General features: G+C 43.1%; 11 protein-coding genes across 12 annotated transcripts; 6 read left to right on the top strand and 5 right to left on the bottom strand.

The window, feature by feature from the left end:
* The first annotated feature begins 20,399 nt into the window (after positions 1-20,399).
* On the top strand, positions 20,400-39,696 carry LOC311113671 (hexokinase-1-like). Its single transcript, XM_084156954.1, has 18 exons — positions 20,400-20,484; positions 22,060-22,222; positions 27,787-27,935; positions 28,526-28,645; positions 29,006-29,101; positions 29,185-29,284; positions 29,546-29,729; positions 30,130-30,285; positions 30,459-30,692; positions 30,932-31,236; positions 31,672-31,820; positions 32,086-32,205; positions 32,791-32,886; positions 36,558-36,657; positions 36,911-37,094; positions 37,420-37,575; positions 37,906-38,139; positions 38,463-39,696. The coding sequence occupies exons 1-18, from the start codon at positions 20,422-20,424 to the stop codon at positions 38,611-38,613; spliced, it is 2,760 nt and encodes a 919-aa protein (XP_084013080.1). The 5' UTR covers positions 20,400-20,421; the 3' UTR covers positions 38,614-39,696.
* A 796-nt stretch (positions 39,697-40,492) lies between these two features.
* On the top strand, positions 40,493-47,829 carry LOC311113672 (uncharacterized protein). The gene is made up of 6 exons (XM_084156955.1): positions 40,493-40,777; positions 41,426-42,776; positions 44,339-44,473; positions 44,710-44,859; positions 44,963-45,221; positions 45,385-47,829. The coding sequence occupies exons 2-6, from the start codon at positions 41,700-41,702 to the stop codon at positions 45,789-45,791; spliced, it is 2,028 nt and encodes a 675-aa protein (XP_084013081.1). The 5' UTR covers positions 40,493-40,777; positions 41,426-41,699; the 3' UTR covers positions 45,792-47,829.
* Positions 47,830-49,883: 2,054 nt separating this feature from the next.
* On the bottom strand, positions 49,884-54,416 carry LOC311113352 (delta-like protein A; the record flags this gene model as incomplete). Its single annotated transcript, XM_084156566.1, has 11 exons — positions 54,357-54,416; positions 53,941-54,243; positions 53,601-53,661; positions 53,227-53,484; positions 52,342-52,402; positions 52,075-52,205; positions 51,634-51,803; positions 51,247-51,463; positions 50,253-51,069; positions 50,011-50,134; positions 49,884-49,889 (listed from the first exon to the last, which is right to left on the bottom strand). Exons 1-11 carry the CDS (start codon positions 54,408-54,410, stop codon positions 49,884-49,886), a joined length of 2,202 nt encoding a protein of 733 aa, XP_084012692.1. The 5' UTR covers positions 54,411-54,416.
* Positions 54,417-65,607: 11,191 nt separating this feature from the next.
* LOC311113323 (rho-related GTP-binding protein RhoU-like) lies at positions 65,608-67,519 on the top strand (the record flags this gene model as incomplete). The annotated part of the gene is made up of 3 exons (XM_084156544.1): positions 65,608-65,860; positions 66,178-66,236; positions 67,022-67,519. The coding sequence occupies 3 exons, from the start codon at positions 65,608-65,610 to the stop codon at positions 67,517-67,519; spliced, it is 810 nt and encodes a 269-aa protein (XP_084012670.1).
* Positions 67,520-76,120: 8,601 nt separating this feature from the next.
* Positions 76,121-78,076, bottom strand: LOC311113698 (centriole, cilia and spindle-associated protein-like; the record flags this gene model as incomplete). Its single annotated transcript, XM_084157000.1, has 3 exons — positions 76,121-76,300; positions 76,730-77,091; positions 77,713-78,076. The coding sequence occupies 3 exons, from the start codon at positions 78,074-78,076 to the stop codon at positions 76,121-76,123; spliced, it is 906 nt and encodes a 301-aa protein (XP_084013126.1).
* Positions 78,077-80,101: 2,025 nt separating this feature from the next.
* Positions 80,102-84,381, bottom strand: LOC311113596 (actin, alpha skeletal muscle 2-like). Its single transcript, XM_084156848.1, has 7 exons — positions 84,342-84,381; positions 82,210-82,349; positions 81,577-81,901; positions 81,303-81,464; positions 80,978-81,169; positions 80,696-80,877; positions 80,102-80,541 (listed from the first exon to the last, which is right to left on the bottom strand). Exons 2-7 carry the CDS (start codon positions 82,336-82,338, stop codon positions 80,398-80,400), a joined length of 1,134 nt encoding a protein of 377 aa, XP_084012974.1. The 5' UTR covers positions 82,339-82,349; positions 84,342-84,381; the 3' UTR covers positions 80,102-80,397.
* Positions 84,382-85,561: 1,180 nt separating this feature from the next.
* LOC311113616 (nuclear pore complex protein Nup133-like) lies at positions 85,562-98,593 on the bottom strand. Its single transcript, XM_084156876.1, has 26 exons — positions 98,386-98,593; positions 98,170-98,285; positions 97,940-98,043; positions 97,603-97,707; positions 97,196-97,327; positions 96,781-96,951; positions 96,527-96,682; positions 95,815-95,885; positions 95,539-95,686; positions 95,112-95,262; positions 94,570-94,727; positions 94,274-94,365; positions 93,622-93,791; positions 93,333-93,427; positions 92,821-93,045; positions 92,300-92,422; positions 90,474-90,573; positions 89,986-90,243; positions 89,591-89,724; positions 88,915-89,073; positions 88,593-88,728; positions 88,251-88,369; positions 87,769-87,849; positions 87,603-87,667; positions 87,264-87,352; positions 85,562-87,010 (listed from the first exon to the last, which is right to left on the bottom strand). The coding sequence occupies exons 1-26, from the start codon at positions 98,511-98,513 to the stop codon at positions 86,874-86,876; spliced, it is 3,423 nt and encodes a 1,140-aa protein (XP_084013002.1). The 5' UTR covers positions 98,514-98,593; the 3' UTR covers positions 85,562-86,873.
* A 290-nt stretch (positions 98,594-98,883) lies between these two features.
* On the top strand, positions 98,884-102,969 carry LOC311113583 (TAF5-like RNA polymerase II p300/CBP-associated factor-associated factor 65 kDa subunit 5L). Its single transcript, XM_084156835.1, has 5 exons — positions 98,884-99,044; positions 99,587-99,728; positions 99,969-100,073; positions 100,233-101,020; positions 101,199-102,969. The coding sequence occupies exons 2-5, from the start codon at positions 99,590-99,592 to the stop codon at positions 101,994-101,996; spliced, it is 1,830 nt and encodes a 609-aa protein (XP_084012961.1). The 5' UTR covers positions 98,884-99,044; positions 99,587-99,589; the 3' UTR covers positions 101,997-102,969.
* A 254-nt stretch (positions 102,970-103,223) lies between these two features.
* Positions 103,224-114,378, top strand: LOC311113557 (calpain-9-like). Its single transcript, XM_084156808.1, has 19 exons — positions 103,224-103,660; positions 104,673-104,742; positions 104,995-105,113; positions 105,331-105,464; positions 105,737-105,905; positions 106,190-106,359; positions 106,473-106,550; positions 106,716-106,876; positions 108,774-108,931; positions 109,100-109,308; positions 109,521-109,557; positions 109,648-109,728; positions 111,014-111,071; positions 111,590-111,654; positions 112,993-113,061; positions 113,199-113,277; positions 113,507-113,623; positions 113,789-113,847; positions 113,990-114,378. Exons 1-19 carry the CDS (start codon positions 103,490-103,492, stop codon positions 114,014-114,016), a joined length of 2,031 nt encoding a protein of 676 aa, XP_084012934.1. The 5' UTR covers positions 103,224-103,489; the 3' UTR covers positions 114,017-114,378.
* Positions 114,379-116,862: 2,484 nt separating this feature from the next.
* LOC311113669 (protein LTV1 homolog) lies at positions 116,863-124,707 on the top strand. Of its 2 annotated transcripts, none has more exons than XM_084156952.1 (11): positions 116,863-117,040; positions 117,520-117,651; positions 118,607-118,807; positions 119,224-119,311; positions 119,454-119,586; positions 119,803-120,031; positions 122,509-122,636; positions 122,941-123,080; positions 123,272-123,324; positions 123,565-123,765; positions 124,104-124,707. In XM_084156952.1, the coding sequence occupies exons 1-11, from the start codon at positions 117,038-117,040 to the stop codon at positions 124,215-124,217; spliced, it is 1,422 nt and encodes a 473-aa protein (XP_084013078.1). In that variant the 5' UTR covers positions 116,863-117,037; the 3' UTR covers positions 124,218-124,707. The 2 variants fall into 2 exon arrangements, with proteins under 2 accessions (XP_084013078.1, XP_084013077.1); XM_084156951.1 differs by having other exon boundaries at positions 116,866-117,040; positions 119,221-119,311.
* A 446-nt stretch (positions 124,708-125,153) lies between these two features.
* On the bottom strand, positions 125,154-136,884 carry LOC311113670 (interferon gamma receptor 1-like). Its single transcript, XM_084156953.1, has 7 exons — positions 136,658-136,884; positions 129,290-129,407; positions 127,474-127,649; positions 127,089-127,240; positions 126,737-126,893; positions 126,384-126,526; positions 125,154-126,126 (listed from the first exon to the last, which is right to left on the bottom strand). Exons 1-7 carry the CDS (start codon positions 136,722-136,724, stop codon positions 125,698-125,700), a joined length of 1,242 nt encoding a protein of 413 aa, XP_084013079.1. The 5' UTR covers positions 136,725-136,884; the 3' UTR covers positions 125,154-125,697.
* Positions 136,885-137,825: the final 941 nt, after the last annotated feature.

Genomic DNA, 137,825 nt, shown 5'->3' with positions numbered 1-137,825 from the left:
TCTCTGTCTTTGAAGACCTCACAAAATGGCTGTCAAAGGACTGATATGCAATGGTTATTATTTCTCCCATAAACTCCAAAAACTTTACCAGATCATTTATCTTTCACATTTTCTGCCTTGCATACTAATTATATCATATTTATCCCACAAATGACATGTTCAGGCATGACTTTATGGTTTAACAGGGGCCATTAATGTCGCCTCCACATACCACCATATCAACAGGGGTCAGCCCCTTAAATGTTTCACCTTACAGCGAGCACAGCTCATCTATGAATAGCTGAAAGAAGTCTGAAGGCGAATGCACTGGAGAAATATAATCAAAAGCTACAGAAGAAAATTAGTAGCCTGCACCTTTGGCTGAATGTAGGACAATACTCATTGGGAAATAAATTGGCCAGGTCATCAACATACTAATCAATCAATAAATTAATTATTCAACTGCCTCTAAATAAATTAAATACTCAACTTTGTATGTACCCTCCCTTTACAGTACACTATCCAGATTTCCAGGATGTGTCTTAGGTATATACAATCATTAGTTAGGTAGCCTACATCCTCTACTATGAACCAAAATGAAGCACCCAAGAAAATAGGGTCAGCGACCTCATTCAAAGGCATGCCATTGGCGCACAGTGAAAGTATAACAGCCTACAGATAAATTCCAACACAACCCCTTATCCCTCACTGGAGACAAATTATCTATCCCCAAAACAACTCCAGACATGTAAATATGTCAATCTCTTAGCCTACATGTATGACAACATATATGACCATTATCAACGTTAATGTACTGGAAATATAAAGTTCCCCTTAAATAAAAATGTCGGACTAATAACGACCCAGTCAATTTAATAATGATAAAATAATAGACAGAAACGCGACTTACCCCTTGAGATTAAAACAGCGCAAAGCGGTAGCAGACGAGTCTGATGCCGCTTGGGAAGCACTTGCTGATGGTAACAAAAATATTACCCTCTCACTCAAGGAATGGCTTTCCCCGACCACCCCATGTATGGATGCACTTATGACTATATATAGCATTTACCAACATTTTCTGACCCATTCAACACGTTCTGTCAAAGTTGACGAGGGCAGGTGGCTGTTGAAACGGTCAAATAATTAACACAAATATTTGCGTCAATTTCGTCGATATTATTGTAGGATTTTTCAACAGGTTATTTGTTGGATAGACTGTTTTTCCTTGCAAAAGATTCGTGATTTTTTATTTTGTCAATAATGTAATAGGCATATAAAAATGTGTTTTAACCTATTTTCTGTTTTCGAGAAGATGACAACCGAATTTATAAATCGAATGGAGAGTTCTCTTGAAGGTGATTTGCTCACTCCTACTTCAATTAGTTTGACCAATTTCCTAATAATTATTTTCTCTCTACAAACTGACACTCTTAACTGTCATTATCTGCAACAGTAGTTGAATTTGACGTGAATTATTTCCTGTGTGATATTAACACTGTTAAGCTTATGAGACCTTTTTAGGGTTCTCAAGATTGCCTCCCACCAAGGTCCAAACACTTGCCAGCAGCTATTTTTAACCAGAGATTAAATTCAGAAACAGTGATACCCTCACCGCTTACAGTAAGTGGACTACTGTAGCCCTACAACTATTTTGAAAGACATATTTCTATTTTTAAAATGCTAAAATAAAATAGCTGGAATTACACCTGATATGACTTCGCAGATAAACTTTCAAGAAGCACCCATGTGCAAAATCTACAGTCATTTTCAATATGGTGCGATTTTCATAAGTGCTTTATAAACACAGGTGTTGCCAACTTTTTGATGGATGTTAGTTAAAATTATAGTGCAGGTGCAGTGAATTATGGGACAAGCCTACTCCTGGGCTGAAAAGCATTGTCAAGGCAAATCTCATTTGAAAGTGCTTTCTTAGTAAATGAATATATTTAATCTGGGTCTGCAGCACATTGAACAATTACCCAGATCATGATGTAAATCTTTCTCAATACAATACATTGCAGATTAGAATGTTCCCTAAATATACAATGTCACGATTTGACACCTGAGCTGAGACCTGCATAGGAGAGACTTTGAATTTATCTGAAAAATGTTGGCTGCCATGATTTGAAGCTAGAATCCTTAATTGTAACAATAACAAAGTGGTTGCCCCGCCTTTGTTTTGGCAAAAGCTGAGGGTTGGGCCTGGAGAAATGTAACCACTCAAATTCATAGACAGAGCTATGGATGCAAGGACTGACCATCCATGATATCAAAATAATAGTTTTAACCATGTTTTGAGGCTGTACAGTGTTTGTTTACATTTACTTTGTTTACAAACATTGGCATAAAACAAGCTATTGGGGTTCTGATGGGGCACAACAGTTAATCAAAGCTCATCAGGCATATACACTGAGTATACCAAACATTAGGAACACCTTCCTAATACTGAGTTGATGCCAATGCTTCCCACAGTTGTGTCAAGTTGGCTGGATGTCCTTTGGGTGGTGGACCATTCTTGATACACATGGGAAGCTGTTGAGCGTGCAAAAACTATCAGCGTTGCAGTTCTTGACACACTCAAAACCAGTGCACCTACTAGCACCTATTACCACACACAGTTAAAAAGGCACTTATATTTGTTTGTCTTGCCCATTCACCCTCTGAATGGCACACATACACAATCCATGTCTCAATTGTCTCAAGGCTTAAAAATAATTTTGTAACCTGTCTCCTCCCCTTCATCTACACTGATTGAAGTGGATTTAACAAGTGACATCAATAAGGGATAATAGCTTTCACCTGGATTCACTTGGTCAGGATATGTCATGGAAAGACAATGTTTAGTATGCTCAGTGTATAAGTTGTATTCTTGAAGAATCAATGGGTATATATCATTAATTTAGAAGTCCAAAAATGTATTTAGCAACTAAGGATTCTAGCTTTAAATCACACTGCTAGAAATATGTGTATTAACATAATAACAATGATAACACAATTACTATTGCTTGTGGGAGCTATAAGCATCTGAGCACCTCGCCCCCTGATCTCAACAGCAGCCCTTTCAGCTGACCTTTGACCCGAGCCAGCGTGCCTTAGCCCTTAGCAGGGAGCGAAATCCAAATGGCTGAAGATCACACAGCCTCGGTAGTAAGAAACATTGGTTTGAGGGATATAGAATGGAGTGTGACCCCGTTGTTAAACCTTTTGGCAGGTGGAACGCATCTTCGACTCATTTACCTTTAAACTTTGACCAAAAGTTGTTGAATTTTAAATAGGTAGCCTAAGTTGACTGAAATCCATCTGCAAGGTTCAGTGCATTAAGGTATATATTTGTTTTATATATCTGTCTGGGTATTGATCGTTGATCTTCTGGGAACAGATGTGTGTAACAGGTGATTAGTGAAGTACTTTGAGACAGAAAGCCTTTAGCCTTGCTTAACTGCATCTTCTTCCTTTCTCAGAGGAAATTAGAGAGTTATTGGGCCAATACATCTCAGACACCCTCAGCTATGTCCACACAGTGAAGGAATTCTGTGACAGGCATTCAAGGTGGATCCTGCAGAGAAAAGCCGAACAATCCAAGATGAAGAACATCAAGGAAATGGCAGACAGAATCAACCTTAAATACGGCTGAGTCTTCAATGCAGAAGACAAGACCAAGGCATTAGGAGAGTTCACAAAAGACTATCTTACCCAGGTGACTGCAAACCGTAGGCTTAAGGAGCTGGAGAAGGAGCTGGAAGCTGTACTGAAGGACACTCTCAAGGGGCTGGAGGAGCTGGACTGCTTCATGGACGCTGTGGAGAGGCTGGTGGTCACCTCTCTGTTTGTATTTGCTGATGAAAAGCGGTTGTGTCCTCTGCCTCAGGGGAGGGAACCAGCAAGAGTCCAAGCTGTCATCACCTCTGCTAGAATGGCTTGTCCTCTCCTCATCCACTTTAAGAGGGATGCTTCGGCCTTCTTTTCCCCATGCCTCCTCAATGTGGAGGTGCTGTATGTGTACTTGGAAAATTACATACACATCTCTGAACAGCTGTGTGAGATAATGGGATTGGGAAAAATGTAAGTGGAAATCAGTTTAAATGATTTAACCCAATAATCAAATCAAATGATCTATCCTTTTATTTATTTATTTATTTTCAGTATGTTTTCAGACATACAAGTAAGATAATTTATATTATTATGTAACATTAACAACCTCTGCTGTTGCTGAAAATGCTTTATAAATAGTTTTTGATTATCATTATTAGAAAAACATTCAGCAGAGAGAAGAATTACTTCTTGATGATTGACACCAGCACTGAACTGAATGAAACGTCCATGCAGACCATGTTTAACCATTTGCGCCATTTGAGTGATAACAGGTAAACCTTTCCTGTTTCGGTTTTATGTTACATTTTCAAATACTAGCTCACTAACATTCATCGATTCCAGCTACATGTTTCAATGTCTCTGATGAAAAAGTGGAATATGTTTCTCCTGCTAGGATGGACCAGCACCTCAGACTGACGTTCCTGTTCCAGGAGTCTGCCCTGCATTTCATTGGTCTGTTCAGTCAGCGCCACTCCAGAATGCTGGACTTTCTAAGAGCTGGAAAAGAGAGCTGTCAAACTAGAAGAGATCGGTTCGGGTCTGATATCTCCAGTGTGGCAGGCAGTGCAGTGGGGGTGACAGGAGGGGCTCTGACCATATCAGGCCTTTGTCTTGGCCCTGTTACTGCTGGGCTGTCACTGGGGCTCACCATCGCAGGGATTGGAATGGGTGTGACCAGTGGGGTCAACGGTCTAACCACCGGTGTCACAGAGATAATGTTTTTAACATACCACAGCAAGGAAGCCAATATAGTCTTTCAACATTTCATAAAGGACATGCAAATACTCCGGGGGAGTCTGGAGAAGGTGGCAAGCAGAATTGTTTTTGTTGTGGGGCATAACAGGGTGGCATTAGTGGTTGGGGCGATTATGGGCAAAGGTGGCATGAGTTTAGGAAAGAAGATCAATGACATAGTGAAAGAATCCACTGAAATAAGGGCCTTAATCGGAAAAGGCAGAAAGAGTCAGAGAATCCTGGAGAAACCATTTTACCTTGTGAGGGAGATAGAGACCCTGGAGCTGCCTGTGGAGAAGATGGGACTCCTGGAGCCGCCTGTAAAGGAGACAGAAAAAGGTATAAAACTAAAGTTTAATGCTTTTGCCCTCAAACTGCCACTTATATAGGGTGTCAAAAAGGCCTTTGAGCGGACCAGCGTAATGACGATAATGACAATGGACCTACATGCATACAGTCTCTTCACTCTGTCCAGCTCACTAACAATCACAGAAACAAAAGCTAGACAGTCAGGGAGCATCGACAAGTCCAAAAACATAGGACTATTTCAGTGTGGCCCTCAGACTTCGTTAAAGACTCAATGTGGCCCACAGGGAAAAATTAGTTTTTCAACCCTGCTATACAGCAATGTTAAGTAATATTATTTGCTTGCATTAGCAAAAAACCTAGTTCCACTGAGTCTTACTTTCACCAAACGGACATTGCCATTGGTTAATTCATCGCTTTCCTCCAAAAATGTCTCTAGGTTTTTGTGGCTGGATACGAGCATGGTGTTGCGGTTGCTGTTAGCATGTGAAATGGAGAAAATGAAGCCTGGAAACCGGCCTCTTCGACTTCAGAGTTTCTCCTGTGCATCGCTTATCCTTGTTTTTCTTTGTGTGGATTACAAAATGACTGTGGATTGGTTTATAAAATGGATAATTATTATGATAAGAAGTTACTCAGATTTATGAATTGAAGAGAACTACATTGTTATCAATATTCATTTAAGATAATTACATCTACATTCAAACTGACCTTTTATGGGCTGCGTTCACCAGGGCACAACGTTGTGGAACATTCAGATAGAAACATAGTATGTAGAACAAACATGCGTCTCTGACATGTAGAATATGGAATCACTATCTACAGTGCCTTCAGAAAGTATTCATACCTCTTGACTTATTCCACATTTACAGCCTGAATTCAAAATGGATAGATCTGTTTCTCACCCATCTACACACAATACCCCATAATGACAAAGTGAAAACATGTTTTTAGAAATGTTTGCAAATGTATTGAAAATGAAATACAGAAGTCTCCTTCACATAAGTATTCACACCCCTTTGTTATGACAGTCCAAATTGAGCTCAGGTGCATCCAATTTCCTTTGATCATCCTTGAGATATCACTACTACTTGATTGGACTCCACCTGTCTAGAAAGAAACACACCTGTCTATGTGGTCCCACAGTTGACAGTACATGTCAAAGCATAAACTATTCCATGAAGTCCAAGGAACTGTCCGTAGATCTCTGAGATAGAATTGTGATGAGGCATATATCTGGGAAAGGGTATAAAACAATTTCTTGAGTGTTGAAAGTTTCCGAGAGCACAGTGGTCTCCATCATTGGGAAATTGAAAAAATATGGAACTACCCAGACTGCCTAGAACTGGCCATCCGAATAAACTAAGCAACTGGGCAAGAAGTACCTTGGACAAGGAGGTGACCAAGAACCCAATGACCACTCTGACAGAACTACAGAGTTCCTTGGCTGAGATGGGAGAACCTGCCAGAAGGACAACAGTCTCTACAGCACTTCACCAATCTGGGCTTTATGGGAGAGTGGCCATATGGAAGCCACTCCTGAGAAAAAGGCCCATTACAGCATGCCTGGAGTTTGAAAAAAGGCATGTGAAAGACTCATAAGGCAAAAAATTCTGTGGTCTGATGAGACAAAATGTTTACTATTTGGCCTGAATGCAAAGCGCTATGTCTGGAGAAAACCAGGCACAGCTCATCACCCGTCTAACACCATCCCTACCGTGAAGCGTGGTGGTGGCAGCATCATGCTATGGGGATGCTTTTCAGCGGCAGGGACTGGGAGACTGTTAAGGACAGAGGGAACAATGGATGGAGCCAAATACAGACAAATCCTTGATGTGATCCTGCTTCAGAGTGCAAACAACCTTAGACTGGGGCGAAGATTTATGTTCCAACAGGACAATGACCCCAAGCATACAGCCAAAGCAATACTGGAATGGCTTCAGAACAAGAATGTAAAAGTCCTTGAGTGGCCCAGCGAAAGCCCAGACTTGAATCCCATCAAATCTTTGGAAAGACCTGAAGATTGCTGTTCACTGCTGCTCCCTACCTAACTTAACAGAGCTTGAGAAAATATGCAAGGAAGAATGGGAGAAAGTCCCAGAATCTAGATGTGCAAAGCTGACACAGACATACCCAAGACGACTCAAAGCTGTAATCGCTGCCAAAGGTGCTTCTACAAAGTATTGACTCAGGGGTGTGAACACTTATGTAAATTAGGTATTTCTGTCCTACATTTTCAATAAAATGTGCAACAATTTCTAAAAACATGTTTTCACTTTGTCATTATGGGGAACTGTGTGTAGATGGGTGATAGACTATATGTAATCCATTTTGAATTCAGGCTGTAACACAACACAATGTGGAATAAGTCAAGGGGTGTGAATGCACTGTATCTGTAACAGTACTAGTTGTACCAACTGAATGTGGCTGTTCTAGGCCAGATTCTAGAACTTGTCACTGTACTCTAATGTTGATGTAGTGTAACAATTTGACTGTTTCAAAAGAGTTTCATCCACATTATATTGTTGATCAAATCAAATGCACAGTAAATTCTGCATGGTAATTCCATGTCTGAATCTCCTGAATTATATTAGGTATGTACTGCCCTCTAGTGTCTTTTTGAATACTCACGTGACATGTCTTGCTGTTCTTGTGTTATTCATGGAAGTGAAGATATGTGCAGATAAAAGTGCATTATTTTCTAGTTAAGTAATGTGTAAATATCCATACAGAGTTCAAGTGCATGATTATACAGATTCTTTATAAAATAAATGTGAATACCGTATTTGTAATTGTCTCCTTGAGATTGGTTTTAATCCATTGCACACAGGAATGTGGTGGTGTTGGATAAAAAGAAACAAAGAACAGTATGAAGGCATTAACTCAGAATTTAGGTGTTATCTGTTATCATGAAATTGTGTGTGTGTATGTGTGTGTGTGCGTGCCTGCGCCCGTGTGAGTGGCAGATTTTTTTACCCCTTCTTAGCTGGATTCCGGTGTCTTTTTGGTGGGCGCCAGCACACAGAGCACTTGTATGAGGAAGAAAGGAGATTATTGGAGCATAATAATATGATGAGCAGCAGGGAAGTTCACAAGTTTGAGGAGCCTCCACTTTGGGATGCTGCTATATTCAGTCCAGATCCTACTGGGTTTGACATTTGGATCAGTCTGAATACAAGGTTTGAGTCAATTCTATTACAACTCAATATATCTATATATTGGAAATGTGCCTATCATTCCAATTTGGATATCAAATGCACAGATTTACAGTCAACTCCAACATTTGTGGCACCCATGATAATGATGAGCAAAAAATACTAAAATAAATCATACAAATACTGAGCTATATTGTATGTTTAAAAAAAGGAGAAATCATATTTTATACTAATACAATTGCTCAGATAAATAAATGTTTAACAAGTAATCCATTTTATTCTCAAAAAGATGTCAATAATTTTGGAGGTGACTGTAAATAGGACTAACCTATAGAATTGTAGGATCTGGCGTCTAATTGTAGATTTGGAGACCAAGTTCTGTCATTCTCCAACTTTGGCCCTTGGATTTTTCTTTGCCTCCCGAACCATCTTCCTCACTGTGTGGGAACAAGATACACTTGCGTCCAATACCAGGCAAGTGTAAAAAAAAACTCCAAAAGATAGGTGTCAAAATTATTGACACCTGTTTTCAATACTCCGGCACCCTTGCGAGGATAACGGCACTGAGCCTTTTTCTAAAATGTTTTATGAGATTGGAGAAGACATTTGGAGGGATCCATACAGAATCTTTCCACATCCTTGATATCCTTCGGTCTGTGCTTATGGACTGCCCTCTTCAATTTAAACCACAGGTTTTCAATGGGGTTCAAGTCCGGAGACTGAGTTGGTCATTGCAACATTTTGATTTTATGGACAATTAACCATTTATTTGGGGATTTTGATGTGTGCTTGGGGTTATTGTCTTGCTGGAAGATCCACTTGCGGCCACGTTTCAGCCTCCTGGCAGAGGCAACCAGGTTTTTGGCTAATATGTCCTGGTACTTGGTAGAGTTCAGTGGAAGCAAAACAGTCCCATAACAAAGATCCACCACCATATTTTTTTTCACCTTTATTTAACCAGGTAAGCCAGTTGAGAACAAGTTCTCATTTACAACTGTGACCTGGCCAAGATAAAGCAAAGCAGTGCGATAAAACCAACAACAACACAGTTACATATGGAATAAACAAAACATACAGTCAATAACACAATATAAAATATATATACAGTGTGTGCAAATGTAGTAAGTTATGGAGGTAAGGCAATAAATAGGCCATAGTTCAAAATAATTACAATTTAGTATTAACACTGGAGTGATAGATGTGCAGAAGAAGATGTGCAAATAGAGATACTGAGGTGCAAATGAGCAAAATAAATAACAATATGGGGATGAGGTAGTTGGGTGGGCTAATTACAGATGGGCTGTGTACAGGTGCAGTGATCGGTAAGCTGCTCTGACAACTGATGCTTAAAGTTAGTGAGGGAGATAAGAGTCTCCAGCTTCAGAGATTTTTGCAGTTCGTTCCAGTCATTAGCAGCAGAGAACTGGAAGGAATGGCGGCCAAAGGAGGTGTTGGCTTTGGGGATGACCAGTGAGATATACCTGCTGGAGCGCATACTACGGGTCGGTGTTGCTAAGGTGACCAATGAGCTAAGATAAGGCGGGGATTTGCCTAGCAGTGATTTATAGATGACCTGGAGCCAGTGGGTTTGGCGACAAATGTGTAGTGAGGGCCAGCCAACGAGAGCGTACAGGTCACAATGGTGGGTAGTATATGGGGCTTTGGTGACAAAACGGATGGCACTGTGATAGACTACATCCAATTTGCTGAGTAGAGTGTTGGAGGCTATTTTGTAAATGACATCGCCGAAGTCAAGGATCGGTAGGATAGTCAGTTTTACGAGGGCATGTTTGGCAGCATGAGTGAAGGAGGCTTTGTTGCGAAATAGGAAGCCGATTCTAGATTTAACTTTGGATTGGAGATGCTTAATATGAGTCTGGAAGGAGAGTTTACGGTCTAACCAGACACCTAGGTATTTGTAGTTGTCCACATTTTCTAAGTCAGACCCGCCGAGAGTAGTGATTCTAGTCGGGTGGGCGGGTGCAAGCAGCGTTCGATTGAAGAGCATGCATTTAGTTTTACTAGCGTTTAAGAGCAGTTGGAGGCTACGGAAGGAGTGTTGTATGGCATTGAAGCTTGTTTGGAGGTTTGTTAACACAGTGTCCAATGAAGGGCCAGATGTATACAAAATGGTGTCGTCTGCGTAGAGGTGGATCTGAGAGTCACCAGCAGCAAGAGCGACATCATTGATATACAAAGAGAATAGTGTCGGCCCGAGAATTGAACACTGTGGCACCCCCATAGAGACTGCCAGAGGTCCAGTATGTATGAGGTTATTTTATGCATATACATCCTTCTTTTGATGCAAAACCCACCACTGGTTTGTGTGGCCAAAGAGCTCTATTTTCGTGTCATCTGACCATAGCACTGGTTGCAATCCAAGTGCCAAGGCCCTTTAGCAAACCCCAGGCATTTACATGTGTTTGTCGCTCTCAAAGTATTTTTCTGGCAACCCGTCCAAAAAGCCAATTGGCATTGAGGTGGCGTGTAATTGTAGATTTGGAGACTTGGTGACTCGAAGATGTGACCAAGTTCTGTTATTCTCCAACTTTGGCCTTCTGGTTTTTCTTTGCCTCCCGAAGATTCTCCCTCACTGTGCGTAGGGACAAGATACACTTGTATCCAATACCAGGCAAGTTTACCACTGTTCCAATTGTTGCCCTAATAGTGGTAAGTGGTATATTTACATTTACATTTTAGTCATTTAGCAGACGCTCTTATCCAGAGCGACTTACAGTTAGTGAGTGCATACATTTTCATCCTAAGTGAGTGCATACATTTTCATACTTTTGAAAGTTATATGTCTGGAAAACTTGATATCTGACATGCAAAACACCTTGGGACTATATCAACAATGGACTAATGAAACAAATACCAAAAAATAGTTTTAGGTGGAGTTTTCCTTTAAGGTTAGGATTGGGGAGGGGATGCGGATCTTAGATCTGTACCTAGTTGTAACTTCACCCTGGAGCGATACAGTATTCGTTTTTTTTTGCCATTATTTGTACACATTGCCTGATTTATGAAGGTCAACAACCATTTGTCTCTTTTCGTTTGTGAGTTCTTTGCCTTTTCCCATGGTGATGGATGACAAAGGGATTTTACAGTGGGGAAAAAAAGTATTTAGTCAGCCACCAATTGTGCATGTTCTCCCACTTAAAAAGATGAGAGAGGCCTGTAATTTTCATCATAGGTACACGTCAACTATGACAGACAAATTGAGAAAAAAAAATCCAGATATTCACATTGTAGGATTTTTAATGAATTTATTTGCAAATTATGGTGGAAAATAAGTATTTGGTCACCTACAAACAAGCAAGATTTCTGGCTCTCACAGACCTGTAACTTCTTCTTTAAGAGGCTCCTCTGTCCTCCACTCGTTACCTGTATTAATGGCACCTGTTTGAACTTGTTATCAGTATAAAAGACACCTGTCCACAACCTCAAACAGTCACACTCCAAACTCCACTATGGCCAAGACCAAAGAGCTGTCAAAGGACACCAGAAACAAAATTGTAGACCTGCACCAGGCTGGGAAGACTGAATCTGCAATAGGTAAGCAGCTTGGTTTGAAGAAATCAACTGTGGGAGCAATTATTAGGAAATGGAAGACATACAAGACCACTGATAATCTCCCTCGATCTGGGGCTCCACGCAAGATCTCACCTCGTGGGGTCAAAATGATCACAAGAACGGTGAGCAAAAATCCCAGAACCACACGGGGGGACCTAGTGAATGACCTGCAGAGAGCTGGGACCAAAGTAACAAAGCCTACCATCAGTAACACACTACGCCGCCAGGGACTCAAATCCTGCAGTGCCAGACGTGTCCCCCTGCTTAAGCCAGTACATGTCCAGGCCCGTCTGAAGTTTGCTAGAGTGCATTTGGATGATCCAGAAGAGGATTGGGAGAATGTCATATGGTCAGATGAAACCAAAATATAACTTTTTGGTAAAAACTCAACTCGTCGTGTTTGGAGGACAAAGAATGCTGAGTTGCATCCAAAGAACACCATACCTACTGTGAAGCATGGGGGTGGAAACATCATGCTTTGGGGCTGTTTTTCTGCAAAGGGACCAGGACGACTGATCCGTGTAAAGGAAAGAATGAATGGGGCCATGTATCGTGAGATTTTGAGTGAAAACCTCCTTCCATCAGCAAGGGCATTGAAGATGAAACGTGGCTGGGTCTTTCAGCATGACAATGATCCCAAACACACCGCCCGGGCAACGAAGGAGTGGCTTCGTAAGAAGCATTTCAAGGTCCTGGAGTGGCCTAGCCAGTCTCCAGATCTCAACCCCATAGAAAATCTTTGGAGGGAGTTGAAAGTCTGTGTTGCCCAGCGACAGCCCCAAAACATCACTGCTCTAGAGGAGATCTGCATGGAGGAATGGGCCAAAATACCAGCAACAGTGTGTGAAAACCTTGTGAAGACTTACAGAAAACGTTTGACCTGTGTCATTGCCAACAAAGGGTATATAACAAAGTATTGAGAAACTTTTGTTATTGACCAAATACTTATTTTCCACCATAATTTGCAAATAAATTCATAAAAAATCCTACAATGTGATTTTCTGGATTTATTTTTCTCATTTTGTCTGTCATAGTTGACGTGTACCTATGATGAAAATTACAGGCCTCTCTCATCTTTTTAAGTGGGAGAACTTGCACAATTGGTGGCTGACTAAATACTTTTTTCCCCCACTGTACATGCGTATCACCAGTCGGGGGAGGTGCATATGCGACAGCCGAAAGTCAGACACTAATGTGGTTTTCCAACAGTAAGTCTCCGATCAACATGGCAGTGTTGCAATTGTCTATAAAAGCTGTTCTTTATAAAGTCCGATTTAAAAAAAATCTAACTCCCATATCACACACTCACAAACTGAAATCATAATATATTATTATGTGTGTACACACTGTACAGTCAATTAGTGAGAGAGAGCCTCAAATATCACCTTTATTTGTATATATCCAATGCACACATAAATCCTGGAAAAACGGGTTCCTGTTTCAGTCAAGTCTTTGGTCACATTCGCATGGGTAAAACAAAACCACCCTAATGATTTGTTGACAATAGTGCCTCCCACAATGCAGGCGAGAAGTGCAGAAACTTGCAGTCGAAACGTCATGAACTTTGATCACATGATTTTTGTAAAGTTCATGCTGTCAACATGTGGGTGTTAAGGACGTCACGCTGCTTGCTTAGCGAGTACCACTTGTTGGTGCTGTCATCTTCAGGACAGGAATACCGGCTTACTTAACGGAGGAATAAACACACATGTTCATCGTTGGTGTTTCAACCAGAACGCGGGAAAATGCCCTTTCTTTATTTTCGCACATGCGCAGTTGTACATCTCTCATAGGGCATAACTGTACCAGTGTAAGAACACCATTTATAACATATTAGTCTATATGTTAACACCCCCACTTGCTCTTATTCTGTACAAGTCGTATTCAACCTAACTATCAACACATTTAGCTTACAGTTATACATCTCACAAATGTCAGTTTACATTCCAAACATATAACCCAAGAATTTTTCATTTTTGAACTTCGTTACAGGTTTAGTCAAAACATCTGCAACCATGTCTGCCGTTGGACAATATTCAATACTTATTTTGCCATCACTGAGCGCAGATCGAATGAAATGATATCTGATGTCAACATGTTTACATCTCTGACGACATACTGGGTTCTTTGACAGAGCAATTGCACCTTGGTTATCTTCAAAGATTGTTACTGGTGCATATTGGCACTCACTATCCATCTGGCCCAATAACTGTACAAGGTACAAACTTTATTGTGTAGTAGCAGCCAGTGCCATGTACTCTGCTTCACATGTAGATAAAGCTACTGTTGGCTGCTTCTTAGACCTCCATGAAATAACAGGTCCACATTTAGTTAAACTAAAACAATACCCTGTTATGCTTCGTCTGTCACTTTGATCTGCTGCCCAATCAGCATCACTATATGCTACGAGGTTGAGTTTTTCCACCCCCTTTTTGTAACACAACTCCTGATTCATTGTCCCCTTCAAGTACCTCAACACATGTTTAGCTGTTATCCAGTGTTGCTCTTTTGGTTCTGATAGGTATTGTGACAGCTTGCTGACAATCCAACTGATATCCGGTCTTGTACATGTCATAACATATATCAAGCTGCCTATCACTTCACAATACCTTTTTGAATCAATAGGTTCACCATCACCATCAAAGTTTGTTTTTTGTTCACATGGTGTTGACCTTGTTTTACAGTCTGACATACCAAACCTTTCCAGTATCTTGGTTATGTACCTTGTTTGGCTCATCTTTATTTTCCCTTCACTTTGTGTAAAATCAATGCCTAGGAAATGTCTAAGCCTCCCAAGATCTTTCATCTTAAATTTTTCACTTAACATTTCTTTTACACTTGTGAGTGAGTCACTATCACTAGCAGCGATAATTAGATCATCGACCCAAATTATCAAAATGATCCTTTCTGTTGCAGTTTGTTTGTTGTAAACACAGTGATCAGCTGGGTTCTGTGTAAAACCATTTTCACTAAGGTGATCATGCAACATTTTGTTCCAGTTCCTTCCTGACTGTTTCAGGCCGTACAGTGACTTGTTCAATTTGCAGACTAGTTGCTCACCTGTATCTGACCTGACTTCAAAACCCTCTGGTTGCTCCATGTACACTTCACAGTCAATAGGAGCATGTAGATATGCTGTTTTGACATCCATCTGATGTAACTCTAAGTCATACTGAGCTGCTAGCTGCATCAAACAACGTACTGATGTCATATTTGCAGTTGGAGAAAAAGTCTCCTTATAGTCTATTCCTGCCACTTGACTATATCCCTTTGCAACATATCTTGCCTTGTATGTCTCAGTCTCATCTGAATTGTTTTTGACCGCATAGACCCACCTGCCCCCCACTGCATTTTTACCCTCTGGCAGTGTGGTCAATGTGAATGTATCATTTTCCCTAAGGGAATCCATCTCCTCCTTCATAGCAGTAGCCCAAATCTCTGATTTTGGTGAAATCATTGCTTCTTTGAAGGTTTGTGGTGCATTGCACATTACTCTGTAGCAGTAGTCAACACTAGGTGGTATCTGGTCATCACACTTCACTTTACACTCATAGTCTTTTAAGTACTGGGGCTTCTTCCTCTCTCTGTCTGGATAGCGTGGACTCTGACTATCTGAAGTCTCGATTTGCACATCTTGTGTCTCTTCGGAATTTTGAGCTGCCATCTTGGCTTTTGGCATGGGGGATTGAAATCTCTCCCCATGAAGATCATCACTCATTTCCAAATCTGTCTGAGTTTGGCGTTCGACTACACCTTTTGTAACGAACTTGACTAATCTGTTTTTAAGAACTTTTCCAGTGTCTGGGTAGTAGACTAGGTATGCTGGACTATTTTTATCATACCCGACAAAAATACCCTTTTCACATCTTGAGTCCAACTTTTTCTTGTTCTGTCTGTATGCATAGCAAACAGATCCAAATTCTTTCATCTTTGAAAGATCAGGCTTTCTCCCAGTAAACATGTAGTATGGAGTCTGTCCTACACGCTTATTGTAACACCTATTGCGAATTACTGCAGCAGTCATTACAGCATATGTCCACAATTTCTTTGGTAGGTTGCTCTCAAGTAGCATGCATCTTGCCATTTCAAACAGTGTTCTCCAATTTCTCTCAGCGGTCCCATTTTGATGGGGTGAGTAAGGGGCTGAAGTTTCATGTCTTATGGCATTCTTACTGAGCAGTGACTGGAACTCTTTGGCTGTGTACTCTGTGCCATTATCTGACCTGACACACTTTATTTTTCCATAAGGGGCCACATCAGCAATAAACTTCTCAGTAGCTTTTACAGTATCACTTTTTGCTTTTAGGAAATACACAAAAACTGCCCCTGAATAATCATCCGTAAATGCTAGAGTATATCTGAACCCATCTTTCGCCTCTGGCTCAATAGGGCCAGCCAAATCAGTGTGCACAAGCTCAAGAGCTGCTTTTGCCTTTTCATCAGGCTCTCTGTTTCTGCTCTGAACAAATCTTCCCTGTGTGCAGATTTCACAGTTGAGGGTAGATTTGTCAATCTTACCTGTGATTTTCATTCCCTCTGTCACATTTTCTAACTTTGACACATCCTCAAAATTACAGTGGCCAAGAATTTTGAACCTGACAGTCACTTATTTTGAATGCAAATGTGTGGCCTTCAGCATCTGTTGCTTGTTTCACATTGTCTCTTCTTTTTCGTCTGCAATTTGCGTCAGTATGAGTGGAGCTCTTGCAAAAACTACACCACTGTCTCCGTTCTCTGTGCTCTCCAGTAACGGTACATTCCCGGGCCTTGTGCCCTTTCTGGCCACAGTTGAAGCAGGTTATCTCGGTCCCTTTATCTCTTCCTCTTGGCCAGCTAACTTTAATGTTACTTGCCTTCATCACGTTGTCGTCAGTGGAAATGGCGCTAAACTTCTCGGTGCTTTCATAGCTCCTCAACTTGGTTTTGAACTTGCCATAAGTTGTCGGCTCGTCACTCTGCGTTATGTGGATGGCAAACGGCTTAAATGATTCGGGCAAACCTTTCAGAATCATTGCAATCAACAGCCCGTCACTTAAAGTCTCTTCAGCATTCCTCAGTGCTGTAATAGCCATCTCAGCACGAATTATATAATCCGTAACACTTTCGTCACTGGCTTTCTGAAGAGAAGTTAGCTCAGTGTAGAGGCTAATCACACGTGGCTTCCCTTTACCTGCATAATGTTCCCTCAATATCTTCAACGCTTTTCTCCCATCATCTGCTGCTTCTCTCATTATCAGGGAAAGACTTTTATCATCCAAAACCTGTATCAATTCGGCGTAGGCTTCTTCATTTTTCTCTCCGTCTTCTTCATCCACGCTCAATATGGTGGCCTTTAGCCCTAGCAAACGCAAGTGCCCCAAAAACTTAGTCTCCCATAACTCTTAGTTTTTTTCATCTCCGTCTAAACATAATCTATCGGCTTCCATGTTCCCTCCTGGGCCCATAACCTGTTGGTGCTGTCATCTTCAGGACAGGAATACCGGCTTACTTAACGGAGGAATAAACACACATGTTCATCGTTGGTGTTTCAACCAGAACGCGGGAAAATGCCCTTTCTTTATTTTCGCACATGCGCAGTTGTACATCTCTCATAGGGCATAACTGTACCAGTGTAAGAACACAATTTATAACATATTAGTCTATATGTTAACATCACTTCATCCTGATTCGGCTCACCCAGAGACTTGGACCCAGAACCTCTGCCTTGCTAGCACGTGACCGCCCTCAAGTGTCTTACCAGTCTGCGCCACGTGAAAAGCTAGCTATTCGCTGGAGTAAGTGGGGACACTTCAGGCTGAGGAGTACGTTTTACACATCCCCATGTGCTACATAGGCGCTAGTCCGACAATTTTTATCCCAAGAATGCAACACAATTTTGAAAGGCGGTGACCAACGCTCGAACGCGCCCATTGAGAAGAGCATGATGCAAGACTTTGCGCTCACACAGTCACATAGTGTATTTGCGGATGTGCACGGGTGCAATTCACGCTGCTACAATGAGGGTAGCTACAGGACCACAACAGCAGAGAAGTTTAGCGTCGAGCTTCAACGCTCCTGATTGTTGTGGAAATTGACCCACTACTACTGTTTACTTCGTGCATCTACATTATCTCGCGTCATCTCACTGAGTCTACCTTTAAACCTAACCTAACCTATAACCTGACCCATCACCTTATGTATTACTGCCCCCCAGTGGCAAGAAGTGACATCCCAAAAAACACAAAAACTATAGAGCACATAAATGGCTCCTAGCCTCCCACACAGACTACTTTCTGTCCCTAACACTAAAACGAAATAAAATAAAACGAAATAGAAACGTTTTTTTAAACTTACACTTTACACATTTTTATTTAGTTTATCTGAAAACTAACAAACTAAATTGAATTTCAAATAATCTTAAAACAAATAGAAATAAAAACAAATATAAAAACACGAAACTATAATAACCTTGTTTTATAGTTTGTTTTTTTGCTCATCTTTATCAAGGCTGTAAATAATTAGGAAGTGACTGTATAGTGTAGTTCTGTGTCAATAGTATCCCTTTATTATTCTCGCTCTGTGGCCTCTCACAGTGAAGCCAGAGACAAGGTCACCTTGGAGCGGCCATGATGGCACCAGGCAGTCTTTTTGAAGGAGAGAGAGACAGGTCAACCAAACACAAAGCGCGCTCTTCTCTCTCTCAAGCTGCTCCTTTGGAGGACAGAACAGAGAGAGGGAAACCCTTATTTTCACTCCGCTCTCCCCTGGGGCCAGTGGATAGGGTGATAGAGGGAAAGGAGGGAGGGAGGAGGGGAGAAAAGAGAGGGAGGTCCTAATACCCTATAGAGTTGAGGGAAAAAGACGTCAGAAGCGTCACGCGTCATTGAGTCAGCCGAGCTGGTTCAGTTTACGTAGAGCGTGAGGGTGATGTACTGGGGGCTGCAGAGGAGAAGGGGGAAGGGGGATATTTAACCCCTTCAAGACCAAGTGTATAGTAATGTTGAGTTTTGTTGCATCAGATCATCAGAAATTGACATGGTGTTTCAGTCCTCGTGTTTTACACCATTGACGGGACATTTTCATGTGGTTCAAACTTGAAGGTCAAAAGAAAGATGACTGTCATAAGCAGCTGTAATATTTTGAGAAATGTACATTTTAGTGACATTTCAAAACAGAAAGAAATATCATTCTGGATTAAATGGTACACATTACAGATTAGCTGTTTTGGTAAATCCATATCGATTAGTTGTTTGACACATCATTTTTTCTCAATGAAAACCAAATAAAGAAAATGATAGGATGGCATTCATAATATTCAAAAACAGTGACATACAGAACTTTTCCTCAGATGTCTGCCCACTTCTATTCAAGACTATAGTTGGTGAGAGTGGTGAGACACTTTCAAACTTCTTCTCTACCTCAGGCTCAAGACCACGTACATCAAGTCCTCAAGTCATTAGACACATTTCTCCATCCAGACTCTTCAGTGAATCCTCTCTGACTTGATACATTGTCTGTTTTATAAAGGCCCCCACCAAATATCCAAACCCATCCTACATTTCGAGAGGTTTGACCTCATCAATACAATTATGAAAAAGAACTTGCGATGTCCACTAGTTCCACTTTGGAGAGAGGTCACAGGGTCACAGACCACATCACATCAAACTTTAATGGGGCAATAGAAGTAGAATAGGAGTCACAAACCCAAACACTCAACTCAGAGACCTTAACCTAAAGTATATTTCTATATATTTCCCTAGAGCTTTAGCTGCTGGTTTGAGATGCTGTCTGTCTGTCTGTCAGGCTTTGGGTTCTGTTTTGTGTTGCTATCTGTCAGGATGCCCTTCAGTCACCTCCACTCATCCAGCTGATGCCCCAGCATGAGGATGGTGATGCAGAGGAGAGGAATGACATCGTCATGTGCTTGCCCTCTCACTTGCACGTCCTCCACTGGGTGCCATGACAACGTGAGACATGCCGGCGAGGCATCTCTCCCTCTCTTTTTCTCAGTCCCTCTCTTTTGATCTCTCTCTCTCTGCTGCTGTGAGGAGAGGGGTGGGATACTGTATCAACCAAGCCTCCACTTCCTCCCTTATCCCTATCTCTCGCAATCCCCCTCTCCCTCCCACCACTCTCTCTCTTCCTATCCCCCGCCTTTCTCTCCTCCTTTGCTGAGCTGAAAGAGAAGCTCTCAGCCCCCCCTCCCCTTGCCATACCCTCCTCCAGCAGCCGCGACTCAGCCAATCAGAGTGTAAGGTGGGGGCAGGGCATAGCTGACCACCATTCCAGTGCAGCACTGCATCCACCGACAGCCAGGCAGCTAGCAGCTAAGAGAGCTAGCACTGAGACACAGACACTGTGTGTGTGCCTGTGTGTGTGCAACCCAGGCACAGCTTCTTCTTCTTCTTCACTGTTTTACTAGCACTTTTACCTCACAACTCTCTTCAAGGGGGACTAGGGCAGCTCAGGCCTGCTTTCCCTCCTCATTAGGATAAAGAAGGGATCAGTGAAGGACAAGAGATATCGGTCGTTCTCTCCTCCCTTTTTTCTCACCTCCCTTCGTCCGTCCGTCGCTGACGGCCCTCGCATACGTGCAGGCAGGATGATAGCGGCACAGCTTCTTGCATATTACTTCACTGAGCTGAAGGATGACCAGGTTAAGAAGGTGAGTGACTACAACTCTTTTACTGTACTCTTCCCTCTAGAATGGGTCAGTTTTGTAAGAGTAGACGCTGCTGACAGCCATGGACACCGGTTGATATCAATATGCCTCTGGGGCGTTTGATGAGGCTGGACGAGGATAGAGCTTTGGGAGGGAAGCCATGATGGACATCTGATTTAATTTTGATGAGTGGTTTGTCTTGTCTAGAGTAAGCATTGGAACAGGAGTGTGCAGTTTTCAATAAACACACTGTGTGTCCTTGAGATTAGGATGTGCCAGCTGGATGGGCTAGCTGGTGGTGGTCGTGATGCAGTGCATGCTAGCCCCCATCTCATCGCTAAGGAGTGTTTCCGGGGCGTCTGTTGCCCGGGCGTCTGAAGCAGACAGGTGTCTGTGAGCTAGGGGCTGCTGGGAAGGAAGCCGTGAGCACTTCCTCTCTCCCTCCCCCTCTTCTTCTCTCTCTCTCTCTGACTCCTCTCTCGGTCTCTCCCTCTCCATCGTCATGGAAACGGTTAAAGTGCCAAACCCCATTTTGCCTCGCCATCCTCCTCCCCTGACACTAGGCCTGTAACCAAATAAATTCCCTCATCATCCCCGTGGAGAGGAGGGAACACGCCCTTTGGCGATAGACAGATGTTGACCTCAGATCAGAACAGAAACAAGGCACGACATGTAGATGTCAGAAGCATCAGAGCATCTAGTTGTCTCAGGACACACATTATACATTAATACCAAATCCATTGGTTTTGACTTGACCTGTGTGACATCCCCTAGATAGACTCAGTAAAGACAGAGTGGCTCGTGACTGACGGAGTGTGGGATAGGATTTGTGATGTCATACGTGACGTGTAGTGCAGCATGCCCCTAGTACTGTAGCTAGTAGTTAACCATTACATTCCTGATTAAGACCAGTATGAGGGCTGATTCAGCAAAATATTATTATGACGTCAATTATTATGACAGTATATTATATTACCACTATACTATACTTATATTACAATTCATTATGAGAATATTAAATTATCTTAATGATAAAAAATGTTGATGCTCCAAAATTGTACTAATACTTATCATTGTGATGAAAACAGATGGTCTCTGATAGCGTGCGTTACATAATGTTAGTAGCTTACTACTACTTCATTACTAGCGTCACACACATACTCGTCTCTATGTGAAGGCTGCACAATGCTATTTATATCAGGACAATCATTCTCCAGCTATCGGCTTTACAGCAGTAATATTGTTCAGCTCAGCTCTTCTTTTTGGAGCCCAATAGCGACTGATGAATACTAATGCTACTGTAAGAGATGATATAATAATCTGTGGATCATATCCAATTGTTCCCTCTGGACTGTGTTCCATTGCACTCTGGAATAATATGACAACTTGTAATGTCTGTCTGTCTTCATATTGCTAAGTACCTGCACTCCATCATCGGTTGAGTAATATACAGTACCATAACAATACATAATAGTTAAGGTCAGTAAAAACTCATGACCTTAATCCTTGTATATACTGTATCACGAAGACATATCATCATAACATATTGTATCTATTCTTTCCTGTGGTGGTTTATAGATCGACAAGTACCTTTACTCCATGCGTTTCTCTGACGAGACGCTGCATGACATCAAGTGCCGGTTCCGGCGGGAGCTGGAGAACGGGCTGGGCCGTGACACCAACACCACCGCAACTGTCAAGATGCTGCCCACCTTTGTCAGGTCCATCCCTGATGGATCAGGTAAACAGTAATGTCAATACAGAGTAAACTGCACTTCAATACAATTACCTCAGGGATCACATACTAGGGCTGTCCCCAACTTTAAAAAAATATTGGTTGACCGAGAGTCATCTGTTCTTTCGACCAACCGATTGATCAACATTTTAAAACGTGTATTTTTCCATATATAGACACACCCTATGTTTGAATAAAGTTAACTATATGTAGGCTACTGAGCTTGTCTGATGTTTTAAGCACTGCGATAAAAAATTAAGACACACAAATTACTAAAGAGGGAGCCAGAGATCAAAATAGCCAAACCAGAAGAAAAAAACCTGTTCCCTAACCGACTCTCCTCCTCCCACTGCCCGCTGCTGCTGGCCTTCACAGATTCTGCCAATAGGCTACACCAGCGGTCGGCAACCTTTTCTATTTGGAGTGCCATGTCTACTGATCTGCATGCCAGTTATCCATTTGGAGTGCCTAGTTATTGTACCATTTCTACTGATCTGAATGCCAGTTATGATTTTCATATGTACATTTTCGTGGAACAGTTTCATTTCATTTATAATTTGAGATAATAGTCTTCATATCTCAAAATCAACGTAATGTGTTTTTAATCAAAATTCTCTCTAAATGAAAATGATACAAATCTAAAAGTAACTTCTATTGCATATGTAAAAATAGCCTACATAAAGACAACAAATAAAAACATTACAGCTTGCAGGTAGAAAATATCCTGATAAAAATAAATATCCTATAAATCACACTGGCTACGCATGGCCTGTCTGCAAGGAACTTGAAACACTGTATGAACTATTAACTTGGCTTGTGCTAGCAAACTAGCAAACTTGCAACATAGTATAAAATATTCTGGGTCCTCAGAGTTTCCATGCCAGTGAGCTCTGGACAGACAGACAGACACAGCTGTAGGCTATTTGTGCAAGGGATAAGAAGTAATCAGGTAGGCAGGCCTATTTTATGACGTTTGCACTGGATCAGAGCATGACATTTTTTCCCCCTTTCATGCTGAGTGGTTATCGAAAGGGAGAGAGCTGGAAAGATTTTTCAAATAGGCTACATTGAGGAACTATTGTCATTTTCAATGGATGTAAAAACAGACTTTGTTTACTTGCAGTTTGAGGCGAAGAAAAAATTACTTTGAGAAGCTCCACAGTGATGGTGATTTAAGACAATCAGAAATAGTATCAGATCCCCAAATGGGCACATTTATAGGCCTACATTTGTAGCCTAGGCCTACCTCTATGCATAATCAGGTGCGTGTCCTTACTTAAGATTGACAGGAGCGCTTCAAACAAAAGACAATGAATACATTGACAACTCGTAAATGGAATGAAATAAACCAAAACTCTCACAAGTGTAGTCTAGGTTGTGCGCTCTGCAAACAACGTGCCCACTGACAACAGTAAGACTGTAATAATAATATATTGAATGTATTAACTGAAATTACTGTAACCAAACAAATATTGTAGATTATAAATGATGGGAATTAACGGTAAATGTACTACTGGTGATACTAGTGTACCATCCCTGCGGCCTCCACAATGGATTAGTCAATCAGACACGTGTCTTGTGTGCCATAAATTATTTGTATATATTTGCCACTGCTCGACTAAAGAAATCTTGGTCGACCAAACAGCCTATCAACCAAACAATGGACCAGTCGACTAAATTGGGTCAGCCCTATCACATACACATACTAGAAATGTATGCACTCACTGTACTGTAAGCCCCTTTGGATAAAAGCATCTGCTAACTGGCATGTTATATATTAAAGATGCGTTATAAAGGTTTTGTATAATTTCAGCTAGTAGTTTTGAGTGCACACGAGCCAAAACGGGTCCCCGAAAATTGTGCACGATTGTGTGTAACATCATTCATTTCGTATGATATGTTACGTCCTGCAAAAAAGTATTATTATTATAATTTTCCTGTAATTCGGATGATATATTACGAATTCAAATTCGTACAATATTTTACGAATTTGAAAGTGCTTAATATCCTGTCCAATCTCTTGAATACAGTACAGCAATATATACATTGGAAATAACCCACACTGATGATGTTAGTTGCCTCTGCATAACAAAAAAACATATACATTCATAATCATAGGATAATGGGATGCATCCCATTTGGACCTGCAGCTTGCATATCTACTGGCATGTCCTTTCAGCCTACTTCAAAGCACCAAACTACCACTGTTGGACCTTTAACTCTACAGAGAAGATAGTGTTTATACTGTAAGCACTTTAAAGGACACTACACTCCCAGCTTTATCTGTCCTGCAAAAATGTGCTGAGGTGTTTTAAATGGCCAGGGCCATTCTGTGACATTAGGCTTTTTGTGTGTACTGTGTATTTGAACTTGGCAGGTCATATGGCCACCCTGCGCCATTGTTGTGAGCCCAGGAGCAGAACAGTGCTCTCTGTGGCCACTAGAGTGTCTATGGGCTGTTAGTATGATTAGTTGTGCTATAGCAATGCATGATAACATTTAACATATCACACCCAGCTGCATCGCTAATCATTCAACTGCTAGATATAGAGCTCATGCGAAATAATGCAGGGGTCCACCATTTGGGTAGTTGGTTTTATTGGGGACAGTGGAGTTATTTTTTCAGTTTATAGTATATAAATGTATATGTTGTAGTTTAAAGTTACAGGTAAGATTTATAGTTTAAGACATGAAAACAGAGGAGATGAGTTCACTGTTTGTTTCCTTGTTTGTTTACTGCTGATTGCCTTTCAACATCAGTTAAAATGCCCTCGTAAATAAATAACTACATTATTGGGTTACATTAACAAATGTAATGTTGAATGTCAACAGGCAATCTTCCCAGCATAAAGTTATTACTTTGGAGAACGGGAGGGGAAATGCTAAATGTAAAATGGAGCCTGATAGTAAAATGTCAGAAATCTATTTTGAACTTGCTGATAGTAGAGGCCACTGCTGATAGTAGAGGCCACTGCTGATAGTAGAGCCCACTGCTGATAGTAGAGCCCACTGCTGATAGTAGAGGCCACTGCTGATAGTAGAGGCCACTGCTGATAGTAGAGGCCACTGCTGATAGTAGAGCCCACTGCTGATAGTAGAGCCCACTGCTGATAGTAGAGCCCACTGCTGATAGTAGAGGCCAATGCTGATAGTAGAGCCCACTGCTGATAGTAGAGCCCACTGCTGATAGTATATGCCACTGCTGATAGTAGAGGCCACTGCTGATAGTAGAGCCCACTGCTGATAGTAGAGCCCACTGCTGATAGTAGATGCCACTGCTGATAGTAGAGGCCACTGCTGATAGTAGAGCCCACTGCTGATAGTAGAGGCCAATGCTGATAGTAGAGCCCACTGCTGATAGTAGAGCCCACTGCTGATAGTAGATGCCACTGCTGATAGTAGAGGCCACTGCTGATAGTAGATGCCACTGCTGATAGTAGAGGCCACTGCTGATAGTAGAGGCCACTGCTGATAGTAGAGGCCACTGCTGATAGTAGAGAACACTGCTGATAGTAGAGCCCAATGCTGATAGTAGAGCCCACTGCTGATAGTAGATGCCACTGCTGATAGTAGATGCCACTGCTGATAGTAGAGCCCACTGCTGATAGTAGAGCCCACTGCTGATAGTAGAGCCCACTGCTGATAGTAGAGGCCACTGCTGATAGTAGAGCCCACTGCTGATAGTAGAGCCCACTGCTGATAGTAGAGGACACTGCTGATAGTAGAGGCCACTGCTGATAGTAGAGCCCACTGCTGATAGTAGAGCCCACTGCTGATAGTAGAGGCCACTGCTGATAGTAGAGGCCACTGCTGATAGTAGAGCCCACTGCTGATAGTAGAGCCCAATGCTGATAGTAGAGCCCACTGCTGATAGTAGAGCCCACTGTTGATAGTAGAGCCCACTGCTGATAGTAGAGGCCACTGCTGATAGTAGAGCCCACTGCTGATAGTAGAGCCCACTGCTGATAGTAGAGCCCACTGCTGATAGTAGAGGCCACTGCTGATAGTAGAGGCCACTGCTGATAGTAGAGCCCACTGCTGATAGTAGAGGCCAATGCTGATAGTAGAGCCCACTGCTGATAGTAGAGGCCACTGCTGATAGTAGAGCCCACTGCTGATAGTAGAGGCCACTGCTGATAGTAGAGCCCACTGCTGATAGTAGAGCCCACTGCTGATAGTAGAGGCCACTGCTGATAGTAGAGCCCAATGCTGATAGTAGAGCCCACTGCTGATAGTAGAGCCCACTGCTGATGGTAGAGCCCACTGCTGATGGTAGAGCCCACTGCTGATAGTAGAGGCCACTGCTGATAGTAGAGCCCACTGCTGATAGTAGAGGCCACTGCTGATAGTAGAGGCCACTGCTGATAGTAGAGGCCACTGCTGATAGTAGAGCCCACTGCTGATAGTAGAGGCCAATGCTGATAGTAGAGCCCACTGCTGATAGTAGAGCCCACTGCTGATAGTAGATGCCACTGCTGATAGTAGAGGCCACTGCTGATAGTAGAGCCCACTGCTGATAGTAGAGCCCACTGCTGATAGTAGAGGCCACTGCTGATAGTAGAGGCCACTGCTGATAGTAGAGGCCATTGCCAAGAGGTTTACTCCAAACATCCGACCTATGCATAGTTCAGGGTGGCCTATCTTTGTTTGTAAACAGAGCGGCCTGCGGACAGTAAATGCCAAGGCCCAACAAGGCTAGCCTTGCAGAGGGGTCGTATCATAAAGCCAGCCTGCCGTGGGCAGTTCGCTGTCATCTCGCATGTTATAAATAGCCATCGTTTTCAGCCACTGGACATGAGGGGGTCCAGGAAGGGGGATTCAGTCAAAGTTGAGGCTATGGTGACAGCTGACAACTGATATGTATCAAGTATGTGAGATGTGTGTAAAAGTATTATAAACAATTGACTTTATCTTAAACACATTTTATTCTAGGTAGCTAGTTATGTATAGGTAGCCATCAACGCCATGATCAACAAGATAGCAACACACAGGAATACTGTAAAGTAAAATCTAGATGGAACAGCAGCACTCTATAACAGTGTTATAACAGAACATTATCTAGTTAGCCTGAGGATAGAATGACTGTAAGTCGCTTTGGATAAAAGCGTCTGCTAAATGGCATATTATTATTATTATTAATTCTACTTTGCTTTAATGGCAGCTACAAATGGAGTCCTCCTCTAGTCTGTAGGCTATCAGACACACCTCCATCCAATACAGCTCAGTGACATCTCATTCCAGACAGGTCATGGGAACAGACTGTGATAATGCTCTGTGTTCAGCGCCAGACAGATGTAGTGTAATTAGATCAGCTCTGTGTCTGGAGTACACAAACAGCTTGGTGCCTGATCTATACGATCGATATAAACAGGCCTTTCTTGACCTTTTGAGGACAGAGTATGATTTTGGCTCCCTTCCTAAAATGACATATAATCCTGACATATAGCACCTGGCAGGCAATTAATTCAGTTCACCTAAAATTAATTTTGTAGATAGTAACATACTGCTTGAAAGACACTAGAAAATAGGTAATGTTGTTGATGTATTTTAATTTAATTTTAATTTAACAGAAAAGGGAGATTTCTTAGCTCTGGATCTGGGCGGCTCCAACTTCCGTATCCTGCGTGTGAAGGTGACACAAGACAAGAAGCAGCCGGTTCAGATGGAGAGCCTGGTCTACGAGACCCCTGAGGACATTATCCATGGGAGTGGGACGCAGGTCAACAACACCACAAAACACCACCAAAAAACATACCAAAACACCCTCAAAAACACAACAAAACACCCTCAAAACACCCCAAACACTCCCAGACAGTCGCCTATAGTCTCATTCACTCACATCAGAGGTTCTCCGGGTCAAACAATAAGGATCATTCTGTATAAAAGCAGTCACTCAATATTGTCTTGATCTGTTTGTCCTATGAAGTGGGTGTGACATCAAGAAACCCATCAATTACATTTACATGACACTGTTGACCTCTGTTGACTGTTGAAACCTCAGAGAGAGGGCAGTTGGCAACAGTAACGTGATACCCACAACAATTCTGTCACGAGAGAGATCAATTGTGATTGGTTGATACAAAAAACATTCCAGGCTATAACCTATAGGGCTACAGAGTAGTCGTAATAGAGGACTGACTTGAAGAACTGCTGGCCACCATCATGATTCACCAATTCAAACCAGTTTAATTGTTAATTAGGGGTTTGATAAGCCAATAGGGTTGGGTTGCTGCTACTGTTATTATGTGTAATTGTATAACCACGTGCTTCTGTCCCACTCCACTATTCAAGTTCTTTTTATGTCTGTAGCTCTTTGACCATGTCGCAGAATGCCTCGGTGACTTCATGGAGAAGCAAAAGATCAAGGATAAAAAACTCCCTGTAGGATTCACATTCTCCTTCCCATGTGCCCAAACCAAACTGGACGAGGTAAGAGGTTCCAACAATGTATGCTTTTATAATGTTTTATTCGAGATGTTGAGAAACCATAATAAATTACATTATAAAATGAATTATATTTTAGTATAAGCCAACGTTTAGGGTTTGAGTTTGCACATTTCTGTTGTAACTGTGGGGGTGGTACCTGCCTGGGGGGACAAAATTTAAAAAAAGAATGTCCACAAAGCCAACACTAGCCAACACTAGCCAACACTAGCCAACACTAGCCAAAACTAGCCAAAACTAGCTAACACTAGACAACACTAGCCAACACTAGCCAACACTAGCTAACACTAGTTAACACTGGTGGTCATAGAATAGACTTATTTAAAAAAGTGCTGTCTGTTACAGGCCGTCTTAGTGACTTGGACAAAGAAGTTCAAAGTGAGTGGTGTAGAAGGCATGGATGTCGTGAAGCTTCTGAACAAGGCCATCAAGAAACGAGGGGTGAGCTTTCTTATTTCTTAACCATAAATTAATTACCACGTATGCCACTAGAAGAGAATTAGAAAACATATTGTATTTGTCAGGACTATGAAGCTGACATCATGGCAGTGGTCAATGACACAACCGGAACGATGATGACCTGTGGGTTCGACGATCAACGATGTGAAGTTGGCATCATCATAGGTGAGGATACACACCATTCAATACATGTATGTTCGCATATGCTCAAAAGGGTTATTGATAAAAGGTGGTAAAAGTACTGTGCAGCATGCCAATGGCAAAGAATGGCCATGGCATTCTAGATTCATGTTCATTCGAAATTCTACACAGAGAGGCATAGCTCTAGTGAAAATTAAGCAGATGTCCATTTTGCTGCACAGTATTCTCCTGTGGCTTGCCGTAGTGCTCCAGCCAGGTTATTTACTAGGCTGGGTGTACTTTCAGGTACTGGTACTAATGCCTGCTACATGGAGGAGCTGCGGCACATTGACCTGGTGGAGGGAGACGAGGGCAGGATGTGCATCAACACAGAGTGGGGGGCGTTCGGGGACGACGGGTCTCTGGAGGACCTCCGTACAGAGTTTGACCGGGAGATCGACCGAGGCTCCCTCAACCCTGGGAAACAGCTGTAAGTCAAGACTGCAGGGCCTGCATGGTACTCAGGACTGCTAAGTGGAATATGTGTTTATGGTTGTTGCTATAACGGCGTTATAACCTAAAGCTAATCCCAGTGCAATTTGTCAGTTAAACTTCCATTGAATCAGGCACTTTTTGGAGCCTCAAAAGCTTCAACAAATCACCACAAGTGATAAATATGTAGGGCTCCAGGCCAGGGGCTTGCCACCCTCAGCGTCAAGATAAAACAGAAAATATTGTAGACATTGTTCAACCCAAGTGGGTATTTACAAAATCTCCGGGAAGAGTCATGTCACATAACAATAAATCCTCAGAGAACGTAAAGCTGTGTATTTGTTTACAAGCCCTAAAAATCAACTGACAGTGTCTCTGTTGTGTCTTTGTCTGGGAAGGTTTGAGAAGATGGCCAGCGGGATGTTCATGGGAGAGCTGGTCCGCCTCATCCTGGTCAAGATGGCCAAGGAGGGCCTGCTATTCGAGGGTCGGATAACCCCCGAGCTTCTGACGAAAGGGAAGATCGAAACTAAGCATGTTTCAGCCATTGAGAAGTAAGAGGTCAACGATGGACAGTTTCTTCCAAGGAAAATATACACAACTCCATTGTTTCTGTGGACTATATGACCTCCATTACATACAATGAAAAGTTATTTGAGGCTAAGTGAGCTATAGAGCTCAAGCACTACATAAATGCAAGCCATTGACCTGTCTCTCCCCATGACAGGAGCAAGGAAGGCCTGACCAAATGCAAGGAGATCCTAACGAGGCTTGGGGTGGAGCCTTCTCAAGAGGACTGTGTTGCCGTGCAACACGTGTGCACCATCGTATCCTTCCGCTCTGCGAACCTCATCGCAGCTACACTGGGAGGTATCCTTACACGCCTGAAGGACAACAAGGGAGTCGCCCGCCTGCGCACCACTGTGGGAATAGATGGGTCGATGTACAAGATGCACCCTCAGTGAGTGCTCAATCCTACTGGAGGTAGATAGGACCTCCTCTGTGCAAGAACACAATAAGAGAACAAGAGGGAATTTCAAAATAGCCACAGGTGTCAAAGAATATGCTGGTCTCTACCACAAGTGATGATGCAATAACTTATTAAGATTTACATTTCTCTGAGAAGTACTAGACTTCGATACAGAAATCCAAACAGCTTGTTATCTCTTCCATCCATCCACCCCTCTCATCTCTCTGCAGATATGCCCGGCGTCTCCACAAGACGGTGCGGCGTTTGGTGCCCGACTCTGACGTCCGTTTCCTGCTGTCCGAGAGCGGAAGTGCCAAGGGTGCTGCCATGGTGACGGCGGTGGCGTACCGTCTGGCCGACCAGACGCGCCAGATCGCCCAGACACTGGCCGAGTTCCGTCTGAGCAAAGCCCAGCTGCTGGAGGTGAAGAAGAGGATGAGGACGGAGATCGAGAATGGCCTGGGGAAGAAGACACACGACTCGGCCACCGTCAAGATGCTGCCCACCTACGTGCGCAGCACGCCTGACGGAACAGGTGACCAACAGGAGGGCGTTGTGGAAAGATGGATGGATGGATGGATAGCAGGAAGGATGGAAGGAGGAATTAATATATATTCTCACCACTATTCAGAGTTGGGGGGAATCAGTTCCATTTGAATTGTAGTCGATTCAGGAATTCAATGACACTTCCATAGAGGAATTCCTTGTTCAACTGTTTGGGAATAAAATGGGGCTGACTTTGATAATTGGTCTACTTTTTGTATAATCCTTGGGCATTTGCATGTTAGAATCCCTTCATTTTACTGAACTGTCACCCAATATCCCTGCCAATCTGAACAGCAAACAGATTAAGGTCACAGACCTCAAGCGATTCATACAGTTAGAACTATGAAAATCAACACTTGAAGCATGAGAATATCTTATGGAAATATCATTATCATTAGCTAATAAGCCTGCTTTCATGTTACAGAAAATGGGGATTTCCTGGCTCTGGATCTGGGAGGGACAAACTTCCGGGTGCTGCTGGTTAAGATCCGTAGTGGGAAAAGGCGTACAGTGGAGATGCACAACAAAATCTACGCCATTCCCATCGAGGTCATGCAGGGCACGGGAGAGGAGGTACAGCAATGGCTGAAATTACTAAATGTCATTATAACACGCATTAGAGTCGGTCTCAGTTCATGAACTATGATTCATCCGTTTTCAAATGTCCATATACGTACTTCAGTAACTTTTCCATCCATAAATTGAGTCTAATTTATTTATGTCTGCACTGAAATAAATACTGTCAGCACATCATAAAGCCAATTCATCATTCAATCCATCATTAAATGAATACAGTCAGCGTATGATTAAAGCCGGTTTTCTCTACCGTTTCCTCCAGCTCTTTGACCACATTGTGTACTGCATCTCTGACTTCCTGGACTACATGGGCATGAAGAGCGCCCGTCTGCCTCTGGGCTTCACCTTTTCCTTCCCCTGCCACCAGAAGAGCCTGGATGCGGTGGGTAGTTTATCCGCTGGCTAACACCTACCCTGGAGGAGACCCCAAAATAACTCCTGTCCCGCACGATCCCCCAAAAATGGAATCACTCTCACTGACAATTATGATCAACATTCGCATCTCACAGTATATTTCACTGTTCGATCTCAGAGTGACAGTCGTGACTGCTATAACTATAAAATCTGTGGAGGCACCGAATATCAAGTTAATGTATTAAAGTAATCACAGAGCTGGGACGATAAACCGAAAATTATTAACACAGACCACTTATCGCAGGCCTTTTTCTAATATCGTTCATTACGATAAGTAGCCTATACTAGAGAAATGTGAAGTTTTAAATTAAATACGTTTGCTAATTTGGGTGATTGTTAATGGGACAATTGGTGGCTACAACAATAAATACATTTAAAAAAACAAGTTTAAAGGGTAATAAAACAAACTGTGGTGCACATTGTTATAAACATATCGTTTTATTTAGCATTATCGCATCAATTCACGCAATTTATCGCGATATAGATTTTTGCCCATATCGCCCAGTTGTAGTTGATCGTAGCATAACCAAAAAGTGCCTTTTCTATTTTTCAGGGTATCCTCGTGAACTGGACCAAAGGCTTCAAATGCACAGACTGTGAGGGTGAAGACGTGGTGGAGCTTCTCCGGGAGGGCATCAAGAGGAAAGAGGTGAGGGGAGGGGAGGGTTGGACACCACGCCTTATGTCACACCACTGTGATAATATGTAACACATCCCCACAATATAACTCCACCACATAGAGTAGAATCAAATAACTGCTGTGGAACCAGTGTTGCCAACTATTTTTCAGTGAGAATCACTATTGACTCATTGATTTGACGCTAGAAGTTGCTGGATGACGTTTTGCTGTTGCCCTGCACGGCTGCGGTCCCCGACATAGCGTTTTTTTGGTGCACCATTGCAGTGACTTTTCTTGCACAGACAGCTTCTCCAACTATTTGCGGCAGAAAAGTTTGCCTGGGAAAAGTCGCTAAATGTTATCAAATCCATAGAAACCCTTGGTGGCAAAACTCCCCAAAGCAGACTGAAAAGTAGCTGAATTTGTTGCTAGGCTCTTTTATCAATAAAAGTCGCTGGAGGGGTCTGAAAACTCGCTAAATATTGCAACAAAATCACTAAATTTGTAAAACTGTGTGAAACTGTCATTACACTCATGCACCATAACTGAACTGCCACTACACTGTCTCAGTCACCATCAACATTAACAGCCCACGTTTACAGTTGATCTCATTCATAACACCATTTATTTAACAATAAATCACTTGGAAATACTGATACCATCCCAAGTAACAATGTATCAATTTATTCAACAATGCAAAATGCCAGACCACAATATTTAAAAAACAATAGCATATCATGCTACGTTACCATTAGTAGAATATGCTAGTAGCATATGCTATGTCTCCATTGGCAACTTTCAGCCTTGCTGCAGTAACTCAGTTACAGTGGGGGGGAAAGTATTTAGTCAGCCACCAATTGTGCAAGTTCTCCCACTTAAAAAGATGAGAGAGGCCTGTAATTTTCATCATAGGTACACGTCAACTATGACAGACAAAATGAGGAAAAAAAATCCAGAAAATCACATTGTAGGATTTTTAATGAATTTATTTGCAAATTATGGTGGAAAATAAGTATTTGGTCACCTACAAACAAGCAAGATTTCTGGCTCTCACAGACCTGTAACTTCTTCTTTAAGAGGCTCCTCTGTCCTCCACTCGTTACCTGTATTAATGGCACCTGTTTGAACTTGTTATCAGTATAAAAGACACCTGTCCACAACCTCAAACAGTCACACTCCAAACTCCACTATGGCCAAGACCAAAGAGCTGTCAAAGGACACCAGAAACAAAATTGTAGACCTGCACCAGGCTGGGAAGACTGAATCTGCAATAGGTAAGCAGCTTGGTTTGAAGAAATCAACTGTGGGAGCAATTATTAGGAAATGGAAGACATACAAGACCACTGATAATCTCCCTCGATCTGGGGCTCCACGCAAGATCTCACCCCGTGGGGTCAAAATGATCACAAGAACGGTGAGCAAAAATCCCAGAACCACACGGGGGGACCTAGTGAATGACCTGCAGAGAGCTGGGACCAAAGTAATAAAGCCTACCATCAGTAACACACTACGCCGCCAGGGACTCAAATCCTGCAGTGCCAGACGTGTCCCCCTGCTTAAGCCAGTACATGTCCAGGCCCGTCTGAAGTTTGCTAGAGTGCATTTGGATGATCCAGAAGAGGATTGGGAGAATGTCATATGGTCAGATGAAACCAAAATATAACTTTTTGGTAAAAACTCAACTCGTCGTGTTTGGAGGACAAAGAATGCTGAGTTGCATCCAAAGAACACCATACCTACTGTGAAGCATGGGGGTGGAAACATAATGCTTTGGGGCTGTTTTTCTGCAAAGGGACCAGGACGACTGATCCGTGTAAAGGAAAGCATGAATGGGGCCATGTATCGTGAGATTTTGAGTGAAAACCTCCTTCCATCAGCAAGGGCATTGAAGATGAAACGTGGCTGGGTCTTTCAGCATGACAATGATCCCAAACACACTGCCCGGGCAATGAAGGAGTGGCTTCGTAAGAAGCATTTCAAGGTCCTGGAGTGGCCTAGCCAGTCTCCAGATCTCAACCCCATAGAAAATCTTTGGAGGGAGTTGAAAGTCCGTGTTGCCCAGCAACAGCCCCAAAACATCACTGCTCTAGAGGAGATCTGCATGGAGGAATGGGCCAAAATACCAGCAACAGTGTGTGAAAACCTTGTGAAGACTTACAGAAAACGTTTGACCTGTGTCATTGCCAACAAAGGGTATATAACAAAGTATTGAGAAACTTTTGTTATTGACCAAATACTTATTTTCCACCATAATTAGCAAATAAACTCATTAAAAATCCTACAATGTGATTTTCTGGATTTTTTTCTTCTCATTTTGTCTGTCATAGTTGACGTGTACCTATGATGAAAAATTACAGGCCTCTCTCATCTTTTTAAGTGGGAGAACTTGCACAATTGGTGGCTGACTAAATACTTTTTTCCCCACTGTATACTCAATGTGCTTCAGTCATTCTGGACTTGTTGTTCTGAGGGGTTCTCAGCCCAACTCACACACCAACATGTTTCTCAGTATATTTTTATACATTTCACCCTTTTAGATGGAGGATGGAGTAAGTATTAGTTGAATGTCAATGAGCAAATTGATTCTGAAAAACCCCAAAACAGGTAAAACAGAGCCGCAATGCTAGTCTCGAAAACCCGTCCCTAGGCAACACAGTGACTAGAGCCTGGTTTCAATTATGGACTCTTTTGGCATAGAGAAACTACGTCACTGCCAACGTCACTACTTTATCTGCTTGTATAAAATACAAAATATTGGAGATCACTTAGGTTATTTTTAATGAGTGCATTTCGCAAGTGGCTAGTTTGCATCAACTACCTTCACTAAAACCACTGCACGCTTTGGTTTATAATCGCGACTTTCTGGCATGTCTGCCTCGTGATTTGTGGGAGAGACCAGATTCTTATGTATTTTTATCGATGTAGGCAGTGACGTAGTTCATCTAAGACATAAGAGCCCATTATTGTAACCAGACCCTAGTCACTGTGTTGCCTATGGTTGGATTTTAGAGACTACTGCAATGCAGAGGTGTGGAAATTATTAAAATAGCATGCCGTTATTAACATCATAAGAAAATTGTAATAAACAAGAATGCAAAAATGACTGTAAATCTTTACAGGCAAAGTATAAGGCAAATTAACTTGAGAGTGTTTGTTGTGACCATTTTTGTGATCGAATATTTATAGCAACAACCAAAAAAATCAGGATCTTTACAAATGGGAATGGGAATATTATATCTCTTTGTCAATTGTGTGTGTGTGTGCCTGTCTGTCTCCTGTCTCCTGTCTGAGCTTCTGCATAATAATGAGTGTGTGGAGGGTCAGTGGGTTGCATTGTTCTTGGAGTGCTATTTGAAAGGTTGCCATGTCTGATATCATCTTTCAGTTGAACCAGCCATTCACTAACATTTCCAGGGTGGGGAGTAGTTCATTCATTGAGAAACAACCATTTGTACACACCAACACTCACACTGAAAATTATATTTGAAATGTACTCAATAAACTTACAGTTTGTGTATTGATGTTTTCTGCTTTATGACATGATGCATGACCTTCAATGGAGGTTAGTTTGTTGGCTGTGACAGTACATTAAGGTGACGAATGTCAATACTATTTAAAGCATTATGTGAAGCAGAAAATGTACAGTTCAACTCACTCAAATGTACTGTTCAACTCATAATGTTGTTTGTGTGTATGTGTAGGAGTTTGACCTGGATGTGGTAGCTGTGGTGAACGACACTGTTGGAACAATGATGACATGTGCATATGAAGAGCCCAACTGTGAGGTTGGACTTATTGCAGGTATTCAGGCCACTACTTAATTTCATCAACACTTACAGTGCAACATTGTTTTTCTATAAAATGCTAAATCAGTTGATGAAATTGGATACAAATCTAATGGCTAAAACATTTACACCAAATTGTATATAATTTACTGTAATGTACATTGTAATAAGTAGTATATCCGCATGATATATAATGCTGTACAGATTTATAGATGCAGAGATTTCAAAATGGCTGCCTAAGTCCTGGGATGTCACGTGCATTCTAACAGGGACGGGCAGTAACGCTTGTTACATGGAGGAGATGAGGAATATAGAGACGGTGGAGGGGAACGAGGGACGCATGTGCGTCAACATGGAGTGGGGCGCATTCGGGGACAATGGGTGCCTGGATGATATCAGGACGCAGTATGACCGCGCCGTGGACGAGAACTCACTCAACGAGGGCAAACAGAGGTGACGATTGAACAGCCAAACTAGTAAATGGCTCTCTGGCCACAGGATAGGTTGGAATTAGTTTTTTTGGTTGTTGTTTTTTTGGCCTAAGTGTTTTGTTAATGTCCTGAGTATGCATCTGTACTTTATCGTATTTGAACCAGAATCCTTTATTGACACTAAAATACTTTAATGTTATCCATAATAAAATGGTGCTTGGTTTGATTGTTGATATGTTAGACTAGGACTCATCGATGGACTACTATGCTCCCTGAGGAGAGATGGGCCTAAGTAAATAACGAAGTTATATGCCTCAAATGTGGGGGGTTTTCACTCCATGTCTCAGGTATGAGAAGATGTGCAGTGGCATGTACCTGGGAGAAATTGTGAGGAACATCCTGATTGACCTGACCAAGCGCGGCTTCCTGTTCCGTGGAAAGATCTCTGAGACGCTGAAGACCAGAGGCATCTTTGAGACCAAGTTCCTGTCCCAGATAGAGAGGTATGGAACTTGTGATTAAACAGCAAAAATCTCTCGCTGTACTTAGATTTGACCCTATTAACTAAGGATATGTGCCTGGGGATGTACATAACCATCCTGTTGTAATTTGGGATGTACAGAGATTATCTACGCTGTTGAGAACCAACACTTCATACAATTACAAATTGTTCACAACAATGGCATCTACATTGTTACAAACACATAAGAATATGATACAGACACCTTTATGAGATTGTAACCAATATTTGGCCTACCTGTATGCATAAGTTACTATTCAGTATCCAGTGACCCAATGGCTCTTGATTGACCTTTAACCCTTTCTTTCCCCAGCGATCGCCTGGCCTTACTGCAGGTCAGGGCCATCCTACAGCAGCTGGGTCTGGACAGCACATGTGACGACAGTATCATCGTCAAGGAGGTGTGCAGCACTGTGTCCCGCCGCGCGGCTCAGATCTGCGGAGCCGGAATGGCCGGCGTGGTGGACAAGATTCGCGAGAACAGAGGGCTGGACCACCTGGACGTCACTGTGGGGGTGGACGGAACACTCTACAAACTGCACCCACAGTGAGTAATGGAGGGATAGAGAGAGAGGGAAGGAGAGGTGGAAAAGGAGAGCCAGTGTTAGGTCATAGCAAACTAAATCCAAAGCTTCCTTTAAATGTTAAATGGTGGAAATTAGAAGCATGCCCATAATGACATGTGATATTAGTGTCAGAGGATAAGGACATTTCACTTCTGCCACCTCAGGTCTACTTAGATATCATAGAAATATAACTCTTGAGTACAACTGTAATGAATAGGCCTCATCAATTCAGTGATATGTCCTATGAGAGACAATTTTCCTTATACTCGTCTGACTATGTGTGCCTGTCTCCCTGTCTCTCCAGCTTTTCCCTGATCTTCCACCAGACAGTGAAGGAGCTTGCCCCCAAGTGTAATGTCAACTTCCTGTTGTCGGAGGATGGGAGCGGAAAGGGTGCAGCCCTCATCACAGCCGTGGGCTGTCGCCAGAGAGCGCAAGAGGCGCAGCAAGTGTAATGAGCCGCCCCACCCGTCGCCCTGACAACACCCTGCTGCTCCAACTTTTCTTCCACCCATCGCACAGCCCCACCCTCCATCTCCCCATAGCCCCGACCCGGCAGCCGTGACTCCACCTCTGCCCCACCTGGCCACTCTCACAGCCAGAGACATGTCCGCATGCATAGGGAATTAAAAATACTAGAATATTTCACCTTAATTTATTTATACTGCACCAGAAGGGTTTATCATTTAAATGTTTGTACATTTTCCTCAATAGCTTGTTGTCTTAAGTATCTGATAAATATAATCTCCTTAGGCGTGCAATATTTGTGTTTTGCCTAAAAAAATCCAAGAAGTCACAAGTAGGATTTTGCACCAAACAAAAAGTTCTCTGTACTTTCTACTGGATATGCGAGTTACAAGAGTAGTAGTATTTTGGTGGAACTCTCAATTGAACCAGTGAATATTTAATCCAATGAATGATACAACAACTCCTTTATAGTGATTACACTCTTTAGATATATTTTCCAAAAAGGCCTCACTGCTTATAGGGTGGAACGTAAGAGTCTCGGCTGTAAAAAGTTATAATTTTACGCACCACCTACATACTATTTTCACACCATGTACTAGTCTACTACTAATCATTTTTGGTGTAAATGTATGTCAAAAGAAACTCACATAATAAAGTATTCCGCCTTCACCTAACCACTTTTTCTGAGGAGCTTGGAGAGCTGAATGACCCCCCCCCCCAGTTGAAGTGTTATACCTTGTTGCTACATAAATGTGAATTACTACTATACTTTAGGTGTTGTGTTCAATCCCACCTATACACGCATTGTGTGCACAAATAATACATGTTAATTGGGCCCCAAGACAAGAGTGGCTACTCCGAGCGCTTCTGTGTGTACTTGTGGCTGAATGTCTCTGTGAGTCCTACTGTAACATGACCTGTAGCTTTACATGTCCAAAGCTGTATGGAGACTGCATGCCTTATTCTGAGACAAATGGAGGGTACTGGATCCTTTTATTTTATATATCAAAATAGATTTGTGTTTCAAACTGTGACAAGTGAATTCATTAAATTATATTTTGTTGTGCAGTAAATACTGTGGAGATGTCTCTTTATTAGAATTTCACTGTACAGGTGGAGCCGATTCTACTATAGCCTTCAAGACATGACAAAAGACACCTCCAAAGATGGATGGGCTATTTTAAACCTAAATAGACATAATTCTTCAACTCAAGGGTTTTTCCTTGTTGTCTATCACCAAAGAAAAAGCAGAATTCATTCAAGTTAGACATGGTATTTAAAATTCCATATAAAATTTAGATTAGCTAAAGCAGTGGTTCTCGAATGGTTTTGCCTTGGGACCCAAATTGAACCAGGTTGTCTCAGTTGCGATCCAATATTCGCATCGCAAATGTATTTTGTTGCCAAAATGCAATCTGGAAAACTATTTTTAATGCTATACTGATAGTAAATGTACCAATTTCACCTGGGAACAAGTCCCACCTTTTTCATTGTCAATAATGTTAAGCTCACTGGTTTGAGACCACTAAATCAACCAAGTCCGCTAAATAGCGCTGCTAATAACTCTATATTGAAAATACTGTGATTGAGGTTAAATTATTAAAACATATATATAGGTTCATTATAATTTCTACACACTTTCTACCTGGTTTGGTTTTAGTAGTTTAGTTTCAGACTCGAGTATTTTTCATTTTAAAATAATAAAATAATAATCATAATAATCATATTAATTGTTTACTCAGACACTCGCGAACCATTCAAAACCTCGGTCGCGACCCACCAGTCGAGAATCGCTGAGCTAAAGCGTTACAATTATGCATTACATGTAGCTAACCAATCCATATGCATCCAGATCTGTTTGATTCTGCACAAAGTCTGTGCAGCCACTGGCACTGTGCTTGCAGTAAAATATTAGAGGGATGCGCGCTAATTCTAGCTGTTAGCTATTTGTTTACAGAAAGGCATGCATATTAATATCTGAAAATAACACGCTTATTATTATCGCTGCACACTGCAGATATGTAAATAAGGTAGAATAGACGAAATAGGTCGAAGACCTCTGCAAGAAGGCTGTGCTAGCCAGGAAGCTAGCTAGCTTGCCATTTTCATCCAGTGGCCAGCTAGTCAAGTTAGCCATGCTAATTGCCCGTGGTAGGTGTCAGCTTTGGTTATAATTTATTGTAATGTCAATAAATTTTCTACAAACCACATGCTTGTAGTTGTTCATGCAAATGCACACCGAAGATGTTTGTGTGCGCACGAGACTGAATTCGTAAAGGACAATGTCAACATACATAACATTAGCTAGCTAGCATATGGTAGCATTTACTGTGACAATTTAAGTAATTTGTCTGTCTGGTTGCATATATATTTTTGTCTGAAATAGGCCTATTGACATAGCTATGTCCTACGAAATATAATATCATGATGCATTGCATTTATATCATCGACATTATTGCAATTAACACGTACCGCTCATTCCACTGTCACTCAACCACACAACAAGGGCTTTAGCTAGCTAGCTATGCAGATAATTCTTCAAAAAAATTATTAGCATGCGCTGTTGTCTGTCCCACGGGCCCACTTATTCCCGCCCTTATAAATCACTTGTCATGGTCAATCAGGCATGTTACCTGTGGTCATTTAGTACAAACAGCCACCTGCTATTTATTTGCTATTAAATGTCATTTTGTACCTGTGGGATAGAAACAGAATATTGTAAGGATTTAGCTAGATCAGTTATATTATGTTACAGCACATAAAAAACTGTTGAATACATCATTTTATCTTTGCTTCCAGCGGGGTTGACTGAGAGCTTGAGGTGACAGACTGCCAAGGAAACCCACTCGACCAAAGCAGGTGCATCGCTCAGGTAACCTCACACATCCTAGAATACCTGCAGACACAGTGGATACAACCTCTAAGCATTCCCATGAGGGTTTAAGGGGAGGCACCCAGCCCCACAGTGGCCCATGCTCCGTACCCCCTTCCCTCCCTGCCTTCCCTCCCCTTCAAGCTGACTCAGAACCGACAGGCACTCTCCCGGCACCACCTCGTCCCTCATCCTCAGGCCATGGCTGCGGGCACAGAGACTGTGCACTACATCCACCTGCACAACTCCAGCCAGTCTGTTCTGGAGGCTTTACGGACGCAGCGGCGTGAGGGCCTCTTCTGCGACGTGACGGTGCGCATCCACGATGCCTCGCTGCGTGCCCATGCCTGCGTGCTGGCCGCTGGCAGCCCTTTCTTCCAGGACAAGCTGCTGCTTGGCCACTCGGAGATCTCGGTGCCGCCGCTTGTCCCCGCTGAGACGGTGAAGCAGCTGGTGGACTTTATGTACAGCGGCTCGCTGGTGGTGGTGCAGTCGCAGGCCCTCTGCATCCTCACCGCCGCCAGCATCCTGCAGATTAAGACAGTCATTGACGAGTGCACCCAGATCATATCCCAGAGGAAGGTGGCTGCTGCGGCGGCGGCCGCAGCAAGTGGAGGTTGCGGTGGAGGAGGAGGGGGGATGACAGGTGGGGTCCTGCCCAAGCAGGAGGAGCGGGGAGGGGGTAAAGGGAGGGAGAGCGGTAGTGGTTGTATTGGTGGTGGTGGCAGAGTCAGCGTTGGTGGGGGTTACCAGAGCTTCTCGAACTTCGCCTTGGGGGACTGCGGGGCGAGCAACATGGTCACAGGCCTGGGCGGAGCTAACTTGAGCGTTAATGTTAGCGAGAGCGGCCCAGGAGGCGCCCTGGAGCAGGCTAACCAGGTGGGGCTGATGGCTCTAGCTGACATGGGCAGCCCCGGGGCCCTGTGTGGGGCCGACGGGCTGAGCTCAGGGGCCGGCGGAGTCCTAATGAAGAACTCAAGTTGCACTCAGGACGTGAGGTACAAGCTGAGGGACCTGCTAGCGGCGACCGCTAACGGCGCCAATGCTGGAAGCTCAGGAAATCTCTCGGTCGGCTGCAGCTCTGGTGTCAGCAGCGTGGACAGCATTGGCCAGGACCGTATCCGCAGCAACGCGGCAGACCTCTCGGAGGAGCTCGTGGGGATGGACAGATACTGCGAGGAGGAGGAGATGGATGGACATCACAGAGGGAGAGACGTGGACAGGGACAGAGGGGCAGGAGGACACAGCCGCAAGCAGAGGCAGCCGCTCAGGCTTCAGGTAAGATCCCCATGGTTACAGTTATAAGGCAGGCAGATATGCAGCCAGACATTCTAATGTGAATAAAGCAGGACTTCTAGACGGCAATTACCCTCATTGTGTCATTGCTGGGAATTAAGCTATAGATCTGAATGTGTCAGCAATAAACATAATTGAAAGGAAGTTGCTGTCCAGAAATCTTTAATTAGGCTATCCTCCTAGTTAATGTTCCATGGACTGATTAAACAGTGAACACCCCTTCTATGGGTCATTAAACATGTTAATTATTGAATGGAGCAGGGCCTACCGAGTGGCACAGTGGTCTAAGGCACCACATCGCAGTGCTAGCTGCGTTACTACAGATCCTGGTTCGATACCGGGCTGTGTCGCAGCCGGCCGCGACCGGGAGACCCATGAGGCGACGCACAATTGGCCCAGCGTCGTCTGGGGCCGGCCGGGTTGTCCTTGTCCCATCGCGCTCTAGCGACTCCTGTGGCGGGCCGGGCGCATGCACGCTGACACGGTCGCCAGGTGTACAGTGTTTCCTCCGACACATTGGTGCGGCTGGCTTCCGGGTTAAGCGTGCATTGTGTCAAGAAGCAATGCGGCTTGGCGGGGTTGTGTTTCGGAGGACGCACGGCTCTCGACCTTTGCCTCTCCCGAGTCCGTACGGGAGTTGCAGCGATGGGACAAGATGTCTACCAATTGGATATGACGAAAAAGGGGGTAAAATACATTTTTTAAAGTATTGGATGGGGCGCCAGCTAGCACCTCTTTTTAGTTGTTGTTACATTGTCCCTAAGCCAATTCTGTCTAAAAAATGGTTCCAAAAGGGTTCTTCGGCTGTCCCAATAGCAGAACCCTTTTTGGTTCCAGGTAGAACCCTTTTGGATTCAATGTAGTACATGTAACCCAGGAATCAAAAAGGGTTCTTCAAACCCTTTAAGGTTCTAAATAGTACTTTGATATTTAAGCAATAAGTGGGTGTGGGATATGGCCAATATTCCAGAGCTAAGGGCTGTTATTATGCACGACGTAACACGTAGTGCCTGGATACACCCCTTAGCCGTGGTATATTGGCCATGTACTACAAACCCCCAAGGTGCCTTATTGCTATTATAAACTGGTTTCCAACATAATTAGAACAGTAAACAATTGTTTTTTTGTCATACCCATGGTATACGGTCTGATATACCACGGCTTTCAGCCAATCAGCATTCAGGGCTCGAACGACCCAGTTTATAATAGTATTTTTACTGTCTTCAAATTCCTGACCATACACCACAGTTTGAAGCACCAATTTTAGACTCGGCCGCGACCGGGAGACTCATGGGCGGCGCACAATTGGCCCAGCGTCGTCCAGGATAGGGGAGGGAATGGCCGGCAGGGATGTAGCTCAGTTGATAGAGCATGGCGTTTGCAACGCCAGGGTTGTGGGTTCGATTCCCACGGGGGGCCAGTATAAAAATAAAAAAAATGTATTCACTAACTGTAAGTCGCTCTGGATAAGAGCGTCTGCTAAATGACTAAAATGTAAAATGTAAAATGTAATTGACTCTATATTGTTCTTTACCTTCTCTTAGGTTCTTGTAGGAGAGGAAGTGGTGGTGAAGGCTGAAGGAGTGCAGGAGCCGGATGGAGGGGTCTTCGGCTTGGAGGAGGGAAGACGAGTTGAAGGGCAGGAGGGCACACAGGTATCCATGGCAACCTTCGGCCAGGTGAGTCTTGTCTTGTCCTAGACAGCAACTTGTTGTTGGAGCATGGTGCTGGCAAAAAACACCACGGTTGTGGGTTCAAAACCTGCATGTACTGACTCTGTAAATTGCTTTGGATAAAAGTCTCTATACTCATTCTTTCATCATTATCACAGTTTTAGGGACTTTTCAAGGTTATGTGTTAGGGTTAATTAAGCTAGGTAATACTCATAAGTGAATTTTGCCTCTCTGTCTTACAGGAGGGTGTGTTCTATGATGAGCCTGGAGTTTTCTCCCCCGAGGCTTTCTGGCCCCAGAATGAGACGGCTCAGGCCATGTCCTTCAACCCCAGAGGAGGAGGAAACAAGCCACTGTCTCCCCCTACCTCCACACAGTCCATCAACAACCAGGTCAGTTACAAACGGAAACATCGTTTTAAAATAGTCATTGCAACAATTCGTAAACTTTAATCATGAAAGCCGTTGGTTATTTCAATTCCTGTTTCCCTTTCAGCTACTTTTTCAGTACCCAGTCAGCCAATCACAGCCATCAGCCTCATTCTTTGTGGGCGGGCCGATGGTGATTGACAGCATGGCAGGAACGGAGCCCAGCCAACAGGCTCCGGCACCAATGACCCCTGTTTTGTCAACCTGTGGAACGCCAGGCCCCTCCCCTTCCTCCCAGGGATCTGAGACGTCATTCGACTGCACTCACTGTGGGAAATCGTTACGTTCCAGGAAGAACTACAGCAAGCACATGTTCATACACTCCGGTAGGCCACCACTTTCTATATATACTAGTTACTATCACTTCCTTTAAAACATTTACTGTTTATGATCGTTGTATACGCATGTTAAAACTCCACATAACAGATAGTCCTACTCTGATACCCATTTCATACTAACATATCCTATTTTCTGTTGTGTGTGCCTCAGGTCAAAAGCCTCATCAGTGCAGTATCTGCTGGCGCTCTTTCTCCCTGCGCGACTACCTCCTCAAGCACATGGTGGTGCACACGGGCGTGCGCGCCTTCCAGTGCTCCGTGTGCGGCAAGCGCTTCACACAGAAGAGCTCACTCAACGTGCACATGCGCACGCACCGGGCCGAGCGCACCTTCCAGTGCACCGTGTGCCACCGGGCCTTCACCCACCGCACCCTGCTGGAGCGCCACGCACTGCAACACGCCCACCACGGGGCCACCCAGGGCCAAGGGCAGGGACAGGGCCTCCAGCAGACCCCCAAACACAGCCCTCCAGCCCTGGCAGGGCCCTCGGGCATGCGCGGCTCACCTGGGATGGGCGGCACCATGGCCAACATGCCCAGTCACAGGCCACCCTCCTAGAAGGAAAGCGAGGGGGAGGATGGCCCAATCCCAAACTGATCTGTCACCCCTATCGAGGAGCCCTTTTCTGATCTGAGAGGATTGCTAGGTATGAGCAACATGGTGGATGCTCCATCTAGACCTATCGGAGCCTGGATGGAGTTTGTGCCATATTTCTTACACATGAAGCCCTTGCAGATATGCAAGAGGGAGTTGCCAATGATGGAAAAAAGGGAAGACAATTGGTTTGGGATTGGGGAAGAAAGGGAGAGGAAAAGGGAGAGAGATGCAGAAAGCTGTTGGAGACTAATTGCAGGAGATTGAAGGGAGGAAATGTAGGAGGGGTGAGAAAGAGAGAGACAGAAAAGGGGGAGGGGGAGAGAAAGCAAACAAGGAGAACAAGCCACGGCTAGAAAAAGAGTGCAGGGTGATGAAGAAGAGAGCGAATTAATCAATGAGAGTAACCGTAATACATCAAGATGACATAGGAACACTATTATATGCAGGATGCACTGGACGACCCAGGATCATATACCTCTAAACAGGAAGAGACAATAAATGAATTAAGGACACAACTTTTATTTTGAAATGTGACAAACGTTTCAGCATGTTTTACATGCCTCAAAGAATAACTCGGCAGTCCAAAGACAGGTATTATGCTACACACGTTTAATAGCTACATCAAACAGCAAAACAGGTGGGAACTAAAGCTACATGAAATCCCTTCCTTTTAAAACCTTACTAAAGAAAAATAGACATAAATTCCTTTACATTGTCGAAATGAGTTTATTTGTCGCTCATTTGTGATTTATTGATGAAGACGAAAACAACAAGGTAATGAATTTAAAAAGTAAAAAAGGATCTTTCTACTATAACTGACACTTTTTGGGATAAATGAGAAAATCTGTACTTTTATCAGGCTTTTTAATCCATGTGTATGTGTGGTTATTATGTGTGCTTTTGGGGCACTTGCCAATGAATGGGAAGGTTTGTTGCTGAGAACTATAACATTTTTCTCCAACGACTTCATTTAATACTTTCAAATGTTTTTATTGTAACTAAATAAATCATGAGGAAATACAATCACCCAGAGTGGATTTGATTACCACATTAATATTTATTACAATTTGACAATGATCGCTATGCACAATACATTTTTGCACATTGTGTAATTTAATTCAATTTTATATGTTGTCCTACCCTAGATATTTGCCCTTAGAAAAATATATTTGCCCTAAGATTACCAATGTATATCATGGAGAACATAAAATGTTTTGTTTTTTGTTTCCAACTTCCCACCTTAAAGGTGATTTTAGATATGCAGTATATAGACTACTAGACATAAAGGCCAACTGAGCCAGTGAGACCAGCAAAACCCCTTTAAGATCCCTTCTGGTTCTCACTATAAACTTTAACATAAAATGTCCCCCCACAATGAGGAAACATTCTGCTTGATCATGATGATCTCCTTGAGCTACGCACTGTTCTGCTGATTCACTCATCTCAATAATGGAAATCTGTTTAAGCCCTGTTAATAGGAAGTTGACATGATTTATAGATCAGTTAAATCTGTGCTGCATATAGTTCAGGCCAACCCTTGTGAACAAATAGGTGATTAGGCTGTTCCAGAGATTGTTATATCCTCAGCAACTCAAATGGTTCTAGTACATTTTGTCTGAGGTGGACCTGTGTACAGTACTGTATTATGTGTGCTTAAAGCCATGTCAGAAGAACGCATCCCATTATTGTAATGATGTAATTTGTTTAGCCTTTTTTATTTCGCTTTTTTTTTGTGAAGGGGATGATAAATGGTTATTTTTTCTGCAAATTTGAATATAATTGCAAGTCAAATATGTAATAGAAAATAAGTCATTTTATAAAGAACCAATCATGCTATGTATACCACATGTTTTATGTATGGAAAAGCTAAAAGGCATGATATAACTTTTTATGAAAAATTACATGTACTTTTACATCAATTACTTTATTGAATTTTAAAACATGATTTGAAACATTTGAAACATTTCTTTCTCCAAATAAAGTCTTACGGCTACAAGCCAACTTGTTGTCCTACAGTTGACTATTTGACCAAAAGGTATAGGGGGGTAAAACAAGCATATTTATTCTTATCAAAATACTTTTAAATATCTTCTTTGTTTTAGGTTTGGTTTTATCCCATATTAAAGCAAGTAATACATTTTGCTGCTGACCAATTTCAAGGTTTTCTGTTAAGTCTACATCCCCTCGATCCTAACCAATTTATATGAAAGACAATATAAAAAGCTAGCTTTTCTTAAACGCTATAGATAATCTGTTTCTTTCCAGATCGAGCCTTTGGAGGTCTGGCTGGTAGTGCCGGAACTCTGGCCAGAAGGCATCTGTTACTCAACAACATCTGTTCCTGTTACTCTCTTTTTTCCCAGCATGCTGAGGGACACACAGGCTCTCCCAAGGGTGGCCTTTTGTGTGGCCCCATTGTCAATTCCATCATTGTCTACTGCTGAAGTCTGTTCCCATGATGCCACGAGGCAGGCTGTAGTAGTATATCCCCCCTTTAGAGGCCAACCCTAGGGCTGACAATTTACAGTTACTTTATTGTGTCCCAACTTTTTTGGGCTATAAACAAATGTGAATTTTCTTCGCTGGGCAACAAAGGAATCAAACGTGTAGAAAATATAAACATTTTAAAGAATTGAAAATGGGTAATTCCATGGGGGAAATTCTAAAATCTTATTTTTGAAGAATTTGACTACAGATATCATCAAATATTATTTTAGATGTATTATAAAGCATATTCAACAAGAAAAACATTTGGATAAGTTACATTCACTGGGTGTTTGTCCGTTTTCTGAACCAAAGATTCATATAAGGATGTATTACATTTTATATCTGTGTATACCTGGTTTGTTCTTTCAGAGAAGAAATCGGAGTAGTACATCTAGTGTGGGGACATTGTTTTTTTATGAATAGCCCCCCTTGGTCTCCACGGAAACACTTTCAACTCCTGGCAGTGGCCAACAGCATCGGCATAGAATAGCCCACCATGGGGTAGCCAGGGGAAGACAACAGATGTTACTGATTAACTTTGCTAACAGAACCCAAAGAACGGTCCCTTAGCTTAGGCTAGGCATGGGCTGACAAACCACAGTCACACACAAAAAAGTTGTACTTTCAATTATATTTATTCATTCAAAAACAGTAGCGGAGGCAGTAACAATAATAACATGTTGTACAATCCCTCTTACTTTAAATAACATTTCTTTAAAAAACAAATTCCTTGACCTGAAGTGCCTTTGCAAATATCAGCATTAAAAAATCAACTTAAATAATCGTAACAAACATAGCAAATATACAATATAATGAAAAATAACAATAATACAAAATCCTTAAATTAAATTAAATTAAATCATACAACTTTAAATCATACGTCTTTTTTAAACCATACAACTTATTTTTATTTTTTATTTTTTACAAATTGACAAAATCCGTATCAAAGCTAAAAAAGATGTTAAAACAAAGTTTTCATCTCCAAAAACAATCAATACAATGTCATAAATGGTTCGGAGGGCTTTGAAACAACGCACTTCAGTTTTACACAGTGATCTAGTATACGTAGTACAGTCCTCACAGGTCTAGAGATGGGATCAGAATCCATGTTAACAGCCTTGTGAAGGACAGGCCAGTATGGCCAAACATCCACCGTTTGATGCAGTTCATGCGCTCAGCAACGGCTTGTGGGGCTAAAGAAAAGGGCTGGGTGCAAATGTTGCAAAAACTTCAAACCAACGTTTCTGTTACAACACTAACCGAAACCGAAGACATCGTACATCACCTCTATCTGTCCATTTTCGATCTCAATATAAAAATTTCGCTTGAGGTCATTTTGAAAGGTAAAAAGGTTTTGCCCCACCGATTCCTATCCCACAGGCCTCATCTGCCTGCACTTATTTTCCAGTAGAGAACCAGCTCACTCTGAATATCAGTTAAACGTCTCAGTATCAGCAGCAGTCTAAAGGCGGGACACCTCCCCCCAGGGTTAGAGCAGCATTTTAAGGAGTATAAAAACTCTCCCATAGAGCAAATGAGCAACGGACAGCCTATTGGTGGCTCGCGTTACACCTATGGAGAAAAGACAGAAACAAAATGGACATTAGTTGTTGTTTACAAAGCTCTTAGGGAAATGTAGTGACTTTATCAAACTATTATAAATGAGGCAAAGTGAAGAGTATCCCAAACTCACCTCAGTTGCAAATATACATTCATCCTTCTCCTCAGACATGACAAACACGGATTTGTACTTGGTGTCTGCACATGCCGACATTTCTGGAAGTTTATTTTCATTTCTTGAAGTTTCTGATGCGTCACTGTTGGAAGATAGACAAAGATCCATATTAGTCATCTGACACATTCAAATTTGACCACCCTTATTTAATTTGTTCATGTTATATGATTGCATCTATTATCTTATTGAGTGTTCTTTACCTTTTTAAATGTTTGCTGCGTTTAATTCTGCACTCCTCATACTCAAAACTCGAGTCCAGAGCTTGGCATTTCTCTTCGCAAGCCGAGGCCTCCAGGCTCAGCATCGGCTCTTTGGCCGCCTGCTCGTACTTCTCCTCGTGCACAAGGTTATAATCCGCCGGCGGCTGGCGGCTCTTGTAGCTGCTCCGACACGACGGCGATGGTCCGTCCATGTCGGCATCGCTTCCAAAGTCAATTTTCTTGTTGATGTTCTTGATGCCTGGCTGTGGCCCGAGCCCTACGACGCTTACCGACAGGTCCTTATCACTCCGGTGACAGTTATTGGTCAGGTTGTTTATGGTCTCGCCTTCGCCAACGGTGGCGTCGCCCTGGCTGCCGCGCTGCACCTTGTTGCGGACGCAGCCAACCAGCACTGCGCACCCTGCTAGCAGAAGCAGCACCAGAGCTGTCCCAGACCCCACCGCCATCCAGGGGATCTCCGAGCCTCGGATAGCTGCATGGTCCGGGAGCAGGAACTGGCAGTTGCGACCACCGTAGCCAGGCACGCAGGCGCACACGTAGCGGTTGTTCCTCTCGTGGCAGGTGGCGCTGTTGTGGCAGGGGTTGTGCTCACAGCGGTTTATGGGAGAACTGCAGTTGCGGCCCGTGTAGCCCGGGGGACAGGTGCAGGTGTAGCCGTCAAGGCCCTCCTGGCAAGTACCACCATTTTGGCAGGGGTAGATGGAGCACTCATTGCCGGTGTGGTCGCAGTTCATGCCTGTGAAGCCATCGGGACACTGGCACAGGTAGGAGTTGACGAGATCCACACAGCGGGCACCTAGTGTGAGAGGCAGAGAGATTGGGAATTAATGGGTGGTCAATAGTGTGGGGGCAGACTGTAGCCCGAAAGAGTGTGGGGGCAGACTGTAGCCCAAAAGGTAACTGGTTAAATAAAAAAAGTCCATAAATTGAAATCTGAAACCACATCTGTGTAAGTTGTTCAATTAGCCCTTACCATTGGAGCATGGGCTGGAGGTGCAGTGGTCAATCTTCTTCTCACAGTTGAAGCCAGCGTAGCCGGTGGGGCACTGGCAGAAGTATCCGCCATCAGGGTTGTCGGCACAGCGGCCTTCGTTGAAGCAGGGACCATCGGCGCAAGTCATGGCGCTCAGCTCGCAAGTGTTGCCGTAGAAACCAGGAGGGCAAGCACAGGTATGCGTATTCTCCATATCCTTTGAGAAAAAGATTGAAACATAAGCTTAACAAATACATTCCTCCAAAATGCATTAGATCACCATCACAACAACAGTGCTATTCATGATTGCCCACATCTTCCTCTTCCTAATCCTAGTTGTAATTTAGTGTACATTTTAACACAATGATGTAATTGTACAGTACTTACAGTGCAGCTTCCTCCATTTCGACAGGGGTTCAGGGCGCATTCGTTGACCTCAATCTCACAAGCATCCCCAGTGAAGCCCGGTCTGCAGGAACAGGTGTAGCTCCCCTGGCCAGTGTTGCTACAAGTGGCTCCATTCATACAGGGCTTGTGGTGAGTGCAGTAGTTCAGATCTGGAGGAGGACAAGCAGCACATGTGGATTAGTCCATTAGTCCCAATGGAACATATGGCAGAACAACAACAGCAGCAGCACAGATAATGTCTTTCTGTCACTCTCACACTTTTCTTACACGTCTTCACCATTTCTCTCACAACACTATCTCTTTGTCTCTGTTTGTGTCGTCTCTCTAAATCCCCATCTCACCCCCCCCCCCCCCCCCCCCCTCCTCCTCTTTCTTTCTCTCTTTCTCTCCCTCCCTCTCTCTCTCTCCAGTGGGACTCACCTTGGTTACAGAAGAGGCCTCCCCACCCCTCCTGACAGTTGCACTGCCACGGCTGCTGGCAGGTCCCATGGAGGCAGCCTGGGTAACGGATGCACTCATCACAGTACCGCCCTTTGAAACCCACTCTGCACCTGTCACACAATAATTACAACACATTGGTTAGAAACCCACTCAAGTTTCTCTTAATGTCACAGATTATTTCTGAAAATATTAACTGAGAAAGTGTTTTAATACGTGAAAATCATAGTTGTCTTTTCTCTGACTTACTTGCACTCCCCAGGCTTCTCACAAAATCCGTGTTCGTCGTCACATCCTGGAAGGCAGAGAGCTACAAAGAAGACAAACACGGGGTAAGAACCATGGCAACATAAAAACACGTCTTACACATATGCTCTTTGTTTAGTTTGGCTTTGAGAAAACAAACGTATCACTTAATTCTGAACAAATTCATTAAAAGTGGGGGCAGCTAAACCCATTAGCTGTTTTACCAAAAAAACACAATCTCCTTATCACCGTGGAAGAATATTCTGCTTAACATAGTACATAGAGACAATAGGAGGGTGCACACAGCAAACTCTCTCTCTCTCTCTCTCTCTCTCTCTCTCCCTCTTTCAGTACAGGCCCCTTTTTTCATCGCTGTGGGTCAAAACTATTTTATTCATTCTGCGCACACAACTCCCCCTAATGTCTCGGATTGGGGCAGATAAGAGTGGACAGCTGGTGAGTATGTTGCCAGTGCGCGACAGCTGCTCCATTGTCTACTCTCCCCGGCAGCTGCCCACTTCAAACAATACCTCACCCGCCTCAGCCAATCAGCGGCCAACCCACTCCAAGAGTAACGAATCGGACGTAGCATGTAAATTTATGGCACGCGTGAGATTATTCCGAAAACTTTCCTGCGCCCGATTTGAATAAATAAAGTGGTCGTGTGTGGGAGCGTGGTGTTTTCGCACAAGTTGCCTCAATTTTCGAATGTCTATAGCCACGCCACCTAACATAAAAAGTGTTAATGTTATTTGGCATGACCCAAAAAGTACCTATGCGTAAAACATTAATAACGATGTTATATCATATTAAGTAAAATATTTCCCCAGAACACTTGTGATACTTTTATGATTTAAAAAAAACACATGAACATCAAGGTTCACTTACGTTCTGTGCAGTAATGGCCTTTCCACCCAGCGTCACAGACAATCTCTCCACGCTCTCCACAGGTGAAGTGGCCGAAGGCATCGTCTCGTGGGCGGCAGAAGACCGAGCAGCCATCGCCATAGTAGTGTTCATCACAGACAAAGCGGTAGGAGTACTTCAGCTCGGTTCTTCCTCCAGTGTGCAGGTCCTGAGACCAGTCATCTCCCACCGTCAGATGTCTCTGAGTGGTCATTGTGCTGATAACACGGTCTGGGTTTTCTACAGATGGAAATAAGAACGGAACTTTAGCAAAATGTGTGTAAATCTAAATTATCCTTGACTAGATCACACCACGTAAAGCCAAACAACTGTAGGACAGTATATGTTGATCCTACCTATAGAAAGATCGTCTTTGGAGTCGGTGTGCAGAGCTTCAATGATCAGCGAGAACGTCCCCTGAGGACACAAGCATATAGCATCATAAGACAAGTGGCCAACGGAGATGGGGAGAGAGATAAACCCATCGAACATGTTCTCTATACTAGAAGGTAAAATAACATTTCGAGACGATAATCCAAACATATACAAGACTAACATGTTTAGGTTTACTTTTAGTCATTAATAGACCACTCTATATAAATGAACCAACTTGTACGCACGGATTTTTAAAGACCTCGTGACTAGAGGTTTATATGAATGACTTGTTTATGAATTAACCCAAGGCAGAGTACTCACCGGCCATGTGAAACCGAAGTTAATTCTGATGGGATTGGTGAATGAACTGTCAGACATGGCATCCGGAACTTGGAAAGAGTTTGATCCAAGAACAGGCGTTATAGCGCCGCCGTAGTTGCAAGGTGGCTCTGGTGATGCGTTTGGCTGATAATGTTTCAGACAGATTCTGAAAAACGTTTTACATTCACACTGTTGCTGATAAACCGACGTCAATCCTCCCTTGCAGCAGTTCATGTTGCCCTGAACCCCTTTCTTGTTCAAAAACTCCTGCAACTTCAGTTCGAAAACTCCTGAACAAAAACCCTGTTGAAATCATTTTGTTTATTACACATTCGTTAACATAGGCAATGTGATGTAATGTCTTGAAATGGTTATCAATTAAATAGTACGGTAATTGTGTTTTGTAGTTGTCTTACCTTGCATATCAAGACGAACATAACCGCAACTGTCAGAAGAATAGCGCGCCCCATATTAAATAAATAAAAATAAATAAATAGGAAAAAGTCTTGGAGCGACTCAGCTCAATTTAAACTCAATATGCCTCCTTTCAAATCATGTTCTGTGAATTAATCATTGAGCACGTTTCTTCTCATACGAGGTCTTCACATCAGTTTCTGGTGTTTGCCACGTCGATTTCATTCATGTCCAAGAAACAAAAAAATAATCCAAAAGAGATATTGGAACTGCGCTGAACTGTCCTCAAAATTCCGTTACAATGTGATAATCCCAGTGTTTTTTTAAACAACAATTGACAGTTCGTTCCCTGTTGAAACGAAGAGGGCAACAAATGTAGGAAGTTGCTTTTGTGTGACGTGATCTATCCCAAGGAAAGATTTGTCACTGATCCAACATACTTCCCCGCCACCTTCTTCCGTCTTTCCTCAACATGAATTGTGCGTCTGTCTTGAGTGAAGGCCGCCTGCCGCCAGTTTTATATGGGCCGGCGCATGCTAGGGTAATAAGATGCAAATGAGCTACCCCCCCCCCCCCCCCCCCCCTCCAATCTGGCTCAAGGGATCACAATGGATACCTCTCCAAGCCCCATCGTCTCAAATCACAAGCTAGTATTGGGTCAGAAAATGGAAAATGGAGGAATGTAAAAGTATTCCAGCAAACTGTATGGGACTGTCTCAGCAACCTGTCCTGGAATTACTCACTTTCCACAACATTAGAGATTGAAAATCTAGCACATAATAACAAAACAGAATGGCCAATGTATTTATTCCAGTTTAAACCCGATTTCAGTTATATATATATCAGTATTTCACAGTAATGTATTTTATAAGTCTGCCTACACTTGGTGTTTAAGCTTATTTATATATATATAGATGGGGAAGTTAAATTGTATATTTTTTATGTTAGGAAAGAAAACAACATTTATGTTAAGAAACATTTTCTGGGAGAGGTCTGAAAAAGGCAAAATATGTGGTGTGCCATGCATAGTGTATTTGTCAAACCCTGACTCAGTTGATTGTGCAGCATAACTCCACCCTCTTCAAACATTTTGGCATTTCTAGTTGTGGGAAAATCGAATGCTTTGAATTAAGACTTGAGTAATGAAAACATTCTCTGGCAAGGGTGTGTGGTGAGTTAAACTAGAAAAAAACATTTGTATGGGCACAGAGTTTTTCATTCCCTTTTCCTTTTTCATTCTGTGGAGTGAAGAAAAGGTGTGTGGGTGTGCGTGCACTTGTCTCTCTCTCTGTGTGTGTGTGTGTGTGTGTGTGTGTGTGTGTGTGTGTGTGTGTGTGTGAGTGCGTGTGTGTGAGTGAGTGTATGTGTGTGTGAGAGAGAGAGAAAGAGACAGAGAGAGCGAGAGAGAAGGAGAGAGACATCAGCGTGTCCGTCCTGAGGGCACTTTGTTATTGTGTGCTGAAGGAATAAGTTTGCTCTTTCCCTCTCTCTGTGCGCTCAGCTGTATGGTAATTCGGCAGCACCTGCTCTCCCCTCAATATACAGTGAGTGAGTTTCCTTGGGCGCGCGCCGCTATCCTCACCCAATTACAATGTACCCAACATCTAGAAGAGCGAGCCCCTCCTGAACAAAACACAAACAGTAGGTCAAATATATATTTGGTTTTCCCTCTTTGCTCGCATATGCAATGAATACTCTCTTTCTATGTCCACGATGTGTTTTTTATTTAACCAAACTCGAGCAAACGATTTAGGGGAGACTATTATTCAAGTAGGCCTACTTTTGTGTGAAGGGGGGCAGAGTGGGGGTGGGGTCTCTCTTAATTAGGTCGTTCATTATAAGTGTGATTTTCTTTTGGATAATAGGCCTGAGGTCCATAGTTACCATACACAGATACATTGCGTCACTGCTAAGATATGCAAGTCGAGGTTCAGGCTTGTTTAAATTCCCTTTTATCGAACAGCCAGAGTTGTTGTTGTTGTACCTGTTTTTTTTTTTATCCCTATTGACAACACAAACAGCCTATAGACAGAACGAATACATCGGTGTTGTTTGTGATGAGCTGTGCTGTGATTACGCATTTAAATCATTTTTAAAAAAAATCACAGTAGAAAGGGCGTTGTTTTTGCATTGAAGTCTCTGAATAACTTTTCTAGTACAGTTCATTCAGTTTGGGTTTGTATTTTCTTCTCGGTGGCAATGACCCAGAAACAGCATGATGCGCCTAACCATTGCCCAACATTTTTCCATATTGAACACTTTGGGCAAATAAACTGCGCAGTAGTGATATAGGATAAACTGCTTTCTCCATTGCACATAACCCACCCCTATAGGCACCCATAAGAACTTCCCTCAGCATACATATTTTTATTCTTGTGCTGCCAACCCACTCAGACTTGAGTTTGGACAGAATGCCCCCTTCTCTACTTTCCAACCTTAATTCCTTTCCAAAATGGATGGCTACGGGGGTGACTGTTTAACTAAAGTGCTACTGTAGGGGGCTGTTGTAGTTTAACTCCTGCCCACCAGTAGCTGCTGCTAACAAAAAGGGTTATTCGAGGTCTGACTATTCATCCATTCTTTGCGCCTCAATTTTCATTGATTCTGAATGCACGGGTAGCCCTTGGGGATTCTCCGTGAAGGGCTACGACACGCCTTCAGACGCCGCCAGACCCTTACAAGCCATCTGCCACTACCCAAACGTCGTTTTTTCCTCTTCCCCCTCCCTCCTCCTCCCCATCTTCCCTCAAGCGCACGGGTCTATACGCCACTGTCCACTGGCTGGCTCTGTCTACATTGAACTGGAAGCATGTTAAAGAACCTGTAACGGTATGGCAATGCAGGGCCATATGGCGAGGGGAAGCCAGAAGTTTTCGTCCCGGAAGAGTAGACACCACATGGTAGCTCGTGGGAACGTAAACACGGCGCGCATCACACGATATCGATCATATGAAGTGGTGTGGAGAAGATGATTAGCTTGAATGGGGGGTTGGTAACTGTTACCAGGTGATCAATCGACTTACTTTTGATTCTTTATGAGCATTCAGACTGTTGGCACGATTCACCTCGGCTACTTATTGGTTCGACTAAAATAGGCAATTTTCCAAACCCTCATAATAATATGCCATTTAGCAGACGCTTTTATCCAAAGCAACTTACAGTCATGTGCGGATACATTATCCGGGCTATAGCTTCTGTCTCCTTAAAAGAAAATGTCGTATGGTCATTTTTAAGCGCAAATAAGATTGGCGACTGAAGGGCAACTTTATATTTGTCTTATCAGGGCTGAGATAGGCCTAATAACAGCAACTAATCTTCTCTGGTCGTGGTTCTCTCCAATTTCATCCTTTCTGACCCACCTGTTTACCTGCTGAAATCCTTGGACTCTGCAGGAGCAGCGCGGTCTTTGTGTCCAGATCAGATTACTATGGCCAGCTGCTTGAACGGGGGCACAGGCCAAACCATGGGTTCCCCCTGGTCGTGCTGCTGTCACATTTGCATATGTTGTGGCTGAGTACGTGCTGGGCTTACGTTTGGGGAAGAGTGCCGCAATAATTACGCGGTGGCCCCTGAAGACGCGCCCGCGCGTGTGTGTGGCGCGAGTGTGTTGTGTAGGAGTGTGTGGGACAGAGAGAGAAAGAGGGAGAGGGACAGAGGAGGGAGGGGGGAAGTGGAGAAGGCGTCGAAGTTTTTCACGGAGCAGTGGCCAGTCGCGTGCCAATGTTTATCAAAACACATCTGCCACGTTCCCCCGGGTAACGTCCATGCTTTGGCGCATCACAACATATGCGGGTCCCTATGCATAAATCGATAATTGAACATCTGATCATTTGTATGACACATATCCACACACAACAAATACTCATGGTGATATGTGATAGAATCAATCCATAATCAATACAGACATAGTGAAGTGAAAAATATATGGAGTAGAACTTGTGACAAAAGTAGTTTTTGATACCCCCAACTCATTAGTGTTGATAACTCCTAACCATGATATGGAAATAGGGGCTGATCAATTATTGTATCATTCTAGTTGAGTTCTAATAGGAATTACCCCATGCATGATCTTTATTGCTTATGAACAACTATGTGGAAAGTATGGCCATAGTTTCTTAAAGATGATCATTTGTAGTAGCTCCAAGATTTTTTCACTCCGTCTCAATTCTGAACCAGTGCAATCTGGATGAAATTGTCTACCACAATCTATGAATAGAGAGACCTTGTGAATGGGGCAGTGACACCTTTCTCTCTCTCCCTCCCTCCTTCTCTCTCTCTCTCTCTCTCTCTCTCTCTCTCTCTCTCTCTCTCTCCCCTCGCTATTTCTCCCCTCGCTCTCTATCTCTCTCCACGACATCTGCCCAGCCATGAACAGATGTAGGCACCTGCGTTGTCGGCCCACATATGCACACATGTCCCTTTCAACCTCTCTGGGACCCGGACCAATCACAATGGGATAGACCAAGGGTGTGGTAACCAAATACTCCCTATCCCCCCAGGACACACGCTCTGTTAGAGGCATTGTCACCAGCAATATCATGTGGCCAGGCCAAACAATCTGTTCTAAGACTGTTCATTTGAGAGATGGGGGTTTGTAGCTATGTGTTAAAGGGGCTATATAGACTTTCTTCTTGTTGTTGGAAGTTGAAGTAGTAACACCAAGGCGTTTGATTTTACCATGTTTTAGAGACGTGAATAGAAAAGCATAGAGAAGCAATGGAGCTGTATTCAGCCTAGTTTATCATGCGATAGACTAAGTGGCCGTTTGGGTAATTCTGGAGTGGCCAAGCCAGTGGCAGCAGCAGGCAGGTGTTAGTTGTGGTTCAGTAGATGAGGCTGATGGGAACAACAAGGAACAGGGCGGGAGCAGGTTAAAGACAGAGGAGGGTTTTGTTCTATGAGGATGAGTGGGAAAAGTAGCCTGAAAGCCCACTGGCAGCCCTAGATAATAGCGATAATAGCCCTGTCCCTATCCCTCAGCTGCTGCAGGACAGAGGATCCACACGCACCTGTTGTCTTTTCGTCCCCATTGTGTGTGGCTAGCTAGCTAGTGTTAGCGCTACCTCTCAGGAATGCTCCAGCCCCATCCCTGCTGCACCACGACCATTAGCCTCTGTCCCAAGAGGGAGGAGGGGAGCTTGGGTGGGAGGTGGAGGGAGGTGAGGGTAAGCTAGGCTACGTGATGCGGAAACCAGCAGGGGGGCTATAGAAGGGTGTATGGGGAGGGGGGCCGGTTTAGACGCAGTGCCCTCTTCATAAGGGGTTCCCTCCAGGGTATGTCCGGAGACCCCTGTCCTAAATCACTGCCCCCAGGGGAAAGGCCCTCCTTTGTGAGGAGATGGGCCTGCAAGCTGGGATGCCAGCTGCCACCTCTGTAGCAGCACAGTCTCCACCATGACAATGCTTCTCTCTCTGGTCACACTGGCCAGGCCAGCAGAGCCCATTAAAAAGGACTTGGAGGGACTCCTAGAAGGGCTGCAGGGCCACAACATGTTTTTTTGGCTAAACGTTAATGATGACAAACTAACATGTAGGTTATGGTGTATGACATAATAACCTCTGCTGATATCAATTATTTCTCTGTGGTGAATAAAATAGAGTGTCTGTAAAGACTGATGAGTCATGATTTGGATGTTATTACATCATAAGATAATCAATAAAACAATGCTATAAAGTGGTTTCTGGAAGCCGTACTGAACATACAGTATAACACTGGGGATTGAACTATAGGGCTGTATTGACTGTTGTCTTGTTGCTTTCATTGAATTGAATGGAGTTCAATGATAAAGGAAAACATGTAAGTATGTTTGTAAAGTAACCATGACAACACATGAGAAAAACACAGAACATTTACTTTCAGTCAAAAGTATATTTTGGAAGGGTGGTGTGTATCCCAAAAAGCATCCTGTGATTTGAGCCTTTGAGACTAACAGCTGGTGAAGAAACAGGAGAAACAATGAATAGAAAAGTGAAAAAGCGTATTGCGTCCACTAAATTATAAGATGACATCATGAGTGTACCATGAGTCTTCCTCACTACAATATTAGACGTGATATAGCCAAAACGTGAACGTAATATGAAGTATAGCAGATCCCCAATCATGCTCATATAAGCATTCAGACATTTGTGTAGGATATTCCCATCCATAGCTAAGGGAGTCTGTCCCCCCATTGTATGGAGCTCTAATGGTGATTCTAATGATGCCTTGTCCATCTTTGATAAAAAACAGCACGCCCCTCATTAAAGACCCAGGGCTGGTTCTCATGGCCCTCTCTCCCGTCCCCGGAGCTGGATGGACAGCAGGCGCGGGAGTCGAGACAACACCGTGGCACACGCCTGTTGACCGAGCCACAAAGCAAAAGCGTGTGACACTCACCGCCCCAACCCCCTCCCCAACCCCTGCCCCAGCCCCATTGTCCCCCAGGGTCCCGCAGCACAGGCACAGACAACCCCCCCCCCATTCTAAACCCACACCACCTCTTCCTTTAGAATCAATTTTACCAATCAGCTGATCCCTAGCTCTCACACCACCAGAAATATTAAGACACACCCTCCATCCTCCACCTACTCCTCCCTCCCCCCCCCCCCCATCCTACCCAACCGACCCTGGGAACATCAGCTGCTAAGGTGGAAATCCATCATTGTGTGTAAGAAGGTTCCCCCTCTGCACATTGCACGTCATTACCATACACCATACAGGGGAGGAGGAGGGGTGGTGCTCTAATTCACTGATTCGCATGCAGACAGTATTTCTTGGGAGTCTGGGGCTGGGCTGGAATAGCTGGCTGAGGATGGAGATGGGGCAGGTTGGGTGATGGGGATGGAGATGGAGATGGTGCTGGTGGGGGGTGCAGAGGGGTTTACGGCTGCCGGGGTCAGGCCTGTCCTGGGAAAGTTGGATTTTCCATTTAAATCAGCACATGTTGTGGCCTTCTGGTGGCTGCGTGAACGCCTCACGCTGACAGATGGCCGCGGCCCATAACTATAGAGTCCGAGCGCCCGGTCCCCGAGGGATACAGAGAGAGATGGAGAGAGGGAGCGAAAAAAGAGAGAGGGAGAGAATGCGTCGCTCAGCTGATCCCATCAAAAAGAGAGAGAGAGGGTAGAGCAAGAGGGCGGGAGGGAGGGAGATAGGGAAGGAAGGCAAGAAGGAGGGAGGGAGGGGGTCGGGGGGAAGAGCCCCAGAGCCCCTTAATCCCAATCCCTAAAATTGAGTAAATATATTTGCCAGCTCTGCAAACTTTAAAAGGGCGCCTGGCGCTCCCTAAAGGTTCTGATTAGGTGTCTAGTCTATCAGCTGGGGGGTCTTTGGGCAGATTGTTTGTCCACGGGTAGAATAGTGGCTTTGTATGGTGTTGGTGTTCACAGAGGATAGGTTTATAGTACCATCTAGTAGAACTGGGGTGCTGGCTGGTCGTCAGTCCTCATTGTGTGATGCTACCTTTTGTCTTTTCACCATGACTCTTCGTTAATCCTATTAATGAAACGAAGTCATCGCCTGGTTAAAGATCCCACGTCTCTGATTTTCATATTTGAGGAATCTTCTTTGAATAAAGAGTTAAAATAGCACTAGTACTGGTAGACAATGAAGCCCTGAGATGCCCGTCACCATATATGTACAGTGCCTTCGGAAGGTATTCAGACCCCTTGACTTTTTCCACATTTTGTTACGTTACAGCCTTATTCTAAAATGGATTAAATAAAAAAAATCCTCAGCAATCTACACACAATACCCCATAATTACAAAGCTAAAACAGGATTTTAGAAATTCTAGCAAATGTATTAAAAATAAGAACCAGAAATACCTTATTTACATAAGTATTCAGACCCTTCACTATGAGACTCGAAATTGAGCTCAGGTGCATCCTGTTTCCATTGATCATCCTTGAGATGTTTCTACAACTTCATTGGCGTCCACCTGTGGTAAATTCAATTGATTGGACATGATTTGGAAAGGCACACACCTGTCTATATAAGGTCCCACGGTTGACAGTGCATGTCAGAGCAAAAACCAAGCCATGAGGTCGAAGGAATTGTCCGTAGAGGTCCGAGACAGGATTGTGTTGAGGCACTGATCTGGGGAAGGATACCAAAACATTTCTGCAGCATTGAAGGTCCTCATGAACACAGTGGCCTCCATCACTCTTAAATGGAAGAAGTTTGGAACCACCAAGACTCGTCCTAGAGCTGGCCGCCCGGCCAAACTGAGCAATCGGGGGAGAAGGGCCTTGGTCAGGGAGGTGACCAAGAACCCGATGGTCACTCTGACAGAGCTCTGGAGTTTCTCTGTGGAGATGGGAGAACCTTCCAGAAGGACAACCATCTCTGCAGCATTCCACCAATCAGGCCTTTATTGTAGAGTGGCCAGACAGAAGCCACTCCTAAGTAAAAGGCACATGACAGCCCGATTGGAGTTTGCCAAAAGGCACCTAAAGACTCTCAGACCAAACAAGATTCTCTGGTCTGATGAAACCAAGAGTGAACTCTTTGGCCTGAATGCCAAGTGTCACGTCTGGAGGAAACCTGGCACTATCTCTACGGTGAAGCATGGTGGTGGCAGCGTCATGCTGTGGGGATGTTTTTTAGCGGCAGGGACTGGGAGACTAGTCAGGATCGAGGGAAAGATTAACAGAGCAAAGTATAGAGAGATACTTGATGGAAACCTGCTCCAGAGCGCTCAGGACCTCAGACTGGGGCGAAGGTTCACCTTCCAACAGGACAACGACCCTAACACAGCCAAGACAACACAGGAGTGGCTTTGGGACAAGTCTCTGAATGTCCTTGAGTGGCCCAGCCAGAGCTTGGACTTGAACCCCATCGAACATCTCTGGAGAGACCTGAAAATAGCTGTGCAGCAACACTCCCCATCCAACCTGACAGAGCTTGAGAGGATCTGCAGAGAAGAATGGGAGAAACTCCCCAAATACAGGTGTGCCAAGCTTGTAGCGTCATACCCAAGAAGACTCAATGCTGTAATCGCTGCCAAAGGTGCTTCCACAAAGTACTGAGTAAAGGGTCTGAATACTTATGTAAATGTGATATTTCCGTTTTGTTATATTTTTTATAAATTAACAAACATTTATACAAACCTGTTTTTGCTTTGTCATTATGGGGTATTGTGTGTAGATTGATGAGGGGAAAAAACAATTTAATCAATTTTAGAATAAGGCTGTAACGTAACAAAATGTGAAAAAAGTCAAGGGGTCTGAATACTTTCCGAAGGCACTGTATATTGTGGAAATGAATAACAAGGGCTTCCTCTACAACTATAATATAGGATATTGAGAATGGATGTTCTATCTACTAGAGTTCTACGTTCTGTCGGCCATTACAGGATTTTGTAAAGCAGTATATCATTCCCTGTACTCCCACTTGGTCTCACTCCTCACTGTACACCCTGTTTCACTGCTGCTCTGTGCATACTCTCACACCCACTCACTTCTGCTGTGGCTCTACATGCAGTTTTCTGTTTTTTATTAAATATGTTCAACTTTGAATAGCATATAAATAGTCTAGTGATAGAAATCAAAATGTTCGATCAATTCTACAGCTAATACTCCAGTCATGATATCACGTCCCTACCATTCTGCTAGGCCTAAGGTCTACTACCAAGACGGCACTATGTTGTAGTAACAATTCACAGTATTGGATTGCTTGGTGTGGCTTGCTATAGGTCTAGGCTGCCATCCTCACCGTCATGATGCATTGGCACCTGCAATTTAAGCCCTAGACTCCAACCCTCACAGGTTGTGTGCTTTTTCCACTAGAGGGCACACATAAATCACTTATCAATCCACACAGTTGTCCTGTCATGGCAGGCCCTAGACTTTTGAGGACCCTAAGCAACATTTTATTGCGGATCCCACACTTGGCGGGCAAAACATTTTAGTGGCCCCCCTCTTGACGGAGGATAGAATTTTTTTTGAAAAATAATTCCTGCAATTCTACACATTTTGCCATGGGGCGTAGAGAAAATGTTGCAGTTTTAAAGTACATTTGCTGCAATTGTACACATTTTGCCAAAGGATGGAGAGAAGATTTAACAATTTTATAACTCATTTTATGCCATTTTACTCCTTTTGCCATAAGTTGGAGAGACATTTTTGCAGTTCTGAAGCTAATTTCCTGCAATTCTACACATTTTGTCATGACTTAATGCCATGTTAATATGATATTTGAGTGAAAGTAACTAACAAAATCAACGGGGGCCTCCTGGAGGTCAGGGCCCCTGGGTACGTGCCCTGCATGCCCGGTCGGTAATTCCGCTGATTACTACAAGTTTAGATAGCTGGCTAGACTAAGTTACCAATCTCAATGGGCTAATTGAGTGACTGGCAGTGACTGACATAACAAGACAAAAACTGCCAATGCACAACCAAATTTCGAAATTGGGGCGGGGCCCCCCTAAGTGGTCACTTATGCCTAGGGCTGGCCCTGGGTCAGGGTTAATACTCATGTTGGAGTCCTCATTTACTTTATGGAAGGATAATGCAACTTTGTTAGAGATAAAACTTGTCTGGTTTTATTGGCTACCCATTCTTCTTATGTTGTTGCTAGAATCAAACAAATAAAGAAAACAAATTAATATTCAGTGGACCATATCCTTAAAAAATAGATCAAGAAAAATGTGTAGACCTACATAATTGGTCTAGATTTCTCAAACGTAACTCTGGACCTCGAAGCAATGTTTCACTGCATTTTTCATTGTTCCCCTCTAGTCAAGGACTGATTTAGACCTGTGACACCAGGTGGGTGCAATTAATGATCCGATAGAACAGAAAACGAGCAGGCTCCGGACCTCATAGGGTAGGAGTTGAGTACCCCTGGTCTAGATATTCACCATATTTACTTGTGTAAATGACAAAGTGGATCACATTATTTACTACAGGGGATCAGAGTTTCCAATGATCTTAGTTTGTTTCACTTTGAAAGCCCTGGGACACCGACCGCACCTCATGTGGCGCGCGGTAAGCCTCTTACAACCATGAACACACCAGATGCAGAGGATGCCAATCAAGAGAAACTTAACGCAGAATGCGTTTACAGTATGCTGCACGAGTTCCGCTGTAGCCTACCTGAATTATTATTTATCTACATTTATATGACTCACTGACAGAAACGGACAGTCAGGTGCGTGCTGGTTCTATAAACTCTAGAACCAACATATGGGATATCAAAGTGCAGAGACCCAGACGGCTCTGGCATTATTGAAGTGTTATTCCCCGTGGATTAGGCCAGTTATTCGACGGCACAATGCTTCCACAAGATATAGGAGTGCAGAAACCCCGTCGGATCTCGGATCCGGCTCCACCGGTACCACCACGGCGGGGCAAGAACAGAGACTTTCCTCTTTCAAAGCGCCGGCGATCGGGCTCCGTACCTGAGCGCAAGGTGAACTGCGTCCTCGTGGGAGATGGAGCGGTCGGGAAGACAAGTCTTATCGTCAGCTACACCACAAATGGATATCCGACAGAATACATTCCAACAGCTTTCGATAACTTTGCAGGTAATTTGTGAGAAATCAGATAACCCGAAAACGTGATATTGTTAATTTGACAGCTTTTGTCACAAGTTTTACTCATTAATTGATTTATCCAAATGTTGCATTTTATAAATGTTTTTTTTTTTTTTTTTTTTTGCTTTTGTGTATAGTATATTATTTTAGATCTCTCCGAGTCAATAATAGGTGACTATTTTATATAATTTGATGGTGCAAAGTAAACGTCACTGATGCCTATAGTGCTATGACAGGTAGGCATTGAACAGGTGTCTTAATGCTGTCACCATCAATAACAAATCTGTGCACGCTCTTCTCCTTCTCAGTTATGGTTGTGGTGGATGGAAAACCTGTGAGACTGCAACTCTGTGATATGGCTGGCCAGGTGAGTCAAAGTTTTGTTTTTGAATCCAACACTAAATGAGTGTTAGTAAACTACAGGCACATTAACAAGGATATCCTATTGTAGTGGTAACGCTAACACATTATTCTTTCTTCACATGTTCTGCTCAAAATGATAGAAATGGGGGATGGAGGATGACACTATTAATGTAAGCCATTCTCTATCAGTGGTCAGTAGTTTGTTTAGATTCCACAGCTTCACTTATCCCAACATAGGTTGCTTCCACATTTTACCCCCTGTGTCTTGGTTGCTCACTGTAGGGATTCCCCTGCACACCCTCCCTTCTCTGATCCTGTGTCAGTAGTTATTACCCCCTGGCAGAATATATTTCATAGCCATTGCCTCCCCTTGATCCTCAGACTTATATCGCCCCCTGTAGGAGGTTCCTGTCCATGCTCCCAGAATCTATACCTTCTTACCTCTCCCCTCTGGCTCTCTGTGCTTTATCGCCCCCTTTTGGATTACACTCACAGACCTTGCTCTCCCTGACTCATGACCAATTCCAAATCAACTCTTCCCATTCTCCTTAATAGGCACCTTTGTAGATCTGAAAGGATTGAATAGGTGTAATAATCAATATGACCTGAACTCAGAGAGAGAAAGGGACGTATTACTGGACCATGTTGCTAACCATCCAGTAGTAGTCTTTTCAGAATCAGATCTACATGGTATGCCATAAGATCAGGGCTAAGAATCAATTTGGGATTGGGTATCTCTGACCCTTCCACTTCCTCAACTTGAGACTTTTCCCCTCCTGTCTCCTATAGGACGAGCTGGACCGGATCCGCCCTCTATGCTACCGCAATGCCGACGTCTTCCTGCTCTGCTACAGCGTGGTGCGCCCCTCCTCCTTCCGCAATGCCACCGACCGCTGGGCGCCTGAGATCCGCCGTCACTGCCCCGGGGCACCCATGGTCCTAGTGGGGACCCAGCTGGACCTGAGGGAAGACGTCCAGGTGCTGGTCCAGCTGGCCAGGAACCAGGAGCGGCCCGTGGGAACCGAGGAGGCCCAGCAGCTGGCACAGGATATTGGGGCCGTGTCCTTCGTAGAGTGCTCGGGTCTGACCCAGAAGAACCTGAAGGAGGTGTTTGACCAGGCCATCTTGGCCAGCATCCAGCCGGCGGAGAACGTTCAGCAGCTCCAGCAGAGGCAGAGCCTGAGGAAGAAGACCCCGGATAAGATCAAGAGTCTCTCTGAGACTTGGTGGAAGAAGCTGAGCTGTGTTGTTGTGGCAGGAGAGCGTGTGGGAGGAGACTCCGACTGAACCCCCAAAGCAGCTGTTTAGGATTTTTTATTTTTCTATGCTTGTCTTTTATTTATTTTTTTCACTCCAGATATAATAGCACTTAGGAAAACAGACCTGGATCAATAATATGTTGGAAAAATTTAAATGTATTATCTAAAGACTCATGGAATTATTTAATATCTAAAAAGGAGAAGCACTAGAAAGCATTATCGTTGCTGGCAAGATAATGAATGAAATGCAGAATGTCAGCGTTAGTGATACCTAACAGCAAGTCACAGCAAGTCTAAATTAAGTGATTTGAGTTAGCAAATCCAATAGCTGGGGAGACTACTAATGAAATGACTGACTTCACAATGACTTCTGTGTAACCCCCATCAAGGTTCAAAGGTCACCAGTGGAGAATGTTGTGGAGGATTACGAGAAACTAGCCAGTAGAAACTGTAACGCCAAACCATAAACTTGCTTTGTGTCCGCCATTTTGACAATTAAGTCTTTCAATGTTGTTTACTAACCTATATCAGATCAAGTACAATTATTGGTCTTTCAAATTCAAGTAGTCTAAAACACTGTTCCTGTATCAGTTGTTGATATTGCTGGACATACCAACCAAACACAGCTAAAGGATACTGTAGCTTCCCAGTCAGATTGACTCTAATCTGACTAATCTGCAGATCAGTTGGTTTGGCTTTCCCTCCTGATCCCTGGTCAGGTCTGTCGTGGTGATGAATCGTAGTGGTTCTCCGGTGGAGGCCGTACGCAGCTTTCTAATAGGATGAGACAGGACCACCTGGATTGGATTAGCTGGGCATATGGTGGCTGACTCTCAGTCCCCTGAATGCCATCACACCTTAGCCCTGCTCTGATGTCAACCAAGACCGTCTGCCTAGGAAGACTAAGCAAGACTCAGACCCTGTCACCCTGCTGCTAGTGCTTTACCATAAAGAGAACAGAGATCACTGAGGGACGGGGTTTATATCACTCCAAAGAAGCGAGGGAAGTAATTTATTATGGTTAATTGGCAAATAATATCTGCAAGTGGAGATATTTCTTAAGCACACTGAAAGAATTTAAAGGATTTAAAATAAAGTCTGATAATTATAGAAAACATAAGCTTTAACTGATTATTGATTAATGACAACACTGATTTTTTCTGGCCCTAGTGATGGCGATCTTATTTTTTATTATAAATTAAATGTTTATTTGTAATTTATTACATTGTTAATGCCTCCCATATTCTGTAGTACTCTTTTTTTATTGTTGTGCTGTCACCAAGAGTTGAACAGCTTGAGAAAGTTGACATACTGGTGTGGTTAACTTGTGAGGCATTTGGCAGGTGCAGCTTCAAATTCCTATTCACTCATCCATTAGTTGTCTGTTCCAATGTGTACTCTCCCTTGCTTATGAATTGGTGGTCTTTTTAAAAATTTTATTTTTAATTTTTTAGGGTGTGGATCAGCTTTAATATTGCAAATAGATTGTGGCTTCTATCAATGTAATCGTGTGCATCATTTCCAATCCCCCATATATATATTTTTTATAAATATACATCTTTTAAATATATATATTTTATTTGACTTGGTGGTCTGTTATCACCTGGACTCTATCCTACCAACAACAAAAAAATACAATATTTTTTAATGAAAATATTCTAAATATATAGACAAAATATATAAAAGATTATTTGATTTCTAACTTATAAGAAAATCGTATAAATCCATAATATAAAAACTGTTCAATTTTGAGGGAGTTGGAAGAGAGAAAACCCTGCCATCTTCTATTGTCGTGACTGAAATTCACTGCCACTAGAGGTCCCTGAAGCATTACAAATCCTGAGCTGAGCTGCAGTTCATGATCCACCAAGCCTCAAGTTGACCAAGGTCAGTGCATTTCTGTCACCTCATATATCTTAATAGTGGCAGAGACCTATTTACTGTTTAAAGGCATGAGTTTAGAGAAGACATCACACAGTGTCACAGATCTTCATACTATCTGAATTTCAAGACATCAATGCATCATTCAGTTGCCTAATCCATATAATATAGATATTTCTTGCACTGTACTGTAGGTCTACAAACCTATTCCACAAATACAGTGGGGGAAAAAAGTATTTAGTCAGCCACCAATTGTGCAAGTTCTCCCACTTAAAAAGATGAGAGAGGCCTGTAATTTTCATCATAGGTACACGTCAACAATGACAGACAAAATTAGGGAAAAAAATCCAGAAAATCACATTGTAGGATTTTTAATGAATTTATTTGAAAATAAGTATTTGGTCAATAACAAAAGTTTCTCAATACTTTGTTATATACCCTTTGTTGGCAATGACACAGGTCAAACTTTTTCTGTAAATCTTCACAAGGTTTTCACACACTGTTGCTGGTATTTTGGCCAATTCCTCCATGCAGATCTCCTCTAGAGCAGTGATGTTTTGGGGCTGTCGCTGGGCAACACAGACTTTCAACTCCCTCCAAAGATTTTCTATAGGGTTGAGATCTGGAGACTGGCTAGGCCACTCCAGGACCTTGAAATGCTTCTTACGAAGCCACTCCTTCGTTGCCCGGGCGGTGTGTTTGGGATCATTGTCATGCTGAAAGACCCAGCCACGTTTCATCTTCAATGCCCTTGCTGATGGAAGGAGATTTTCACTCAAAATCTCACATACATGGCCCCATTCATTCTTTCCTTTACACAGATCAGTCGTCCTGGTCCCTTTGCATAAAAACAGCCCCAAAGCATGATGTTTCCACCCCCATGCTTCACAGTAGGTATGGTGTTCTTTGGATGCAACTCAGCATTCTTTGTCCTCCAAACACGAAGAGTTTAGTTTTTACCAAAAAGTTATATTTTGGTTTCATCTAACCATATGACATTCTCCCAATCCTCTTCTGGATCATCCAAATGCACTCTAGCAAACTTCAGACGGGCCTGGACATGTACTGGCTTAAGCAGGGGGACACGTCTGGCACTGCTGGATTTGAGTCCCTGGCGGCGTAGTGTGTTACTGATGGTAGGCTTTGTTACTTTGGTCCCAGCTCTCTGCAGGTCATTCACTAGGTCCCCCCGTGTGGTTCTGGGATTTTTGCTCACCGTTCTTGTGATAATTTTGACCCCACGGGGTGAGATCTTGCGTGGAGCCCCAGATCAAGGGAGATTATCAGTGGTCTTGTATGTCTTCCATTTCCTAATAATTGCTCCCACAGTTGATTTCTTCAAACCAAGGTGCTTACCTATTGCAGATTCAGTCTTCCCAGCCTGGTGCAGGTCTACAATTTTGTTTCTGGTGTCCTTTGACAGCTCTTTGGTCTTGGCCATAGTGGAGTTTGGAGTGTGACTGTTTGAGGTTGTGGACAGGTGTCTTTTATACTGATAACAAGTTCAAACAGGTGCCATTAATACAGGTAACGAGTGGAGGACAGAGGAGCCTCTTAAAGAAGAAGTTACAGGTCTGTGAGAGCCAGAAATCTTGCTTGTTTGTAGGTGACCAAATACTTATTTTCCACCATAATTTGCAAAGAAATTCATTAAAAATCCTACAATTTGATTTTCTGGAGAAAAAAAATCTCAATTTGTCTGTCATAGTTGACGTGTACCTATGATGAAAATTACAGGCCTCTCTCATCTTTTTAAGTGGGAGAACTTGCACAATTAGTGGATGACTAAATACTTTTTTCCCCCACTGTATGTAGCACAAATACATAGTGGATCCAAACAGCAGATCTTATAGTATTCTAGATGTACGATTGAGTGCCTCTGCCTAGAAGCAACAGGCTGTTTTTAGAGGACCTGGCTGCTCTTGCAAAAGGGGCTATTTCAGTCCCCCCTCTTAGCTGTGCTCTTCAACTGGGCATATTATCTCTGACTAGCATTAAAGACTTAAGTCAAAGACCACAGCTCTGGCTCTGTTCTGCCCTCCTGCGGCTCAGTGGCTCCACTCAAAGCAACCACTGCATTTATGGACAGACATAACTCACTGTTGTTGACGCAGCAATTCTCCCTTTTACCCAGCTTCGACCATTCAAGATATTTCATACCCCAGAGCCTGCCCCTTTTTCCAAGACTCCTTTCTCAGACACTGTCAATTAGGGAGGGGTCCTTCTCTGCTGGCAAAGGAACACGTGGGGGGCTATATTTAATGCCCAAAGCCCTTCCCCCTTTCAGTCCCAGGCGGCTGGTGGTGTTCCTGAAGGCACCTATTTTGGCCCTATTGCGTTTTGAAATGCCAGGTGGCTTTAAATAGAGCGGGAAGATGTCTGGAGGGTGGAATTCTCAAGTAGAAAGGGCTTGAATAGACTTTGGCTCTGATTGAAGGACTCACTGTTGTATGCAGTTGCTTGTCACTGTCAGTGTTACTTTGTAATTAATGTGTTACTGTGTTAACGGGGATTTGATTTTATTGACTTCGGGCACACACATACAGAAAAAGATACCCACACTCATAAAGATTTAAGGAAGTGTTTCTGTCTCTTTTAAACAATCAAAAGATAACCATTGCACTCTCCATAAACCAGCAAATACAATTTGTTTGTCTCTTAAACACCGATGTGCCAACACACACACACACACTCTGTCTCTCTCCATCAGCTGCCGGAGGTGGGTATGTGACAGGTTGGTATTTATAGCCAGTGCTAAACCCTTTGTCAGGAGATCTGCATGCTAAGAGGCCTTTTGTCTGAACCTAATGATGTATTGTCCCACGGAATTCACTCATCATACATAACATCTGAAATGTCCTGTCTAGTCTGTCATTGTGTCAGGCTGACGACTTAATACGAAAGCCTTGTAAGTGCTGTGGTGGTCACCTCACTGGAATCATACAGTACTCCATATCCTACACTGGGACACATGGGTCATAGAGGACGATAACGTCAGAAGTATTCTGGAGAGAGAATATGATCTGGTATGTGATTCTAACGTTTCACTGAACCTTTCCGTTACGTTTCAGACACCATAGAGCGCAGATGACCACACCTAACAAGAAGTTATTTAACTAATAGAGAAAAGTGACAATGTAGTTGTAGTCATGATGGAGTGTCTCAGAATATCACAATACCTCACTAACGGATCAACATGGTAGCAAATTGGAGTACTGTTTTGACTAAAACAACTAGTTATATATTTCTCACATTGACGGAAGTTGGTGGGACACTAACGTAGCATACATGAAAGAAACGCCTGAAACTAGATCCCTACATAATGGTCTTGACGAGGAGAAAAAACAACTGTCGGGGGAGGTTCTCTTCTGCACTGTTCAACCAATCCAGTAAATGTGGAGGAGGAGTTAAGACGGAGTGTCACCTTGTTAACGTCCAAAAGCGGAAGTTGCGTCACAGGCTCTCTTTCCATTTCCTCTGAAAACAGGAACATCCGGTTGTTGGGGACTTGGCAGAGACTAGTGGGACACATACCTGGCAGTTAAGTGACAGACAGGGTGCTCTACAATGCACCAAGGACACCATGCCCAACACAGATTTTGTAACTTTTCAGGCCTGGATAGATGGCAGCCGTTTGCAGTCACTGAAGTAGGAGGATACTATCCATAGATTACTCTACTCTACTCTTAACCCTGGTGCCAATGCTGGACAGTGACATCAGATAGACCTCAGAGCAGCAGTGCAGAAAGGGCTGTAGGTTGAAATACCCTAAAATACCCTAAGTATATCACATAGGTTAGGAGTGAAATCGAATTAAAACGAATCATGTATAATATCACTGGTATTAATTGATCAAATTGTGTCCTTATGGGTCATGGAGGGGTCATGCAAAAATACATCACAGTGTTGTTGTTTTTTAAATGCCTATATAAACATAAACAAAAGCAAACAACTCAACTATTCAAATATTATTTTAATTCACAGCAATGTTTCAAAGTGGACAAAAATATATATAATTGTGCATGTTTTCAAATACAAATACAGTGATCAAAAATGTAAACATCTGTTGAAATAAAACACAAACATGGTTATATATACTATTGTATGAGACATATATCACTTTTGGTCAAATAATATCTTATGCAAATCAAATCCACACATAAAAATAACTCTAAGCGTTGTTCAGAGAGCTCAAACAATTAATCTCCTATATAAAACAATCAATTTAGTTTTGAAACAGTGTGTTCCAAGCCCCTGAAACAGTCCATCACATTTCCTCACATTGTAGTTACAGTAAGCCTTTAGACACATCATTAGTGTCTCTTATTCCTTCCTGAGAGATGGTTCATGGAATGAACATATTCATAAAGGAATGTTTTAAAGGACAATGAACACACAGACACTTTACTCAAACCTGTCTGTGATTTAAGCAGCCAGCTCTTCAGTTTTCATGACTTAGTCATAACCTGACATAAAATCCTATGACTTCTTATAATGTAATGTTCAAGTAAAGAATTACTGGGTTGTTTTGCCAACCCATGATGACATAGGAGGGAGGTGTCACATGACCACCAATGGATCTTTGACCACTCTGAATAAAGATGACCGTAAGATAATGCCAGTCGGTAATCGTCTTAACAGTGAGCTCTCTCTGCCTCTACAACCACAACCAACCACACACACTAAAGACTCCCCTCTGGCGGACACAAGGGAAGTCTCATCAGATTGTACACGCATTAGTCAATTAAAGCCACACCCATTTCAACACTCCAAAAAACTGCTGGTGTCCAACAAGGTTCCCCGTGAGACGTTCTGGAAACGTCATTCCAACGGAACCGTTCCTAAGCTAAGATAGAGGTGAAAGTGAATGATTTGGTGAAATGTAAAAGTATACATTCTGAGTAAAAACATTCTGAGTGAATAGTACTATGTATAAGCATAGCAAAAAATAGGAAATGTATGTAAACTGAGCATTAATCACAACCCACAACAACCTATATTTCAAATACAACACTTCATTTCTATCAAAATAGCCCTAATTTTCAATTACAGATACATAAATTGGTACTGACCTCACAATTCAGTATGAATAACCATCAAATAAGTACATCTACGAAAACCTGTCAAAGACAATGGTGATTGAGTGTGAGTGACATACTCTAAAAAGCGTATTTGGTGATGTAGCACATTAGGGCATTTCTTTACCACGTTACATTGCAATTTCGGCCTGTCTACTACAAAACTTGAGGCAGTGAGTGTTTGTGATTGTAAAATATAAGACAACCCTAAATTGGAGGGTGAAGCTGCCAAGATGGCGCCTCGTACGAACCATCCTGATCTCGCGTGCTTACGTTCTGTATCTGTGTAGCGAAACAGAATGTGAGCTCGCGAGATCAGGGTGGTTAGTTTCCAGGCTAGCCAAGATATAAAGAACAGGAAATACAGGTGTGAGCACAATAACTATGTCATACAATGTCTAACAGTATCTTTCTCCAACTTTACAACAGTTTCCATTGTGCTGTTGATAAGAGCTTTACATTTAAATGAAAATATTAACAATACAAGCCTCTGGAATGCATTCTAGATTTAGATGGAAATTTGCAACAAATACAATAAAGCTAATGCAGGATATTACCCCGCTAACAGTTTCTTTCTCTGCAGCTCTATGCCGCAATCCCTTGGCTATGGCTTTTAGTAGCTCAAAAATACTGTAATATCTAAAACAATAATTGTTTGGTCCTTACATCTAACTCAGGGGTCTTCAACCTTTTCTTGCATAGGGACCCACGCCCAAGCAAACCGGCAACCCAGGGACCCTCATCATATGCTAGCTTTTTTCCCCCTGCATGTCATGTCTTGTCTTATCATCAGGTGAATGGCAAGGAGAATTAATCAACATTTTTAAATTAATCGATTTGGTAGATTGTTTTTCATAGCCTATTAGCTAGAAAGGTAACTCCAAACATTTATTTTTGCCACGTTTTGGCTAAAACAAGACAAGAAAGCTTACCAGCGGCTGCTTTGTTAAAGCCTACAGTATGTCAGATACTCCAGTGAGTGTAATTAGCTCCAATGAGTGTAATTTGCTCAATATTAGGAGTTGAGAAATACATTTGACATCATTAAAAAGAAAATATTCTTCTATTTTTTACTGTAGCTTTTTATGTTTATTATTGTGGACCCCTGCAGTACTCCCGGTTGAATACCCCTGATCTAACTTTCTGATTTTATGCAGCTGCCTTTGTGATAGAGCCTGAAATGACATAAGCAACACAGAATGTCAAAAATGCCACCAAACTAAAGCGATGTGTAAAAACCATAATCTTGCTTGGAATTTATAATAATACAGTACAAATCATACTCTGTAGTCAGCAGCATAAAAATGCACAGACCAGTCCAATTTCTCAAAGCATAACTACATATCTTTCAATATTCTACTATGATTGTTCCATCCCTTGTGAAAGAAAGAAGAAAAGTGGCATATGGCCAACTAAGCGATCAACTTAACAAATCAACCATACCTTATGATTAGGGCCCTGAGTTCTTCCTAGTCAGGTTACGCTCTGGATAAGAGCGTCTGCTAAATGACGAAAATGTAAATGTACGTGGCAAGGAAAACCTCAGGGCCCTAATTCGTGTCTAAACCAATCCAGTCATTTTGTTCTGTTAACCAATCCTCAATAAGAAAACATGGTGTTAAAAATTGAATGGTCGACGGTGGCGGTGGAATACCCATGATCCTTATGCTCTACCTCAACCGGGCAGAGAAGCAGCGCATGTACTCGGTCATCCAACGGTCATCTACCACGGCCAACTCCAACCGCCGTATCTTCTCCAGGTCGGCGGACCGTGCCCTCCTCCGGTCCAGATTCGAACAGCGTTTATCCGACTCCCGTCTGGTCTGGACGCATGCGTCGGATGTGCGACTCTGCGGAGAGAGAGAGGTCCCTGGGCGGTTAGGGCAATGAGATAGGATAGGTGCTTCCGAAATACATACCACTCTTCTATTATTGATAGTTTCTGGAGGGGAGTGTTGGATGATGAGCTACGCTTCTCTGGTATCCTTTCCATGAAGATGTGCCAAAAGACTCAAAATGGCCTCCTATCTATTTTCCCTGAAATAACTTATTTGCAGAATAGATGTTTGACGCACAGTAATACTGCATTACATAAGCTACACAGCTTTCATCCAGTATTCCTATAATGTTAGCCTCTTTTGATCATTATACCCTGGCCTGAGAAACCAAATGCAAGTCTGGTACTGAAATAACATCAAATGGAATGAATATCAAAGCATTTTCCCAACCTCACATATGCCCAGCCTCTCACACACACAGTCACACACACACACTCTTACCTCATTTGTAGACCTCCTAGCAGACGACGCGTGTCTCTCTGCCCAGTCGAGCCGGGAGGAAGGTTGTCTGTTCTCCTTCTCTGTGGTGATGGTCGGGGGCTGGCTCTTTGCTCTGGAGGGCTTCCTGATGGGTGCAGACTTGATGTCGTCACAGGAACAGTCCCTTTGACAGGGTTCTGAGCGAGGGACACGATGGCGGTGGCGACGCTTAGGCTCAGTCTTCACCGGCTCCTCGTCTGATGACGTCTTGTCTGCTGGTCCCTCATCTGTTGGAGTTTCAGCTGCTGGACCATTTTGTACTACTGACCCGCTAACTGTCCCCTCGTCTGGTTCGTTTAGGCCCCCGTTCTCTATTACAGACTCTTTGAATGAGCAGAAAGTGATGTAGTTTTATTATACACTATACCAAACATTAGGAACACATTCTTAATATTGAGTTGAACCCCCTTTTGCCCTCAGAACAGCCTCAATTCATCGGGGCATGGACTCTACAAGGTGTCAAAAGCATTCCACAGGGATGCTTTGGGTGGTGGACAATTCTTGATACACATGGGAAACTGTTGAGCGTGAAAAACCAAGCAGCATTGCAGTTCTTGACACATAAAGGTGCTTCTGGCACCTACTACAATACCCCATTCAAAGGCACTTAAATATTTTGTCTTGCCCATTCACCCTCTGAATGGCCTCAAGACATAAAAGCCTTCTTTAACCTGTCTCCTCCCCTTCATCTACACTGATTGAAGTGGATTTAACAAGTGACACCAATAAGGGATCATAGATTTCACCTGGATTCACCTGGTCAGTCTATATCATTGAAAGAGCAGGGGTTCTAAATGTTCTGTACACTCAGTGTAGAGACCTAACAAGTTAAGACCTTTTTTCTTTATGTTTGTAGCTCAAAAGCATAGTATACTGCAGGCCTTATTACAATAGGATCAACACACAGGTGTATAAAAGTATTTGCAATAGTAGAAGATAGATACCTGTGGGTGGTAGTGCATCCAAGAGGGTAAACTCCTTGGCCTCCAATTCTGGTTCCCCATTCACAGAAGAAGGCTTCGGTTCCGGGCTCTCCCTTGATTCTGACTTCACTGATGGTGTCTGAGGTTTGACGTCTAAAGGCGCGACTTTATTCCTCATCTTGGGGGTCGACCACCCACTGGCGCTGGAGTCTGACCCGGTCGAGGTATCCCACCCCTCCCAGAACCACAGAGGTTTGTGAGCGTGCTCCATCACCCGCCTAGACAACCTGTACTTCACTGAGTCCTCGTAGCACTTGGAAAACGTCTCCCATTTCGGCTCTTTGAATTTCTTCATGTACTCTGTACGGATTTTCTTAGTCACCATGATTCCTGTTATTGCTTTGGTCCAATTTTGATCAGCTCACAAACTATGGAGGAGAGGAGAAAAGATAAGTGTTATTACATACATACCCCTACAATGCAACAGTAACTAGGCCTATGTTTCTATATTTGGTGTGGAATGTGTCCTTGTAGGCTACTGGTGACACATCTAAAACCAGTAGGAATCCAGAACACCTGGGCCTTCTAGAATTACCTGTCGGCGTTTCCCTCCCTCGAATAAAGTAACCCATGCCGTCTGATGGCTATCTATAGGCTGCGCCCCATAACGCCCACCTGACGCTAGAAATATACACATAGTCTATATGCAGTAATAGCATCGTTATTACAATGTTGTTTAGGCCTAGAATACTATAACAGAATAGATGGTGATAATTTATTTTAAGTAATTTAATATTCTTATTTAGTGTAGGCCCTATGTAGCCTAGTTATGTAGTTTATTAAGAGCATTCCCATGCATAAACCAGCCACGGCCTAAATTGTTTCCCTTTGCCTTTTCTGCAACATAAACTACATAAGCCACGACAAAAATCAGTTTTGTGGTTTATCTGCTGTTTCTGTTGCATAAATATGACCGTGCCTGCTTTATGATTGAGGCGTGAAGCTACTGTTTTTGAAGGCTTCTCGACAATATCCGAGACTGTTTGCAGACGCCAATACGGGCGTCTTTATCAAAACACTTTGCACGGGTCTATTGCTACTGAAATGTTATTGTTAGCCCAAATACCAAACGTAATTTATTAAATGTAAATACTTACAAGCAATAGGGTGACGAAACCATGCACTGCTGGTGGCGTCGACGTTTGCTTCTACCTGCGCACTGTAGTGGTTGTAAACACGACCAGAACGCTTATAAGCTTACCCCTCACTCGGACTTCATTATGGAGAATTACAGAACATCATAATTTTCACTTAAAGTATTCCTGCATTATAATTGCCTGTTGTGGCGCATATCTCTACATTGAATCTTCGTCAGAATATAGCCCTCTCAACCTTGGCATTAGAGAGGATGTTTCTCCATGTAAAGCTATAGCAAGTGCAGTGCGCATGCCCGGAACAGCATGGTACTGGCGCGCGTCTCTTCTTCGGATGCATTTTATTCTAAAGCCGTGTATTACTTCAACAGGTGTGTAATCCTTTTATTTTATTTATTTATTTGAAACAAGTATACATGGATAATACAAATGTAATGTGTTTTTTTCCTCCAGCCTCAAAGGTATTTTTTCAGTTGTGAAATATCAAATGATATATTAGCCTGCTCATGTGATTTAAAATCAATATCCATATTGGTATTGCAGTCAAATTGCCTAATTTGGTGACAAAGATAACTGCTCTGCTGTGAACAAGGATTTGCTGTGACTACCTCCTTGATGAAAGAATGCTATGTCATTGTTTAGTCTGAATCTAACACATAAAATACAATTATTCACTCTCACTTCAATTAAAATGTAGGCTAATGTTTGTTAAATAAATAGTTAGAGAGAACAATTCGTATTTTAGGCACATTGATAATATTATAATATTATTGTAAAATATAGTTAATATCACAAAGGAGGTCTGCTCAATTATGTATAGTCTTATATCCATGACATTGTTTGTTTCTTCAGGAACGTTAAGAACAATTTATTTAAACACTTGTAGGCCTACTTGAGCTCATTGTTTGTCCTTCCAGTTCCAGGCAGTCATATTGGCCCTTGTTCTTCAAAACATTGAAAGGCATCCAAATTTAAAGTGTCTCATATATGTGTGGGCTATTTATGTTGCTGTGTGCCAAAAAGGGAGTTCATCTTTGCCCTAATGGGTTTTTAACAGCATCATAAAACTCACACCATAAAGGCACTTTTTAAGGCCTATTTTAAGTGTTGATTGTGTTGTAATGCACCTCAAAAGAACAAAAGAACAGAAACACGTTTGAAAATAGATGTTTTTTATTTCCTATGTGGATCTCTTGATGGTTAGTAGTTGATATGTTTTGCCTCGAGTACAGATGGCACGTACTTCTGAGCCAATATCCGGTAACCAGAGAAAACAACGTTGTGGTCACCCTCTGTCCCCCTTGCTTGTCCCCGAAACAGACTGTGCTCACCAAAAAATACCAAATGATGGACTATATCAATAAATAACATTTATGTACATTTTACATTCACATGTTGGTATTTTTTCCTCACACGTCGTGATGTTGACGTCATTCTCTCCGTTTTGCTGAGCTTTCGCTGTTACAATGTAACAGTTGTATAAAGTTGTCCCTTGATCGCAAGGCGGTGTGCCGTTGTTGCTTGGATCCTTAGCGAGATGTTGACAATGCATTTAGAAGCACTTGCGGTGAACAATGCTGGGGCCTGCCTCGTCGTACTCCTGCTTGGTGATCCACATTGCCTGGAAAGTGGACAGGGAAGCCAGGATGGAGCCACCGATCCAGACGGAGTATTTACGCTCAGGTGGGGCAATGATCTATGCCAAGTGAGAAAAGCACGATTAGATACTGGGTACCATGGGTACCATAGGTAACACAGGTAACACATTGACAATGACACAATTATGCAGACCTATGGCATCTCTTATAACTATTTTAGTGTGCGTAAAAGTATAGTTTATTTGTAATTACCTTGATCTTCATGGTGCTGGGGGCCAGGGCAGTGATCTCCTTCTGCATACGGTCAGCAATACCAGGGTACATCGTGGTACCACCGGAAAGCACATTGTTGGCGTACAGGTCCTTACGGATGTCAATGTCGCACTTCATGATGCTGTTGTAGGCAGTCTCATGAATACCAGCGGACTCCATACCTGTGCAGGTGTACAAATATCAATATTAATATTCAACCACTCTTTAGGCCGAAGATTTTATGTTGGATTATATTATAGGCCTATAACGGTAAATACGCACCAATGAAGGAAGGCTGGAAGAGGGTCTCTGGGCAACGGAAACGCTCGTTACCGATGGTGATGACCTGACCGTCGGGAAGCTCGTAGCTCTTCTCCAAGGAGGAGGAGGAGGCGGCGGTGGCCATTTCGTTCTCGAAGTCCAGGGCGACATAGCACAGCTTCTCCTTAATGTCACGCACGATCTCACGCTCGGCTGAAATGAGACATTTCCGTTAATGCGTTTAAGTATATCCCCGTGCGTCTTGCGCTTTTGTGTGTACAACGTTCTAATACTTGAAAATGATCAAACAAGCATTTCTGTGTAAAAACAAAAAGTTCATGCTCACCGGTTGTGACGAAAGAGTAGCCACGCTCGGTCAGGATCTTCATGAGGTAGTCAGTCAAATCGCGACCAGCCAGATCCAGACGCATGATGGCGTGGGGGAGAGCGTAACCCTCATAGATGGGGACGTTGTGGGTCACACCATCACCGGAGTCCAGCACAATACCTAAACACAGAAAACACCACCATTCAGTAAAGCAGACAACCCAACCATCAACAACTTGAAATACAAATAACAGGTTGTGTGCGTAAAAGGCGCGCGTAGGGCAAGTTCTTACCGGTGGTACGACCGGAAGCGTACAGAGACAGGACAGCCTGGATGGCCACATACATGGCGGGAACGTTGAAGGTCTCGAACATGATCTGTGTCATCTTCTCTCTGTTGGCCTTGGGGTTCAGGGGGGCCTCAGTGAGCAGGGTGGGGTGCTCCTCGGGGGCAACGCGCAGCTCGTTGTAGAAGGTGTGGTGCCAGATCTTCTCCATGTCGTCCCAGTTAGTGATGATACCGTGCTCGATGGGATACTTCAGGGTCAGGATACCCCTCTTGCTCTGAGCTTCATCTCCTACGTAGGAGTCCTTCTGACCCATACCCACCATCACACCCTGGAAGAGACAGAACAAGTCCATTGAGACACCCGCGAAGACATGGCGACACGCCTAACAACTGCACATTATAATCTAACGGTACACTACACCTTGGACACTAAAACGGCACGTCACACCTGACACATTACACGTTAGCACTAGTAAACTATAACTAAATGCATTATTGAACTTGAATTCGTATATATTTGCCAATATGCTTTTTACGCATATGTTTGTACTTTGGATATCATAGCTATATCATGAAACAAGGTTTGGCGCCTTCATTCACAAAACTATCCATACCAAGGAGTGGTACTTTTACGTACCTGGTGACGAGGGCGACCGACAATGGAGGGGAAGACAGCCCTGGGGGCGTCGTCGCCGGCGAAGCCAGCCTTGACCAGGCCGGAGCCATTGTCGCACACAAGAGCGGTAGTCTCGTCGTCGTCACACATCTTGGTGGGTTCTGAGACAAGGTGCAAAAGGAACACACGTTTATCATACAGTATACTGTAAGTAGCCTACTTACTACAAGATCTCTCACTGACATTCTATTCGTGAAAACGACATTCTGTGCGTAAAAACGATACTTTCGGATGTATTGCTAATGCATCATGTATGCCCATTTTCCCACAGAATTAATAACATTACACTGAGAGTTGACCGATAATCCCATCAGACATATTAGGTTGCTTACATCAGTGGTTCCCAAAGTGGGGTCCACAATTTATGTTCTTCACACTCAGGTGTCAAACTCATTCCACGGAGGGCCGAGTGTCTACGGGTTTTCACTCCTCCCTTGTCCTTGATTGATGAATTAAGGTCACTAATTAGTAAAGAACTCACTTCACCTGTTTGTCTAGGGCTTAATTGAAAGGAAAAAACAAAAACCTGCAGACACTAGGCCCTCCATGGAATGAGTTTGACACCCCTGTCTTAGATGCACTACATGAGCCTGGGGGACTCACAGGGGTATTGGTATCCACAGTACTCCATCAATGATAAAACATTTCAACTCAATTATTATTGTATTGCCCAAAAATCTTGTTTGCAACATAAATGCAATATTTAAGCTTTATACTGCATAATTATTTCTCTGCCCCATGGCCATGCACTGCAGAAGTCATAGTAAAACTGCTTGATTGGTATTTTTTATCGCACTCTAAAGTAGGAATTGTGTTCTGATATAACGAGGGGGACGCAAAAAAGTTGGAGAAACCCTGGACTACTTGACGCCTCGAATAAACAGGTTAGAGCTATAGATATAATTATAAACCGGGAAGTTTGGCTCCTGGATGACACAGGTATGACAAAAAAAATTAGTTGGTAACGAGTTTATAATAGCAGTAAGGCACCTCGGGGGTTTGTGGTATATAGCCAATATACCACAGCTAAGGACTGTGTCCAGGCAATCCACGTTGCATTGTGCAGAAGAACATCCCTTAGCCGTGGTATATTGGCCATATACCACACCCCCTCAGGCCTTATTGCTTAAATATGACACGGTGGTCTGACACTGTAGTCTGCGTCATTTTACCAAAGTGAGCATGATAACGTTAGGCTACACATGACACATTGACCACAAACATTTAAAAAATCGTTCCCTGGAATCATTTTGCATTACATATACGTTTTCTATTAATAAGGATTTCAGGTAACGCACTATAAACCTGTCGATAATCTGGTTAAATAGATCGACTATCAATACACATATTGGGTAACCTATCATATAGGGTAGCCTATAAGCATGTGATGCAGTCGTTCCAGGAACTTTTGATTCAATACAAAGTTCTCTCGCTCTCACCTCCTGACATAACAGGTTTTCCAATATCCAGTAAGCCTATTCAATATTTTGTCTTACATTATTTTAATAAATAAAATGAACTACCAAAATGTAATTTGAAATAATTGTATCTCAAAGACCAATTATCATTTAAATCAACAATGTTTAACATGCATGCATTAGCCCACATTATGCAGGTGGATTTATTTACATTTTAGTCATTTAGCAGACGCTCTTATCCAGAGCGACTTACATGAGCAATTAGGGTTAAGTGCCTTGCTTAAGGGTATATCGACAGATTTGTCACCTAGTCGGCTCGGGGATTAGAACCAGCGACCTTTCGGTTACTGGCACAACGCTCTTACCCACTAAGCTACCTGCCGCCCAGGTAAACTAAATCAAATCTCTTCTATTATCATAATAATCATTTGACAGCCAGGTGAAATCTGTTTAGTTTACTAAAGTAGGCTAGAAGTTAAACTGTGCTGGAGGTTGGCTGCCAAGTTTCACTGCCTGTCACAATACTGTGTTGATTATCTTTGATTTGTTTAATTCGTTATCCAGAGTCCATGATGTAATGTCCCAGAGAGAAAAAAATCCACTCCTCGTATTGACCTCAATGCTGTTCCCTCGTGCAGCAGTGCGGTCTAATATTCCACGGACCCGTTCTCTTACCTGGTTTTCTTTTAGAAGAAGCTCAGTTGCAGAACTTTACCACTGCTGGTTCCAGCTAAGGACTGACAGCAACCACCGTCAACCTTATATACCCGACGCCATCCACCTTTTTTCGTCTCCTGACAACCATTAGGAATGCCCATCTATTCCACAGGAATTCTCCCGACCCCTCCATCCATATTTGGTTCTTGGGACGGGTGCGCACCGGACACTCCCGTAGACGAGCGCTAAAGAGCTCAGGGTCGCACTTCGTAATGCGCAGGACGGTCCATATATGGAGAGGTAGTCCCGAATCCAAACTGTAGCGCTCGGCCCGTGTATGGAGAGCCGAGAGGTGTAATCCGTCGGACTCCTGCATGGCATTTTGAACACAGGCGCGCTTCGACGCAGGACTACACACATCCATATTCCTCGTTCTATGACAGCATGCAGTGCCAAATCATTCAATGATACAAGGATATTGATTGTGGCTTTATTAATTTTTTTCATCTCTTTGCAAAATGACTTGCTTTCCAAGCGCATCTCGTCAAGGTAGCCAATATTCTATTAATGTTATTTTATTGGTTTATGTTGATTACTTTAAAGCTTGAGCAGGTGCTATTTTATAAAGGTTGTTTAATGGAACACTACAAGTTAAACAGTGAATATCTCAGTGTGTTTTACCCGGTTCTTTGTCAGATGCATGTTATTTTAATTGATAAGAACATTTTAAGTATAGCATATTTTGGGGGGGGGAATTGTCTCTCAAAGATTTGTTTAAGTGTAACTGTTAGTCTACAGTGATATGTTTTCTACAAAAAGTTTGAAACATTCTGCCAATAAGATCTCTCTCAAACTTTTCACAAGGGTCATGATTTAACACTGATGTTATTCTGCAGCATCAACAACAGCAAGTAGAGAGGGGGGAAGTTGTGTCAAGTTTGAGATGGGGGTGTTTCTTGTGTGGTCACTTGTAACTTCCGCATTGACTACAGTGGCCATGGTCTAGTTTCTCTGAACAGGGGGTGGGTGAAAGCAGATAAGACCCTAGCCATGCAGTCGAACAGCTGCAGCCAGCCACCAAGGCATGGAGAATTCCTTTTTTGTAGCCCCAGCGTTTAAAAAAGCATCTATAAACTCTGATATGGTTGTCCAATTGCTAACTCATCACTGCCAAGGTATCCAACTAATTGTGCTTGTGGAAAGTTATTTTAGTAAAAGAAAACAAAATGTTTAAAATTGCATTTAAAATCGCATCCAACTTCCATTGGTCCCTATAATTTATTTGAGCTTTGATAGGCATGTTATTGTCATTCATGGGATATCCTACTTCATATATCAATATTAACATTCTTACATTTGTCATTTAGCGGACGCTCTTATCCAGAGCGACTTACAGTAGTGCGTGCATACATTTTGGTACTGGTCTCCCGTGGGAATCAAACCCACAACCCTGGCGTTGCAAGCGCCTTGCTCTACCAACTATGCCACATGGGAGCAATACTCAGGCTCATAAATGTAATCTCCATACCAACTGTACACAACCCCACCATCCATGGAGGCATTCTACAAGCCAAACAGGAAGTCCTGTGATAAAATATTCAGTAGAAGCCTGGCTTCCAAACCTAGAGCTCTCACACAAACAGTCAAAGATCAGTGAACGTTTCTACCAAGTAGTTAGTCAGCATCCATATGACAACTACTCAAGATAGTCAATCAAAACTATTGACAAGGTTTGAAAAAGTATGCATAGAAGCCCATCAAAAGCAATTGGCACACTTTCTCTGAGGGAGTTCTTTCAATCCCCCCATATAGGGCAACTGAACTTTCAATCCCCCCCCCCCCCCCCCCCCCCATAAAGGCGGTGGCGGTAATTTATTGTGGATGTCCCTAATTTAACCTCCATTTTCTATTTTTAGGACAAGACACAGAGGCCATCTGCTTCTGCCATCAGTGAAAGTGGACTCCTCTAAGACTCCTCTAAGGGTTGGAGAGAGAGAGAGACACTTGAGGAGTCAGGCCCCGCTATTTAAACAAGAACCCAATACAGTTGGCAATGTAGGCTACACCACCCAATGGCTTGCTGCAGAAATCCAATAGCCTATTATGGCATGTTACTCAATGAGTGTGGCTTGTTGTTGAGTTGGATGTTGAGTTAATTTTGAGCGGTTAGTATAGGTATATTTTCCATGAGGTGTGTACTGTTTCATCTATTTGGTCCTAGCCTAACAGCTCCAGTTTAATCCATGACACTTACTTTCCTGACTTTTACTCAAGCAATTATCACAGGAGATATAGCTGTATTGGAGATGATGCCTTTTTCCAGGTTATTGAGGTAAGAAAATAAAACAATATATTTTGTTTTTCAAAAACTTAAAGCAGTCTTTTGTGAAAGCCAAAATCAAAAGAATAGAACATTTACAGAAATATGAAATTTATTTAGAAGACGCAACACATTATCTTTTTGTCAAACAAACAAACAGTAAAAATTGAAAGTAAGGAACAAACCAAGTGCAACCTGGGAGATGTAGTTGTGAAAGGGGTCAGGGGTCATCAGATCTGTGCTTGCAGATAATGTTCATAGTTGGCCCGCAGGACAAACTCAAAAGTGGGCTTTGATTTCAAAGCCTCCATCTCGTCCACCTGAAGAAGATCTTTGACGTCAGGAAGGTAGGTCTGTAGAGGAACGCCTGGAAAACAAAAAGAGAAGACATTCTGAATAGGTTGGAATGGTCTTACAGAGGTAAATAAACAGAGCAGTGACACTCAATACCTTTTTCAATATTCTGTAATTAATACAAAAATATTATAACAATTCAGCAAAATCCAAAATATCTCTTAAGTAACTCTTGAAATGTGTTGTTTACGAAGAAATTAACTGATGAGAATACAGTGAAATCCTTAGGTCAGACACCGAGACAAAATGGCTACTGCTGTGCTAACCTTCTTGTATGAGCTTGAGGAGGATCTTGACAAAGATGCTGTCCTTGGCTGCTTCCAGAGGGTCATCATTCCCATCAGCAGACGACCAGCTGTGAGCAACACAGCGCAAACGAAGCTCAATGCAAACGTACCGTAATAACAATAATGCTTATTAATGAATTAATTGCATTTACTATATAAAGCGCATTGACAACGTAAACAAATAACAAAAATGTAAGATAAGTGTCAAACAGTGTATTTACACCTATCAAATTCTTTCAGATTTGGAATTAAGAAATGAGCAAGAAAGGGAGTAAGAGAGAGATATTAGAACGATTAGGACCACTGAGCAGTACTTACTCATCTTTCTTGAGGGCCTTACAGAAGATCTCACACTTGAGTCCCGCAATGTCCACCGCGTCCTCCTGCAACAAGAATATGGCCCATATCAGTGAACTCTGATCCCCAACAGACCTGATTAAATCAACCCTGAGCTACTGATTCATGCTAGCGGCAGGAGGACTACCTCGTCTATGTACTCCAGTAGATCAAGAGCCTTCTTGAAGTCATACTCATTGGCTCGTCTGTTGTCATCACAAATATACAGCTGGTGAGAAAATTGAAAAATGAGGTCAGTCCATTTTGGGGTTCATTTGGTGACAGGGAGGATAGATGTATGTGTTGTATTGTCATCGTGTGTCTGTGTGGTGGCAGGTATGTGGATTTATGTGGAGTTATTGGTTGTGGGACTGTGCGTGTGTGGTCTACTTAAGCAATAAGGCATGAGGGGGTGTGGTATATGGCCAATATACCACGGCTAATGGCTGTTCTTATGCACGGTGCAACACGGAGTGCCTGGATACAGCACTCCGCCTTGTCAGAGAATCAGCATTCAGGGCTCGAACCACCCAGTTTATAATAGTGCATTGATAAGGTTGTCAGTGTTGGGTTATGGTGGTAATGTGAGTGTAAGGGAGGTGTGTGTGGTCCACTGATGTGTGTTCTCACATGAATAAGGTTGTGAGCGCTGAGCAGGGGCATGGTGTCTGGGCTCTGCTGTTTCTCCTCCAGCAGCTGTTTGGGCAGAGTCTCCTGGTGCAGCAGGAACCGCTCCTGCTCTACCATGTCTGTACGATGACAAAGAAAACACTGGTGATATCCCTGCAGAACTCGACAATTGGACACCCTACAGCGGACACCCTGCATCAAACACTGTCTGTTGTCTTAGGGCTAAATAATAAAACAGTTTAAAATATACCAATTTAAAATACATGTTCATAATTCCATTGACAATCATGTATGATTTAAGTGAGTCAGAATTAAGCAGAAGTATCTCAAGTAGCCCCTTACCATCTACTCGTTTCTTCAACACAGCCTCAGGCATGTCTGATGCCAGGGCAGTCAGTTTACTGAGAGCCAACAGGGTCTTCTTCTTCACAAAGTAACGTGTCTCCATGTTGGCCTGGTCGTACAGGGTTTTGTGGGCCTGGAGAGAGAAAGAGACGGTCAAATAAATATCACAAATGCAACACCGTTTATATTAACATCAGAAACGACACTATGTAGCTGCCAAACTATGTATACTGATACGAAGCGGCATGTTCACAAGGTAGCTACTAAGGTCAACTGATGTGTATGTGAGTGAGAGTGTGTGACTGTGTGTTCCACCTACGCTGCTGAAATCATGGACGTGGATGTGGTGCAGCCAGCTGAGGTGTTCATGGGACTGCAGGAAGCTGGCCAGCTGCTGGTGCTGGGCGACGGGCTGGGAGAGCAGCTTGCCCCGCTTCCCCTTCTCCATGTACCAGCGGAACAGGAAGTCCGCAAAGTTCTACAGGAAGTGACATGGAAATTAAATGACACGCAGCATCTATGGAATTCTAGTCTTAGCTTGAGAAATAACAAAAATGTTATCCCATAATGGGTATCAATGTATGATTTACATGCGCAGTCTGAGTAACTTTTACAGTCTGAGTAATGGCACGTAGCCTAGCGGTTAAGAGCGTTGGGCCAATAACCGAAAGATTGCTGGTTCGAATCCCAGAGCCGGCTAGGTGAAAATCTGTCGATGTGCCCTTGAGCAAGGCACTTAACCCCAATTGCTCCTGTAAGTCGCTCTGAATAAGAGCATCTGCTAAATGAATGAAATGTAACATGCACATATCCCTCGTTAGTGCCAGATTTGATAAAACACCAGTGATAAAATTGGGCCGTGTTCAGTATGGCACACAGCAGCAACACATTTTGCAACAACAACAAAAATCTGTTTTTATTGGACCAGTTCAAGTAGTACCTCCCCATTTCAAAAGTTTTCCACCTAATGAACACCACCCTGGTTTTAGTCTAACCTGGTCGGCGAACTTGGCCATGTAGTGCTGCAGTCTGTTCTGGTTGTCAGTCAACTCACACATCTGGACCAGGATGTCAAAGTCACAGTACTTCTCTGCCAGCGCCGCCACCCACTGGTACTGACCCAGCTCCACTGGAGCACAAGGAAAAGTTAGTAACACCCTTAATATTATTTAAGTGTACATAATACCTTTATAATGGATGCAATTAGCAGTCAGACTTATAATTTATGAAAAATATCAGCTACATTTAGCTACAAAATGTGTAATCCCACTGAAAGGAATCAGACTTGATGTCTGATAAAAATGATTCATAATCCAAAATGGCTTCACCCGGGAACCAAATATTCAAGCCAAAATGGCTGCCCTGTATTTTGCGTTCAATCTCCACTCACACAATGGTGCGAGCAGCTCAGAGCGGCGCTGTGTGTACTCCATCTCCAGGGTGTTGTAGCGGTCCTGCTGGCCCGGCCGGCCCGGTCTTAGTGAGGTCAGCTGGGCCACGTAGCCTCCCAGGAGCACGTCCAGCAGCGCCGCCAGCTGCTCGTTCAGGCCGTTGCGCAGCTCCGAGTCGGCGTGAGGGTACACGTCGCGCAGGATCACCTCATGCTGGCGGGCGATGACGGTGCGCACCCCTCCCAAACCGCTAGAGGCTGTGGGGAGAGAGAGAGAGAGAGGTTTGGGGATTAAGGGCACATCTCAATTGTCTTATGTTTGGGAGGCTCTTCTCAATTCTTCTCCTTCATCGCAGTGATAGGCATCTAGCATATCACTTTCACCTATCTTGTCTATTCAGATCAGTTGACATTAATAAAAGGAGACAAGATGTTACAAGAAGTTGCTTTAGATTATTATGAGTGTGTGTGTTGAACAGGGAACGTACCGGTCCATGGGATGTATTCTGGTTCAGCAGGGGCGGCCTCTGAGGCTCTGTACAGTGAGGCCTTGGTGTCTCTGTACTGACCAGCAGCCTGCAGCATTTCCTGGAATACAACACACAAACATTACTGACTGTGCCATCACAAGAAATACAACCTCACACGCAACATGATATACACTACCGGTCAAAAGTTTTAGAACACCTACTCATATTTTTACTATTTTCTACATTGTAGAATAATAGTGAATACATCAAAACTATGAAACAACACATATGGAATCATGTAGTAACCAAAAAAGTGTTTAACAAATCAAAATATATGTTATGTTTGAGATTCTTCAAATAGCCACCCTTTGCCTTGATGACAGCTTTGCACACTCTTGGCATTCTCTCAACCAGCTTCATGAGGTAGTCACCTGGAATGCATTTCAATTAACAGGTGTGCCTTCTTAAAAAGGTAATTTGTGGAATTTCTTTCCTTCTTAATACGTTTGATGCGGTTGAGCCAATCAGTTGTGTTGTGACAAGGTAGGGGGGGTATACAGAAGATAGCCCTATTTGGTAAAAGACCAAGTCTATATTATGGCAAGAACAGCTCAAATAAGCAAAGAGAAACGACAGTCCATCATTACTTTAAGACATGAAAGTCAGTCAATACGGAACATTTCAAGTGCAGTCGCAAAAACCATCAAGCGCTATGATGAAACTGGCTCTCATGGGGACCGCCACAGGAACGGAAGACACAGAGTTCATTAGACTTACTACCAGCCTCAGAAATTGCAGCCCAAATAAATGCTTCACAGAGTTCAAGTAACAGACACATCTCAACATGTGACTAACTGTGTGAATCAGGCCTTCATGGTCGAATTGCTGCAAAGAAACCACTGCTAAAGGACACCAATAAGAAGAAGAGACTTGCTTGGGCCAAGAAACACGAGCAATGGACATTCGACCGGTGGAAATGTGTCCTTTGTTCTGGAGTCCAAATTGGAGATTTTTCGTTCCAACCACCGTGTCTTTGTGAGACGCGGTGTGGGAGAACAGATGATCTCTGCATGTGTATTTCCCACCGTAAAGCATGGAGGAGGTGGTGTTATGGTGTGGGGGTGCTTTGCTGGTGACACTGTCTGTGATTTATTTAGAATTCAAGGCACACTTAACCAGCATGGCTACCACAGCATTCTGCAGCGATACACCATCCCATCTGGTTTGGTCTTAGTGGGATAATCATTTGTTTTTCAACAGGACAATGACCCAACACACCTCCAGGCTGTGTAAGGGCTATTTGACCAAGAAGGAGAGTGATGGAGTGCTGCATCAGATGACCTGGCCTCCACAGTCCCCCGACCTCAACCAACTTGAGATGGTTTGGGATGAGTCGGACTGCAGAGTAAAGGAAAAGCAGCCAACAAGTGCTCAGCATATGTGGGAACTCCTTCAAGACTGTTGGAAAAGCATTCCAGGTGAAGCTGGTTGACAGAATGCCAAAAGTGAGCAAATCTGTCATCAAGGTAAAGGGTGGCTATTTGAAGAATCTCAAATATAAAATATATTTTGATTTGTTTAACACTTTTTTGGTTACTACATGATTCCATGTGTTATTTCATAGTTTTGATGTCTTCACTATTATTCTACAATGTAGAAAATAGTAAAAATAAAGAAAAACCCTTGAATGAGTAGGTGTGTCCAAACTTTTGACTGGTACTGTATATATTTATATATATTAAGCACACCATATGATCAAAAGGCAACCATACACATGCATGGGAGATCCGTGACTAACAATATGGATGTGGATACAGAGAGCCTGCACGGATTGTGTTGTGTACCTTGATGATGGTGTTGACACTGAGCACCACTTCAGCCCACTTCACTGAGTCCACAGGGTTCTCCTTCAGAGTCCTCTCCTCCTCTTCTAGTAGACACTCAAAGACTGAGGAGATCTGAGACACCTACACAAACATTCACACACACACCTTAATAACCTCACCTGAGGCATAAGACAGAAGCTTCCCACAATCCCAAAGCTAATGTTTTGGCATTGACAAAATTATTTGATGATTTGAATTGGAATCTCAAATCATCTAAATTGCATGTGAATAGTGTGAAGACCCCAACTCTGCTGGGGATATTATCTCTGTCATTGTCACCAGACCCCAACTCTGCTGGGGATATTATCTCTGTCATTGTCACCAGACCCCAACTCTGCTGGGGATATTATCTCTGTCATTGTCACCAGACCCCAACTCTGCTGGGGATATTATCTCTGTCATTGTCACCAGACCCCAACTCTGCTGGGGATATTATCTCTGTCATTGTCACCAGACCCCAACTCTGCTGGGGATATTACCTCTCTGAAGAAGACGTCTGCAGCCGTGAGGCTAGCGGACACGGTTGCGTCGCTCTTCCTCAAGGCAGTGAGGATGGCGCGATTGACCAGCTCGCTGTGTTTGGTGTGGTGGTTCTTCAGCGTCATGGCCGCCTGTAGCTTCTCAGCATGCTCGCACAGCAACAGGCGCGTCGCCATGGGAGACGAGCGCACTGCGGTCTGGCCCAGCCGGTCCAGGAGACCCACCTGGGGGGAAGGGGAGATGGTGTGGGGGAGAGAGCAAGTGGACAAGAGTAAGAAACAGGGGTGGGGAGTAATGAGGTAAGGTTGTTGAACTCAGTCATGACATATCGATCTGTATTCATGAATTTGTGAGGAGCCCTGTAGTAAAGCCCAATCCCACGGTGACCCATAGGATTAGAATTAATCTGGATTAAGCGGAATTTAAATATATTTCTATGCAGGTGGCCCACAGGATTAGAATTATTTAGGATTATTCGAGACTGAAATATATTTCTATGCAGGTGGCCCACCTGTAGCAGGAAGTCCATGAAGCAGCCGTGGGCCTTCATCTTGTCCTCTAGCTGGTGGAGGATGATGAGGGAGGTCAGGGGGAAGCCATCATTCTCTGGCAACAACAACACAGACACAAGGTCACTTCTATGTGGAACAATATATTCAATTATTTTGATAGAAAATAACTACAGGTTTCCATGTCTTCGCCTGTCTACATCTCTCTCCCTCTTTCTGTCTCTTTTTCTGTTCTCTTCTCCTTCCCCTCCTTCCCCTCCCTCCCTCCCTCCCTCCCTCCCTCCCTCCCACCGTCAGGGACAGACTCGGCCCAGCGGGGGTCTGAGGCTGGGTAGTCGTCCACCAGGTCCAGGTTGATCCGGGTCACCACCAGGTCCAGATCCCCGCCCACCTCCCCGTCTCCGTCCCCCTCCGGGGGGAACAGCTCGTCTGTCATGGTCTGGGCCCCCACCAGATCATTCCTGACAAACAGAACAGTCACGTTTTACTCACAACATTATAAGGTCAACTCAATAGTAACAATGTTTATTGCTTAGATCATTTAACCAGGTAATTCCTGAAAAATCATCAAATCATTTCACATAATTGCTTAGTGGTACTCATTTAAACTGTACACACCTCATTCACTCTCTGTCTACATGTACACTCTTTCAAACACTCACTACCAAACGCTCACTCTCTCTTTCTGTAAAAAACTCTCAGAGCCCTGCGTCCTCATTTGGCAGTAACAGCTGCTCTAGATTACCAACAACAGGGCAGATGCAATCACAGAGAGCAAGTAATTACACAGACCTAAATCCACATCGTCCTCAACACAGGGACATCTTTTCAGGGGAGGAACAAACAAATTCCATTGTTTCACAAAGGAGTTCTGTGTCACTGTCAATAAAACTCAAACTTCAGCAATTGGGGCCAACGTCACACAATCTTTCTGCAGACTTACCGGCAGAACTGCAGGAATGCTGCTTTTAGGAGTTTGGTTTTGTCCTCTTGTGCTACAGGCTCCATCCTAGTCGGAGTCTCCATAGCAGTTGCCTTGAAACCAATAAAGTGTGAATTCAGAAATAATGTACACGTCATTAAAACAATGTGTACTCACCAATTATGTAAAAATAATAACAACATTGCTCGTTCACCAATTTCATGTAATCTCATTATTCACACAAGTCAGATGACCCAGTTCCATATTAGAGACCTAGCACTGCTTCATTTTTAATTCAATCTGCCTCTACTCCCTACCTCAGGGCCGGCCCCAGCCAGGGAGGAGTAGAGGGAGTCCTCCATGGTCTCAGGCAGCATGGAGGCACTCTCCCTGGCCACCACAGCCACCAGACCACTGTTCTGGGAGAAGAACACTGGCAGGTTGGCACAGCAGCCCCCACCACGCAGATGGTCACCTGGAGAGATGAAGGAGGGCGGTGAGAATAGAAACATGGGAGGCGAGTCAAGTCAAATCTTACAGAGATACATTGTTTATCATACATGAAATACAAATTGACCATTCATGAAAATGGATAATGATCTATAAAGACAAAAGGTTGATGATATTATTATGATAACTATGAATTCCTGAGAGCTGTTGTGCCATCTACACCATTCACTCATCAATACCATTCAGTTTTAAACATTGGGTGCATGTCAACAGTCTCTAAATTCTTCCTCTTCTTGTCTATTTTTTTAAATTTTTATTAAGAAAAGGAGACGAGGAAAGGGGCCAACTTTAAACTATTGAGAGGCACCCAATGTCCTCTAACCTTGAGTCCATTATCTATGTCTCTCACCAGGTGTGTTGAAGGGGATCTTCTCCTCAGGTAGACCTCCTCTGCCCGTACCGGTGGAGCAGGCAAACACCAGCTCCTCGTTGTACAGGAAGGCAGCAGGGCTGGAGGCCCGTGGTAACACCAGCCTCATGGCCTGGAGGGCATCCTCACTCTGAGGGGAATAACATAACATTATAGCATTATAGACAAATGTAAACTGTAGGAAGACCAATATGGTTGATATTTTCATGTCTGGAAAATAGCATTCCGTTTTTGTGGAGCAGAAAATGTAGAAACGCATGAAGCCTTGAGCGTATTCAGAGCAAGTCTACTTAGGGAACCTATTGCCACTTACAAACTCATTTAAAAATGCCCCAAACACTTCATGAACCATAATACACCATTTCAGTTGAAGCCCAACAGTGACCAGGGTTGAGTGAAGACTGACCTGGAAGGGGGGGTTGTACTTGGTGACCTCCACAGAGAGCTCCTCAGAGATGTTGTTGCCGTTGTCCAGCAGGGTGACCAGGCAGAAGTAGGCCAGGCAGGGGGAATCTGAAGGGTGCCAGGTTGCTGCCAACACTACCAGGCCATCCCTGGGACACACAATTATAGTCAAAAGTGTGTCCAATCACACAAGGTCACAGTCACCAGCTGACTATTACATAAAATCTTGCACTGGGATAAATACACATCCAGAAACCTAGATGACAGTTTGACTTACTGGCTGAGCTGCATGTCCATGTAGGTAACGTTTACTCCCTCCTTGATTTCCTCATAGTTGCTCTCTGACCCCTGATTGATGGCGAGAGAAAAAAAAAACAGGACATGCCTTCAGGACAAATCATCAAATCTACAGGTAACTGCCAAAATAAAGGAAACACCAACTTAAGTCTCTTAATAGGGCGTTGGGCCACCACGAGCCTCCAGAACAGCTTCAATGCACCTTGGCATAGATTCTACAAGTGTCTGGAACTCTAGTGGAGGGATGCGACACCATTCTTCCACAAGAAATTCCATAATTTGGTGTTTTGTTGACGGTGGTGGAAAACGCTGTCTCAGGCGCCACTCCAGAATCTCCCATAAGTGTTCAATTGGGTTGAGTTCTGGTGACTGAGACACACACACCCTTTAAACCCCCTATGCACCTTTGAGACCCCTCTTTCAAAGTCACTGAGATATCTTCTTCTAGCCATGGTAGCCAAAATGGCTAAGCATGAGGGTACGTTCATTCCTTGATTAACTCAGGAAGCACATGCTTTGTATCCCTTCATTTACTCAAGTGTTTCCTTTATTTGGGCAGTTATCAGTACAACCATACAGTAGTGGTGGTCCTTCAAGGGGACAGTTCACCTCAAAGTAACGCACCACGATTTAACGCAACCCGACATAAAGTAACGCAACACAACATTCATGTAAAGTGTTGTTCGGCTTACCCAGATGGCGTCGGCGACACTCTCCCTCAGAGCGCGGCTGGAGTCCCAGCTGAGGACCTGGTGCTCTGTGACCTCATCCACCTCCCATTTACTGAGCCCACAAGAGGTCAGAGTATACAGGCAGCCTGTCTCTCCCACCCACAGAACACTGTGGAGCTATAGAGGGAGGAGAGGGTATGTGAGTTGTTATCATCATATTACCCACTAATGACTTTATTTTGGGTATTCATAGGACTACACTAGAAGAAACGTGCATTGTTGTTGGTGAGCGGGGCAAGCATGCCAAAGAGGCTGGAGACGCGGCGTCCGATGCCGGAAAGCACCCCCTGACCCTGCTGTAGCGCCCTCTGCAGCAGCTTTCCGGAGGGGTCCGCCCTGAGACGCAACAACTGGCCCCTATAGGAGGACACGATGAAACTACCCCCCTGAGGGAAGAGAGGGATGGTGGGGTGAGGGAGGAGAGGAAGGAGGGATGAAATCAACAGCACATAATGTTTAATCAGATAAATATGATCAAAATGTATCTGTATGCAACCATTTTACACACAATCTGTTGATAATTCTCAATCAACTAATAATGAGAACCTGCTCTAAACATCCTTTATCTGTGAATAAGGAGCAGCGCTGTATTCAAAACTAGAACAATGCATCCACAACGTAACAACTTACCCTGACAGCCACAACAAAGTTGCAGAGGTTTTCGCCCATGTCGACCACAGTCTCAGTGTAACTCCCCTCGTGGGCCAAACTGGGCCAGAACCGGGCTGTTCCCTCCGGAGCCACCGCCATGACAGAGATAGACTGCGCTTTCAAAACAAAGACCCACAACAGTAAACAACCATGACTGATGGTGAGTTGATTGGAATTTCAGTTAATTTGTTCCTGATTATTACCCTGGGTGACAGCTTACTCAGTCAGGAACGCCTTGTCAAGACAACAACAAGTAGGCTAAAGCAGAAAGACACTGGCACTCAGGCTAGCTGCTCAACAGCTAACAGTTAAGTCATTAGGCAGACAGGTGGGAACTCTTCGCACATTCGGAGGTTGAATAGTTTAGTAATAGAGTAATTGATTACCTGAACAGTGGCAGTCTCCAGAGGGCTGGGAGATGATATGGAGATGAGATCAGCACAGTAGGCAAACTCACTAGTGGGCAGCTGGAGGCCCTTACATACTGACAACTGGGAGACACAACAGAGAGGGTTCACTCATTGGCACTCCATGTTTGTTATTATAGGACACACTGTATCAATGCGTTGCATATCTCATCATTATCAACCAGGGTCGTGTATCCAGTGTTGAAACGGAGTGACACAAAGAGGTAGGGTTCTACCTGGACTTGCCCAATAACGAACGCTCATATTGTGTTCCATTTCAAAGCGTTTTGCTACGGTGTGACCTACTGAACTGTACCTTTGCAACAGCAGTCTGACAGATCTTCCAGATGATCAGTCTCTCTCCACACACCATCCAGGCCCAGCCACTCTCATCCACCTTCACAGAGATCTGGTCATCGGCTGAGGGACACAAAACACAGAACCCGTGGGAGAAGAGAGCATCAGCCAGACTGCATTGATCGGGATGACCTCTACAGCATGTATGACTCGCAGAGAGATAATGACAGGAAAGAGTCAATGACCCACCATCAGCCATTGTCAAAGCCTCCATGACTTTGACAGGTAGAGAAGAGCCAAACGTCTGGACATCGAAGTGGAGTGCTTCTGAAGTTGAGTAGCTCTGCACACGCGTGGGAGTTGATCTGGAAATGAGAGGGCGAGCAGTTGTTTAAAAACACTCCACTAGTGACTGTGCCTCAAGATACATTGTTGGCAATGGCATGATGGAGCATGGGCACTCACCTCGCTGCTAACGACGTCCTACGTGGGGAAAAGAGAAGCCCTGTAGGTGTACCGGCAAGACTCTTTCTACCGGTGACCCTTGAGGACTGCCTTCGGCCTGAACTAGGGGTGGGACGAGGGCTAAACATCGTAGCTATGCCCCAAAATGCTCAATATTCATTCAACTCCAGACAGCTCTACTTATTTTGCGCGCACAATATGAAACTTCAGGCGCATGAAATATACGTCATGAAATAGAAAATCTGATTTGCAGTACATAGTTGGTCCACTAGAATGTGCCATTGAATACATTTGTTTGAACACGAATTGTATACGAATAACATTGTCATTTATGAATAATTCCTTAAATTAAAATCAGCATTACACTATTACTGATTGTGGATTGATTGATTTTTGCAAGCGGCTAGTTGTAGTTTTTAGTTGGCAGTAAACAGAATACAAAATAGATTTCTCGCCTTCACATTCAGGTAAGATGAGTCGATCGATCGATGACTCCAAGATGAGAACGAGCTGCAATTTGATGGAAGGGGTGGACATACATGATGATGGAGTTGCAACGAAAGGCAGCGGGATATTTGTGATAAAAACCAACCACATTGCATAAATATAATCTCCTTAATAGCTGTAACTGACAACGAAGAATATCAGCACGATATGCAGTGAGTGGCCAAGTTGTTGTTGATGAGATGTTTTTCGCTAAACTCGCTTAAAGTTCAGAAAGGGCCGTGTGGCCCTTCTATCGACTAACTAGCTTAGCTAACGTTAGCTGCTGGCTAGCTTGCTAATGACAGGACTGCAATACTGTTTGCCTAAGCTGTTTGGTGCATCATTTTACCAGTGCATTTGTTGCTCACTTGTACGGACATGTCATTCATGATTCTCCGAAGTTTGCATGGTGACCTTGCTAACACTGGCTAGCAGTTTTATTGAATGGTTGTTGTGTTGGCAAGTGTGAGCTAGCCATATAGCTAATCTTTCTCTTCTCCGACAGCACTGAAGTGAGTTATTCATGGGTCTGTGTAATTCCAGCAAGCTATTAATATAGCTATCTAGTTTCTAGCAGTGTTTGTAATGAGTTAACCCATTTATAGAAATGCAATGCAGTAAGTTACAGCAGCTTAACAACGTCTTAATGCACAGGTAAAGCCTTTGCTTTTGCCCATGTCCAAATTCTGCTGTTATACTGTTTTGTTTTTCCCAGGTTATGAAGCGGGTACGCACGGAGCAGATCCAGTACACGGTATCTCAGTACCTGAAGCGAAGGCAGTATGTGGACACTGAAAGTTCCCTGAAGGGGGCTAAACTGTCCCAGTCCGCAGAGGAGATGGCTGCCAACCTCACAGGTGAGGCTTTGAAGTGGCAGCTGGCTGGTATCTTCTTCAAAGATCTATGACCAAATCAAGTTAATGTAGTATCACAGATGTAATGGGTGAATGATAACAACTATTTTTGCAGACATGATTCAGCAAATCTCACTAATTGAGAAGCTCAAGCATCATCTCACAGTTTAGGATGAGTAATAACAGGTGATTACTCATGGACATATACCTAATCCTATTAATTGTCTCTCTTTCTTTGAGCAGTGCAGACAGAGTCGGGGTGTGCAAACATTGTCTCTGCTGCCCCTTGTCAAGCTGACCCTCAACAGTACGAGACACAATTTTCCAGACTACGCAATTTTCTCTCAGGTACTTCACAATTGTATAGAGACTGATGATATGTACGCTGCAGTTCCAGTGTCTATACTAGCTTACCACTTAGTATGAAGCAATGTATTGTAAATGCTATGCTAGTTATTGTGGGCATAGGATCGTGGCCTTACTCTTTGTTTATTTTCTCTGGTCCAGAAGCGGCGTTGCCATGGGGCCAGGAGGTGAGCTGCGTCCTGTACCCGCTCTTTGTTTACCTCCACCTGGACATGGTGCGCTGCAGCCTGAAGGGGGCAGTGGACGGCTTCTACAGCCGCTTCCACAGCCTCTTCCTGGGGGACGCCGAGCAGCGCTCCACCGTGGAGCAGCTTCGCCACGTCCTCACCCAGCAGGATGTCACCGCCAACCCCAAGCTCCTGGCCTTCCTCGACCACAAGTACGTGGTGCACCTGACGGAGCCGGCCTACAGTTACTTGTTACGATACCTGCAGAGCGAAGACAACAGTACCCTCTGCAGGGCCCTCAGCACCCACGTCCAGGTAGAGGTCACCTCCTCGCCACGCACCGACTACCAGCTCTACGGGACGACGGGTGCTGGAGCCGCTGGGGCCGGGGCCGCAGCCACGGCCCCCAACTCTACCTCCTCATGGTCAGGCGCGGAAGGCCCTGAGGGAGGGGAGGCGGCTGTGGTGGAGGTCCCCACGGGGATCCCGCAGAGCGAGGCGGCCCTGGAGTCGCTGCAGGACTGCATTAAGAAGGTGCGCGAGGGGCCACCGTCACTCACCACCGTGTGCTTCTACGCCTTCCAGCACACGGAGCAGCTGCTGAACGCGGCGGAGGTGTCGGCCGACAGCAAGCTGCTGGCCGCCGGGTTCGACAGCTCGGCTGTCAAGCTGTGGAGCCTTAGGGCCAGGAAACTGAAGGCCAGGCCACACCGGGCCGACGTGTCGCACATCCGCCTGGCCTGCGATGTGCTGGAAGAGGAGGTGAGAGGATTTTCTTTGGTTAGGATTTTTACAGAAATAGTAAGTTGTAAGATAAATGGAATGGCAGTTGTTGGTATCTCTGCTGACAAGTATGGGAAACTTTTACATATCTAGGCAGTACAATGGTGTTTCCTCAGAAAATGTTAAATGTCAATGCGCTTTTTTCCCCTGTATTCAGGCAGATGAAGAGGACGGCTCGGGCAGCGAGATCAAGACCCTGCGCGGCCACAGCGGCCCGGTGTTCCGCACGGCGTTCCTGACAGACAGCTCGGGCCTGCTGTCCTGCTCGGAGGACACGTCCATTCGCTACTGGGACCTGGGCAGCTTCACCAACACGGCCCTCTACCAGGGCCACGCCTACCCCGTCTGGGACGTGGACGTCAGCCCCTGCAGCCTCTACTTCGCCAGTGGCTCGCACGACCGCACCGCCCGCCTCTGGACCTTCTCCAGGACCTACCCCCTGAGGCTCTACGCCGGCCACCTAGCGGATGTGGACTGCGTCAAGTTCCACCCCAACTCAAACTACCTGGCCACAGGCTCCACGGATAAAACCGTCCGCCTCTGGAGTACCCAGCAGGGGGCTTCAGTGCGCCTGTTCACAGGTCACCGTGGCCCCGTATTATCCGTAGCCTTCGCGCCCAATGGGAAGTACCTGGCGTCTGCGGGCGAGGACCAGCGGGTGAAGCTGTGGGACCTGGCCTCAGGTGCTCTGGTCAAGGACCTGAGGGGCCACACGGACAGTGTCACCAGCCTGTCGTTCAGCCCCGACAGCAGCCTGGTGGCCTCCTCCTCCATGGACAATTCAGTCAGGGTGTGGGACATCCGAAACTCCCATGGGGCGACCCACGCGGATGGCTCATCCAGCGAGCTGGTGGGGCTCTACACGGGCAACACCAGCAAAGTTCTCAACGTCCAGTTCATGGCCTGTAACTTGCTCCTGGTGACGGGAACAGCGCAGGAGAAACATGGACAGTAGCCATTTTGTTTTGTTTTGTCTGGCCTGTCTGTCTGTTTGTTTAGTTTAAAATACTGTTGTCTGGAGGGTCTCATCTCAGACATGGTCACCATGGAAACATACATGTTTTCTTCCCTAAGCCAATCACAGAGGTTTAATTTCAGGTCAAAAGGTCACTTGCTAAAATTGCCCACTCAAGAAGTTGTTTTTGACAAGCTCTCTGAGTAGATTAAGAGATGCTAATCTGAACATACTGCAACAAATGACTTGGTTTTATTTTGATGCTTATATCCACAATTCCAAAATGAGAAGTTACATGTAAGAGGGTAGATTCATAGGAAAGGACATTTGATTTATGGCATTATCACTGAGAACTACCTGATGGGTCTTACTAGTGAGACCTCATAACTTTTCAGACTTCCCAAATGTTTCCAATAAATTCCCATCAAAGTAGAATTTCCATGTAGAATGTTAGCTTGGCATGATTCCAGATGAGGATTGCATTTTGGGTCTAGTGCCTTGATGGTCAACACCTGTTTTATTCGGGCACGCACAATATTCACATTGATCTAAGAAAGCACTTAAAAATGGGTCTCTGGTTATTCAATTATTTGAGTTGTTTAAAATCAGCATCTCCCCAGAAGGTGTCCTCCATACAGTTGTTAAACGTCATCACCGCTATGAAATGCTGAACTGCGACCAATATGAGAGTAATCACAGGAAAAGAATGACAGTTGTACTTTGTTTCTTACCATTCTGTTAGTGGCATTATTTGTAATATGCTGAGAAGTATAAATATATTTTTGTAATATCTGACTGGCTGTACCTGGTTTTTCTTTTTCAAGAGAGATGGCACCCTGTTGCATGTTTTTCTTTGTGGGTGAAAATGAATTGATAAAGTTAAGAGAAAGATTTGGACTTTGGAGTGTTTGTATTGCTTCATATCTATAATGGTAAAGATAAAACAAATGGATACTCTTGTCAGTTGACATACATTTTCTGTTCATATCAGCCTTTTATTTGTAAACGATCGTTTCTTTTTAAATTGCCTGTTAATAACTTCATGGGATCAACCATATCTCCACAAATTGATCGTTAAGATCTAAAACTTGATCTTGTGCTGTTCCACTTCAAATATGCATAACATGTTAGCAGTGACGACAAATCTGTCACTACCTAAAACCTGACATTCCGGAACACATTCTATAGTGAACTCCCATATCAGAGAGGGAGCGGTAACAACCAGTTGGGCAGGGGAAGTGGGCGAGGTCAGGTGTGTTGCCGTGGTAGAGAACAAACCAGTTTGTCTGGAGGGTGTGTACCTATCTAACCACCTGCTTGACAAGCTTGTCACTCAGTCTAAACCACATGCACATCAAAGACACAGGACGGGCAAAAACACTAACACCCCTCTCTCCCCGTCTCTGTCACTGCTCACAAACAAGGGACATCTCTCCCACACAGACACAGTCCTCCATCTCTCCCTAGTTTCCTCCTTAGTCTGAGCCCTCAAGATGTCCACCAAGTCGATCAGCACCCAAGCGGATGGGAAGACGTTTGAGCAGCTGAGGCAGGAGTGTCTACAGAAGAAGAAACTGTTTGAGGACCCAGACTTCCCTGCCTGCGACTCATCCCTCTACTACAGCCAGAGCGTGCCCATCACCTTTGAATGGAAGAGACCTGGGGTATGTAAAGCTACAGTACAAATGGTCTACTCCGAGTGAGCTAATGTGACTGAAAGAATACAGTAATTACAGTGGTAATTACAGTGTAATTAGAACATTTGTAGTTGATCGTTGAGAATGAATGGCCTGGATGGGGTCTCTGTTTAGTAGGTAGGTTGATTGATCTGATTTGTTCTGAAGGCAAGACAATATGCAATGTTAAAGTATAGAATACTATAGTCCTTATATTTACCTTATTCGGATTACATCAAACCTCAAGACCTGGCCAGGTCTGTCTGTTGATGACGAGCTTTTATCCAACCATCACTTTAAAACCAGTTCTGCAAGAAATTAATACTTTTATCTGGCTCATATTTAATGCCCTTTCTGCAGTGTTCATATCTTGAAACTTGAAAGTGTCCTGCACATAAATGAAGCCGGAGATACTGTCCATGCCCGTCTCACATGAAGGGCACAGTCTTCTGGAATGTAGCCTTGAAGCATGCATTGAATGTTTTCTCTCTGTGTTGAACTTGCTTGGAAGTGGTGGTTGACAGGTTATGTGCTCATAGAGGTTAGCTAATCTTAAGAGCTTAAGCTAACCAGTTTTCACTCATCCACAGCAACATTCACACTGTGCATTTCAATACATAATGCTGACCACACACTTTGCCATTGAGATTGAGTACCTTGCCAAGGTTGATACTGCAATGTGTAACTATTTAGATCTGTGATCAACTATTAAAACTAGCATACCTCAAACCTCCTAGAAAACCCTGTAACTGAGAAAGATCCAACTAGATCCTATTTATGATCCTTAAGCATTTCTCTCTTGGGTGATCCTTGTGAATGAATACCTGTACCGCCTCCCTTTGTTTCTGCGTTCCAGTGACTGGGGACTTTGACTGATTAAGACACCAGGAATGTGAACACACCTACCCGAGGCGGCAGAGTCCCTCCTAACCCCCTCTCCATTAAAAGCTGTTTCTCCACTGTCACTAAGCCTCATACACCTGCTCCTATTCTTTTACAGGAGCTTTGTGAGAATCCCGAATTCATAGTCGGTGGGGCTGACAGGACAGACATATGCCAAGGAGCGCTAGGTTTGTATACATAGTACTTCTTATATGATACGAATCGTGTATCATACATCGATATCCAAACGCTAGAAATGACAGTGAGATATTTGTCTGGGGACCACAAGAAAGCAGCTTGCGGGCCTGATGTGGCCCGCTGGCCTTGAGTTTAAGACTTTGACTCTATAGCATTACATAAGACCGCTAAGATTGGCGGTTATATATATGGCTTTCAGTGTGTAGGTCTTGACTCATCACCTCTCTCTCTCTGTCACCCAGGGGACTGCTGGCTCCTGGCAGCCATTGCCTCTCTGACCCTCCATAAGGAGACCCTGGCCAGAGTGGTGCCCAACGACCAGGGCTTTGACCACAGCTATGCTGGCATCTTCCACTTCCAGGTAGACTCACTCACTACACAGCTATCAACTGCGCATCACATTTATTGACAGAATATAGCGTTTTATCTGTATGACAATATTACATTATTTACAGAATGTTTGAGTCTTAAATGTTCATTGTTACATAGTATTTACTTTATTGACATTAGTGATTACACAATTATTTAGTTAATGGAAGTCATCCGTAAGTATAGTCTGACATATCTCTCTCCTCCAGTTCTGGCAGCACAACAGATGGCTGGACGTGGTGGTGGATGACCGACTGCCTGCTGTGAGGAACCGCCTGGTGCTGCTCCACTCTGCATCCAACAACGAGTTTTGGAGCGCACTGCTGGAGAAGGCCTATGCCAAGTATGTGTAACTTGTAAACTTTGAAAAGTACAGGTATAACATTTATGCAAACTAAAATAAGTGTTTTGTACAACTATTTATGTTTGTTATCGTCAAGTTTGCTTGATAGTGTGTAGTTCATGTAAAACATGAGTATTGGATGATTGTAACCAATTTCTCACCAAATGCATGCAGACCACTCTGCAAAGCTTGGGTTAATTTTCAAGTGCCTGCTATTTGACGCCCATTATATCCCTAGTTAACCCATTCCATCCCATTCCTTGTCCTGTCAGGTTGAATGGGAGCTATGAGTCCCTGAAGGGAGGCTCTACCCTGGAGGCCATGGAGGACTTCACTGGCGGCGTGGGGGAGACGTACGAAACCAAAAGCGCTCCAACCGACCTCTTCAACATCATGAAGAAGGCCCACGACAGAGGCTCAATGATGGGCTGCTCTATCGACGTAAGGGCCTCCTAAACCAGTTTCAATGGAAGACCATTATACATGGGGTCCTTAGACACCAGGTCCTGTATTTGCAAAGCGTCTCAGGAAAGGAGTGCTGGTCAGATGTAGGATCAGTTTTTGTCTTTTAGATCACAATGAATAAGATAACATAGACAGGATGGACCTGATCCTAGATCCGCACTCCTACTACTATGAGACACTTTGTGAATACGGGTCCAGGTCTGAGAGACATAGTTCTGGTCTTTGGTGACTGATAAAGATTGTTTTTTTTCTCTCTCCAGATCACCAGCTCTGCTGAGTCAGAGGCCCAGACAGCTTCAGGACTGGTGAAGGGACATGCCTACTCCATCACAGGCCTTGAGGAAGTCAACTACAGAGGAAAAAAGATCAAGCTGATCCGGATCAGGAACCCTTGGGGACAGGTGGAATGGAACGGTGCCTGGAGTGACGAGTGAGTCCAGTTCATTTCCATCAGGTGTTGCTGAGATGAGTAGGAATAAAAACCAGCATACACTATGCACTATGAGAGAGTGGTTCTTCTGTTATCTGTTTTCTCTCTCACAGGTCTAAGGAGTGGAATGTAATCGACAGTTCTGAGAAAAAACGCATTCTTCAGAACTCCATGGATGATGGTGAATTCTGGTTAGTAACAACAGTGATTTTAATAGTTTTACATATGGCAAAGTTTCCCGCATGTTGTTGGCATGTTCAACAGCAATGTGCTTTCCAGTGGCCCTGAACAAGGTCTGGGGACCACTCCTGTATACAGTGAATACTTTTCTGAATCAAAATGGTTGCTTGTTTCAGGATGGAGTTTGAGGACTTCAAGGCCAACTACGACAAGATAGAGATCTGCAACCTGACGCCGGACTCTCTGACGGACGACAGCAAGCGGAAGTGGGAGGTGAACATGTTCGAGGGCAATTGGATCCGTGGCTCCACCGCAGGCGGCTGCAGGAACTTCATAGGTGAGAGGACAAGGTTGCAGACAGAAATGTAATAAATAGACTTGATTCCCTATTCTACATCAGAGATTAACATACAGTACCAGTCAAAAGTTTGGACACACCTACTCATTCCAGGGTTTTTCTTTATTTTTTAAACTATTTTCTACATTGTGGAATAATAGTGAAGACATCAAAACTATGAAATACCACATATGGAATCATGTAGTAACCAAAGAAGTGTTAAACAAATCAAAATATATTTTATATTTATATTTGAGATTCTTCAAATAGCTACCCTTTGCCTCGATGACAGCTTTGCACACTCTTGGCATTCTCTCAACCAGCTTCACCTGGAATGCTTTTTCAACAATCTTGAAGGAGTTCCCACATATGCTGAGGACTTGTTGGCTACTTTTCCTTCACTCTGCCGTCCAACTCATCCCAAACCATCTCAATTGGGTTGAGGTCAGGGGATTGTGGTGGCCAGGACATCTGATGCAGCACTCCATCACTCTCCTTCTTGGTCAAATAGCCCTTACACAGCCTGGAGGTGTGTTGGGTCATTGTCCTGTTGAAAAACAAATGATAGTCCCACTAAGGCCAAACCAGATGGGATGGCGTATTGCTGCAGAATGCTGTGGTAGCCATGCTGGTTAAGTGTGCCTTGAATTCTAAATAAATCACAGACAGTGTCACTAGCAAAGCACCCCCACACCATAACACCTCCTCCTCCATGCTTTACGGTGGGAACTACACATGCGGAGATCATCCGTTCACCCACACCGCGTCTCACAAAGACACGGCGGTTGGAACCAAAAATCTCCAATTTGGACTTCAGACCAAAGGACACATTTCCACCGGTCTAATGTCCATTGCTCGTGTTTCTTGGCCCAAGCAGGTCTCTTCTTCTTATTGGTGTCCTTTAGTAGTGGTTTCTTTGCAGCAATTCGACCATGAAGGCCTGATTCACACAGTCCCCTCTGAACAGTTGATGTTGAGATGTGTCTGTGACTTGAACCTGTGAAGCATTTATTTGGCCTGCAATTTCTGAGGCTGGTAACTCTAATGAACTTATCCTCTGTAGCAGAGGTAACTCTGGGTCTTCCATTCCTGTGGCGGTCCTCATGAGAGCCAGTTTCATCATAGCGCTTGATGGTTTCTGGGAATACACTTGAAGAAACTTGAAATTCTTGAAATTATCCGTATTGACTGACCTTCATGTCTTAAAGTAATGATGGACTGTCGTTTCTCTTTGCTTATTTGAGCTGTTCTTGCCATAATATGGACTTGGTATTTTCCCAAATAGGGCTATCTTCTGTATACCCCCTTAACTTGTCACAACACAACTGATTGGCTCAAACGTATTAAGAAGGAAAGAAATTCCACAAATTAACTTTTAAGAAGGCACACCTGTTAATTGAAATGCATTCTAGGTGACTACCTCATGAAACTGGTTGAGAGAATGCCAAGCGTGTGCAAAGCTGTCATCAAGGCAAAGGGTGGCTATTTGAAGTATCTCAAATCTCAAATATATTTTGATTTGTTTAACACTTTTTTGGTTACTACATGATTCCATATGTGTTGTTGCATAGTTTTGATGTCTTCACTATTATTCTACAATGTAGAAAATAGTAAAAATAAAGAAAAACCCTTGAATGAGTAGGTGTGTCCAAACTTTTGACTGGTAATGTATATGTTCTACACAATACATTATTATCTGAACGTCTATCTGAGCTTTGTAATGTGACAGTCAGTTTGGGTCATACAAAGTTTGATGACCCAGATAAAAAAGGAATGCCAATTGTATCTTTATGATGAATCCACTGTGCCAGAAGTGGCCAACCCTGATTCTGGAGTGCCAGATAGGCTTTTGTTCCAGCCCAGCAATAAAACAAACATTTAAACCTGTTTTCCCCAGATACATTTTGGACCAACCCTCAGTTCAAGCTGAACCTGGTGCATGCTGACGATGATAATGATAAGTGCAGCGTGGTCATCGCTCTGATGCAGAAGAACCGCCGCGCGCTGAGGAAAGAGGGACTGGACCTGCAAACCATTGGCTTTGCTCTTTACGAGGTTAGAGAGACTACAGGCAAAGAGACCATATGCACAAACAATAGGAATACATTGGTTTTCAATTTCCTAGTACATGCTACCTATAGTTATTGCGGTTAATCACAAAGTTACTCATTCAAATTTGAAGGGTATCTAAAAACATGGCCCTCCCTCTCTCTTCTCACTCAGGCCCCTGCAGATGAGGACCACCTGGGTAAAGACTTCTTCCGTTACAATGGATCCAAGGCTCGCAGTAAGACCTACATCAACGTGAGGGAGATCTCTGAGCGCTTCACCTTGCCCCCAGGGAACTACCTGCTGGTGCCCACCACCTTCCAGCCCCACGACGAGGCCGACTTCCTCATACGCATCTTCTCTGAGAAGGCAGCCGGAACCATGTATGATATTTACGTTTGGAGTATTGTCTGTGAATCAGTATTAGTTTCAAGCAGATAGTTGATTAAGAGAAAGGTTGAATGAAAGCCCTCGATGGCTGTAGGCAATCGACACAAGATTTGTTTGGCTTTTAATATTGCATGTAGCCTAAACTGTCATTCAATGTAAGATTTGTTGTGATAGAAAGCTAATCACAGGATGTTGTCATCAACAGGGAGATGGGAAACACAGTAGATGCTAATCTGCCAGATGTAAGTACTCTGCTATTGAATAGCACAAAACTGCAATGCTGAGATGCTCTTTACTTGGTGTTGATGATGTGTTTGTGATGTGTCTCTCAGCCCCCAATGCCCAGTCTACCAGAGGAGGAGACGGATGAGGAGAAGGGACTGAGGAGGCTGTTTGAAAAGATTGCTGGTTCGGTAAGAAAGTCTGAATATTATAAGACATTAGGAAGAGTAGAGGTGTTTCTGTTAAACTGGCAATGTCATTGATTCAGATACCATAAGCATGTCGAAGGAATGTCATATCCTCTGGCCATAAGACTGTTAAATGGCTAACAACTACTGCTCTCTATTACTACCATTCATTACATTGCGGTTAATTGATTATTGATTTCCATTAGTATCTATCTATTTATGCTACTGGTCACTATTACTCCTGTTTACATGTATATATTACCATTAGTACTGTATATTACCATAAGTATTTATATATTCCTACTGCCAGTCACTTTTCAGCCCTGTTTACATGTATATCCACCTACCAGTCACTTTTTGTGTATAAACCCTGCACATTGAATAAGGTACTGTCACTGACCTGAAAGGTATGGAGGACTAAAAGTGCCACAATTAAATAAATAAATACACCATTAAATAATTACTTAAATGTGTCATTAATTAATTCAAATTAGAATTAAATACATAAATGTGTAATTAAATGTATCATTAATTAATTCAAATACCGATTCATTTTATGTAAAATACATATATAATTATTTCACTATTTACATTTACATTTCATGATCCTGCATTGCAGTGATTCATGAATTACTTAAAACTGTCAAACTGACCCATCAAAGTCAGTGGGCGGGGCTAACGCGAATCTAGTCTGATCCATTGCTTTGGTCTGAAGTAGAGTAGGCCAACCTGGATAGAGACAATGGAGGATCTCCGTGAACTTTCCAGGGAGTTGGTTAGAGACATTTTAAACTTAGCAGAGGATGTAGAAGCAGGACCTGCTGACATTATCCGGAATTGATTTGTCTTGGCTTGATGCAGAGGGTAACCAATCAGGCGTTAGGTTCCGCCTACCAACTTTTGATGGGTCAGTTTGACAGTTTTAAGTAATTCAGGAAGCACTCCAACGCAGGACCATGAAATGTAAATGTAAATAGTGAAATTATTATATATGTATTTTACATAAAATGAATCGGTATTTGAATTAATTAATGACACATTTAATAACACATTTATGTATTTAATTCTAATTTTAATTAATTAATGACACATTTAAGTAATTATTTAATGGTGTATTTATTTATTTAATTGTGGCACTTTTAGTCCTCCATAGAAAGGGCTCTCAATGTAAGAATGTCACTGTACTGTTTTACACCTGTTGTTTCCTGTGCATGTGGCGAATAAACTTTGAAACGTGTGCGCCCCCTATTGGTCATAACCAGAATGTCATATTTTGTCTTCTCCCTAGGACCAGGCCATCTCTGCCAAAGAGCTTCAGCAGATGTTGAATGGAGTACTGAGCAGGAGTAAGCAGCCCTCCTCTTTACGCTTTGAACACACCGACTGCGTCATTGCGTTCTGGTACATCAGAAGTACATTATTTTCCAATGGAATGCTGCGTTTGCCTTGCAGCATTGCATTGCAGACGCAGTTGCAGTGCGTTCTGTGTGGTGCATACGTTGGATTTATCGAACGTATGCGTCAAACTGTATGCATAAACGGGTTGACAGAAATGGTAGCAGAAGGTGAATGTTGAACTTTTGTTGCACACATATCTAGATGACGCTGCATACTATTTTGCGCAATGACGCAGTCGGTGTGTTCAAATTGTAAAAGTCACATCCATTGTGTTTCGCTACAACTCAGATGTTAGCATGAAGAGCAATTCAACAAATGTCATTTGAATACAAATCCACACGCACATTGTTTGACTCTTTAAGTTAGAAAAACTTTCACACTGGGTCTGAGAGGTTATACTATCATGGATTACAGATGTTATAATATTATGATTATTTTGTTATGATGTTCCTCTCTTTTCCTTCAGGGAGAGAAATCAAGTTTGACGGTCTGAGTCTCAACACCTGCCACAGCATCATCAACCTGATGGATGTATCCTTCACCTGTCCTAAATGCCTATAATGATGCTTTGGAAAATGCATTACTGTGATCAATATTGGTTTTATGCTTTTAGAATATACACTATATATACAAATGTATGTGGACACTCCTTCAAATTAGGGGATTTGGCTATTTCAGCCACATCTGTTGCTGACAGGTGTATAAAGTCAAGCAGACAAGCCATGCAATCTCCATAGACAAGCATTGGAAGTAGAATGGCCTTACTGAAGAGCTCAGTGACTTTCAACGTGGCACTGTCATAGGATGCCACCTTTCCAACAAGTCAGTTCATCAAATATCTGCCCTGCTAGAGCTGCCTCGGTGAACTGTAAGTGCTGTTATTGTGAAGTGGAAACGTCTAGGAGCAACAACGGCTCAGCCGCAAAGTGGTAGGCCACACAAGCTCACAGAATGGGACCCCGTGTGCTGAAGTGCGTAAAGATTGTCTGTCCTCGGTTGCAGCACTCACTACTGAGTTCCAAACTGCCTCTGGAAGCAACATCAGCACAATAACTGTTCGTCTGGAGTTTAATTAAATGGGCTTCCATGGCTGAGCAACCGCACACAAGCCTAAGATCACCAATCGCAATGCCAAACATCGGCTGGAGTGGTGTAAAACTCGCCGTCATTGAACTCTGGAGCAGTGGAAACGCGTTTTCTGCAGTGATGAATCACGCTTCACTATCTGGCAGTCCGACAGACAAATCTGGGTTTGGCGGGTGCCAGGAGAACGCTACCTGCCCGAATGCATAGTGCCAACTGTCAAGTTTTTTGTGGAGGAGGAATAATGGTCTGTGGCTGTTTTTCATGGTTCGGGCTAGGCCCTTTAGTTCCAGTGAAGGGAAATCTTAACACTACAGCCTACAATGACATTCTAGACGATTCTGTGCTTCCAACCTTGTGGGAACAGTTTGGGAAAGGCCCTTTACTGTTTCAACATGACAATGCCCCGTGCACAAAGCGAGGGCCATACAGAAATGGTTTGTTGAGATCAGTGTGGAAGAACTTGACTGGCCTGCACAGAGCCCTGACCGCAACCCCATCGAACACCTTTGAGATGAATTGGAACGCCAACTGAGAGCCCAGGCCTAATCGCCCTACATCAGTGCCCGACCTCACTAATGCTCTTGTAGCTGAATGGAAGCAAGTCCCCGCAGCAATGTTCCAACATCTAGTGGAAAGCCTTCCCAGAAGAGTGGAGGCTGTTATAGCAGCAAAGGGTGGACAAACTCCATATTAATGCCCATGATTTTGGAATGAGATGTTTGAAGAGCAGGTGTCCACATACTTTTGGTCATGTAGGTTATTTGCCTTGACAGATCAATCCAGGTTGACAATTCAGGGCAGCTTGAGTTTCAGGAGTTCAAGGTCTTCTGGGAAAAGATGAAGAAATGGATTGTAAGTACAGCATGACTACGTGTTACTGTCAGTTACAATAACATATACATTGTTATACAATAGCCTATGGTGGCAATTCAATATTGAACATGTGTGTAGAGTGGAGGTGATAACAATGTCTATGGTGTTTGTTGCAGATGCTCTTCATCTCTTATGACACGGACCGGTCAGGGAAGATGTCCTCCTATGAACTCCGCATAGCCCTCAAAGCAGCAGGTGAGAGACTACCGCGTGGTACATAAGGTTAGCATAGAATGCCAGCATAGAACATCATATCTCAATGGTAGAATGCTAGGGTTGAATCCTGTCTTTGATCTTGAAGGTCTCTTTCTCTGTGAGTACTCCCAGGCTTTCTCAAGAAGATATTTCAGGGGCTCATAAAGACAAAGGTGTAACTTCAGTGTGAATCAGAGCCGAACTAATAACATTGTCTCCACCATCCAAGGCATGCATCTGAACACTAAACTCCTCCAGCTGCTTGGCTTGAGGTACGCTGATGATAACTACGACATCGACTTTGATGACTACCTCACCTGCATCGTCCGCCTGGAAAATATGTTCAGTGAGTACAAAGGGACTGTACCACTTTATGGGAGATAGCTGCTCAAATAACTTGGATTTTCATGGAGAAAGTAAACACTCAGAGATGGTAAATGCTTTCTAGTTGTTGGACATACCCAATGTTATATTGGTTGTTGACCCCAAAAAATAATTTGTCCTGCCCCAGGAGTTTTCCAAGCAATGGACAAAAGCAAGAAAGGCGAGGTCAATATGAACATGCTGCAGGTATAGTAAACATTGTCTAATATAACATGAACATTACATTTTGTATAATGTGTATATGTTTCCACTGTAAAGTCCATCCAGTGTGATGTGCCCACCAAGACATGATTTGCTGTTGATTGTGAAATTACTTTTGTCTTTTCAGTTCCTCCTTCTTTCTATGAACGTCTGAAGAAGATCCAGCAGAAGAACAAAGTAAAATAAAGGGGTTGGGATGCAATATGTGTTGCTTGCAAATACACTAATCTCGAGTCATTCCCGCTGGGAACGAGGTTAGCGAATACAGTTATAATCCATGCGTAAAACATATGCTATATTTTAATGTATGCCTTTGTCTCTCTTGAATTCACTCTTTTGTTTTAAAATGCCCCTTGTATTTGACAACCAGTGGAATTTGTGTTAAATTCTGTTTACAGAGTTGCTCCAATAATAAATAATGCACTGATAAAGTTTAAAGTTTCATCATTTTGACACCCTGTATCAGTTGATTTCTCAGTTTGGATGAAACAAAATTAAAATATGTTTTGAAAGTGTAATATACAGTGCATTCGGAGATTATTCAGACCCCTTGACTTTTTCCACATTTTGTTTTACGTTACAGCCTTATTCTAAAATGGATTAAATAGTTTTTCCCCCCTCAATCTACACACAATACCCCATAATGACAAAGCAAAAACAGCTTTATCTAAATGTTTGCAAATGTGTTAAATACAAAACGGAAATATCACATTTACATAAGTATTCAGACCCTTCACTCAGTACTTTGTTGAAGCACCTTTGGCAGCGATTACAGCCTTGAGTCTTCTTGGATATGACGCTACAAGCTTGGCACACCTGTATTTGGGGAGTTTCTCCCATTCTTCTCTGCAGATCCTCTCAAGCTCTGTCAGGTTGGATGGGGAGAGTCACTGCACAGCTATTTTCAGGTCTCTCCAGAGATGTTAGATCGAGTTCAAGTCCGGCCTCTGGCTGGGCCACTCAAGGACATTCAGAGACTTGTCCCGAAGCCACTCCTGCATTGTCTTGGCTGTCTGCTTAGGGTCGTTGTCCTGCTGGAAGGTGAACCGTCGACCCAGTCTGCAGTCCTGAGCAGGTTTTCATCAAGGATCTCTCTGTACTTTGCTCCGTTCATCTTTCCCCTTGATCTTGACTAGTCCCAGTCCCTGCCGCTGAAAAACATCCCCACAGCATGATGCTGCCACCACCATGCTTCACCGTAGCCAGGTTTCCTACAGATGCAGACATGGTTGTCCTTCTGGAAGGTTCTCCCATCTCCACAGAGGAACTCTGGAGCTCTGTCAGAGTGGCCATCGGGTTCTTGGTCACCTCCCTGACCAAGGCCCTTCTCCCCCGATTGCTCAGTTTGGCCGGGCGGCCAGCTCTAGGAAGTCTCAGTGGTTCCAAACTTCTTCCATTTAAGAATGATCGAGGCCACTGTGTTCTTAGGGACCTTCAATGCTGCAGACATTTTTTTGGTACCCTTCCCCAAATCTGTGCCGCGACACAATCCTGTCTCGGAGCGCTACGGACAATTCCTTCGACCTCATGGCTTGGTTTTTGCTCTGACATGCAGTGTCAACTGTGGGACCTTATATAGACAGATGTGTGCCTTTCCAAATCATGTCCAATCAATTGAATTTACCACAGGTGGACTCCAATCAAGTTGTAGAAACAGCTCAAGGATGAATTTTTTATTTTTTTGTCATTTAGCAGATGCTCTTATCCAGAGAGACTTAGTTAGTGAATGCATACATTTTCATACTGATGATCAATGGAAGCTAGATGCACTTGAGCTCAATCTCATAGCAAAGGGTCTGAATACTTAAGTAAATAAGGTATTTAAGTGTATTTTATACATTTACAAAAAATATATAAAAACCTGTTTTCGCTTTGTCATTATGGGGTATTGTGTGTAGATTGATGATGATTTTATTTATTTAATCAATTTTAGAATAAGGCTGTACCGTAACAAAATGTGGTAAAAGTCAAGGGGTCTGAATACTTTCCGAATGCACTGTATCTGCTGTCTGTCTGTGCTTTAGATGTGTCTGTAAATATTCCAATGTAGGCTACTTGTATCTCAGCATGCCTATAAGGAAATTAAACAAATTGCCCTACATAAATAAGCAAATATTTATGGTTAGTCTCCAATGAGTCAATATTGGTTTTGAGCTCTGATATCCAAGCCGGGTGTACACTACACGTAATTCCAAATCCTAACATCGCTAAACCTCTCACATTAAAATACCATATTTTCTGTAGTTTTTTTTGTTGTCTTGCCAACGTAGTGGTGCGCACACTAAACGAGGTGGCACCGACGGGAGTCACGCTACAAGATTCTTCACTTGGCCTTGAGGATTGTCGATACCGCGCTGTCTCGCGAAAACAATGATGCGATTAGAGTTAACGTAGCTACAACGATCTGCGGCTCAAAGCAGCTGCAAACATTTTGTCAGACATTCACGCTATCTAGCCAACATTTTGAATTGAATAACATTGCTTGTGAACTTCAGAGCTGTATCAATTTGGCTTTGATTAAAGGCAAGTACAAACGCATACTAGAAATAGACATCGCTCCTTCTCTAGTCTACACATTATGGGTGATGCGACACAACATAATCGCACTGGCATCTTCTCTGGCGAGCTCTCATTGGCTATTGCTTATGGCCGTTCTCAAAACGTGTCGTTGCACATCTCACGCTACAAAAGCTTTGCATATTTTGTGCTGATAAAATCAAACATGTTTGAAAATATCGGGACGTCTGGAGCCTGAATGATGCTGTGATCGATTCCTGTTGTTCATTGTTGATTAGTTTGGTCTTCTGGGCTATACCAACTGAAGATGGGGAACACATACATGTATTACATTCCAGTTGCTTTGTTTTCAATTAAAAATGATTTCATACAGACAATACATACTTTGACAACATCATGTATTAATACAAATTGAAGAATGTACAACAATCTGAGGTATTGGGTGAAATGCACAAACCACATCCCTTTTGTGATGTGAAATGGTTTGTTCCAAAAATGGTCGAAGCAGCGTGAGGCAGGAGTTAGCGTGGATAAACAACATGGACCGTTTCTTAATTAAATCCCCGTAAAGTCCACTATTTTAGCGCGAGATAAACTGTACCATAAACGTGTTTGGAAAACTACTTTGAAAGTGTGTTCACAGCGGTCCAATTGAACTATGGTAAGCACACTTAGCAGCGAACGTTGTTTTAGCTTAGCTAATTAGCGAGCTATTAGCATGCTAACTATGTCGACAGACAGGTAGGATAGGTAGCTAACTTACTACATAAATATTGCCAACTGTTGTGATTGTCAATGTCTACTAAACCAAATATGTTACCTAGCAAATATCTCTTGTTCTTTCAAATGTGGGTGAGATTGATAGTTTTAGCAATAGCCAACCAACTAGCTCGTGTGATGGTGTTTGTTGTTAGCTAGTTAAGCTAAGTTAGCTAGCTAGTCCATCAACAACAACATTAATTTACATTTCAGAACAGTTCTTCCCTTTATGTGTACTGCCTAACCCTCATGTACAAAGGGCTTGTAATGAACAGTGACCACTCAACACAGGTCACTGACATATTGATGCATCTGAGCCAGATACAGTTGACCCTAAGACTATGTAACACATTACATTATCTACATGTCTTTCTTTTCTAGCCTAATAAAAGGAAGAAGGCATTCATTGACAAGAAGAAAGCGGTGACCTTCCACCTGGTCCACAGAAGTCAGAGGGACCCCCTCGCTGCTGACGAGAAAGCACCCCAGCATGTCCTCCTACCCGCACAAAGGGTAAGAACATGTGTTAGTACAGTGGTTCCCAACCCTTTTCGGTTATTGAGTATGGTTACATGCACACAATAATGAGATTATTGTGGATAGCCAGATTTAATATAATCGTTTTATTAAAACATTGACATGCTTTACAAGAACAACGATTCCCCTAATAATCCTGTTTACATGGACACATCTGAAAAGGCTACCTGATGGCGCTCTGATAAATGCAGAAAATCGTCAATCAATATAATATAAACGTTCTACCGAAGGGAGCATGTTCTTTTTGGGAAGTATATTTGATTCTGAGTTTGGACATATAAAGTTTGTATGTGAAAACGCTCGGCTGATGCTAGCACATGCGACGATCAACTCCAATGAAGGTGTTTACATGTCTGAATAATTTGAAAGATTGCTCAGAAAACCAGGTGTTTTAATCGGTGTATGCTTACTTCGATTTTGACCTTACGCCGATTAAGGTAAACAGAGTAAGGTGTTTACATGACTATTGCATAATCTGCCTACTGCCATAATCTGTTTAGTATAGAATTATTAGTGTGCATGAAAACGTACTCACTGTACCACCAACTGCATTTTTCTCTGCCCAGAGTACCAGTGAAGTACCCACTCGTGTGCATCTTACCAGTAGGCCTATGGTCTCATGAGTCTTGTCAAGTACCCGCTGTGGATAGACCAAGTACCCCCAGGGGTCCTAGTACCCCTGGTTGGGAACCACTTTGTTAGTACATGTACCAGAACTTACAAAGATATTTAGTGTTGCAATGGAAAAATCCATTAGTTACAACATTTAGGCTACTTATCCTAGTAGAAGTCAAAAACATATTTCATTTGTTGAAGACAGTTATTGGCCAAGGACAACCAAGATATTTGGTGCATGACATCCTGCTTTATGTGCACAATTGTATGTTTTGTCTCAAGGTCCGTAACCACTTACTCTACTATCTGTGTTCAGGTGGAGGTGGAGAAGCGACGAGAGGAGCAGAGGGAGTTTGGGGTGTTTTTTGACGACGACTACAACTACCTGCAGCACCTGAGAGAAGCGGCTCGGCTCGTAGAGTGGGCTTCATCCGGCAAATCACAGAAAGGCAAACGTACCCATGACCTCCAGGATGGGGATGAGGAGGAGGAGGAGGAAGAGGAAAAGGCTACTCCTGTAAGTTTAGCAGGAGGTCCAGTGGTTGTTAGTGAGTGGAATGGTTGTGTAAATGTTTGGGCTATATATTGGACCACTCAGCTAATGGTGTAAATACAAGGTCAAAGGATCTGGTCCTTTGTTAACAATGTAGATAGCTGGAGATGAGCAAAACAGAACAGTAGTTTTAGAGGCTGGCATTTGTGAGATCAAATTTCCCCAGTTGTGACATGTCATCACATGACATAGTGGCTTTCCTAGTGTACTTTAGGTTGTGACAGGGGTGACTGGGGGCATCATTAGCTATCATGACTATGTTTCTCTCAGTAACCGTCACTACACATTTTATAGCCACAGTGAGTAGGCTAGCCAGTATTTTTGAGATAATTGTAATAAATGGAAGTATTAAACATGTTATCCTTTTGTAACTTCAGCAGACCGTCTCCTTCAACTTGCCCTCCTCTGTGTTTGCGTCAGAGTTTGAGGAGGAGGTGGGAATGTTGAACAAAGCTGCCCCCATCTCAGGTAAGAGGCCTCTTTCAGTAACAACTAAACTCCAGAAAGATGCCATTTTGGGTTCTTTGTTTTATGGCCAGGTCATTATTCTAAATCAGTGAATTCTTCAAGTTTTTAACTCTTGTTCCTCCTCTCATGTTTTTTCTCAAAGGACCCAGGCTGGACATGGACCCGGACATCGTAGCTGCTCTCGATGAGGACTTTGACTTTGACGACCCAGACAACATGCTGGATGACGACTTCATTTTGAAGGCCAACGATGTCAAAGGAGCTGTTGGCGTGGGGTAAGAATATATACTTTATATCAGTTACGTTTGTTTTTACCCAGCCCTAGTACCAATCAAGTTCTGATTGTTGAGAGAGAGGATTGCTTTTTGTGTTTTCAGTTTCTTACTGAGAGCTGGGAAACATCTGCTAATTGAAGTCCTGTTACAATAAGGCTGTGCTCTCCCAAGTCTCTTTGTTCTGTTGGAAACCGATCTCTGTCTCTCTCATTGCAGTGATGATGATGATGATGAGTGGGAGGATACAGATGAAGAGGAGGGGGACGAGGAGGGGGACGTTGACTCTGAGGGCGGTGTCTCTGGTGATGAGGACGGCGAGGGGCGCCCCCGGGAGTTCATGTTCATGGACGAGGAGACGAAAACTCGCTTCACAGAATACTCCATGACCTCGTCAGTCATGAGGAGGAACGAACAGCTCACGCTGCTGGATGACCGCTTTGAGAAGGTCAGTGAGCCCTGGAGATCCTTTTGGGGTTTGGACCTGGGTTGCATTTTGTGACCTTTGGTAAAATATAAACTGTGAGTGACTGGCTGATCTAACAGCATAAACACTCAGGTAGGGCTGTGGCGGTCACAAAATGTAGTTAGCCAGTGATTGTCAAGCAAATAACTGTCGGTCTCACGGTAATTGACCGTTAATTAACATAAACACATTTAGCATCTCCTGGCTTCCACACACAGCCTACAAGCCATTTAAAAAAAGTATAATAAATACATGTAATATAGCCTAAATCCATTATTTATTTTAGACAGGTCTAAAGAAGCATGATATGAAGAAAATGTATTCTATTTCAGAAGAAAAGAATAGCATACTCTTGAGTTGTCCTTATGTTAGGTCCTGATGTGGCTATGCCAAATGGCTGTGGGCTACGCTAGTACATTTAGCAGACAAGATGTGCTTATCATATCGTGGCATTATTTTATAGTGTAAAGAATACAATTGAAAAAAGCTGAATAAAATATTAATATTTTCTCCAAACGATTTGAGGGAGTGCGCAAATGCGGCTATTCCGTGTTGAGCGGTTAACAAATAAATGGGTACTCCAGATGCTTAATTTAGAGTTATTAATATAACTTTAGTTGTTCTACAAACGTTGGGCTATATGTTTTGATTTTTAATACATTGTAAGGCTGCATGATGAGACTAATGATGATTTGAAAAAAGTTGCTTGAAAGGCATGAGCTCTGCTTTGTACACACTCCAATAGACTCTCATTCCCAGTTTGACAAGCACTTGAAAATGCCTTGAATTTCATGGCGGCATCCCCTTTGTGGCCGTAATGCACCCTAAAAAAATCCATGCCTTTTGCGGCCCGGATTGCTGCGTTGTTCCCTTCTCTCTGAGTGTGCTGCGCAATCCGAAGCCGTCTCTCACACATGGCTCTCCGTCACGTGATCGGGTCTTTCTCACAGGCTACAAGTGAAGACAGACACATCGGGGACGCAACTGCACACGTCCTTATCCAGTTCTGAGGTGCATATTGAAGATATTGGAAGAACTGACCACATTTACTTTTCATCAGCCAACAAGATGAGTAGGCCTAATGAACAGCAAAAGCACTAGCCTATGTCAATCTATTATCCCCCATAGTACAAAAGTTAACCTATTCTGTGCGAGAAATAAATATTCTAAACATAGTCTGGGACAGTTGTGGGATGCGATAGATCCCAAAATAATACAACCACTAGCATCAAAAAAACTTTTTTTATGCAATGTGGCTGACGCAACAGATCAGAACATTTAGCTTAAAATGTTGATGAACTATTAGGCTATTTCTTCACATTATAAGCGCAGCAATGCGCACATGGTAGTAGGCTATAAGCGCAAATGTTCCATTAGCGGAAAACACCATTATCTAAAGTGACCGCAAATGCATGTAATGCTTTTATTATAAAGGTGCATTTTTATGGTGAAAATTATCTTCCCCAAACTTGAAACTCACGTGCTGCTTATATATGCCAGTTAGGCTCCACCTCTTGTAAAGCGGATTAATGTGCTTAATTTAAGAAGTTATTTGGCCACTTTAGTTGTGATACAAACCTTATTAAAACATGTATGCCTATGGGCTAGGCTACATGAGGCGTGCGACTCTGATTCGAACAAGTCGCAAACAAAAGGCAATGTTTCTTATTCTGGGCATCATTCACAAGTGATAATATATAATTCACAAGTGATAGGCTAATATTGTCACCCCATCAGACTATTCTTGATTTAATCTTGTCTTTACATATACTAAATAATATATGTGTGACATTTGTTTTGATTTAGAATGGACCATTATCATGCACCTGTATCGAAACAGGGGCAGCGGGAAAAAATACATGTCATCTATGCACTTAATAGCAAATGGAGGACTCTTTTCCCCATGGTTTATTTTCATGCCAGCCAGGTAGGCTATACACTGTTGTAAATATAAGCAATATGCTTAATATTAGGAAAGTTGAGAAATAAATATAGTAGGCCTAGCCTATAGAAAGCTGATGGGATCCTCCTCTTTTTAATAGAGGCCATCACTCTGTTTTCTCCCGCAATTGCATAGCCTATAGAAATGTTGCGCAACATGAGCTCATGGGCTCTCATTAAGTGTTTGATTTGATTTTTGATTACATTTGCATTGATGTCAGAGTGATTAGAGGGACAATAGAGTGCTGAGTACCAGGCAGTTAGCAAGTTTGGTAGGCTACTAATGACCATCACCAGCATCAGAGCTTGGAGAAGCCTAATTATCGTGACTAAACGGTAATGTGGAATTTGACTGCCTTCATGACTCGTGACTGCCGGTGTGGCGGTAATACGGTCACCGCAACAGCCCTAACACTCAGGTGCTGATTTCAGCTAATGATATTCATTTAATTCAAACAATTATTTCAATTAATATAATTGTATAGTTTTCAAAACTTGTTTCTTCCTGTCTCCCATAGTTTTTCGAGCAGTTTGACGATGATGAGATTGGGGCCCTGGACAACGCTGAGCTGGAAGGGCATATCGAGCCAGACAGTGCTCGCCTGGAGGAGGTCATCAAAGATTACTTCAAACAGAAGGAGTTAGAGTGAGTGTGTGTGTGTAACTATAGATGTGGTCCTCTGTAGCTCAGCTGGTAGAGCACGGCGCTTGTATCGCCAAGGTAGTGGGTTCGATCCCCGGGACCACCCACACACAAAAATGTATGCACGCACGACTGTAAGTCGCTTTGGATAAAAGCGTCTGCTAAATGGCACATTATTATATTATATTATTATAAAGACAGATGTGGACGTCCTCATAGGACACAACAGACTACCATAAGCAAGTCCTTGTGTATGTGTGTTTAACTATACATAATGACAGTCATTGAATCAACTGTATTATTTCAGCTACCGGAGGCCTGATGACCTGGGTCCTAAAGAGCTGCCGGTGGTGAGGGAGGAGGAGGAGGAGGATGAAGAGGAGCAGGAGATGGAGACCATTGTCCTGACGGCACCAGCAGAAAAGTGGGACTGTGAAACCATTATCAGTAAGTTAATCTACTAACCGTGTTGCTATTACCTCTGTCTGTTCAGTAACTAACACTTTAAGATTGCCCTTTGTTGTAAATGCCAAATTCAGTTCTGATGACATATGAATTGGCTAGATGTTTTTTACCATGATTACTACATTTAAAAAAATGAATATTGGAATCCTTTCTGTTTTCCTTTACTATCCAAGGTACCTATTCAAATTTGTATAACCATCCAAAAATCATCAAAGATCCACCAAAGGTAAGAGATATTTCCTCTGTCGGTTGTTTGAGCGAAGATAACAGAAAGAAAAGACATTGTCACGTAGTTAGTTGCATGTCTACCATTCAACATTTTGAGAGGCTTTTAGCTCATCTTCCTACTCAACATTAGCGACTAAGTTGTGAATTCAAGGCATCAGCTCAGGGCCATTGTTGCTGTTGATATGAGATGCTACACAGTACTGACCAATAGTGGTATATTTCTGTGTGCTCTTCTCAGGCAAAGCCCATCCGAGTGTCCACCAGGACAGGCATTCCTCTGGACGTCCTTCCCGGGAGGGGCCTGACAGCCAAGCAGGCGGAGCGCATGGAGCGTATCAACGACTCAGACCTGCCCCGCGTCGCCACACAGCCCCGACCTAGCGAGGAGAGCAAGGAGGAGCGGAAAGCCAGGAAACAGGCCATCAAAGAGGAGCGCAAGGTGGGTTACTAAACTCTCAACTAATAGTTCTCTATCTGGCCCTCCCTACTGGGTGTTCATGTTGACAATTCATTTATTGTTGGCTTGGTAACAAAATGGTTGAAAAAGCTCCTGGAGCAATCGTCATAGGTTGGAATACTGTGCTCCATTTAAATATCACTATACACATATATATATATATATATATATATATATATATATATATATATATATATCACATTTGAAAACTAAATGTTTTGGTAAATGTCATCTGTGAATATGGTTCAAGTATTTAGATATCTTGTAGAAAGCTTTTTGTCCTTCACCATTGACACCATATTGCTTGAATTTTTCTACAGGAGCGAAGAACAGAAAAGAAGGCCAACAAAGAAGCGTTCAAACAGGAAAAGGCCTATCAAGAGAAACAAATGTTGAACCTGCGTTCCAACGTCCAGGGTCTAAAGCTGTCTTAGCTGCCCAGATGGAAGATGAATTGGGACTGTTTGCGCGAACTGACTTGATGCTCATCCTCTTAACTGGATTATTGATGGACAACAACCCTGCAACTGCCATTTTGCAGAGGACCCCAACACGAGGACTATGGGCCGTGTGACATTTTTTGTGAAGTGTTCAGAGATTGATGTAGCCTGGTCCCAGATCTGTTTGTGCTCTCCCCAACTCCTATGGTCATTCTCACGCCAACTCCTATGGTCTTGACAGTAAGAGTCTGCAAGACTGCACAAACAGATCTGGGACCAGCCTAATTCAGATAGTTCTTTTTATTGATCAACTGTTCTGACGGTATCTTGTCAATCATTAGAGTGCAGTTCACTTACCATTCTTACCTTATACAATAAAGCTAAAGATTCTTCCTGGGTTTTTTTCGTTGAGAATAATTACAGAGAATCGAAATATTGTAAAAGTCCTTGGATATCTTTATTAAATACTGAGTCTTATGTTTGATTTGGAGTAGTGTGTGACATTCATTTGGTTATTCAATTATATTTAAATGCCCAACGACCCAATAGGCTTTTACAGCCTGAATAAAGTTTACTGAAGATTATTTCAGACCACAGATTAGGACTGTAAGTCGCTTTGGATAAAAGCGTCTGCTAAATGGCATATTATATTATATTATTATATATTATATTATAGATCTCCATAAAAACATAGAAATACAACAACAGGAAATCCAATAATAAAGGAAATAACAATACACAAAGTGTCAATCATTATCTAACTAGGTTAATGGCAGTTGGCCTGAAGCTTTTACCAAAACAGATTGTCTTGTAGCAGCGATATACTCCCGTTTTGGATGGTCAACATTCGAAGAAATTATGCAATTTCAGTGGATGGCCAATGTCGTGGGTGATATTGTCCTTGCATCTCACAGCCCAGTCGGTTAGTTTGGATACATAGTATTTGGTGTATTGTGTCCAGGGGCAAACAAAATTTATTCTACAGTGCTAAATCTTTAGAGCTGTTGATCCACAAAGTCATCTTTTCATAAATGAGTAAACCAGTGGTTACCAATGTAAATAAAGCTGGTCGAAAATCCAGTATTACAGGTTGGCCAATGTTGTCAGAAATCCCCATTGTTGTCAAATGGCTCAGGTGTTTAACTGCCTGCCATCTTGGAGGCTTTCAGCATGTGTCACTGACTGTTCCCTGAGTCCATGATTCATAAGCATTTGTCTACACCCACGATAACATTTAAGTATGTGTACGTGACCGATTTGATTTGATGCATACTCCTGTTAACTTGATCACTGAAGACATGATTGAAAACCAGTGAGGCACGACAGTGTATCAGTGTACCTAGATAAACCCGTTCTGTGAAGTAAAAAGTAATTGTTCTTAATCCATCCAGTGAAAGGTGGGTTTTACAGGCCTGAGGTCAGAGGTGCTCAGGCCTGTGAAAGGTGTGTTTTACATGCCTGAGGTCAGAGGTGCTCAGACGGGGCCATAGCCTACCACTACATCTCCTACACTCATCTCCACCTCCACCTCTTGTAGAGGGATGTGTGGTTTGTCATAGCCAGAGTCCATGTCCTCCACCTCAAATATCCTTGAGTCTGATTCCACAGAGTCATCTCCACACAGCAGCACAGAACATGGCTGTGTCAACTCCAGAAGCTCAGTCCGTAATTGGCTTCTGCTGTCCGATAAGCCCTCTCCCACCTGCCCAGAACTAATGGGGTATTGAAGGTAAGCCGAAGATCCAACGCAAGTGGTCGCACTCTCAACCGGTTCCTCCTCTTCTGAAGTCTCCAACAGGCTCTGGGATGTGGTGGTAGCTGGTTCTATGCCACTGATGTACGCTATGATCTCGCATTGCAGGTACATTATATTGTTGGCATGTGGGTTTGATAGGATTGAAGCCTGTGAAACAATAATACATAGCCAAATTGAGATTAGTCAGCTCAGAGGGTGTATGGTTACTGTTTTGGACCAGAAAAGACACTGATAGCATATACTGTTCTAGCAACAAGCAAAAGCATCAGATAGGATGATTTGTCCCAGAGGGGAATATAGTCTACAACACACAGTACTGCTGTATACATAATATACACTATACATTACACATTCTACATAATACATACATTGCACGTTACCCACCATACACATTGTGCGCTTACCAAAGTCTTTGGAAAATTGGACAAGGTTATTTTCCGCATGCTTCTCTTGCAGAGCCTTATTGTCACAAAGACTACAAAGGCCACAATGCCAATGATGATCAATGGCAAAAGCATGAGCAAAATTGATTCCAGTGAAATTGTTTCTGCAGATAGATAAACATATCAGTCACTGAATCACTTAACTAGCATACTATGTCATTGTAAGATAACTTTCCATAGCCACTGTTCATTTTGACTATAATAATTCATAAAACTGCAATAATTCATAAAAAATAAATACCAGAATTAAATAACGCCTACTTGGACCAGATATAACAAAAAAATGTAATGTCGACAAATGGTAGTGTGCTTACTGTCTTCATAGCCACAGATGGGTCCTGTTCTGTTGAACATAACTCTTCGGCCCATTGCATCCCCTTCCAGACTAACACAGTACTGCTCCTTGTTCTCCAGGACTGTGAAGGTATAACGACAGACTTTGTCTTCTATCTTGCAAAATAGGTGATTAGTCTGCAGACAGAAGAAAGAATATGCAATTAGTAAATCAGCTAATGTCAACATCATCATTAAGTATCCATATATGTTAACTTTAGGTCATCATTACTAATGCACTGAGCAAAGTAATGACATGGATGTGACCTGTGTTACCCTCTGCATGTATACTGTAGATTCTAACCAATTAAGGGCAATTTTCATCATACTTACATTTTCATAAGTTACTTGGTAAGAGAAGGTTTTGTCATCTCCTCCCATACGAGACTCTCTCAGTTCTGTGTACAGGTGGTAAGGGTTGTCGAAGCTCACTGTGACCTCCATATCCTTCATTGACACATCTACGGCAGGGAAATCCAACTTGCCTGAGATAAAATGAAAAGGGTATTAGAGTAGGGTTAGAGCAAATGCCTGCAGTAATGAATATACTGATCTGGTGGAGGACTACCTCAATTTTGTCATATATACTTCTCTGTTGCTTGGATGGATGTAATTTTTATGTCACACAAAGAAATCACGTTTCTATACAAGGAGGAAAATTATTGGTATGTTTTCAATGTCCACTTTGAAAACCCACTTTTGAAAACATTGTACTTACAGTGGATTTTAGCTGTCATTTGTCTATTAAATGTGAATATCGAGGACTTCTGAGATGCTGATTCCTCCGTTTCACCAATGGCTGTTATCGTCACAAAGTAGCGATCCAATTCTTTTGCGTTCCACATCAAGGGGGTGAGGTCATAATGATGCTGTTTAGTGAAATTCTCCTGCCATCTAAAAATAAAAACAACCATCAGCGAGCACTAGATACATTTAACAGAAAGATGGCACTCAACCAACAAACAGAGAGTTAGAAACTGTTAATAGATACTGTGTAATAGTTGAATAAGCAGATAGCTCTGTTAGGATATCGTTCCAGGTGACAGGCTAATCCCTGTGGTTAAGGTATCTGATGCCCATTACATACACATGATATTCTTTTCAATCAAATTATATACACTGAACAAAAATATAAATGCAACAATTTCAAAGATTATACTGAGTTACAGTTCATATAAGGAAATCAGAAAACCAGTCAGTATCTGGTGTGACCTCCATTTGCCTCATGCAGCGCAACACATCTCCTTCGCATAGAGTTGATCAGGCTGTTTATTGTGGCCTGTGGAATGTACTGCCAAATTCTCTAAAACGACGTCGGAGGCGGCTTATGGTAGAGAAATGAACATTCAATTATCTGGCAACAGCTCTGTTGGACATTCCTGCAGTCAGCATGCCAATTGCACGCTCCCTCAAAACTTAAGACATCTGTGCCTAAGCTGTTGGGAGGAGCTATAGGAGGACAGGCTCCTTTTAATGGCTGGAATGGTATTATGGAACGGAATCAAACAAGTTGTTTCCATGTGTTTGGTACCATTCCATTTAATCCATTCCAGCAATTACAATGCGCCCATCCTCATATAGTTCCTTCCACCAGCCATTAAGTTTGCCAATGACCATCTGGATGATCCAGAGGAGGAATGGGAGAAGGTCATGTGGTCTGATGAGACAAAAATATAGTTATTTGGTCTAAACTCCACTCGCCGTGTTTGGAGGAAGAAGAAGGATGAGTAGGACCCCAAGAACACCATCCCAACCGTGAAGCATGGAGGTGGAAACATCATTCTTTGGGGATGCTTTTCTGCAAAGGGGACAGGACGACTGCACCGTATTGAGGGGAGGATGGATGGGGCCATGTATCGCGAGATCTTGGCCAACAACCTCCTTCCCTCAGTAAGAGCATTGAAGATGGGTCGTGGCTGGGTCTTCCAGCATGACAACGACCCGAAACACACAGCCAGGGCAACTAAGGAGTGGCTCCGTAAGAAGCATCTCAAGGTCCTGGAGTGGCCTAGCCAGTCTCCAGACCTAAACCCAATAGAAAATCTTTGGATGGAGCTGAAAGTCCATATTGCCAAGCGACAGCCCCGAAACCTGAAGGATCTGGAGAAGGTCTGTATGGAGTGGGCCAAAATCCCTGCTGCAGTGTGTGCAAACCTGGTCAAGACCTACAGGAAACGTATGATCTCTGTAATTGCAAACAAAGGTTTCTGTACCAAATATTAAGTTCTGCTTTTCTGATGTATCAAATACTTACTGTATGTCATGCAATAAAATGCAAATTAATTACTTAAAAATCATACAATGTGATTTTCTGGATTTTTGATTTAGATTCCGTCTCTCACAGTTGAAGTGTACCTATGATAAAAATTACAGACCTCTACATGCTTTGTAAGTAGGAAAACCTACAAAATTGGCAATGTATCTAATACTTGTTCTCCCCACTGTATATGTCAATTGTAAGCCATTATGAAGAGTCATCAAAAAACAAGTCAGCAGTAGCCTGTAGATAATATTAGAATACCAGCAAAGCTCACCCGTAATCACCACTTATGTTCAATTTGAAGTCAGGTTGATAAAGCAGTTCACTGTAGTTCCAATAAACAGTTGTCTGAAAGTTGTTGCAGCTCACTGTCACTTTTTCTGGAGGTGGAACTGTCCAGGAAAATAAGACATTAAATGTAGTTAGTAGGCTTATGAAGGCAAGGTGAAGAACCTGCCATGCAGGTAGTCTCAGTGTTTACATCTTGGGGCTTTGCTCATGAGGGTTAGTACCAAGGGAACCTTCACCAGAGTACATTGACTAGACTGGTTGTTCATGGCAACAGCTTTGAAGCAAACTCTAAACAATTCCACCTGTCTTGGTAAAGTGATGTATTCAATCATAGGTATAATTTCTAAATTTCTAAACTTTGAAGATTGAATGTGTGCAGTATCTGCTTATTGATGCCCCTGAGATTATGCAACCCTTTTCCTCTGTAACCACCCCCATGGATTAGCTAAATAAGGCGATCCTCCATTGGAGTCATCTAGACTCCAGTACAAATCATTATTTTTCTTATTTAAAATATTTTTTTCAAAATTGCACAATGAGCACTTGTTGTCTCTCAAATACAGTGGGGAAAAAAGTATTTAGTCAGCCACCAATTGTGCAAGTTCTCCCACTTAAAAAGATGAGAGAGGCCTGTAACTTTCATCATAGGTACACGTCAACTACCAGAAGATCACATTGCAGGATTTTTTATGAATTTATTTGCAAATTATGGTGGAAAATAAGTATTTGGTCACCTACAAACAAGCAAGATTTCTGTCTCTCACAGACCTGTAACTTCTTCTTTAAGAGGCTCCTCTGTCCTCCACTCATTACCTGTATTAATGGCACCTGTTTTAACTTGTTATCAGTATAAAAGACACCTGTCCACAACCTCAAACAGTCACTCTCCAAACTCCACTATGGCCAAGACCAAAGAGCTGTCAAAGGACACCAGAAACAAAATTGTAGACCTGCACCAGGCTGGGAAGACTGAATCTGCAATAGGTAAGCAGCTTGGTTTGAAGAAATCAACTGTGGGAGCAATTATTAGGAAATGGAAGACATACAAGACCACTGATAATCTCCCTCGATCTGGGGCTCCACGCAAGATCTCACCCTGTGGGGTCAAAATGATCACAAGAACGGTGAGCAAAAATCCCAGAACCACACGGGGGGACCTAGTGAATGACCTGCAGAGAGCTGGGACCAAAGTAACAAAGCCTACCATCAGTAACACACTACGCCGCCAGGGACTCAAATCCTGCAGTGTCAGACGTGTCCCCCTGCTTAAGCCAGTACATGTCCAGGCCCGTCTGAAGTTTGCTAGAGTGCATTTGGATGATCCAGAAGAGGATTGGGAGATTGTCATATGGTCAGATGAAACCAAAATATAACTTTCTGGTAAAAACTCAACTCGTCGTGTTTGGAGGACAAATAATGCTGAGTTGCATCCAAAGAACACCATACCTACTGTGAAGCATGGGGGTGGAAACATCATGCTTTAGGGCTGTTTTTCTGCAAAGGGACCAGGACGACTGATCCGTGTAAAGGAAAGCATGAATGGGGCCATGTATCGTCAGCAAGGGCATTGAAGATGAAACGTGACTGGGTCTTTCAGCATGACAATGATCCCAAACACACCGCCCGGGCAACGAAGGAGTGGCTTCGTAAGAAGCATTTCAAGGTCCTGGAGTGGCCTAGCCAGTCTCCAGATCTCAATTCCATAGAAAATCTTTGGAGGGAGTTGAAAGTCCGTGTTGCCCAGCCCCAAAACATCACTGCTCTAGAGAAGATCTGCATGGAGGAATGGGCCAAAATACCAGCAACAGTGTGTGAAAACCTTGTGAAGACTTACAGAAAACGTTTGACCTGTGTCATTGCCAACAAAGGGTATATAACAAATTATTGAGAAACTTTTGTTATTGACCAAATACTTATTTTCCACCATAATTTGCAAATAGATTCATTAAAAATCCTACAATGTGATTTTCCTGATTTTTTTCTTTCTCATTTTGTCTGTCATAGTTGACGTGTACCTATGATGAAAATTACAGGCCTCTCTCATCTTTTTAAGTGGGAGAACTTGCACAATTGGTGGCTGACTAAATACTTTTTCCCCCCACTGTACATCATTACAGTTGTTGGTTAGCTAGCTAGCAAATGTTTTGCCATATTAGCATAGACATGTCAAAACACCTCAAAACATCCCTTATGAAAAAATATTGCAGTCAGAGTGCACTATAACTGCAGTACATGGTGGTATAATTGCAGTTAGAGTGCAGTATAACTGCAGTATGCTGCAAATACTACTTCCAAAATAACACTGTTTCTTTTACTGCGGTAATTTTGCAGTGTAACTGCAGATACAGTGCAGTATAACTGCAGTTCAACTGCAGGACTGTCATGGGTTTGTTGCTAAACAACCAACCCCTCTCTACACACTAAATTTACATTTTGTTAATCAAAGTGTGATTGAGCAACACTAACTTCCTCATGTCAGCACCTTGGGCAATTCCTGTTAGACAGCTATATGTTCAACCAAACGACACATCACAACTCTTCTCAACCAGAGATCTCCATTGACTTATAATGTATTAGACACTGCTTTTGCCCTCCTTGAAAATGACAGGTAAATGTCGGCAGCAATGAGAAAGCAAATAAGAGTGTTACTTTGTCCAGGTGAGTTGAGCAACATTATTGCCCTTCTGCATTCTGTCAACATCAAATCAAATCAAAATGTATTTGCCACATGCGCCGAATACAACAGGTGTAGACATTACAGTGAAATGCTTACTTACAAGCCCTTAAACAACAATCAATTTTTTTTTAAATAAAAAAAAGTAAAAAAAAGTGTTAAGTAAAAAATACAAGCAAATAACTAAAGAGCAGCAGTAAAATAAAATAACAGTAGGGAGGCTATATACAGGGGGGTACCGGTGCAGAGTCAATGTGCGGGGGCACTGGCTAGTCGAGGTAATTGAGGTAATATGTACATGTGGGTAGAGTTAAAGTGACTATGCATAAATAATAAACAGAGAGTAGCAGCAGCGTAAAAGAGGGGGTGGGGTGGGGGGGACAATGCAAATAGTCTGGGTATCCATGATTAGCTGTTCAGGAGTTTTATGGCTTGGGGGTAGAAGCTGTTGAGAAGCCTTTTGGACCTAGACTTGGCGCTCTGGTACCGCTTGCCGTGTGGTTGCAGAGAGAACAGTCTATGAATAGGGTGGCTGGAGTCTTTGACAATTTTGAGGGCCTTCCTCTGACACCGCCTGGTATAGAGGTCCTGGATGGCAGGAAGCTTGGCCCCAGTGATGTACTGGGCCATACGCACTACCCTCTGTAGTGCCTTGCGGTCGGAGGCCGAGCAGTTGCCATACCAGGCGGTGATGCAACCAGTCAGGATGCTCTCGATGGTACAGCTGTATAACTTTTTGAGGATCTGAGGACCCATGTCAAATCTTTTCAGTCTCCTGAGGGGGAATAGGCTTTGTTGTGCCCTCTTCACGACTGTCTTGGTGTGTTTGGACCATGATAGTTTGTTGGTGATGTGGACACCAAGGAACTTGAAGCGCTCAACCTGTTCCACTACAGCCCTGTCGATGAGAATGGGGGCGTGCTCAGTCCTCTTTTTTTCCCCCTGTAGTCCACGATCATCTCCTTTGTCTTGATCATGTTGAGGGAGAGGTTGTTGTTCTGCAGAAAGCAGCTAATGCACTGTGCTGCTTATTCTTATCACAGTACAGTACTGATGTTGGTTTTATGAGTCTACTTGAAAAGAACATAAAGGTCCGCACACTGAATTACTATTTTATTGACAACGTTTCTTCGTCAGGTCAAGAGTGTTTTAAAAGTCTAAGCAAACGCTCAAGGAGATAACCAGTCCAAGGATTTTCCACACACCACACCCATGTTAAACCACCTTTGGTTTATTATGGTACCACGGAATCATTTTATTACAATTTAGGTACGCTAATGTAAGAGCAAAGTACATTTATTTAGGCCTACTGTATGTTAGAATTCTCCCTCGATCTGGGGCTCCACGCAAAATCTCACCCCGTGGGGTCAAAATGATCACAAGAACGGTGAGCAAAAATCCCAGAACCACACGGGGGGACATAGTGAATGACCTGCAGAGAGCTGGGACCAAAGTAACAAAGCCTACCATCAGTAACACACTACGCCGCCAGGGACTCAAATCCTGCAGTGCCAGACGTGTCCCCCTGCTTAAGCCAGTACATGTCCAGGCCCGTCTGAAGTTTGCTAGAGTGCATTTGGATGATCCAGAAGAGGATTGGGAGAATGTCATATGGTCAGATAAAACCAAAATAGAACTTTTTGGTAAAAACTCAACTCGTCGTGTTTGGAGGACAAATAATGCTGAGTTGCATCCAAAGAACACCATACCTACTGTGAAGCATGGGGGTGGAAACATCATGCTTTAGGGCTGTTTTTCTGCAAAGGGACCAGGACGACTGATCCGTGTAAAGGAAAGCATGAATGGGGCCATGTATCATCAGCAAGGGCATTGAAGATGAAACGTGGCTGGGTCTTTCAGCATGACAATGATCCCAAACACACCGCCCGGGCAACGAAGGAGTGGCTTCGTAAGAAGCATTTCAAGGTCCTGGAGTGGCCTAGCCAGTCTCCAGATCTCAATTCCATAGAAAATCTTTGGAGGGAGTTGAAAGTCCGTGTTGCCCAGCCCCAAAACATCACTGCTCTAGAGAAGATCTGCATGGAGGAATGGGCCAAAATACCAGCAACAGTGTGTGAAAACCTTGTGAAGACTTACAGAAAACGTTTGACCTGTGTCATTGCCAACAAAGGGTATATAACAAATTATTGAGAAACTTTTGTTATTGACCAAATACTTATTTTCCACCATAATTTGCAAATAAATTCATTAAAAATCCTACAATGTGATTTTCCTGATTTTTTTCTTTCTCATTTTGTCTGTCATAGTTGACGTGTACCTATGATGAAAATTACAGGCCTCTCTCATCTTTTTAAGTGGGAGAACTTGCACAATTGGTGGCTGACTAAATACTTTTTTCCCCCACTGTACATCATTACAGTTGTTGGTTAGCTAGCTAGCAAATGTTTTGCCATATTAGCATAGACATGTCAAAACACCTCAAAACATCCCTTACGAAAAAATATTGCAGTCAGAGTGCACTATAACTGCAGTACATGGTGGTATAATTGCAGTTAGAGTGCAGTATAACTGCAGTATGCTGCAAATACTACTTCCAAAATAACACTGTTTCTTTTACTGCGGTAATTTTGCAGTGTAACTGCAGATACAGTGCAGTATAACTGCAGTTCAACTGTAGGACTGTCATGGGTTTGTTGCTAAACAACCAACCCCTCTCTACACACTAAATTTACATTTTGTTAATCAAAGTGTGATTGAGCAACACTAACTTCCTCATGTCAGCACCTTGGGCAATTCCTGTTAGACAGCTATATGTTCAACCAAACGACACATCACAACTCTTCTCAACCAGAGATCTCCATTGACTTATAATGTATTAGACACTGCTTTTGCCCTCCTTGAAAATGACAGGTAAATGTCGGCAGCAATGAGAAAGCAAATAAGAGTGTTACTTTGTCCAGGTGAGTTGAGCAACATTATTGCCCTTCTGCATTCTGTCAACATCAAATCAAATCAAAATGTATTTGCCACATGCGCCGAATACAACAGGTGTAGACATTACAGTGAAATGCTTACTTACAAGCCCTTAAACAACAATCAAAAAAAAATTTAATAAAAAAAAGTAAAAAAAAGTGTTAAGTAAAAAAATAAAAGCAAATAACTAAAGAGCAGCAGTAAAATAAAATAACAGTAGGGAGGCTATATACAGGGGGGTACCGGTGCAGAGTCAATGTGCGGGGGCACTGGCTAGTCGAGGTAATTGAGGTAATATGTACATGTGGGTAGAGTTAAAGTGACTATGCATAAATAATAAACAGAGAGTAGCAGCAGCGTAAAAGAGGGGGTGGGGTGGGGGGGACAATGCAAATAGTCTGGGTATCCATGATTAGCTGTTCAGGAGTTTTATGGCTTGGGGGTAGAAGCTGTTGAGAAGCCTTTTGGACCTAGACTTGGCGCTCTGGTACCGCTTGCCGTGTGGTTGCAGAGAGAACAGTCTATGAATAGGGTGGCTGGAGTCTTTGACAATTTTGAGGGCCTTCCTCTGACACCGCCTGGTATAGAGGTCCTGGATGGCAGGAAGCTTGGCCCCAGTGATGTACTGGGCCATACGCACTACCCTCTGTAGTGCCTTGCGGTCGGAGGCCGAGCAGTTGCCATACCAGGCGGTGATGCAACCAGTCAGGATGCTCTCGATGGTACAGCTGTATAACTTTTTGAGGATCTGAGGACCCATGTCAAATCTTTTCAGTCTCCTGAGGGGGAATAGGCTTTGTTGTGCCCTCTTCACGACTGTCTTGGTGTGTTTGGACCATGATAGTTTGTTGGTGATGTGGACACCAAGGAACTTGAAGCGCTCAACCTGTTCCACTACAGCCCTGTCGATGAGAATGGGGGCGTGCTCAGTCCTCTTTTTTTCCCCCTGTAGTCCACGATCATCTCCTTTGTCTTGATCATGTTGAGGGAGAGGTTGTTGTTCTGCAGAAAGCAGCTAATGCACTGTGCTGCTTATTCTTATCACAGTACAGTACTGATGTTGGTTTTATGAGTCTACTTGAAAAGAACATAAAGGTCCGCACACTGAATTACTATTTTATTGACAACGTTTCTTCGTCAGGTCAAGAGTGTTTTAAAAGTCTAAGCAAACGCTCAAGGAGATAACCAGTCCAAGGATTTTCCACACACCACACCCATGTTAAACCACCTTTGGTTTATTATGGTACCACGGAATCATTTTATTACAATTTAGGTACGCTAATGTAAGAGCAAAGTACATTTATTTAGGCCTACTGTATGTTAGAATTCATTACAAGACTAATTTGACATCCTGTGGTTAATATTTAGGATTGAGGAGTGGTGGAGACATAATGGGGAGTTGACTGTAGAGTCGTTTTATTCTAAGGGCAGGTTCAAACACACGCAGACTACTCAGAATTACTGCCATTTGTATTTTTATAACATCATTTGGAGGTTATGATACTGACAAAAGATGATGAGCTGATTTAGTATATAGTGTACAGAATTATTACAAGTGGGCAAAACACCATGACTTAAAAAGATAACTTACAGACAAAATTGTTATTACAGTATTATTACATAGCTAGGCCTATTACCTCAAGTCATCCCTTCCTATTTGTAATCATAATAATAATAACCCACATTGTTTTTCAATCAAAGCAATGTAGTTTTCAAAGTTTTCATTCAGGTTAACCAACTTACCCAGTGTGGAAACCTCTGTGACCAAAACGATCAGGACTGTCAGTGAACCACAAAAAGCCAACATCATGCCTTTTCAAATAAAAATCCACGAAATTTAAGAAACCGAATTAACAAATAGATAAGACTTATTCTTAGGTTTTAAAAAAAACCCAGCGATCTACCTTTAACCTAAATTATAACCGCAAGTCTAAGAGTAATCAGACTCGTATCGGTCGTTGACGCAACTCAGTTTTCCTGGAAGTAAATGACACAGAGGTGTATTTCTTCACAGTTTATTCGAATTGACACGCCTCCATTTCCTCATTTCATTCTAATGAATTCTAAAGACTTCTTTAGAATATAGGCCTACCATAAGCGAAAATCCTAGCAATTATTAGGCAGTTAACTAAACTAAATATATCCTAAAAGGACTATATGTCCGTCCCATCTGAGTTGAGTACCGGAAACATGCGGAGAAAAACGCGAAGTTCACACCTTGACCTCAACCTCAACCTAATCTCTCTCCAGTCGCAGGACATCAAAGGACAGGTAAAACATGTCAGTAGCCTACCTTGAGCAATGCCGCCTCCTACTGCTGATTTGTGGTAATACTTTACATAACAACAAAGAATTGACACAAGCAATTCACAATCATTTACGTCATTTAGCAGACGCTCTTATCCAGAGCGACTTACAGTTAGTGAATACATATTTTTTTATACTGCCCCCCCGTGGGAATCGAACCCACAACCCTGGCGTTGCAAACGCCATGCTCTATCAACTGAGCTACATCCCTGCCGGCCATTCCCTCTCCTACCCTGGACGACGCTGGGCCCGGTCGCGGCCGGCTGCGACAGAGCCTGGATTCGAACCAGGATCTCTAGTGGCACAGTTAGCACTGCGATGCAGTGCCTTAGACCACTGCGCCACTCAGGAGTACAATGTTTTTCATTGCACCCTTGTGAAAGTGACATCAAATGCCCACCCTTCGAAAACTTTTGAAAATGCTAGGTTTGTTGTACAGGCAACAGTGATGACTGACGATACTGTAGCACATGGTCCAATAAGAGCTTCATATACTTTTTAGGCCTTTGTCTATCGAGGAAAATTATATACAGCTGGATTTCTGGTTGAGTGGAAAGATAAATGCATGTCTAGGATTTTAATACAAGCAACAGTGATGCTCATG

This window comes from Coregonus lavaretus (genome assembly GCF_964263955.1).
Source record: "Coregonus lavaretus genome assembly, chromosome: 40".
Lineage (NCBI taxonomy): Eukaryota > Metazoa > Chordata > Actinopteri > Salmoniformes > Salmonidae > Coregonus > Coregonus lavaretus.
The sequence above is the reverse complement of the archived record's forward strand: the minus strand, read 5'-3'. Positions and strand labels throughout refer to the sequence as shown.

Coding starts and splice junctions, on each gene's coding strand:
- LOC311113671 (XM_084156954.1), top strand. CDS start 20,422: ATGATAGCGGCACAGCTTCTTGCATATTACTTCACTGAGCTGAAGGAT. Junction 29,285..29,545: donor TGAAGTTGGCATCATCATAG/GTGAGGATACAC, acceptor GTGTACTTTCAG/GTACTGGTACTAATGCCTGC. Junction 31,821..32,085: donor TGCAGGGCACGGGAGAGGAG/GTACAGCAATGG, acceptor CGTTTCCTCCAG/CTCTTTGACCACATTGTGTA.
- LOC311113672 (XM_084156955.1), top strand. CDS start 41,700: ATGGCTGCGGGCACAGAGACTGTGCACTACATCCACCTGCACAACTCC. Junction 44,860..44,962: donor CACAGTCCATCAACAACCAG/GTCAGTTACAAA, acceptor TTTCCCTTTCAG/CTACTTTTTCAGTACCCAGT. Junction 45,222..45,384: donor GCACATGTTCATACACTCCG/GTAGGCCACCAC, acceptor TGTGTGCCTCAG/GTCAAAAGCCTCATCAGTGC.
- LOC311113596 (XM_084156848.1), bottom strand. CDS start 82,338: ATGTGTGACGACGACGAGACTACCGCTCTTGTGTGCGACAATGGCTCC. Junction 81,902..82,209: donor TCGGTCGCCCTCGTCACCAG/GTACGTAAAAGT, acceptor TGTCTCTTCCAG/GGTGTGATGGTGGGTATGGG. Junction 81,170..81,302: donor CTACTCTTTCGTCACAACCG/GTGAGCATGAAC, acceptor GTCTCATTTCAG/CCGAGCGTGAGATCGTGCGT.
- LOC311113616 (XM_084156876.1), bottom strand. CDS start 98,513: ATGTTTAGCCCTCGTCCCACCCCTAGTTCAGGCCGAAGGCAGTCCTCA. Junction 95,263..95,538: donor AGTACAACCCCCCCTTCCAG/GTCAGTCTTCAC, acceptor TATTCCCCTCAG/AGTGAGGATGCCCTCCAGGC. Junction 90,244..90,473: donor AGAATACATCCCATGGACCG/GTACGTTCCCTG, acceptor CTCTCCCCACAG/CCTCTAGCGGTTTGGGAGGG.
- LOC311113583 (XM_084156835.1), top strand. CDS start 99,590: ATGAAGCGGGTACGCACGGAGCAGATCCAGTACACGGTATCTCAGTAC. Junction 99,729..99,968: donor GATGGCTGCCAACCTCACAG/GTGAGGCTTTGA, acceptor TTCTTTGAGCAG/TGCAGACAGAGTCGGGGTGT. Junction 100,074..100,232: donor ACTACGCAATTTTCTCTCAG/GTACTTCACAAT, acceptor TCTCTGGTCCAG/AAGCGGCGTTGCCATGGGGC.
- LOC311113557 (XM_084156808.1), top strand. CDS start 103,490: ATGTCCACCAAGTCGATCAGCACCCAAGCGGATGGGAAGACGTTTGAG. Junction 104,743..104,994: donor CATATGCCAAGGAGCGCTAG/GTTTGTATACAT, acceptor TCTGTCACCCAG/GGGACTGCTGGCTCCTGGCA. Junction 113,062..113,198: donor AAAAGATGAAGAAATGGATT/GTAAGTACAGCA, acceptor TGTTTGTTGCAG/ATGCTCTTCATCTCTTATGA.
- LOC311113669 (XM_084156951.1), top strand. Junction 122,637..122,940: donor TTCAAACAGAAGGAGTTAGA/GTGAGTGTGTGT, acceptor GTATTATTTCAG/CTACCGGAGGCCTGATGACC. Junction 123,766..124,103: donor CCATCAAAGAGGAGCGCAAG/GTGGGTTACTAA, acceptor ATTTTTCTACAG/GAGCGAAGAACAGAAAAGAA.
- LOC311113670 (XM_084156953.1), bottom strand. CDS start 136,724: ATGATGTTGGCTTTTTGTGGTTCACTGACAGTCCTGATCGTTTTGGTC. Junction 127,650..129,289: donor AACATAAGTGGTGATTACGG/GTGAGCTTTGCT, acceptor TTTTATTTTTAG/ATGGCAGGAGAATTTCACTA. Junction 126,127..126,383: donor CCAATTTTCCAAAGACTTTG/GTAAGCGCACAA, acceptor ATTGTTTCACAG/GCTTCAATCCTATCAAACCC.